Source organism: Homalodisca vitripennis, chromosome 5, assembly GCF_021130785.1.
Source record: "Homalodisca vitripennis isolate AUS2020 chromosome 5, UT_GWSS_2.1, whole genome shotgun sequence".
In the NCBI taxonomy this organism is placed as follows: Eukaryota; Metazoa; Arthropoda; class Insecta; order Hemiptera; family Cicadellidae; genus Homalodisca; species Homalodisca vitripennis.
The window spans coordinates 10,527,577-10,671,755 of record NC_060211.1 but is presented as its reverse complement, the minus strand read 5'-3'; the positions used below and the strand labels follow the sequence as shown (position 1 = coordinate 10,671,755).

Below are 144,179 nucleotides of genomic sequence, written 5' to 3'. Positions count from 1 at the left end.
TGACAGTAACATTATTTAACTTTAACTATTAGATCGCAACAGTCACAAAGTCAAACTATGAAAAATTGTAGCAATAAATATTTACAATAGCTGAAAGAAAAAAAAACAACAATCGGGGCAAGCAATAACATACCTCAATGAGCTATTCCTTCCATGATTATGATGTGAAGAAACAAGCGAGTCTCTAACCATTGCAAATGAAACAAAGTGCAATGTTTTAGGCATGAGAAAGGCTCGAAGAAGCAACGAATTTTTATAAATGAGTCAATAAATGAAAATAATTCCTTATTGAGGCGAAAATTTGTAGCTTATAAGTGGTCCATTCTTAAATTTAACCTTCCAGTTCAAAATAAAACTAAAATTATTTTATAAAATATATTTATATTTAGCCACACTAAAACTTACAAATCCTTATAAAGTAATATTGGCTTCTAAATGTACAACTAAACTTAACTAGACTTACATTATCCAATAATAAAAACGAAACATTTACATGTTTCATAGAAATATATACAAAATAATAACAATGTTACTTATACGTTTCTATACATAAATATGCAAGGAAGCATACACACGCGCGCGCGCGCGCAAGCACACACACATCTCTCCATATCACGATTGCAGCCTCCAGTAAACTCGCCATGTCATCCGTACCATTACATTTTATTTCACTGCCATCTGAAAACCTGAACGGCTGCCTATTGCGCAAATGGAATCAAGAAAGGAATTCGAGGTCGAAGCAGTAACAGGAAAAGAATTGTTCAAAACAGGAAATTATGATGAGAAATTCTTAGAGTAGAAGAGCCAGAGCGAGCATTCCTTGAGCTTCCCACAGTTACATATTCAGTCACGTGCAAGATACGGAGGTAAACCGGTCAACAGTATCGTATGTAACAGTGATGTAATTAGCATCTGTCTTTAGTATGACAGTTTAAGTATATGGTAGTTCTGTATAGTAAGGAAAAACGAGTGTGTCCCACGGTAAATTAAATATGAAACATATTATGCAATAGTTCTGCGTTCGTTGTAGTCTGTCATTAAGTTGTACAGTTATGTCATTGATAACAACGCTACAATAGTTAATACGTTGAAATATTAATGACTTACAGTAGTTCGTAAAAGTTTTATACGAAACTATAATATAAATGCCTGTATTATTTATAATTGATGTATCTCTGCAAATGCCCTGTTACATGTATTAATCACTGTGTCAGTCTTTCCAAGAGTGTTGTTTATAATCAATCCTAAGTTTTCAACTTTGTCAAAGTAAGGTAAAAATATCCCATTAACTTTAATTTGCGGAATTGTTTCATCATTTAAAGAGTTTAGTAAACTTCGGTGTCCAATTAGTACGGGTTCAGTTTTGTCCGAGTTAAGTTTGAAGCCTGATTTATTGTCCACTGTTCAATACGTTCAACGTCTTCATTAATTTTGTTGACAGTCTCCTTAATGTCAGTAACTTTTTAAAGTGAGTATATATAGGTAGGTCACCAGCGTAACAGTGAAAACGAGTATATCGAAGTACTTTACTATTGTCGTTTTTGTAAATAATAAACAGTAATGGGACTAGTATAGTCCCTTGAAGCACCCCTCAAACTACAGTCATCCAGTCATATGCCCTTCGGCTGTAACTCACATACTACTCTGACAACCCAGGTGGAGCGGAACTAAAAAAAACATCTTTTTTAGCTTAAGAGGAAGAAAGTTATGATTGAGCGTGTCAAAGCTTTAGAGAAATCAAAAAATCAAACAGTCAAAATTGTGCACTAGTTGCGGTCCATAGGTAATCGGATATCGGCAGTAATTCTCAAGAAAGCTGTTTCAGTTTCATTGCTGTAATGCTTACGGATTGAAGTATATTGATTATATTGTTAGAAGACAGAATGTCCAAAATGTGAGAGTGTACATTGCGTTATACACCTTTAGCAAGGGCTGGTAAGATACTAATCGGTCTATAATCTTGTGAAAATTTGAGGATGGGATCTTGTTAAGGGGATAAACAAGTGCACTTTTCTATGAATCTAGAAATACACCAATACTCAGAGACACGTTAAAAAAATCATCGTGATAATTTATAGAATATCAAATAGAATTCGTTTTACAACAATAATAAATATGTTATCAGATCCAGTTGCATTGCTTCGGATCCGATGGATTGATAACACCGAGTTGCAAGACAGGATTAAAATGAAACTGAACAGATGAGGTGATCATTGTTATTCGGCTAAGTTGCTGTTTACAGAAGGGTTATATGATGGCGAAAATGAAAGAAAATAATAATTTAAATCATTCAACGGAATCTTAAAGCTGACATGTGATAATGGGTTTCCAAACCCGAGAGTTCTGACACTGCGCCAAAGATCACGTAAAAATTTATTCTTATTAGCAAAGAGTAAATTTATGTACTTTTGTACTAGTTATTGAAATTCTATTTCACGATGTAGGTTAATTTCATCCACATCTCGAGACCTCCTTTGGTACACCGCGTCCCTTCGGGGCATTAAGTCAAGGATGTCTTGTGTTAGCCATGGCACTGGATAGTTTTGCAGACTCGCCTTATGCTCTGATAACGGATACGGCACTGATTAGATTTATGGAAATCGATATTATTCCTGGACTGAGCCAAAGAAATAGGATAATACATAAAATAGAGATAGAGAGCCTAGACACTGCTGTATCAGGTTTATAGATACTTATACTTTCCAAGGAATAATGAAAACTGAGGATACAACCGAGAACAGGAGCGATCCAGGTTGGTGGCCCCCGCTAAAATTGTTGTTTCATTTACGAATTTAAATGATCGTGAATCTTATGCTTGCAAATGTGATTGTTTGGATTTTTGTCCTCCGGTTGTACAAAAGCTAAGTACTATAGTGTTGAAATTTTGCTAAACACTGAAATAATATAGCCTACTTACTTCAGTTACAAAATGATCATAGGACTCCTTCATTATTTCATATACAGGGTGACCATTAAGTCTTAGGACGACTTTATAACTTTTAAACGACAAGAGATATCATAACCAAATTTGGTATACCGTTACTGGAAATTGTAAGCTACTTTTATGTGTACATGGTACAAGGATTTCACCTTTGAGGGACGGCCCGTCGGGGGTTGTAAGAAAATCTTTAATGACAGCCTATGTTGAGTTGTACATCATTTTAAATGTCTACTTGAACTAAAAACAATGCCGCAAACCGGACATCAAAAGGTTGATCCAGTCGGAAGAAATCGCTGTTCAAAGTTTAAAAAATGTTTAATACCATTACTACATAAAAAATAACTAATACTGTAGCTGTTAGAAGTTAAGGGGAATACTTAGTGAAACTCATTTAAAAGTAGATGTTCAAAATGTTTCCTTTCGGCCGTCTGACAATGTGCTACGTGTAATCAGAAAAAACCTGCTGATGTACTTTCATTAAGAAGTACAATGAAAAGTGAAAGCAGTGCCTCTAGGTCAGGGTTTCCCATCCACTGGACTTCCCCATAATGGCTGTTATCTGTCTATCAGTTTACTTATCAGTTCCACTCAAGCTACAATACTTTTGCAGCCATATCCTGTTACTGTAAGTTATAAGTTTTAAGAGATGTCGCTTAGTGAGCATGAAAGAATTATGCTCTTAATGATGTGCGGCTGGGGTGATAATGTAAGACCGTTTGCAGAAGTAACACATTTATTCAATGCTACTTTTTCTGATAGTGCTCCTATTTCTAATTCCACAGCACAGTACACAGTTTCTCGCTTTGTGGACACTGGTAGTGTTAAGGATCGAGCCAGATCTGGACGACCAAGTACTGTGACAGACGAAGACGGCTCATTAAACATTCTTCAGTCTTTCATTGAAAATCCAAACGAATCAGTTAGATCAGCAGCACAATCTCATGGAATAGGTCGTGAATCAGTTCGCAAATTATTAAAGAAGTCTGGTTTCAAAGCATACCGTGTTACCCTGTTGCAGGAACTAAGCGAAGATGATTTTGATCGCCGGATGGAATTCAGTGAAATTATGATGAATAAAAGTGACCAAAACCAAATACTTTTAGACGATATTGTATTCTCAGATGAGTCGACTTTTATGTTGAATGGTCATGTTAACAGGCATAACTGCCGGTATTGGGATAATGTATACCCACATTGGATGAGTGAGTGTCACACACAACATCCCCAAAAATTAAACGTATGGGCAGTTATCTTACATAATTCAATTATAGGACCATTTTTCATATTAGCAGGTTTTTCTGATTACACGTAGCACATTGTCAGACGGCCGAAAGGAAACATTTTGAACATCTACTTTTAAATGAGTTCACTAAGTATTCCTCTTAACTTCTAACAGCTACAGTATTAGTTATTTCTTATGTAGTAGTGGTATTAAACATTTTGTAAACTTTGAACAGTGATTTCTTCCGACTGGATCAACCTTTTGATGTCCGGTTTGCGGCATTGTTTTTAGTTCAAGTAGACATTTAAAATGATGTACAACTCAACATAGGCTGTCATTAAAGATTTTCTTATAACCCCCGACGGGCCGTTCCTCAAAGGTGAAATCCTACCACCATGTACACAGAAAAGTAGCTTACAATTTCCAGTAACGGTATACAAAATTTGGTTGTAATATATATTGTTGTTTAAAAGTTATAAAGTCGTCCTAAGACTTAATGGTCACCATGTATATGCTCTCACTTAAAAACCTAACAGAATTCGGCTTTAAGATCCCCCCCCAGCCAAAGTTAGTTCAAGTGCTACTGAACACTTAATAGCTTTTAACACAAAATCATGGAATGTTGCACGGAAATTCGAATGAGAATATCTTCCAATGCCTATCACTAATCTCATGCATGCTATCTCATTAGGAAAGGATATGTCTATTATGTCCCTGTTATTCAGCAGAAATTACGTGTGTGTGCTGTTAACATCTAAAGAAAATAAATAAATTCTAGCTGTCACAAGTTTATAGTTTAAAACGTAGTTAAACCTTATCACTTTTGCCTTTAATTTTAAAATTTCTTTCCTTACTTTACAAATTAAAATGTGGGAAATTCTTTAATTTCTTTGAAATTTTAAGTGCTTATCTTTAATGAGATATGTGTTTGGATAAAAATTTTGTTCTTGTAGACATTTTATGACCTATCATTTTATTGTAAACATCTATAAATTCCATGTTATTTATGTTTTAAAATGATAAAATATTGAAAATCAATATTAAAAAAAGTATTTACAATATTGACTTCAATATTTCAATACAGTAGTGAAACGTTACATTGAGTATTGAATTTATATTAAAATACAGCAAAAAGTCTTTAAAACAAATTTATTATTGTTTTGTTGATTCGTGTGATTAACGCATTTCAAATAAAGCCGAACAATTATCAAGAAATATTTATTATTATAGAACAAAAGATATCTTGTTAATACTATGCATTTAAACGTTTAATATCTTTGTGCTTTATGTTTTGTGTAGAGAAATTACATTAAAGAATCGTTCTCCTAGGTACTATAAAAAAATTAAACATAAACCTTATAGATCACAGTTATAACCTAAAATATCGATCTTACTGTTTCTATGATTTAAAAACAAATTATACAATTATATACATTTTGTCACATCTCATTAAAAGCTAGGTTACAATATTAGTAAATTTCACTAGCCAATCACTACTTGGGAAGTAAGTATTTAATTTAAACATTGATAAATTATTGTGCTAAACTATTTATTAAAGAATATTAATTAGAAAATATATATGAATTTAAATATATATATATATATATATATATATTTATATTTAATATTTATATTTATATTATATTATATATATATATATATATATATATATTTAAATTCATATATATTTTCTAATTAATATTCTTTAATAAATAGTTAGCATATATTATATATTATATAAATGATTTGAGTTTTGCTGGTAGAATACTTACTTTATGTATAACGAAGGAAATGTGCTAGTGTTAGAACGAAGGTAAAACGGTGAAGAAAATAAAATAAGAATGCTCGTAAGTAGACGTCGAATAGATCTAGGCTAATGAAGTGAAATTATTTATGTTACTACTTATACTAGTATTAGCCATATGATTTCCCTGTAGATAATGTAATAACCTTACACGCAGAGATCAAAGATAAAACACTTTGTGGACTAATTGATGATGGAATTAATTCAGATTGTTTCCTTCTTAAAAAGTTAACTCCTAACCTTGGGGAAATATCCAAGGATTATTTAGCCGTAGTAACGTACTTCATCCGGTGGCCGCTGTCGTGGGGGGGAGGGGGAGGAGGGTATTGTTCATAATATTCACTTACAAATTTTTAAGGTGAGCATTCTATAGAAAAAATTCAGAAATGAAACAAATTCTTCAGGCGAGATTAAAAAGCAAATCTTTCTATAAAAAATACATGTTTAACTCAATCAGCCTCTCACTATATGTAAGTGTTAGAGAGGGCTTCTTAGCCCTAACTTCGCCTGGTAAAATAAGACATTCTTTACTTTTACTTTTTTTTACTATTTTGATTTTCACCAACCGCTAAACGTTCTGGATGTGCTGGTGACTAAGAATAAGAATAATTTATTCTTAGAATACAATAGTTGACAATAGAACTCAAGGTTTTCTGTGCAAGTCAAAACATCAGTATCAAAAGTAATTATAAAAAAGCAACAGAACAGCATACAATTTAAAAGTACCTAAAAAACAATAAATTCTTGTAACATTTTAAATTTATTTCTACTGCAAAAAAATCGGTCTAATGAAGACATGTATATCACGAGAACCTCGTGGAGACTGTAGAAAGCCTTCCCGATCAAGTAAGTTTTTAAAAAATTTTTGAAACGGTTTAAATTTGTTTGAATTTTGATTACATTTGGAAGTAAATTGTACAGTTTAGGACCAAAATAAAAAAATGGGCCTGAAACGGTCTGAAATTGGGTAAATTTCTGTGCCGTGTGTTATGATTATAATTTAAATGTGGAAAAAGATTTTTATTTTGATAAACAAACATCGTCGAATAAAAAATGAGAAGGGAGGCCAAGGTAAGGATCTCTCTAGATCGGAAACGCTCTCTACAGCTGTCATCTGATCTTATTCCCCAGACGACCCTCAACGTTCTCTTTCGAAGAGTGAATACTCTATTAAAGTTGAAGACACTAGAAAATCCCCAAAATATTATTCCGTACTTCAGCTTTGACTCAAATAAGCCTAAGTAACTCTTGTAGAGATTGACTTTTGTGTAGATATTATGCTATCATATCACAACATAAAATTTCAATACAATCGGGCCAATAGTTTTTACGTGATTGAGCAAAAAACACACACACACACACACACACACACACACACACGCACGCACGCACGCACACACGCATTTTAAGTAATTTAAGTTCATCCATTTTTTCTTATGCCAATGACACAGCTTTGGTGTGTTCAGCTTATAACAGACACTCATTAAAATACAAAATTAATAAAGATTTGGTACAAATTTCTACTTGACTAATTTAAAATAAATTACTCATTAACTCATAAAAATTGAAGTGCATAATGTCTTTTGACTGTGATGTTTCTAAGAACAACCTAAAAAATACCTTTGATTTGATTTGCCATAAACACCAATGTTTATATTCCTGTACATGTGAAAGTATTGAAATAGTCGCATCTGTTAAGTATCTAGGGCTTCATGTTGACCAATACCTCAAATATGGGATCAATACGCTAATTACCTGTCGAAAAAACTTAATACAATTAACTATGAAACCATATGGCTGTACCATTTGAAACATTTTATCGGTAGTGACCATTTAAGAACTCTCTACTTGTCATGGTTTGAGAGTATACTGAGGAATGGTTTGACTCATTATGGAGGAACATACCCAACCATAGTCAAGAATATTATAATGTGTCAGAGACATGCACTGCGCACAGTTTATGGGTCAAGGCGGATGGAGAGCATGGGTTATTTGTTTCCTAAACATAATATTTTGAGATTTGAACAGTTACATGTTTATAGTGCTGTAATGCATGTTTATAAATATTTCAAAAGTGCCAGTTTACAGAAATTAATAGAAAATTAACTCGCAGTACACAATACATGTTTCTTATGTACCGATTGTATTAAATAATAATTCTGGGGTAACTGGATTACCGGTGGAAGGAGTAGGCCCAGAAGAATGATAAGGACTGGACTGTACAAAAGAGGCTGCTATCGGCGAGGCGCGAGGGACATAGATTGTTTGACGCAATAGTGCAATATTATGGAAACAACATAATTTTTTAAGCTAAAGTTAAAGTGGAAATGAAGGTAATCTCTTTTGTGGTAAACATAATTGCAATTGCATAATATAAATATAGTTGTTTTAAAACAAACTTGTTTTATTAAATTTTATATTAGTTACCAAATGATTGTTACTTTTTTGCATGTTTGCGGTTCCCGTTGAAGTTGTTACTCTATTTGCGTTGTTCACTTTGGCCTTGTTGTTTAATTTGTTGTGCTGTTATTTATCACTCATATATTTATGGAATATAATATAATATTTATTTTTGTATAGGCTACTTGATGAAGTTTTTTGTTGATGTTGCTATTTGCTGCACTATTAATAAAGATAGTCGATGTTTTATATTTGTTGTTAAACCTTTTACTTTGTTATTTTTTATGAAGTTTATAAATGTTGTGTACCATGTTATATTTTTTATATCATATAATAAGTTTGTGTGTACCATGTTATGATTGTTTTATACCACGTAATTAGTAAGCTGGAGAGACCAGATCTTCCGTACGGCGGACAAGGCTGCTAAGGTGGCCTCTTATCTTAGTAAGCTGATGGCCAATGTCGGGGGTCCTCGGTCCAGCAGAAGACGGTTATTGATGTCCGCAGTCCAGTCCGTGCTCCTTTATGGGACACGGGTGTGGGCAGACGCTCTTACCAAGGACTTCTATAGGTTGCGACTCGCCCGGGTTCAGCGTCAAGCTGCGCTCCGGGTGTGTTCCGCCTATCGGATAGTATCCGAGCCTGCCGTCCTGGTGGTTGCCAGAGTCATCCCTGTCAAGCTCTTGGCAGGGGAGAGGAAGGCGATTTGTCAGAGACAAGGAGAGAACGGCAAGGACGCAGCAAGATCCGAAGAGCGTGCCCGAACCTTTCAGCAGCGGCAACACAGCTGGGAGTACGAAACCCGAGGACGATGAACTGCGCGACTCATCGAGCAGGTTCGACCATGGGTCGAAAGGCGGCATGGTGAGGTGGACTACTACCTCACGCAGTTCCTGACAGGTCACGGCTATTTCAAGTCGTACCTGAACCGGATGGGCAAGACCGGTTCACCGGATTGCATCTACTGCCCGGGTGTTCTCGACGACGCGGAACACACCTTCTTCCGCTGTCTGCGTTGGGAAAGGCTCAGCCTGGAGGCCACAAGAAAACTCAGTGTTTTTTCGGTGGACACGGTCTGCGAAAAGATTACGGAGGATGAGGGGAACTGGGATGGTTTGTCACAGTTCGTCCGGGGCATCCTCCTGGAAAAGAAACCCGATCTGGACCGCGAAGTGGGCCAGATCCCTTGACCGAGCGGCTGGATAAGGAGCGAGCCCCAAGGGCTTAAGCCAAATTTAGGCCTAGCCTGAAGTAATGTGATAAACAATCCCAGGTTAGAATCCTAATGAGTAGAGGAGGTTTTTTAGTGGGTAAATCCGTTTTTAGGGGAGTCCCACACTACAGGCTGGCCACCTGCGTGCGTAATTGCATTTTTCCTGCCTCTCCCTAAAAAAAAAAAACTGTCGTTATTTATATTATAACTGTAGAATAATTACACTACATTAATCCCACGCGCAAACTATGAGTTGCATGTGAATTGTAGACATATGTATTGTGTGTTTTTTCCTGAATAAAGATGATTTGAACTTGAACGCACGCGTACGCACGCACTCATATAATACCGATGTACGCGCGCGCGCGCACTCACTCACACACACACACACACACACACACACACACACACACACACACACACACACACACACACACACACACACACACACACACACACACACACACACACAGGCACCATTATAATTTTATATAATAGTTTAGATATATTATTAATGCATTTTTAAAGTGTACTGTCACGAACTTAGTAGACAGAGTGTACCCTACAGAACAATTTTTTATTTTAAATTAGATTTTTAACATAGATATCATAACAAGTAGAACTAGTCTTCAAAATAAAGTGCGTATGGTTCTGATGATGAGTTGAAGAAGTGGACAGATTCAATAAACTTGCATGAAGTGTGGTTGTATATTAACTGTTGTGGTAGCCTACAAAAGGTGCAAAATGTACAGTGATCAATACATGCACTTGCTGTAAATGCTTGTCTTTCAGATCATTACTGTATAGTAATGATCTGAAAGACAAGCATTTGATTAACACTACTGTCTGTCACAACACGATCTAGAAACACATGTTTAAATACAGCAGGATTTCGCAAATGAGGTCGTTTAAAAATATTAGGATTTAAATTATACAAAACGTAACTCACAGCTAAATGTCCAATATTAGAAGAATGACTGTAGAAGCTAAATTATTTTATATTGCAATTGTCAATCACTATATTTGTTATATGAATGCTTAAAACTTAAATACATTTTTCTTTAAGGCTTCTATCTATTTTCAAAAAAGTGTAAACTATCAAACCACCAATACGAAGCTAGTGAGATACTTGTATATGAACAGTAAAATTTGTTTTGTTTATATGAATACTTGCGCCGACTGTTCTGACCGACATTTTTATTTTAGCACTATAAGAACAATTTCAAACTTCAAATACTTCATTGTTGCAGAATTATAGGAGATGGCTATTTTGAAACAACGTCTATAAACTTGTTGTCGTTTTTCAACGTCGTTATTAGTTATCCAGAAAAATCTATTTTACTTCACTGTTTACGTATTGAAAAAGTATGTCACTTTTTCAACAGCCCCAAAAGCAAAACATTGTTATTAATAATATTGCTATTCCTATAATCTTATTGTTTAACAATATTAGTTCATACTTGTAAAGCCAACTAGACACTTTTGAAGTATAGATAAAACTTTGCCTAAGTTATGGACATATGTATAGACGCTGCCTCAACATTACTGCCCGTGATCTTGACAATGACCTTGAAATTCAGCGGCTTACCTGGACAGATGGAAGCCGTCTACCGTCAGCTAATATAAGTGCAGCCGTTGTGACCACAAACTTGGTACTTCCTTCGACGCGCTGCTTTTCAGAAGTTGCCGTGCCAAACCGGTCTCAGAGCACACTCCACGCCAGGTCCGGTACTAGAGCAATGTTTGCACCGTGCGAAATGCTTTGGCGACCCCCCATATAGTAGCGTACCCAGAAATTTTGTTCGGGGGGAGGGCCGAAACCAGGGGGATCCAGAGGACGTTTTGTGTGTTATTTACCAATGAGTTAACTGGTAAAAGGTAAATACAAAAAATATGGAGCTTTAGTAACTACGCCATATAGAAAGTGGGAAGATGTAATGGGCAAATTCAACTCTGGCAGCACCTCTTGTACCATACATTTTTTTGTATAGCTACAGAAACTTTACGAAGTTTGATTCTAGCCGAGTAGAAGGCATCAATGTGATGCTGGATTCACAGGGGAAGAAAGAAAAAGAACAAAACAGGGCTTCACTCAAGTGTATAATTGACAGAATTACAATCTGTGGAGAAAATGTAATACCCCTTTGGGGACAGGGGGCCACTGACGGCCGAAACCCTTTAGAAAAGGAGAGCAATTTTCGAGCGTAGCTCGGGTACAGATCAGTCACCGATGAAAGTTTAAAAAACCACCTATTTAATAGTGCACGTAATGCAACCTATATTAGTACTGAAGTTCAGAATGAAATTATTGAAATTTCAGGAAAGTTTATACAGAAAAAATTTGCTCAAGCTGTAAACAGTGCGGATTGTTTTTCCATTTTAGGAGATGAAACACTTGTGTCTGGAAAAGAGCAGTTTTCACTTTACATTCGATACATTTCGAATGAAAACTAACCAATCATGGAGACTTATTATATTTACGTGGGTTCTTTATTTTATTTACGTATGTATATGTTGACGAAACAATTTTAACAATTTGTGCAGGTGTAGGTTTCAACATGGATAAAGTCAGGGTACGATGGTTGTTCAACTTCAACGTTCAAGATTTCGGGAATCACACCCCAAAGCTATTAACGTGCGTATTTTTTTAAATACATCTTAATATTTCGGGGGGTCCGGACCCCCCGGATCCCCCCTTTGCTATGCAACTGCCTCCATAATTTGTACAATTGGATAACAATGAAATAGACGCCAAAATTTTAGTTTGTACCACCGAGGCTATAAATTGCACGTAAATTACATTTGTAATACATTGTTTATTGCTTGTGTGACAACTGTTAAGCGAAATGCGTATTTTCCGACTGTACTGAATATATGAACAGAACTAGACCTTTATAATTTATGTTCAGCTCTTCACTTACATCCTATATAAAAAATTTCCGAATACCTTTCATACGGTCAATAAAAAAAAACCCAAAGATTCTTATAAAATCGCACCACTGTTTTTGTACTCTTTTAACAAAATTTGAAATTTTCTAATATTTTAACAAAATTAAATTCAATCTATGATCGGTTTCATATGAATTATTATTATACCTAATACAATTGAGTACATGTTTTTCATAAATCATCTCTTCGACATTCATGGTTTAAATATTTAATATGCACTTAAATCAATACTATTACAAAAATTATAAATAACTTAACATACACAAAAAATGAAGGTTTCTGGCCCTTTGTATGCGAAATCTATTAAAACCACAGACAATGTCCATAGAATTTATAAGTTTCGTTTTCGATTGTTAGTGTTGCCAAATCACTCAGTCGTTCCTGAAAAAACATCTCTCGAGATAGTACCTAAATTTAACCTCAGATCACATGAACACTCATTCATTTTTTTAAATTAATATAAATACTTGTGTGTTTATCTATTTATATGGTTAATAATAAATAGTAGGTAGGTACAGAGTGGCCCCCTCCTCGCCGATATCACCACCTTTTGGGAGACAGAAAACAAGAACCGGTTGTTTAAAAACAACGTGTAATTTTAACTGTAAGCAAAATAAAGAATGTCCTTTTTAATGATGTAGATTTTTTAGGTCCGCGGTGAGAAAAAACTTAAAAAAATAGTGGCTACCGAAGAGTACCTAAAGGCACCAGAACTGTTTCCTTTTCTGTTTTTATTTTTCTCAAACGAGTCTCCATTAGAATAAAACACAAGTTTAACTTTTATAATAGTTTTTTAAAACAGCCTTGGATTTATTTTATTTGTATAGTTATAAACTGTCAGGGAGCCTATCGAGCAACTTATCACCAACTCGAGTCATAGAGTTGAAATTATTAAATCAAACATTATTTCACAGCTGTCTAATCAAAACCCGTTCAGTTGGAACAGTTGAATACTTTTTAGAGGCTATTGAGAATTTATTAAAATGTTAATTCAAGCACAGTAGAGGAAAGGTGTGCCTACATCTTCCGTGTATTTTTGCCGTCTGGTAATACAAAAATTAAAGATACATTAATAATCTTCAAGATTATTTTGTAAAACATACTTGGTTTGGATATTATTAATCGTAGCACATAATATAGAAGAAGAGCTATAATATATTAATTTAAAGTACAGCATTCATTTGGAAATGATGCTGACCACAGACTTGACTCCACATTTCAGGACCTTTCACCTATTGACCCCCCTATTCTGAATCAATAGCATTATTTTTTGGATCAAGGGGAAATCCTTGTACCAGATTTAAAGTCTCTAGAACATTAAGTATTATCGCATTGACGGGCGCACAGAAAAAACGCACAACGACACGATTTCAAAAATGGTCTGTTAGTTTCCTTAATAATGACTACATAAAACCACAGTAACTCATATACATTTTAGATAACATTTTACATTCAGACTACAATCCGCTAGAGATGGCGTACTTAAGTATTTGTATTTAGCGTTGTCTAATATCACTGGTCTGAAAGGTTATACCACTTACCTGATAAGATTATTATTATTAGTGTGCAAGTATTAATCTACTAGAGTCAACATTGATTGTCATGCAAAATTGGTAAGTGTGTTGTGACGTAAAATTAATAATACAAGGTACACTTTTATATCTCTCTGACTAATGATGTAAGATAACGCTATATACTTGAGAACATAGGCTAGACGGATTTGGTTAGAACTACTTTCAAATTTAAATAAAATATTTTTTAAATTAATGTTATTTATTTTTATTTAACTACCATTACTATCGCAGACTTATATTTCTGCTGCATATATGACCGAACAAGGGCCTTATTGAGATCGTGTCAGTTTTTGGCCGTCCGTTGGTACATGGGCTCCTCTTGGTTCACAGAAGAAATTGACTTTGGGTACAAAAATGCCAAAGTGCTGTCTGTGTTTTAGCCGTTGGTCCGAGAAAGAGCTATTGATTTTAGTAATAAAGTCTGTCCAACTGTTCCAGGACACCTAAGTGTACAGTTTTAGATCTAACAAATCAAACAAATTTAATTTAAAATTATTGGCTTTAAAACGAAGTTTTATTATTCCATTGTGAGAATTATCACATAATGTAATTTACAGTTTTGTTCAAAAACATAGCTTTGTAGCAATTTTTTGTGTTAAACTTAACTTGTACTGCAGCTTTGTTGAACTTGCCTTTTTGCTTAGATAGTAAGCACTGTTCAGATGCAGGAAATCTTTTATCTCATACTCTTTTAGTTTGGATGAAAGTATAAATGGACCATATTCTACAATAGAAAGCATTGGACAGGTCAGAATTGCACTGAGCAATCCAGATGTAACCCATGTGTGTTCAGGCTGATTTAATACTATAACCCCTCTAAAGATTAAGAATTAATTAAAAACTAGCTAAATTTTATGTATAATATATTGCCACTACCATTGTTATTCAGATTTAACATTAAATAATTTCTCATTTTACATGCTTTATCGCTTTTTTATTTTTAAACAATATGCCAGCTGTGCTTTGCTAATAAAGTTACACTTCACCAAATACTGGCTCTAGCGTATCTCACTAATTCAATAAGTACTCATCTAATTTTTCATATCTATTAATGTTATTATTTCAGTTATTTTCCCGTTGTTTTGCTTTATTGTGATTTATTATCTAAATTTCAATGGAAATTTTGATTTTTACTATCTTTCGATTAAGATCCATTGGCTTTTTCTATCGGTATGGGTTTTAATATCTCCGTCAATGCCTAAACTGTTTTGGTTTAAAAATCCATAAGTTTTATTAACTCCATTTGAATATTATTGAAACACTATTTTAAAAATCACTTTAACACCTATATAGGGTGTTCACAAAAAGGGTGTCTCAAACTCCTGTGGGTGATAGTATTCATAATTTGAAACAAAAAATGTCATATAAACATATGTCGAGAAATATTTGGTGTAGACGCTAGCCGCTATTTTATATATATATATATATATATATATATATATATACTATATATATTCATTTAAATTTGTATAAATGGCAATAGCCGAATTATAATTTATTTTCAATAAACATTTTGAATCGCAAAAAGTACTTGCTCCGCCGGGATATATATATATATATCTATATAAATATATATATATATATATATATATATATATATATAACAATGGGATATAAGGCGTAACTAATGTTCACTAATGCAAACATGTTATCTTTATTATATAAAATGCTGTTGTTACATTTAAACATCAAACATTTTAATACATGAAAAATAAATAAAGATTTAATAACTTACATAACTTGGTGTGTCAGTTAACATTATGTGTGTGTTGTGCTGCCAGTGGCAGTTTCTCTAATAAGCCTTTAAATTATGGTTCAGTAGTTAGTTATATTTTAACAACTAACCAAATTAAGCTCTTTTTTATGTATATGTTTGGGTGTATGTTGTTCCAACGATGTAATTAAAGACACTTTAGTGTATCTTACTGTAATATCATTATTATAAGCAAAATTACTAAACTGACAAGATATGGTGATCTATTAATTTGTGTAGTTTATTAATCGTTCTTGTATAGCGTCATTGTTTCTTATAATAGTAGATATCAGTAAATCGCCAGGGAAATCGGCAACAATGATTCCGACAGTCCTTCGGCTACCCCTAGGGTATTCGTTATATTCACGGATTTTATCATAAGTCAGTGTATTTGTACCCTCAAATGCAATCGTGCAAATCCCGATAAAACAAGAAACTCTGGGGAAATCCGGGTAGGAGTCGGACCACCCTGGAGTGGTCAAACCTGTGGCCAACCGGGGAGCAGATGTCCCTGGGGAAGAGTGGCCACTGGCTACAAAGTACGGGAAAGAACCCCCAGAGCCTGAGAGATAATTTATGTAAAATGTGTCGGGATCTCCGTTCCTGGCATTTTCCAATTGGTTTTTCACACTCTCCCACTTGTTGTACAAATCCCAGTTAGTACTTAAATGACTATTATCTTGTATGTCACAATCGTCGTATTTTAATCCAAATGAGTCAAATTGGTGAAATCCTGAAAAAATTATAAATTTGCCTCTCGCCCTCTTTAGAGTAATGCCCCTGTGGTTTGTCTCTAGATAAGTGTCGGAGTACCGGTGTAAGATTTCTTCTAAAGTGCCCCTCGTCGTTCTCGCGGGTGAGCTGTCTTCAGAGGGTTCTTCCTTCTTCAGCAGAACCAGAACCGTCTCCGAAGGGTTGCTCTTGAGGAAGAGGTCGACGCTGTTTAAGAAATGCTCACTAAAGTATAAGTTCAGGAATATGTGTCCACTGTGTAACTGAAATGTGTTGTCTTTGTGTTTTACCCTGATGTCGAAAAATCTCACTCCGTAGTTCAGCTGCTGCTTGAAACTCAGCACTTGGGTCATCGTGACGTCAGTGTTCCACGTGTAGGTGGCGCTCAGGTGTGTTCCAGGTATTGCCATTTCACTCAGTTTTACGTCACCAGAAATATGACTCATCCAGTTCGTTCTGCTGCTAAAATCATCGTCTGCGTTTCGCATGTAGGATTCGTGATAGTGAGCGGAGCATGTGGTCCATATCGACACAAGCACAGCAGTGAAACACAGCAGAGTCGGGTGATTCGCAGCCATTATACAAGCAAGCGATCACAACCTGAAACGCAAACAATACCCAATTATATTAAACAATATTTACTTTAATGTTTTTAATTTAAAAATTCCGAGTGTCTTAAAAGTCCCACCTCCCCCTTCTATTAACTTATTTTATGAATAGAGATGAAGTGATGTACTTTAGGGGTTGTTTATATAACCAACTCAGGTGTTTTTTGACGTATGCAAATATTTGACTCCCCCCTTTCCCAAATAGGCTATTTTTAGGGGTAAGTCAAAATTTTTTAATAGGAACCACTAGCAAATGACACCTTATTTTGAAGGTATTATAAATATTAGAATAATAGTGCAAACTTAAGGTCTTTAATGTGTCTCTATCAGGTTTGAATTTTGTATAATACCCTCACAGTTTAAATCACATTTAAAACTATTGTAAGGCAGATAAAACGTTCACTCACTATATATTTTGAGAACTTAGGACACAAAATCATAAAACAAGTTATTGCAAAAAACAAACACCAAAATTAAAGAAGCATTTATTAGGTTCTGTTTTGTCTGACCAAAGCCCTTTTGTAAAGTCCTGGGAATATCATCAGCTGATTTTGCCATGCCATCTCTTATTGTTTACCAGTTAGTATGTGAGACACATTCAGTCCAGTTACTGTATCAAAGTGGCCTTAAAGTCAGTCTTATACTAAATTACTATATATATAAAGTTTAATAGTTTTAGAAACAGGTAGCATCAATTAATTCAAGTGATTAAAAAATAATACTAACAAATATGGTACACAGTAAGGTAATAAACATAAATGTTGCACCATCAATTAAAACGTAATAAGAGTTTAAAACTCAATAATTATGAAGAACTAATAGACCAATAAATTTAAATCGATACGTTACAAGTTTAAAAAATATTAATTTCAGTTAAAACTCCTCTATCGTCTAATGTTCTGATATGTAGAATAAAAGAGAAATTGTAGACTCTTGGAGCAATTGGAAAATTCTTTAAATATTACTAAATGTTAATAAAAACACTACTTTTTCCAAATTGTTTATTTTTTGGACGAGGCCTTTCGAAACCAAAGGTTTCATCTTCAGGCAACTCCACAAATAAATATTTACACATTGTTTGTTATAATTAATATTAAAATAACATATGGTGTAAAAATGTAAATACCAAAATTTTTGTATTTACATTTTTACACCATATGTTATTTTAATATTAATTATAACAAACAATCTATAAATATTTATTTGTGGAGTTGCCTGAAGATGAAACCTTTGGTTTCGAAAGGCCTCGTCCAAAAAATAAACAATTTGGAAAAAGAGAAATGTTTCCCGTATTGTTTTTTGAGCACACTGGAAACTGATTTCGTGTTCTTAACAAATTACTTATATAATTATTAAACGCATCAATAATTTGTAGCGACACAAATCCAACGCATCCTGTTTCTCATTAAAACTAAAACAGATTGGCAGATCTACGTTTTATCAATTTTTTTACATTACAGTGTATCATCTCAAAAAGTCGATATTTATAAGTGAAACATAAAAATATTTTGTGTAAAAGTTATTTCGTTAACGGATAAATTCGGCCAGTCAGACAAACATTTATATACATAATTATACTAGAAAATAAATATAAGTAGGTAGAAAATGGAGCTGAACTCAACATTTGTACTCAGATAATCTTGACAATCTTTTTAACATGTTCTCATATGTTAAAATTGGATTAAAATCGTAAATATGACCAGTATGATCAGGTTTTTCAAATACAATAGATAAAATCATAAGGAAATATTCCTTTACTAGAAAGCATTGCAAATATTTCTCCGTTAACATTTGGTTATCTTTAAAATAATTAGTTTATAATTTGTTTGTGTTTGTGGTGTTAGTTGTGGTGTAGTGTGGTGTTTGTTGTGATGTAGTGTGGTGCTAGTTGTGATGTAGTGTGGTGCTAGTTGTGATATAGTGTGGTGCTAGTTGTGATGTAGTGTGGTGGTAGTTGTGATGTAGTGTGGTGGTAGTTCTGATGTAGTGTGGTGCTAGTTGTGATATAGTGTCGTGCTAGTTGTGATGTAGTGTGGTGCTAGTTGTGATGTAGTGTGGTGCTAGTTGTGTTGTAGTGTGGTGCTAGTTGTGATGTAGTGTGGTGCTAGTTATGATGTAGTGTGCTGCTAGTTGTGATGTGTGTGATGTTGTGATATAGTGTGGTGTTAGTTGTGATGTAGTGTGCTGCTAGTTGTGATGTGTGTGATGTTAGTTGTGATATAGTGTGGTGGTAGTTGTGGTGCTAGTTGTGATGTAGTATGGTGTTAGTTGTGATGTAGTGTGGTGCTAGTTGTGATGTAGTGTGGTGCTAGTTGTGATGTATTGTGGTGCTAGTTGTGATATTGTGTGGTGTTAGTTGCGATGTAGTGTTGAATGTTTAGAAGAATACAATTCAAATGGTGAATTTGGGCACAAGAATGATTATTTGGAATTGATCGTAACTCAATCTAGTCCGCGTTTTTTACAAACAATTTTTTAGGTTTGTCATGATAATTTTCTTGTAAGGTTTCATGTAGGAGATTCTAAACATATGACAGTGACAGCAGTATATTTACAGGCCAACCTTGAGAGGTACTTATCGCCCCATTAATGTTCCGAAACTTAAACGTCTTAGTTAATAATGCATGTTTAGTTTGACAGTCATAGATAACAGCCACATGTGGAGTCTTTCTTTTGAATAAACCGGAAGCAATATATCTCAACTCTTATTGTTAGTTAAATTCAATGTATTTGCATTATCACTACCATTTTCAAAATTCAAGTACGTATTTTGAGACAATAAATGTGGTATAAACTGTTGCAATAATAATTAACCTCCAGTGTCTGTTACTGAAACATCAAGAGTCTATAATTTGTTGTTCTAAAGAAGTTTCCTGTCGGAGCCAGGCCAAGGCGACCTCTCTCACACGGTGGGCACTTTATGGCACAAAGGGCGGGTCTAGAATTCAGTGTTGTGACTGTACCTCGCTTGATGTGCACCCACACTCACAAGTAAAGACAGACAATAATAAATACTTCCTGATTTATAAATAAATACAAGTCTAATGAGTATAAATCCAAATCGGTATTCACATGCAGGACGTATAGTATCATATCTCAAAATCTCAAGATGATAACTAATAACCGATTTCGTAAGGATTTACAAAAAATTAATTACGCCTTTAACAATTAACTCACAACTTTAATTTGTTGTATGTCGTTCTTCAAGAGACATAAAAAATTCTGTATAAAGATTTTGTTGCAATTATTTTTAGAATAATGATGAGTTTAAAGTGGAGAAAGCTATAGTCTTAAACAGAACGTGTTTTTCTCCATATCATAGTCCACAGTAAACACACAAAATATTTATATTTTTCTGTTACTCTGCTGCATAGGTGAATATTAACCAATCGTTAAAAAATTATTTCAGAGATAATACAGTTGCTTAATTTAATGAGGTAGAAGTTCGAAATGAGATGTTTAGAGTATGAGAGAGGTCAACGGGATCCGGCTCCGTCAGTGATCTTGAGAAAAACAATTTTTTGTAGAGTACGAATCAGTGTTTACTGTATGTATTGTACTGGTTGTGGGACCCACACGGTTTACTTTTTATTAATTTTAAAGTTTCTCACTTACCTCAGAAATTCTTCCACTAGACAATCAGCAGAACTGTAAAAATTAAAGCATCCAAAACAGCACTTAAGATAAAAATTAAAAAATGGTTTACTTGAAATAAGCTAAGTATAGAATTACATTCAAATATTCATCAGTTAAACCCCGTCTAAACCTAATGACACAAGTAATAAAGAAAGCATACATTACCGTGTTGTATTCAAATGTGCAGTGATGGAAACAAATACATGTACTTGCAGACTGAAATATATCTGAACGTTCGTAACTGACTAAGACGTAGTATAAGAGCCACTAGGGTCAAAAGGCACCATATGATAAACAGTGAACTTTGCTGTAGTATTTTTCAATTGTAATTTATTTATCATTTTACTAGCTGTGACCTTCTTCTTTGCAAGCAATTTTCAAAATCGAACTCAGTAGCCTATTTAGTAAGAGCACTAGTGTTGTAATTTATTTAAAGTTTGTTATTGACGATGGATAATTAGAAAGGATAACAGGATTTCGGAAATTTGCCATCGTTATAGGTGATAAAATGTATACCACAACGTTTCTAGGATTGGAATCCATCCTCTTCGTCAGGTGGGGAGGTATTAGCCTAATAAATACAAAAACAAAGAACAGAAAGAAATAAAGAAGGGAAAGAAGAGTTAGTGACGTAATCTGATGGAGACATATGATATTTTACAAAAACAAGGAGGCATACATCAGGTACGTATATGGTGTTCATGGTTCAGACGATCAAATTTTAACCTGACTCTTATATCATGTTTCGCACATGTGTGAGCATTTCTGGTTCGCCACTGGTGAATTTGCTTTGTTGCTCCGATCAAGAAAATACAAATACAAAGGTCTCAATTAGGCTATCTATTTAATTAAAAAATAGTTTACTTCTAGTCTTGTCATGTACGGAAGGTCTAAGATATTTCCGGTGTCATAGTTGAGTTTGTTTTGTAGTCCCGATCAAGAAAATGTACATACGTAGGCCTTTTAGTTAGCCTTGAAATTTTAAGTTAGTAAACTTAGTTATTATATTATTTAAATAAGCTTTGTTAAACTACATAAACACATGACATGATGTAGAGAACATGCTGTGAAAAGTTATCGGTTGCAAAACAATCGACTAATATGGTAACCTCTAACCTCATCTATTAATAACCCTTGATAATGGGAATTTATGTTATCGGGTGTTTCCACTTTACAAATTTCTATCCACATAATCACATTATTATTATAGTTCAACAATCGAAATTTGATTACTTGAAAATAGTCTGTTTGACAATCTTCTTCGCGAAATATTCAAGATATACAGGGTATTTCAATTTCACGTTAGCAGTTACTTGCAGAATCATATAAATTTAACCAGCCATTTAAGTTTTATAATATTTACTGAATCTTTATTAAAAACAATTGGATTTCTTTACTTAATCAATCCATATTTACAATATTACCAAAAAACTAATTTTAAACACAAACTACTACTTAAAGTAATCTATTGTAAATATTTAGTGTATTCTGTCACTAGAAAATCACGATTGTTTCTGAAAGCAGTCAGGTCTATCTTACACATAAACCCTTTCTTCATCGATTTAGAGGACCAGAATCGACTGTCCGTACTCCCGCACTATTAGATATTACCATGTCACAGAAATATTTATTCGTGACCCTTAGCAATATTGTTGTTAGTATGCATTGTTATAGATAAACCGCTCGCAATAAAACCTGCGCAGAAGTGGCACATATCTGAGCTGCCACGAGCAGGAGGGGCTCCCTCTCCAGTTGTGGGGAGAGTGACAAAATACAATTTTTTTACATTTTCCTTGTATCTATTCAAACCTATGTACCAAATTTTGTTACTTTAGGTAAAATAGTTTTACAGATAATAATATTTTATAAATAATAAAAAATGGCGGTTAGTGGCTAAACGACACATCTCTCGACATAAATGTATATGACATGTTTTGTTTGAAATAATAAGTACTATGAACGGTGGAAATTTGTGAACACCCTGATTGAGATTATGCTAGACTATAGCATGTTATGTATCCTGTAATGTTTAATTGTACCTTATCCATGTTTGTTTTGCAGCATTCGGTTAAGTACAAGTTGTTTTCTTTAATATAGCACATTTATACTGTACACTACCACCAGGTAACTATTCCTTATTGCTTCTCTAGGTGCTTAGTTGCAAGTGTATTTCTACATTCACTATTTAGTGTATTACTGCTTGAATTTTGAGTGTAGTCCAGTTCACCTTCCTTTTATTGCAGCGTCTAGTATGTGACGCTGTCTCAGACTTGACTCCTGGAATCATGGTCATCTGAAGAGATCCAAAGGAAGTTGAGGACGAAAGAAACTCAAAACGAAAAAGCAATTTACATCGTTTCGACATCAGAGACACCTTTTCGTGCACTCAATTTTGTACCTGATGAGACTACCACTTCACCTATTTATAAGCGTCTGATGCTGAAACTATGTAAATTTCTTTTTCCTTTTTTCTTCGTCCTCAACTTCCTTTGGATCTCTTCAAATGACCATGATTCCAGGATTCAAGTCTGAGACAGCGTCAGATACCAGACGCTGCAATAAAAGGAAGGTGAACTGGAGCTAAATTTAACATTCCATTGAATCAACCCTTTGTACCATAGCTTCGTTACGTTTAGTCAACTGTTATTTACACATTATGCACGACAGATTTGATCAAATGCAGTGGATTATGGCGTTGAAACAATAAACAATAGAAAAAAACTACTCGTGTGTTGCCACTAATACATGTCCACTGTCTATATTTAATATGAAACGGCATTTCCGTATACAGACCCGTACTCAGACTGGGTTTACGGACAATTTTGCTGTAGCCCGAGCCCTTAGAGCTCGATGGATTAGACGGACTATCCATGTTGACGGACGAGATAACTGTGACTTACTATTGAATCTTAATATCATTAACAAAACAATAAGATATGGTCAATAGAATAAGGGGGAGGGGGTGAGGCAGTGTGAGGGGGGCGCTATAGCTGGTCATGATGGGGCCCGGCTGAGTATCTTCTCCAGGGCCCACCAACGCTGAGTACGGCCCTGTCCATATAGAATTGAAGGTTCTTGACAAAATTGAAACTAACTTCATCATACAAAATATAGGAATCACAACATATTCCTTACAGTGTGTTCTTTCTTTAAGATTAATATATTATTTAATTCCTAACATTAATTGGATAGTAATGGTACCGTATGATGATAACTTCCTTCTCAAGTAGCTACTCTGACAGATAAATCAATATGATTAATCATAATATGTCCATAGTTTAGAATTCTTGATGTTAAGGTGTTTCATTCACGATTTTGATCACTTTGTCATTTATTCATAATTTACTAACCGTGTAGAAAAACCACGTTACATGTTTTATGTCTCAAAAACTGATTGCCACATTCCTGTTGCGTAACACACGACGTTATATAACAATGGAATGCATTGTAATCTAAGGAAAGTTACTATGTAGAACGAGATGTCTATAGGAATGAATTGTTAAGCCTTATATAATGATTAGCCTATCTGGTATTGCTCTTACATACAATTTTCATGAAGGCTAAACCTATAAAGATTGTGGTGAACAAAAACAATGTTATTACTCCTCATGAGATATCTAAAGGAGGTGGTCACTATCCCCAAACTTACCCACTCTGAATACCCGACACTCCCTTCAGAAGCAGCTCAAGTCTCATTAGGGCAATAAGGAGTTTTCTCATCTTCTTGAACTATTTGAACAAAACAATATGGCATCAAATTATACTGAGCATTGAATTATATTAGACCTGTTATTAAAATCAAGGACAAGGATAATATTTTTTATTTAAATTTGTAAATTTAAAATTTTTAACCAAAGGGTGAATTAATTTCAACTTTTTAAACATGTATAAATTTAAAAATCCTTAAAATACACTAAAGAGTAAGCAGGTTAAAAGTTACACCATATATTAGAAAATATACATAACTAAAAGAAAATGTATGCGTAAATTCTACAAATGTTTTACAAATGAACCCTATAATAATTAAAATAAGTAATTTACAAAACTATGAAGGAATTGATATTTTATGACATAGTTACTGTTGTTTAAGAATGTTGCTTCATTTTACCCTTTGAAAATATACTATTGTCCTGTCTTTATTTGATTGCTTTGTATACTTGTATTCTATATCTCATATAATTACTTTGTTTATGATGAACTCTATTAATTTTTGTTTTTACGTTTTTAAACCTATCAATGCTGTTGATTATGAACTCAGTCCAGAATCATATCAACGAAAAAGTGAAAATGTTTCAATGGCAATTTGTTTTATTAATCATAATCTTTCAAGTAGATAATTTTGTGCATAATCAAGGAAGTAAACAAAACAAAAACTTTTTCTGTATTTAGTTATGTAAACAGCACAGAATATTTTGTCAGTATGTTCTCAGGATATTGGCATTGATGGCTGATCAGAATATTCAATGCTTGTTCTAGAATATGACAATCTTTATAGACAGAATATACTTACAGTGCACACCTGTTGATCCAGCATATGACAGCCCAGCATTTTCAGTAATCAAGGAATGTTTTGGGACAGTAATAAGAAAATATAGTTCCATGGGTTATTGTTTTGGTCTCCAAAATCAGAGCTCTGTAAGGTTTGGGTCTTATGGCAGCATTGGGACTCGGGAGAGTTAGGGTGCATTCTAAACTGGCGCTGAAGTGGAAAGAAGCTAGCGCCAACCGCCCATCACCAACTCGAAAACTCCCCTCTCTCACACAGAAAAGAACGCTACATCAAAAAGAGATCTTTTTTTCATGGCAAGCAAAATAATTTCATTACAACTTTTTTGCTCAGTAAAAGTACAGTAGTTTACTAAACTTTTTACTCTTTGTGTCGTTAGACCCTCCCTTCCCTGAATTTACCACCCTAGGTGATTGCCTTGTTTGTCTAATGTACACACCACCCCTGAATTTGATTCAAATCTCCTGTTAATGATGTAAAACAATAACTAAAAAAAAATCAGCACTTGAATCTGAGTAGGCGTTTTCTTTACCATTCATAAAGAATAAACATCCAACACTAAAATAACCATAAATTCTTTTATTTATCAACCAATTTGTTTAAAATATACAGTTTGGTTTTTATTTAAATTTACAACAAAATATATTATTCTTAAAAAAATTTTGCAGCCTTTTATCATATTTCGTTTTTGAAAACTTTTAAATGCCACAAATTTTAAAACAGTAAGTGACATTATTTACGTAATTTTTGTTAATGTCTCTTTGATTAGATTTAAAATTTCTATATTTCATGTTCTTTTCTTTAACTATTTAAAAAAAAAGAACATATGAACTGACATGCACTAAATCAACTGTCGTATTAAATACGTTTATATGAATTTTTGCTTACTTCTACTTTTTTACTTTCAACCCTTAGCTTGGTTTTATTATAACGACAATTGTTTTTTTCTGGAACAATAACAAATCTGAAATTATTTTTGAAAGGATTAAATGAATGTTTTGCACTTAACTTTACACAGAAAACATCACATTCCATTTCTTTGATGTGGAGGTTTTAGTAACAATGATTATTTAACTAAAGTTCATGTTAAATATAAAAACAATATGCAATACTTACATTATGACAGCTGCCATCCACAGTACATAAGAAATTTTGCCTACAAGCGTCTTGCTCTAGGAGCTAAAAATCTATGTGCAGATTAACATGAATTTCAAAATATAGAACATTGTTTGTTAAATTAGTTAAGGTATCCAACAAAGTTGATTGAAAGTAAAATGGCTAACCCAAAAACCAAAACTATGTTTTAAATGTCGAAAAAGATCCTATACATTTACAAATAAGTTTCTTCCTGATTTACAAATGGAATTGTAAAAATTGCTCACAAACTTTTAGAATGACTCCAGAAATAAAAGATTTTTTAGTACACATCCTAGATTTTTTTTAAAGACCAACAAATTTTAAAAAATAGTTAATCCAACCAAAGTTTATTAAAATAAAAGTGATAAAAACTTCAAAAGCACAAATGCAATCCAAGTATTAGAGCATACCGTGGAATGTGCAGCATGATGAAATAATCAACTGTTACCATTATGCTGAAGTTCAGCATAACAATTCAATAATCTGAACACCAAACTTTTGAAAATGTCTCTTTCTGATTGGCAACAAGAAATCTCTCAATTTTTAAAATAAAAGTTACACCAAAATGTTGTTAAGAAAATATGAATAAACCAAAATGTTGAGTCTTCAAAGTGGGATTCAGTATAAGACACACAGTACATAGCTAATGATAATTCTTTTCTTTTTTCCTCTATGTTTAGCAAAGTGTACACATTTTATTTACCTGTTGTTTGGATACTATATTTCAGTTATGATTTGGAAAATTTCACTGAAAAGTGACAAAATATCGAGCAATTGAGTTCAAGAAACATGTTTTTTTTTTTTTTTGTTATTATAAACGTACAAAAACATTTAAATGTTAGATTATTACCAATTTTTTTGCTCATTTTACATGCTGAATCGTAAACCATTCTGGATACTTCTTGTAAATAAGAAGTCTGTGAATTAGTGTAACTTTTATTGTCTATGTTTAGGAAAGGTTACACGTTTATTTACTTGTTTGGATACTATATTTCACTTATGATTTGGAAAATGTCACTGAAAAGTGACAAAATGTCAAGCAATAGAGTTCAAGAAACATGTTTTGTTTTTTACCTATACATAATATAAACGTACAAAAAGCATTTAAATGTTTGATTATCGCCAAATCAGTTTACATGCTGAATATTAAACCATTCTGGATACTTCGTGTAAAATAAGTAATCTGTGAAGTAGGCCCTGCTCAGAAGCCGAAACGTGTAAAATGTATCAGCAAGTTAGTGGTTTATATCTCGTAGTTAGTGCTCAACCTGTTCTAGCACAATTAGGAGAAAACATATATTACCTCAGTCCACTACTTCGTTATAATCACGAACATCAAAAATAGTGTCAAAACTCCCATCCTAAATGTTGTGTCCTGGGCAACAATACTTCTGAAAATTAGCCCAAACAATCGTTTCCTCGTGAGCACTAACATTGAAAATGGTGTCAATGGTCAGTGCTTGTTATTGTGTAATACACACAGAGTGTAAAAAAGACTCAAATGAGTCTAAAATTATTTTTTCTAGAGCAGCTTTAGTATTTTCTCCTGTATTAGTTGCTAGTAACAGACCAAAGAAAAGAATAGACTGGGCTTCTTCAGGTAAATAACTAACCTAATACATAATTACAAACTAGGTTAAAATAAACAAATCATACCAAAGCGCTGTGGCACGCCTCACAACCACCATGTTGTTTGTCAACTTCACTAACTCTAAAAAAAGAAGAGATCAGATTGCAGATCTCGAAACATAGTGTTACTTTTTTCTTGTTTCACTGTTTCCTTCACAATCCTTCCATCGTCAAAAATAACCTTTTTTTAGTTAGTTATTAAAAATATTATAATACAATATTTGTTGTATTTTCAACACTTTATGAAAACATTGAGCAGGTTGATACATTGATGTCTTTAATTTGCTCTACGCTCTTTCAAAATTTTAAAACATAGAAATTAGTTTGCCATCATTACTACTACTCATATACACCATATACACACAAATTGACACTTTCATACTATTTCACCTTCAACAGGTTTATTTTATTATAGTACTGGTATATTATTAGAACAATTCCTTAATACAAATTTATCAAATTATAATTTTATAAATTTTAATTTTAATTGACAAAAATTTAAATAAGAAAATAATTGAGTGAAGAACCAGAAGACCAGATAACCTTACAGTACAATATTGGATAGGTTGCTCTGGCCTGGGCGGCCGACTTTTATTTGTCGACGGAACACTTCCAACTTCATTTGTACCAAAACTACGCAGTTTGGAAAATATATAAATAATAGCATATTCCAAACGAATCTCCTACTGACAAAACTCGTCTGACCAATCAAACAAAAACAGAAGGACTTTTTGATGTTTTGTAATTTAGAAAAGTGCTATGGGTGATGTTTATAACTTATTTTAATAAAATCTAAATACAAACTAAACTTTATAAAATACATATCTTCGTGCCAATATACTTCTTTGCAAATTTACAAAATTTCTGAACTGTGAGGTTTAAGGCAGTGTCGATGAAACGCAGTACACTTAAACTGAACGCCAGTTTTGGACATTGATTCAATTGTTTGACCAATAAGGGAGCGTGATTTGTCTATAGCCTATTTCTATCTTTGGTCTGTGATTGCTAGTAAGTAGTTAAATATCATGTCTATTAATGGGCGAAGTAGCAGCTGTGTACAAATCAAGACATTAAATAATTGGAGTTTAGTGAATAAATAATAAAAAATGCATTAATCGGTACAAAAACTTTTAAACATCTGAGATTTTGCTTAAGCTAAATACACTAAAATTAATTTCTTTAAAAATATGTTTTATATGTAGTTCCTTTAAATCTGTGTAAAACTCAAAGAATACATTTTTTATCATTGAGTTTTACGGGAAATATTTTAAAATTAGAAAATACAAGACCTATATAATTGAATTATTTATTCTATTTTTATATTGACCCAGAACCCACTTTTACCATTGCTGCTGTGTACATGAGAAAGCTGCAGTTTTCTCCTTCTAGAGCCACACCGGTTATAACCAGTATTTAAAGTACTGACCTTATACAAATTTGCCAATTTTAGTTGTTTTGGCTTCACAGATCAAAATGTAATTGATTTTTTGTATTTTTTAAAGAGCTGTATTATAGAATAAGACAACGTTATCCTTTTTTATCGACTTAAAACTTATTAGCATTTAAACTTTAACCAATCTGTATAACATTGGAATTAGAACTTTAATGTTCAGCTAACTTTAAATGTATATAAGTAACATGAGCCTAGCTAAAACAGAAGTTGTGTTTTATGTTTTAAGTTACTTGTCACTTATTATAGGTACTTTCTGAGCCAAATCCATATTGAAGCCCAATTATAGAACCCTGTAAACACAGTGCTGCAGCAGTAGTTGATCAACCTTCTGATCGAGGCAGTGTTAAATTATTTTATAAGTTAGTAAGGTTACATTAAAGTATTAAAGTAAAGAAGCGGGCAACAAACATTAAATCAAAGACGTTCTTTAACAAACATTATTTTTATGAGCAATGACAAATTTAATATGATTGATATTGGCGCAATCACGCCGGCCCTCTCGTTTTAATATTAACAATATATAATTATATAAGACAAACACATAATAACACTAAGTAATATAATTATTATGCTTATGAAGTCCCCATCACACAGTTATGTAAAGGTTAGGCGTGCACATTCATTCATTTTACCGTTGTTTGATTTAAGTGCATCTTTATGTCATTATTGGGGATTCATCATGTAGAACAACAACGTAACATACATGTTCCTTACCGTTTACCATTTAGTTGAGGGGGTGATTACAGTAGTACAATATTTACAAAATTGCTTTTTATCCGATCTGTTTCATTTTATAAAACCTGGTGAAATAAAAACATTTCTAAATATCTCGTGTAAAATTAAACTAGCCATTTAGTTCGGGGTGTTATTAAAATACGATGTACAATCATTTGATAAAGTATCCTGCACAGTGAGCATTTCACCGGTACTCCTACACAACTATTGGTTTACACAAGTCTTAATTTATTAGTAACATATTTCGCGTGACAGTAAAACGCAAAAACTTTGACATCCCACCTGTGACTGCTGGGCTACGGTATCACATTATGAAAGTATAAAATTGTAATAGTTTTCATTTTTTCTACACAGTTTAATTGCAGAAAAATTACTCAACATCACATTGGCTCCCAAAACGGTTCATTTTTGGGAATACATACTATTTAAAACTTTGCAAATAATTTTGCAACTACAGTTAGTTTAGGAATGTACGTTTTCTTTTTCAATTTTTTAAATTTACTATGAGTATCACTTTTGGACTTTAATTTACGCTACACTTTAATCTTCCAGTTAAGTTAACCTCTTAAATAAGTTATTTTGGTAACAGATTGGTAATCAATTATCTAATCTATAGCATGAGCACCTTCTTTTTCAATAACGATAAAACTATTGTTTTTTGTTACTATTAAATTTAAGACCAAAGTTAATTATATCTAAATTAAATCAATTATCTTATGTTACAAGCATAATTTTACAATAAAACTAGTTAATACACAATACAATAAGTTAGGAAGTTAATACTTTCATATTTAGTTTTGTTGGGAAATGGAAACAGAGACAGTTTGTAACAGCATTAGAATTGAAATATTAAGTCTTATTGCTAAATATTTAACGTAGTTGTAGGCTGAATGTAAATTTATACGGTAACCAAACATCGAGTCATTATTATTTATAACTTAATACTTATTTAGGTCTCATATTTTCTGTCTATGTTCGAAGAGTTTTCTGTGTGGAATAAATAAAAAAAAAGTCATGCCTAATGATTTAGCGAAGTTTTCAGAACAGCTTTTAACATTCTGCAATGTTGTACAAAATCTCCAAGGAACAACTGATTTCAATAAAATTGAACAATGAAACATGGGTTGGGCACTACGTACAAGACATACACTTAGACAACATTTTGGAAGCGTATGTACCACTAGCTACCTAACATTAAATAAACTTAAAGTAGAAAATTAAAACTTATGATTTACCTATTATTAGTTAAGTATTTATTACTAATGTTTAATATATGAGGCTGACAAATGAAACTAATATTTTAAAAGTAACATAGTTTAATATATTATTTGAAAGGTAATGGTAACGAAGATCCAACAGTCCACACCAAATATTCACAGTCACTTTATTAGTATTTACTGTATCTACAAAATGATTGTATCAGAACTCATATATTATACCCGTATACATCATATATGGTTGGAGTAGGATTTATACAATACATGTCTCATCATATAAGGGTAGCATAAGTGAATAACCGTCATACCGATTTTACCAGCAAAATCTTTAAAACAAACTCCACTTCTTTAAACAACTCCATTAAACACGTTTTAGCATTTCAAAACTGCACTGGTTTTAATCGATAACTGAAAGAATTAATTGTAAAGTCCAAAACTGTAAAACGTATATTGATAAATTAGCAAAACACTTCAACAACATACCAACAATTTAGTTACAAAATGTGATTGGTTTTAATGTAATATATGTATTTATGTATAACTTTAAATAGTTTAGAAGAAGTTTTAGGTTTAATTTTTTATCCAGGCAGAGCTAAATAAATAGAATAAATCATTCTTTATCACTAAACTTGTATTTACTTATTCTTTACATACACTTTTAAAACATTTCATTTTGTGTAAAACACAAATAATTAATTTAGATTGCTTTAAAACCTTTATTATAGATTAAATAAATACCATAATTTTGTTTTAATCAACAATTAGTTTAATTTTTATTGATGGATCACTGAACATCGTTTTAAACATTTAGACAATTTTGTACCTCTGAATTATCTTATAGTTTGTTTTGCAAAAATATGGGGAACAGTTTTATTGATTAGCAAATAGGTTTTATTCCGTGAATTATCATGATAAAATATTAAAAACAAAATAAGGTATTGTTCAAAAGCAACTGTGTTCGTTGTCTGAAAATAGGCTATCCAAGTGCACTATTACGGTTGAAACATACATCGCTTGCAATAGTGTAAAACCCAAATCGTAATATCATAAGTGCCATCATGATCATCTCAGAATGATAGATACAAAATTTTGTAAATAAAATAATGAGACTGGTTCGATAATAAATTTTTTCCTATATATTTGAATATGAGCTCTATATTCTTCGAATTAGTTCCCTTGGGAAACCAATCCTCGTAGCAGTGCTGGAAGCCCGAAACTGGAATGACCTTCAGCTGGTCGGTCACATTTTGTTTTATCTGTACTATTGTTCCAAAATGATGTCCTTTGAGGTGAATTTTTTAGCTTAAGGAACAGGTAACAGCCGAAAGGACTCATGTCAGGAGAATAGGGTGATTAGGGCTGTGCTCAGCTTTGGCAGGTCCCTGGAAAGATATTCATTGTGTAATAGTGTGGCAGAGCTAATCTGGGCTCCCAAGAAGGCCCAGACTCTGGTAAAATTATTTGAAAAAACTGGCCTGACGTTGGTTGAGGAGCGACAGGAATTTTTTGTCTGGTCAAAAACTCAACAATTTAGAGTGCAAACGCAAGAAGTGGGAGCCACAGCATCCAGTTGTCTTTGATGACTTTCTTGCAGCCTTTCAAGGATTTCACAATAAATGTATTGATTTACAGTTTTTCCTGCAGGTAAAAAAGGGTACTTTGGGATTATACCGACCACACCCAGACATGAATCGTTATTTCACATTTCGTTTCTACTGATTACTAGATTAGCGTAGAACAATATTTCGTCAATATAAAACAGGAATTGTCTTATCGCAAACACCTCCCCATCCTCAGACAGAGGTCAAAGTCGAGCGTCTAGTAGATAACGTGATTGCAGAGTCTCGCCGCCCGTTCAGCTGGTGCATCGCTTTGTTGTACTTCCGTGTTTTACCTCTACATTTCTCCAAACACAAAAATTCAACAAAAACAAACATTTACCAAACTAAACTTTTTATTAAAAAAACACTCAAAACTTGTTTTTATTCTTGATCACATTCCGCCACCCAAAATGCGAGTGCCTCCGGCCATCAGCGCGGGCTTCGACAGCACCTTCGGTGCTGCCCCGCGCTGATGTCGACGAAAGAAAAACATCCCTCGAGATAGTACCTATCAGTAAAATATCAAATTCTAGAGGGGCTAATCAGAAATATAAATTGAATTGTAATGGAAAGGCAATGATGTACCGTGCAAATCACGTGATGCCGCGCGGCCTGCCGTAATCAGGATTCTCGAGAAAGATAAGATAACAGCGACAACAATACCGATCACAATACCTGGAAATGCTTGTAAGTTTGTAATTTTGTAATTGAAGAGTTGTTTTTTCGTTCTATCATGTTTGTTTCTATAAATTTCTATTTTTGTGTTCTTCATACTGGTGTGGTCGGTATAATCCCAAAGTACCTAAAAAAGTTTAAGTGCATTGCCATTGGAATCAATGAAAGAAATCAGCATGGTTTTTACTTTAGATTTGCTCATTCATTTGCTTTTTCGGACGAGGTGAATTTGGAAGTGTGCCTTTCATTACTTTGACGTTTTTTATTCTGGGTCATACTAAAAAATCCAAGATTCATTGCAGGTAAAAACTTCTCTTATAAAATCACTGATCATTTCAGACCAAATCTTTTTTTGATGAGAACGATCTTCTAGAGCGATGATCAACCTGAACTTATTCATCTGAAAATGCTTTAGCCTATACCTTTAAAAACTTGAGCGCTTGACAAGTTATGGTATGATTACCATAACCTTTCTTAAGTTTTAAAATGTTACAGTATGTGTTTCACCAAGTTTAACACATATTTGTAGGACAACATCACTCGTAATGGTTCTCATTAATTTTTTGAACCCATCTAAAACTTGTTTCGCTAGAAGTGTGTTTAAAACTCACATGACAATAATAGTCAAATTAAATTACTCAATTTTGATCAGCTGTTTGGCTAAACATATAACTACTTTTCAGAGCTACAGTGTTGCCAGTTTGATAGGAAGAAATCAGTGTCATTACTTTATTTACAGATCCTTCATATACTAAATTTCCAAAGGAATATAAAAAATGATTTGAAGAATGTATTTACTTTCAGTTCTATGCATTTTATAAGTATTTACTTATTGCAACAAATCAATACAGTTTTTATCTCAAGAATAAATATAAACTTCCACCATTATCATCATTACCTTGCCACCAAACATTTTTAGATGAAGTGATTGCTAATTTCGTAAATAGGTGATTAGGTGGATCTATACTTGAAGTTGATTCATAGTTAAATTAGATTTAAAATAAAGCCATTATTGGTTTTTTAATACCAGAGTGTGTTTTTTAATTGTTTTGACACAATTTATAAAGTTTTTAGTCATTACTATCATTGATCTTTCATGGGAATTTTTTTGTCTTGAATTAAGCTTTATAGTTCCTTTATGCCTTTATCAACTTCTCTATACTTCAGAAATAGTTCATTCTAAATAATGAAATACCAAATAATTTTACTTGCAATGTTTTGAGAGCGTGTTTGAAAGCGTAACATAGAACCCCAAATTATACTTCACAATTATAACATGAAATCTCATCAACATTTGTTTTAATAGAATAATTATTATAAAGTTGAAAACTAGATGTTTTTGTGTGCACTAAATTTAGATTGTGGGTATTCAATATTCATGAAAGTTTAATACTCGTAGATAGTCTTGAAGTTTTTGTTAAATATGCTCAACTTAATTTTGTATTTCAGTGTAATATCAAACTTCAAACTCATTGTTGTCATTTTCACATAAGCTGTGAGAACTTTAGTGTTAAAAAAGCAATCCTAAAAATTATATAGGTTATTAGATGATGCTTGTTTTGAATTTTTAAATTGTAGTTTTACACTTAGAATGTTGAAACCTGCCTACCGTATGAAATATTAGTAATTTCCACACCTGTTTTAATCTTGAATTTGTCTGAACTACAATCTTTAAAATCATATTGGCACTCAATGAAAATAATTAAATTTACTTAATTGTTTAATTTACAATGTTTTCGTAAAAACAAATATGAAAACTGTAGGACTATAGTTGATAAGCTACCCATATACATTCCAACCCATATATGAACAGTAGATTAATTAATAATGTTTATAAAATATACCAAATGGCTCACTGTGACAATTTCATAAAAAAGTTTTATATGGTTTATTTTTTACGTAATTTCTAATAGAAGCACAACATACTACAGTGAACAATAACAAAATTATTTATTTCCGAAAATGTAACTTTAGTTAGTTAATTCAATACCTCCACACCTTATAGCCCAGCTCCTTGTACATCTCACTTTAAAATTATTCTACACTAAAACATATAAATCAATTTATAAATATATTTTATTACACAATTAATATCATATATGTGGTAATGGAGTCCGTGTAATAATATATTACAATTATAATCACCTATAATTAATTATAATTTATACCAAATTATCTATCAATAATTTCAACAGTAGCTAATGTTAAACCAACAACAAATGATTGTATTTGTTTGTCGATATTTCCCTCCCACTCGACCGCGAGATTGGAGTCTTTTAACAACACAAGAGTTACCCTCTTCGAGTTAGATATTATAACAAGAAATCCCTGTACTCACTCCTAAGCTTTGATTTCTTACATATTCGTTTAGTTTAAAATTTTATAGTGCACTTAAAGGAAATCATTTTTAGAATAGTGTATTGTAGGTTTGTTAATGCTAAAGTAGTTTACAATATAGAAATTAAATACATATCATACACTAGATCTATATAAAATAAAGTATTTTATTTATATTTCAGAATATTGTATTTATATTATTTGTTCAAAACCTATCTACATTAAGACAGTACGGTATGCAGATTAATCTTGTAATGTCATAAGTAGTAAACAAGGTGAGTCGAGTGTAAACCATCATCGTCAAAGAAACTTCAATAATGTATTATTTGGCTATTGGAAGAGCTTTTTCAAATTTTAAAACAAAACTTCAGAATATATATAAAAAGCGAAGAGCAATCGCACTCAGGCAGATGTAGGAATGTAAACTAAATTAGCGTTTAACAAATCCCTGCTGCTAAAATTAGAACAAACAATAATTTTGTAGATTAATATATGTATTTGGTGTTTTATCAGTAAACAATTTTTGAGTTTTATCAGTAATGAATTATGATAAAATATTGCCAACTAAAATGACATTCGTTTCACATAACATTATTAAAGCACCTATTTTATAATGAGTTCTTATTCAGAATGTACAAAAACACAGTATAAAACAACAAAACACTTCTTAAACACTAATTTTAACATATCAACAACTTACAACTGAAATAAACTAAACACTTTCTGTAAACAACGTAAATAAACTCTTTTTTACAAAAAAGTATTTAAAACTGGTATGGTGCCATTTCACTAATTCGAGCGTGGAGCAAACGTTACGGTCAGACCTTCACTTTCACTATCACTACACGAGTATCAGTTCCCATTTTACACAGAACTCTCAGAATCCACACACGGTTCCATGAAACGGGCGTCCATTTACTAAAATTCGTTGGCTGCACGAAAGAGTACAAAGAGTACAAAGTTCAGGAATTATCTAGGTTCTGTACAAAGTTTGCGAACAACGACAATAAAAAAACGATTGAGGTCATACACGTTTGTTTCAAAGTTAAACTTTCAAAGCACAACAGTGGTATGGTAAGTCAAAACTTCACACCTGCAGTTTTCATTGAATTATTTAATTAAATTAACTGTACACATATATCACTTCTGGGAATGTAGTGTACTGTACACAACTAAAACACAGATACTTAATAGATCACTGACAACAGCTTGGCCTTCACTAGTTAGACTACTTCCTTTTTTGTGGTAATATCCGCTTACCATGTAGAAAGAAGGTCCTTGGATAGAAATATTTTGATTTGGCACACATTTTGAAATAACGGTTCAGAGTTTTAAGAGCTAAATTTTCTACCAAAAAGTTCCCTCGTATCATAAATGTTATAAAATAAATAATTTCTCTTACACATTGGAAGTAAATTATTTTACTTATATTTTTTGCGTCACATAAGTATTGACAAGTAAAACATATACTTCGATTTGGTCTCAAATTTTACCAAATCAATTGGAAAATTTATACTAACATTTAATAAGATGAATAATAAATTGCTTCTAGTGTAATACAAAGGGGGTTTTCACAATCCTATCCAGAGATAGTATTTTTTAGGTTAAAAAGTAATTCTTAAGTAAATTTAATGAAATTGGTTGTATTACATTTACACTTCAAGTATATCTGACGATTTAAGTGAAATTCAACTTTTTAATTCCTTAACCAATACAAGCTGTTATCAGAGTATGTAACAGATCTCGTAGATTGTAGATCTTAACAAATAAACAGCACACGATCGACCCACTAGAACAGCTCAGAGTTGTGTTTATCTGTCAAATATGTCTCGGTGTTTAAAAACTGTCTCTGAATAATGAAAATGCGGGTGTGAAGTTTTGTCTATTTGAGCAGGCATCAGACACTATCGACACTGGCGAACCTCTGGCCCAGTTCGTCGCAGACATGCTGCCGTTGGGTGCCAGGTGAAGTGGGCAGGCGGCGAGGGTGGCTGCGTTGGCGGCACCACAGGCATAACACCAGCAACACGAACACCGAACAGCTGACTCCTCCCAGGACACCGTTCAGCACCCAGTCCATCTGCTCGGCCACCACACCTGGACATATCAAACTTATTTAGTTTTACGATAAAAGTCTGTTCAGCCACTAAAATGGATCGCAACACAAATCCCTATGTAAAATTCATTACTGATGACTGATGATTTGAAAGATTACAGAAAGATACCATTGTTACAAATTACAATAACACATACACAACATTGAGAGTTGATGGTAATGTTTATTTTTTGCTTTTTTTGTTCTCTTGGGACAAGAAACTTATATTGCACTTAATCCTATAAGAACCACTGCTTCCGGAGTGACAGGATATTCAGGATAAGTAAGGTTAGGGGGTAGGAACCACCTCCTATCTAGATCCATGAGGAAGAATTAGGGCACTAATCTCAAAGTCATGTCCCCTCTGGGGAGGCCAGCTCTGAACCAGCCTCTCCAGTCAAAGCAGACAGGGAGTGGCACACCCTTGTTGAGGCTAGCAAGTACCTCTGAGGTTAGGTCATGAATAAAGGCCTTTTTATTTATTTATTTATTTATTTATTTAGGCAACAAACCCCACCAACTCCAACAGTAATCTCTCGCAGTACTAGACCGACCTATCAACCACCCTTGCCGTTGCACCCCAGTAACTCGACATTTGTGGTTAGTGATGTGCCGCTCCTGGACATCCATAAGGCTGCCCAGATTTAAGTGACACATCAGTTTTTGCTCTGCTCTGTGGTAGGCCCAATAGGAAGGTATAAACCAGCCAGAAGTGATCACCATACATGAATTGTTTACTTTCTTGCACGTATAATATTTTTTTCATCTTACACCTGAGAAGAGAGTGTAATCTAAAGATGAGCAGCCTCAGGAAGAAGAGTAACTTTATGCATGAAGCCAGGATAACGCTATTTATACCAAAACTGGTTGTTGTGCCCACTGATATCTTCAATTTGCAGCCTTAAGTACCGGCACAAGAAGAAGAGGAACTTTATACATGGAGCCAGGAAAACCCCATTTATACCAACACTGGTTGTTGTGCCCACTGATATCTTCAGTCTGCAGCCTTAAGTACCGGCACAAGAAGAAGAGGAACTTTATGCATGGAGCCAAGAAAACCCCATTTATACCAACACTGGTTGTTGTGCCCACTGATATCTTCAGTTTGCAGCCTTAAGTACCGGCACAAGAAGAAGAGGAACTTTATACATGGAGCCAGGAAAATCCCATTTATACCACACTGGTTGTTGTGCCCACTGATATCTTCAGTCTGCAGCCTTAAGTACAGGCTCAGGAAGAAGAGGAACTTTATGCATGGAGCCAAGAAAACCCCATTTATACCAACACTGGTTGTTGTGCCCACTGATATCTTCAGTCTGTCGCCTTAAGTACCGACTCAGGAAGAAGAGGAACTTTATGCATGGAGCCAGGAAAACACCATTTATACCAACACTGGTTGTTGTGCCCACTGATATCTTCAGTCTGCAGCCTTAAGTACCGGCTCAAGAAGAAGGGGAATTTTATGCATGAGGAAAACCTCATTTATACCAACAATGGTTATTGTGCAGCAGACTGAGGACATCAGTGAGCACAACAACCAGTGTTGGTATAAATGCGGTTATACTAGCTCCATGCATAATTCAGTACCAGCTCAGGAAGAAGAGGAAGTTTATGCATGGAGCCAGGAAAACCTCATTGAAATATCTACTTGATTTAAATATCTACTTCGATTATCTTAGGATCCCCTTGTAATCACAAATATCTAGTCCTTTTTTCTAATAGGAAAAAAATCTGAGAAATTAAACTTAGTCTAAAAAGACTAGCAGTCCTTTGCACTGCTTCTGGAGTGACCGGATATTCTGGATGGTAAGGTTAGTTAGGGATAGGGGCTGCTTCCTATCAAGATTCATGATGAAGAATTTTGGGCATTAATCTAAGTAGGTAATTTCTCCTTGAAACAAAGAGATGCCAGCTCTTTTCCAGCCTCGTAAATTAAAGCGGGCAGGGGTGATGCGCCCTTATGTCTAAGCTAGGAACTAGGGAGCTCCACCATCTCCAAATGTCACACTCCACAGTAGACTAGACCTATCGATCTACCATTGCACTCTAATATCTTGACAGAGAGGTGCCGCTCCTGAACATCCATACTGTTGCCCAGATTTAAGTGACACATCGGTTTTTTTCTCACACAACTGTCTGTTACTTACAATTCTCCTCGTCAGAATAGTCGTCAGCGCCACAGTTATTCACTTTGTTACAGCGCAGCTTGTCGGCTATACAGAACTGGCTTTTAGTGCAGCGGAACTCATTGCAGGAGCTGCTGGGATCAGCGATTTCTGTCCATACTGCCTTGAAGCCATTGGCCCCGACTGACTTATCTGCCGATATAAAGCTGGAACATAAACGGATTACATTATGAAACACGATCAACACACTCAAATCTGACCTGCTAAAGTGAATTTTAAGTTTTATAAAATAGAGGCCTAGTTTATTTTTAACACTGCATGACACCCGAGGCTGGTATTTTCCGCTTCTAAAGTATTTTTTAATCAGAATACGTTGTTAACGGAGGATAAATCTCTAGGACATCTTCCCTTTACCTCTTCTGTGCTCTACTGTTGCATTTTAAGTTGACCTTGAACACTTGAATAATTCAACATATGGACATTGAAATGTCCTTTAGCAGGGTTTCCCTGTGTTATCATTAGTTATCATAACTGATTAAGTATTTATTTTATTACAAAATTGTATTTGCTTTAATGAATATATTAAATATATTCATGCATAAGCCGTAGTGTAATAGGCCATTATTTTTAACAGCCCTCAAACAAGGATATATGTGTCATGCGTGTCATTAGGGTATGAGATTTTTTTCTTGTGTCACGCAATGGTTAATATGAACTCCAAATTAATAAGGTTATGAAATGAGATATTTCAAAAGCGGACTGTAGCATACCTGAAATATTGCTATGTCACCACTAAAGGGGTAGAGGTGTAAGCAAAGAGTCACAGTATATTACGTGACTTCTAAAGTGTTTATAAACACGACAGTGAGCGCCTTTTGTTCTTCTACAGGTTGAAATTTTTCAGGATCTATGGCCCCCGATGATGTGATGTTGGTTGTCCAAACAAAACCAGTGATAAAAGAGATAGTCAGTGTATTTACCGTACACATTCACATCCCAAAAGAATTCCATAATGAGTTTTAAAGCATAAAACAAACAGCTACAGAGTTTTGGGGACAAAACGTGCAAATTTTAGTTGAGTCTTACAGTTAAACTCAATTTACATGTGAGACCTCAAAAACTAGCACTTAGCCATTCAGAATCACTTGCCGAGAATGCTAAAGAATAAACCTGCAGCATTCTCTGAGACAATGATCATTTTTACTCATACACACTACGCAGCAAATGCACTTTACAAGTAATTTGGATGAGATGTTCCAAACTTCACAGTAATTTTTCACCACACTGAAACAGGATTGAGGTGAAAAGTATTCTGGCAACGGTGAATGAGAATGGATAGTTAAAATTTGAATGCGTGAAGTGGGATGAGATTTTGATGACAGAATTAAAAATTTCAATTCCATGTATAAAAGGAACTACGAACAAAATATATATTCCAAATGTACCGAATACATCATGTACTTCTTTAACAATTCCAAAGATATTTTGCATTACTTAACAGTTTTACACTTCGTTTTCAGTATTACACAAGAGCCTCTACTCAAGGAGTTCACATAAGACCAAAAGTTAGACAAATATTTTCAGAAAATCTTTTTTATTTCAAGGCCCAAACGTAGATTCAGAAAAAGCCAAAATAAGTGGCTTGTTTGAGATTATTGGTTAGTCAGATAGTTCTTTTAATGCACATTGAAGATATACTTTTGATATTGTATGTATATGTAAATATGTACATAATTTATTTTCTTAATTTTATTACATTTAAGTAACTTTATAATTTCTAGTATTTTTACTTTTGTTTGAATTGTTGTGTTAGGTATGTGTTTTTGTCAAGAAAAAAGAAGTTGTAATTTTTCACATTTAATTAAACTAAGAACGCTACTGTGTGAACCGCAAGTTTCCAATTATCGACTGTTAATATATAAATAATTATGTAGTTTGAGTTGTGCTAGCCATAGGTATTTAATATTATGGCTAGTAATTGCAGGCAAATGTCTATATTAGTTTAATTGTAATAGGAATAAATTATTTATTATTCTTATTCGTGTAAGCTAAGACTAATAAGTGGTACCTAATGCGTAGGTGGTTGGAGTCGGACATGTATTGCCACTTGTCTGTAGGAGGTTTCTCCCCACACAGTTCAATAGGCACGGAACTGTCCGGGGCTCCCACAGTGTTCCACAGTCTCACGACGGCTGCCGGACAGCCCCTTGCTGCACAGATCACAGTACAGTTACCATCAACACATTCTAGAGGTTACCACATAATAATAAGACAAGAAACTGTCCGGGGCTCCCACAGTGTTCCACAGTCTCACGACGGCTGCCGGACAGCCCCTTGCTGCACAGATCACAGTACAGTTACCATCAACACATTCTAGAGGTTACCACATAATAATAAGACACGAAACTGTCCGGGGCTCCCACAGTGTTTCACAGTCTCACGACGGCTGCCGGACAGCCCCTTGCTGCACAGATCACAGTACAGTTACCATCAACACATTCTAGAGGTTACCACATAATAATAAGACAAGGAACTGTCCGGGGCTCCCACAGTGTTCCACAGTCTCACGACGGCTGCCGGACAGCCCCTTGCTGCACAGATCACAGTACAGTTACCATCAACACATTCTAGAGGTTACCACATAATAATAAGACATGGAACTGTTCGGGGCTCCCACAGTGTTCCACAGTCTCACGACGGCTGCCGGACAGCCCCTTGCTGCACAGATCACAGTACAGTTACCATCAACACATTCTAGAGGTTACCACATAATAATAAGACAAGGAACTGTCCGGGGCTCCCACAGTGTTCCACAGTCTCACGACGGCTGCCGGACAGCGCCTTGCTGCACAGATCACAGTACAGTTACCATCAACACATTCTAGAGGTTACCACATAATAATAAGACAAGGAACTGTCCGGGGCTCCCACAGTGTTCCACAGTCTCACGACGGCTGCCGGACAGCCCCTTGCTGCACAGATCACAGTACAGTTACCATCAACACATTCTAGAGGTTACCACATAATAATAAGGCAAGGAACTGTTCGGGGCTCCCACAGTGTTCCACAGTCTCGCGACGCGACGGCTGCCGGACAGCTCCTTGCTGCACAGATCACAGTACAGTTACCATCAACACATTCTAGAGGTTACCACATAATAATAAGACAAGGAACTGTCCGGGGCTCCCACAGTGTTCCACAGTCTCGCGACGGCTGCCGGACAGCTCCTTGCTGCACAGATCACAGTACAGTTACCATCAACACATTCTAGAGGTTACCACATAATAATAAGGCATGGAACTGTTCGGGGCTCCCACAGTGTTCCACAGTCTCACGACGGCTGCCGGACAGCTCCTTGCTGCACAGATCACAGTACAGTTACCATCAACACATTCTAGAGGTTACCACATAATAATAAGACAAGGAACTGTCCGGGGCTCCCACAGTGTTCCACAGTCTCACGACGGCTGCCGGACAGCTCCTTGCTGCACAGATCACAGTACTGTTACCATCAACACATTCTAGAGGTTACCACACATTAATAAGGCATGGAACTGTTCGGGGCTCCCACAGTGTTCCACAGTCTTACGACGGCTGCCGGACAGCTCCTTGCTGCACATAATACATAGCTGTATACCATACAACTGTTGTAATGTTGGGAGTAACCCTCTTTACCCAGATTTGAATAATATATGGATATAGTAACAAGAACTGTATATGGCTTCATTATACTTAATATTACACTGACTCCCACTCAGGTTCTAATATTACTTCCTGAGTTTTAATTATTCGCATTCATTGGTGAATCTGGGAATTGTTCAAGGGAAAAGAAAGAGAGGTAGATTGGAGGATTTTAGGTCCTCATCATAAAGGTTTATAAATTTAGCCATTATTAAATTCATATTAAGTTCTGAAATAGTTGTCAAATGAGATATAAAATAATATAATAAAATAAAAACAGTTATTCCTTAGTTAGAACACAATATTTTTAGCTTAGAAATATTATCAATGTTTTATCTTACTATTACTGTGGCATGTTTCAGAATTTTTACACTGACGTAACATGATAGTACAAAAAACAAATAAAGATGTTCAATAGACTGATAACACCACATGTCAGTCTCATATCAGTGTGATTCTCGTTTTCTTGTTTCTTGACAACAAATACATCAAAATTGCAGGTGATTAGTTGAGTCGTACTTATACATATAAACAGTACTTTCATATCACTTAGCATGCCTTTTGAAATTTGATTAACTCGCTGGAGATAACCTGTTGATGTTTACACAGTTTTAAAAAACAAAATCTGTTAGAACTGTTGATTAATATATTAAACGTTGTAGCTTATCAATTTTGAAGCGCAAAATACGATTTTAATGTATCATGTGTTCAGAATATTTTTGTATACATGTATGCAGGGCCGTACTCAGTTTTGGTGTACCCCAGAAAAGATATTTGGGGGGCCCCTTCATGTCCGTCGACATGGTTCCTTCAAAGAGACATGTGATGGGGCCCCCTGAAGACCTGGGCCCCCGCATAATTGTCAGAAAAAAACCTGGTGTGACTACGGGCCTGCATGCATGGAACGTATCAAATAATAAAAATGGTAAAAATGGAATAAATACTACGAAAAAATGTCACAAACGTAAAAAATTTTGTAAATAATAACTTGTGAAATTATTTGACTTCATGAAACATCGAATAAGATAATTTATATTTATTTAATATATTTTTACTATTCACATTTTATTATGTGATTATATTTGACCTTACAAAAAATCTTAAAAATGGTTAAGTACACCATGAATGAAGACAAAATCAAGTTAATTCCTTTCCTAATGTGGCACAGAATTAAAAAAAAAATAGAACCACATGATAATTTACAATTAACTGTTTTCTATTAGAGGAATAAAATGCCCCCTTTTTCTAGTTCAACGCCAATATAAAAAACGGTTAAGCGTAAAGATTTTAACCATGTGATTTGTTCATAGCCTCAGTAAAATGATAAGAAATGAAGTGGATATAAAGGTGTCAATAATCCTATATCTAGATGTTGACAAAAATGTACTCACAAGTCGGGTCTCCTTCTACAGCGAAAAATTCGAAATTGAGCAGAATCTTGTGGTTGGGCCTGACATTGACATACCAGTTACACGTTTTACTCGCCATCCCCCTTGTCGGCCCCTCGTAGTTCAGAGGAAAGTTTGGACTCATTATAATCCCGTAGTCACTGCTGCTGACGTTGCTGCCACAGTCTGGAACAAGCGGGAGGAAATTGTCTATCACTAAAGATAAATTGTACGAAATGGCTCTTGTGCATTTTTTGCAGAACCAAACACAGTAGATTTAAACTATAATGTTTTATATACATGGTGTAAATTAAGTCCTGATACGCATGGACATATTCCAAACTGATTAAGGTATCGATTTACAATCTTCACCATAACTATTAAAAAAATTTTTTGGACTTTTTGAGGGATAAAAATATTTCCTACCCCCTTTTTCAAAGGGGGGAGGTAGAGGGTGGTCACTTTAAATTTTCAAACTGCAACCCCTATCTTGTGACATGTCATTTTAAAGGTCTGTTCAATGTAAATACAATGACATAAACAAAATATTTCTACTATGATCCCAGAAAAAGTAAAAGGAAAATAATCCTTTAAATTGTAATTCCACCTACAAAAAGACACCTCTTACCAAAACTATGCACACCAGAAACATTAAATACTACATACAGGGATAAGCTGGGCCACTCAAAGTCTTACTAAAATATATCACTCATGCATTGTGTTGATATGCGCAAGACATAGACATTGTACCTACAGATTATTATTGTTTTGTGTTATTTGCCCATGACTTTTGCAAGCATCGTCGTAGAGATGTTTAGTTAATGTCATTGTGTTTCTTTGGAATGTACCTTTCAAATGACATGTCACAAGTTAGAAGTTACAATTTGAAAATTTAAAGTGACCCTACCTCTACTTTTAAAAAGGGGGACAAAATATTATTACCCTCCAAAAGTCCAAAAACGTATTTTAATAGGTATGATGAAGATGTTACATCGCTATTTCAATCCGTTTTAAATATATCCGGGCGTATCAGGACTTTATATTTTAAAATATATTCTGAATATATCAAAGCCTTATAAATATATCATTACTAAAACCCATCTTATTCAACTTACAAAACTGACACTTCAATCTTCCACATAATATTTTTTTTTTTTTCCTAGAGTTTCGTAACTTGAAGTAAAATTATAGTGTAAGACAATTCTTAAGTTCTAAGAATAGTAAAATGCAATGTAATTCTGCACTCCTACTTTAAAATGTACATGTTATAATAAAATGCATTTGGATATTTTATTTGTTTATAACACTATTATAAATAGTACCACAGAAGTGAGAAACATCAGATAATAGAAAAAGGTATTGGAAGAGGCTAGGAAAGGATAGGCAAAATGGGATAGTAATGAATGACCCAATATTTTTAATTTATTTGACTCCTACATACAGAATGAAGGGAGTAATTACCTAATGCCAAAAATCATCTGAATTAAAAAAATTGTTTCTTCCTTACTAACATATATTAGTTTTTTAGTAGTAAGTAAAAACTATAACGCGACTTGATTTAATACCAGTAACCTCATTTACTGGTATTGGTCTCTTTTTTTGACCATTTTATTAGGCGTTTTTTTAGGAGCCTTTTAGTCAGATGAATTTGAAATATACAAAAGGCATTTCTAAGAGCTTTCAATTACTACTAAAAACAGTTTATATGTATGTGATGCACGTATGCGTGCGTGCATGTGTGTTTGAGTATATAAGATCATTCTTTTAGATACCTCAAATTGCCATAAAAAATAAAGAAATTGTTTTCATAAATAGACTTTTAACATTATAATTTATTCGTTATTAATTGTCAAAAACAAACTTTTTTATAAATTGGTTAATTCGACAGTATTATATTGCTTAGACACTGTAGTTTTCATAAGTAACTAAGGCATGAAAATCAAAACTTATAAGAAGCACCAGTAGTCTAAATAGAAAGAAAGGGACCAATCCCTCTACAACAAAATTCAATTTGTTCAAACAAAAAGCCTATAATGTTGTTTTATTTACAGTTTATTTCATAGTGATCTGTTATAAGTTTCTAATCGGCTTTTGTTAGGACATAGAATTACCAAAACGTTGGTAAGCAGTCAACCATCCAAGAAAAAGATTATATCACTGGTACTGCATAACAGGCTCTAGAGAGTGGTAGACCGTTATGGAAAAAGATTTGTGGAGTAAAAATATAAGAACCTCGCTTTGAGAAAACAGATTATATTCTAAGGGATCATCACAAGGAAAAGTTAATTATGTTGGTCTCAACAATCTACTTCTGACTCCTCTGAGACAATTTCAATAATTGATTTTCAATTAAAACCCACAAGAAAAACCTGAATAATTACTTGTTAATTGTAAAGGAAAGTGAATAGTTTTCACCTAAGAAAATGATTATTAGGTTGATTATTGATGGGTGTCTGCATTGTTGTATGGTAGCGTGATCTGAGCTTGAATTTAGATACATCTCGAGGGATGTTTTTATCTCTTACCACCAGAAATGCAGGTTGGCACCAAAGGTGCACTTCTGGCCAGGGGCATCTCCGTTCGGTACTCAAATCACGTTAGATGATTTGGTATGGAAAATACCGATATAAATTGCAGCAAGCGATACTATTGCAGCGGAAGTGGTATCGTAACAGGCTACTACTGGCAGCTATGAGTGATATCGCTGTTATCTATATACTGGCGGCGACCTTGACCTTGACTACTGCTACTTGAACTTACAACAATACAGACACCCAACAGTTATCAATAATAGTAATATACCGCCGTTTCCCACATTAAAAAATTGCATATTTATAATTAACAAGTCCAGATATTTTTATAAAACTTGTCAACTCTTGTAAATTAAATTTTAACACAAGAGTTGCCACTTGCTGCCATTCTGATCCGGTGATACTGAGGCCCTAGACTACCTTAACAAACCAATGGCGCTCTTGGTATTCTCATTAGTAACTAAAAATTATTCCCTTGGTCATAGTCCAACAGGTCATTATATTTTATGAATGAATGTGTCTATAACCACAGTCTTATATTTTATCTTACTAACACGTTGCAAAAGCCACAACATTTCAGAAGTTAGACAAATTTTGTTTCTAAAATTGCAAAATACTTATTTCAGAACTATAAAAAAGACACTAATGACCTGAAGTAGTAAAATCTAAATACCATACAGCGAAGCACTGTGTGTAAGCTTATAAAAATGTGGTAACGGTAGTATGTCTCTATAGTAAGATCATTAACATTCTTAATCCTAATGAAATAAACAGTTGGCTGCTAGGCAATATCTGCCATATTTGTCTTATTGACATCAATATACTCTACATGTACTTCTCTCTTCCTCTTTTTTTGTTTATTTGTTCTCTTGGAACAACAAGCTTATAAATTGCACGTAGCCCTGTAAGAACCTTTGCGCTGCTTCCGGAGTGACAGGATATTCTGGATGGTTAATATTAGGGAGTAGGGGCCGCCTCCTATCGAGATCCATAAGGAAGAATTTAGGGCACTAATCTCAAAGTCATTTCTCCCCGGAAGAAGGGGAGGACAGCTCTGAACCAGCCTCTCCAGTCAAAGTAGGCATGGGGTGGCACAACCTTGTTGAGGCTAAAAAGACCCTCTGAGGTTAGGGAACAAACCCCACCAACCCCAACAGTCATCTCCCACAGTAGACTAGACTTATCGAATTGCCCATGATCCTCAGAATCTTAAAATTTGCGGTTAGTGGTGTGCCGCTCCTGGACATCCATAGTATTGCCCATATTTAAGTGTTCTTTCTGTTGCTCTACATGTGATATCGAGTTTTAAGGAGTTTTACATATGGTGATTGACTGTATTGGAATATATCTAGTATGACGAAGTAACAATTTGAATTCCAAATGTGTATTTGATTTTAACTGAGACTCTAGAATCTAAACTTGGTGAGCATAGAATAAGTGTATACATATACAGGGTGTCTATTAAGTCTGGAACCTCTTTTTTAATTTTTGAACCATAATAGAAAGAAATACCAAAGTTCACACGTGATTACTGGTGATAGTAACGCACACATCTGTCCAATTACCGACCGGATAATCCCTTTGGGGGACGGTCCACAAGGAGTCAGACAAAATTCTTAAATAGCAGCATAGGTCAAGTTTGGTAGGGGAACATTTTGAACACTTACTTTGATCACAGGTACTTAAAAATTGGTGTTTACTTGTAATACTTAATAATTTACATTGTTCAATTGTTTTAAAATTCAAATAGCTATAACTACTGAATGAATCCACCTTTTTAAGTCAGGTTTGCGGCATTGTACTCTGCTAAGTAAGACCTTTAATTTAATACCAAACTTGACCTATGCTGCTATTTAAGAATTTTGTCTGGCTCCTTGTGGACCGCCCCCCAAAGGGATTATCTGGTCGGTAATTGGGCAGATATGTGCGTTACTATCACCAGTAAGCACGTGTGAACTTTGGTATTTTTTATATTGTGGTTTAAAAATTAAAAAAGAGGTTCCAGACTTAATTGACACCCTGTATAATGCTCACTGGGTAATAGTGAACTCAGTGAATTAAATTAACAATTGAATACTGATTTGAATATATCTCGAATTATTTAATCTCCCTGCGAATGAAATAAATGAGGTGAAAATCAACTAATTCTTGCAGCAATAAGAAAACACAGGTGAGTCTCATACAATGAACAATGAACATTATATTGTGACAAACATTAACACAGAATCCACACTAACAACAATGAAGGATTATTAACGAGAATCCAAATACAGATTTACTGCATTGTAAATTTGTTTAACTCACCTCCATAAATGGACTTGGCCACCTCAAACGAGTACCGAGCCTTGAACCCACTGAACACACCCTCTTGATCGGAGTGTAGGAGGATCTTGATTCCCACGGCACCCCTCGTAGAGTCCAGGGGTCCAGGAGCCGTCATGCCGCAGTATCTACCGATCAGCTTCTCTGTCCCGTCCCGATACATGTTATACATCTCCAGCCAGTCCTCTTGGCAGACCGTTGTGCTGCAACACCACATAACTTCTTTATATAACGTGTATTAACATGTCGTTACATGCCCTCGCAGTATCTACCGATCAGCTTCTCTGTCCCGTCCCGATACATGTTATACATCTCCAGCCAGTCCTCTTGGCAGACCGTTGTGCTGCAACACCACATAACTTCTTTATATAACGTGTATTAACATGTCGTTACACGCCCTCGCAGCAAGATGCCGCAGTATCTACCGATCAGCTTCTCTGTCCCGTCCCGATACATGTTATACATCTCCAGCCAGTCCTCTTGGCAGACCGTTGTGCTGCAACACCACATAGAACTTCTTTATATAACGTGTATTAACATGTCGTTACATGCCCTCGCAGCAAGATGCCGCAGTATCTACCGATCAGCTTCTCTGTCCCGTCCCGATACATGTTATACATCTCCAGCCAGTCCTCTTGGCAGACCGTTGTGCTGCAACACCACATAACTTCTTTATATAACGTGTATTAACATGTCGTTACATGCCCTCGCAGTATCTACCGATCAGCTTCTCTGTCCCGTCCCGATACATGTTATACATCTCCAGCCAGTCCTCTTGGCAGACCGTTGTGCTGCAACACCACATAACTTCTTTATATAACGTGTATTAACATGTCGTTACATGCCCTCGCAGTATCTACCGATCAGCTTCTCTGTGTCGTCCCGATACATGTTATACATCTCCAGCCAGTCCTCTTGGCAGTCCGTTGTGCTGCAACAACATCGTTATAACGTGTATTAACATGTCGTTACATGCCCTCGCAGTATCTACCGATCAGCTTCTCTGTCCCGTCCCCGATACATGTTATACATCTCCAGCCAGTCCTCTTGGCAGACCGTTGTGCTGCAACACCACATAACTTCTTTATATAACGTGTATTAACATGTCGTTACATGCCCTCGCAGTATCTACCGATCAGCTTCTCTGTCCCGTCCCGATACATGTTATACATCTCCAGCCAGTCCTCTTGGCAGACCGTTGTGCTGCAACACCACATAACTTCTTTATATAACGTGTATTAACATGTCGTTACATGCCCTCGCAGTATCTACCGATCAGCTTCTCTGTCCCGTCCCGATACATGTTATACATCTCCAGCCAGTCCTCTTGGCAGACCGTTGTGCTGCAACACCACATAACTTCTTTATATAACGTGTATTAACATGTCGTTACATGCCCTCGCAGTATCTACCGATCAGCTTCTCTGTCCCGTCCCGATACATGTTATACATCTCCAGCCAGTCCTCTTGGCAGACCGTTGTGCTGCAACACCACATAACTTCTTTATATAACGTGTATTAACATGTCGTTACATGCCCTCGCAGTATCTACCGATCAGCTTCTCTGTCCCGTCCCGATATATGTTAACCATCTCCAGCCAGTCCTCTTGGCAGACCGTTGTGCTGCAACACCACATAGAACTTCTTTATATAACGTGTATTAACATGTCGTTACATGCCCTCGCAGTATCTACCGATCAGCTTCTCTGTCCCGTCCCGATACATGTTATACATCTCCAGCCAGTCCTCTTGGCAGACCGTTGTGCTGCAACACCAGATAGAACTTCTTTATATAACGTGTATTAACATGTCGTTACATGCCCTCGCAGTATCTACCGATCAGCTTCTCTGTCCCGTCCCGATATATGTTAACCATCTCCAGCCAGTCCTCTTGGCAGACCGTTGTGCTGCAACACCACATAACTTCTTTATATAACGTGTATTAACATGTCGTTACATGCCCTCGCAGTATCTACCGATCAGCTTCTCTGTCCCGTCCCAATACATGTTATACATCTCCAGCAGCCAGTCCTCTTGGCAGACCGTTGTGCTGCAACACCACATAACTTCTTTATATAATGTGTATTAACATGTCGTTTACATGCCCTCGCAGTATCTACCGATCAGCTTCTCTGTCCCGTCCCGATACATGTTATACATCTCCAGCCAGTCCTCTTGGCAGACCGTTGTGCTGCAACACCACATAGAACTTATTTGCATATAACGTGTATTAACATGTCGTTACACGCCCTCGCAGCAAAATACCGCAAGGACAGATTTTCATTGACTGGAAGAAATAAGGGTGGAGTATCCGTGTTATTTTCATTGTCTATCTCCACTGGGTACCTGATCCTGGGTAAAACCAGTTTGTGGCGGTCTTCGATCTGGTGCACATCGATGTGACAGTGGACTGTTGTTTTGGACTGAAGCGAGCAATTTGCTAACAACTGTTTATCAAATCGAATTAAAATAATCTTTATTCATTCATTTGCACAGTTTGTACATCAAATAGTGTCAATTTAATGAAAAAAGTAGTCAAAATTACAATATACATAATTGTATAATTGTAATATAAAGTTTATAATTTAATTTTTAACAGATACCTAACAAGTATTAAACAGTATGCTTTTACTAGTACAAAATTTAATATTAAGGTCCTAAGGGAAAGTACTCAAATTCTTCTAAAGAATATAAAGTTAAACCTACTAAAAACTCCTTTAACTTTCTTTTAAAATAAGTAAGTTTACCTGTCCTCCTCCGTACACTAATGGTTATAGTCTTGGCTCTCTAACTAAGAGATCACGGGTTCAAATCCCGGAGAGGGCCAATAATGTATAGACACGAAACAGTGTTTGTACTTTTAAAATAAACCTGTGTACATCAAAGCCTACATAGCTGAAGATGAGGCTTAAAAGAGAAAAAGTAATTTTACCCTCAATTTTTATATAATCAGAAATTGTTCTTAAAAATGAATGTATTTTATTAAAATACATCTTATAAATTATATCTTACATTAAAATATATTTAAACCATTTATCTATTTTATTATGTTGGACTTGTAATTCTGTTTGTACTTAAATATCTCTAATTCATTTCTGCATTATAATGACAGAAAAAAATAAGTCGGTTGCAAATTGCTTACATTGCATGCTGTCACAGTTCAGTGCGAAATTAATTAGGAACATTATCTCCACGTAAAAACCCATATGTGCATAAGGAAATGAACTGACATAGAAACTCGCTCACATTTTGGAACACTTACTAAATTTTTATTATTTACATAGCCGTTTATAAAAGATGTGAGGAAATTGCAGCAGGGCGTGTATTCATGCACAAACAGCAGAGTGTGTAATGATGTGTTAATACTACTAAAAGTATGAAGTTTGGATTTTGCCTGGATACTCATCTAATGTAAACACAATTAAAGAAAACAAATGTATGTACGAGTATATATATATAATATTTGAAGAAAGATTGTAAAGCAAATAATCCTCGCTCTGCCAGGACTCAAATTAATCTCTTGTTGGGTGAAAATGCTGACCATTACACTTCAGATCTGTCACAATTTTGAATCCCACAATCTGTTTAGTAACAGTCAATTCGGCTACCGCACTGGAAGATCAACTGTACAAGCCAGATACTCTTGTGGAACAAATTTCATTGGCTTTAGAAGATTGCAGTTCAGCTCAGGTCACTTTATGTGACCTCAGCAAAGCCTTTGATAATGTGCAGCATGATTGTATTGTTGGCCAAATTGTAATTTTACGGGTTTCAGTGTACCAAAACTAGCTGTCTTGGAATCTTACCTCAAAGGTCGCAAGAAATTTCTGAGACTAATTGTTGAGATAGGAGGAAAGAGATCCAAGATTGTTTAAATAAATATTGGAGTCCCTCAAGGGTCGTTTTTGGAGTCATTATAAAGCTATCAAAGATGTGATATGAAGTTGTAGCCTATGAAGTAGTAAAAAGTTGTACAACATTTAATCTGAATAGTTAGTACTTGTATTACATATACATTATAATACTTGAATATATCTAAGGGTAAACATTTTGAGAGTGACTGTTTAAATAAAATGACAATATCCATTTCAATGTATGTAACACGCTGAAGGATAAATAAAATATCTTATTATTGTTTTATTATACAACAGAACCCTTATTTTTCGCTGTCAACTATTTTTTATTTGGCTCTATTCTGTATGCACACACATGTATAAAATAAAGTTCGGATCATTCCTCCACTAATTTATTACCTAATTTTTGAATATCCCCCCAAAAATGGGTAATTTTAAGGCACATCTCAAAATTTCCAAACATAAATCTCCTTTTAAGTGAACCTTAATTTTAAAGAGCTTCAAAATATTGACATTGTGAAAATCAGAGACGATATCTTTTCTCTAACCAAAATGACAGAAAGTAAAGGTTATATGAAGTCTTATGCTTTACTGTATGGATATACCTGGCTATTACTTTAAATAATAAAAATATATTTGATAATACTAGATTTTTATGTTTTATTACATTTGAAAGAATGAATCGTTATAATAATACTGAAGTAATAAAGTTACTACATCAATGAGACCCTAATGAATACAGGTAAACCCAGCAGTACCCTGGTTACTTACTACAAATGAATACTTTACTAGAGTACTTTGTGAGATACAGTATTTTCAAGTAATCCAACCCTTTCACCTATTCTCTACTTTAAACAAATATAACCTTTAAATTTTTAAGCTTTGTCTACAGAATGGAAAACATTAAGACTATGCTAAGTGTTTTGGAGCCATTTAGGTTAAGGAAGAAGGGCAGTGAGATATAGTTTGCATCATGTGTCTATTAAAAAAATGAAAGTTTTAAGTTTTAATTTTTAATTTTTAATTTTAAATTAATTTTTATAAAAAAAAATTTTATTTAAAATTTTTATTTGAAAAAAAAATTAAATTCATTTAATTTAAATTTTAAATTTTTAAGTCATCAAAGGAAGTTTATAGATTAAATTTTGAGTAACATAGCAGTTGCATAAACAATTTGAAAACAGTCTCGTGTATGCTTGTTGTAGTAAGAAACAATTTGTAGGTTAGAAATATTGTAGTAGTATGAGAAAACTGTAATAGTACTTATAGAAATCTACTTACCCATAAGAGCCAGCAGTGGAGTTGGCTTGATCTGCTCTGACCTTGAAGTGGTCAAAGACCAGAGTAACTTGTTCATTAGGTGTAGCAATGAATATATAGGAACAATTGGTCTGACTGGGGTAGTTAGAGGGGTATCTGGGGGAGTTGAACTCGCCCTTCTTCCGACTTGAGCTGCGGTACGTGAAGCTGCAACTGCCGTCTGGTGCCGCCGTGCCAGGGATCCTGTACTCTGGAGCAGAAAACCCAAATTACTATTCAAGTCTTTGTATTAATACAGGCAGGAAAGCAAGTAAAACTCACAGAGTAACACTCGGTTGGGTGCCGGCTCATGAGGGCATTCATGGTAATGAAAAAGCAGACATCCTCGTCAAAAAGGGAGCGGAGTCTACAATGGTTGGGGCCTGAGCCAGGTTGCGGGATAGCCTTCTCCAACAGCAAAGCTCTGTCAAAGATTGGGAAAAGAGGATAAGAAACATTAATTGGAGTAGAGCCTCAGGATTAAGACTATCCAAAATGTTTATCTCTCCTTACGTTAAAGGGTGGGCAGCTCTCTTGGATCAGAGTAAGCAGGATATAAGATTGACATTAAGGATGTTGACAGGACATGGCCCTTTAAGGAAACATCTTATGAGGGTAGGCCTTAGCCAGACTGACGAATGTAGACTCTGTGGATAAGAGGAGGAATCAGCAAAGCATATTTGGTTAGATTGTCCTGCCATCTTAGAAACTCGGAAAAGATTCCTGGGAGCATATATCCTCAGCCCCAAGGACATCAGAGAACAGGAGCCCTCAAATCTGATCGGCTTCTGCAAAGCTTCGGACTTTGAGGACACAAATTTAAGTAAGGAGGCCCAAAGGTCCTTTTTAGGACTAAGCGCGGGGACAAACCGTCCTTTTCCCGCAGGACAAAAAAAGTAAATCTCACACAGCACAAAAGAGCGTGTCATATGGTGTTAATGTCTCTAATAAAGAAGTTCTGTTAAACCAATAAGATATAAGAGAGATCATAGGTAATACGAATAGGTCTTTCATCATACCAGTTCAGTCGAAAATGACTTAATTTTACTTTACAGAGTCTTGTACGTAAAGTTTAAAGATATATTAATAATTTTTATAACTAGGCAATAGACTGACTTACGTAATGCTTATAATTATATCACAGTATTGTTTGCGATTGACCGTGAAAGTATTTTCAGCGATGTGTTTGATCGTAATATTAGGCCTACGCAATTATCTCCGAGAACATATACACTCCATTTCTGTAGGTTGATAAACAGTATTAAATTAAAATTACAACGTATGACATTGTTGATAAATAAGCTAAAAGTTAACAAAATACTGAGTTTTTCTTATATATAAAACACACACAAAATATTTATTGAAAATAAGTTAAATTGTCATTGACCCTAAAAGTGGTCCAAATATGGAATACCAATTTATTAATTGAATGAGATTCGTCATTCTTAAAAATGTCCAATGCCAATTTGGTCCATCATTAAAAAACATACTTGCAAACTGTATGACAAATCTGCCTATTGTTAAAATAAGTTATAACACAATAATCAAAAAGTAAATTAAATAGGTACAAAATATCCATAGCTCATTTATAAAGGTGACTTTCTAAAATTACTGTAATCTCAAAATATTTCTCTCAACAGCGAGAAAAATGTCTTCCTTCCCAAATTGATCGTTTGTTCTCACCAGTTTCAAAAGTGTATTTGGCCTTGAAGCCGCCACCCTGCAGCTCCCCGCTGCTGAACACCATGACCAGTCTGGGTCCGTCAGAGACCACCTGGTGAGGCTGACTCTCTTCTCCACACAGCTCATGATCGAACTTGTCGTACGAGTCTGTCGCCTCCTGGCCCTTCAGATAGATTTTGAGGTAACCGTCACTGCAGCTGTAACATCACATTCATGTTAGGCTTAGCAAGACACAAAACTCTTATTCTTATGTAGAATTAAGTACGTTCAACAAACTACCTAGAAAACCTTGTGATATTGATTTTAAATGTTTTAATACAAAATACAGTTGTTGGCTACTGAGAAATCCTTTTTACAGTGTAAATGAGTTTTTAGATCTTTGAAACATTGGCATTAGCTTTAATTGATGGCCTTGCTTTATCTGTGATATTAATTTTTTACTTTTTTACATTTTTTGTATGTAATGGATTTTTTTGACTTTTTATCATCATTTTGCATTACCTTAAATGGAACTTTAAGTGGTAATTAGTTTTGTCCTTCAAACATTGACTAACTTAAATTGTTCTACTTCACCTTATCTGTGTTACCATTTTTTAATTGTTATTTTTAATTTTCTGTGAAGAATGGATTTTATTACTTAAACTCTATTTTAACTTTAAGTAAAGATTTACCAGTAAAGACATAACTAGTATTTACTATTATTTGTTTTGTAATGCCTTGTGGCAATTTGGACATTTCAGACAGTACAATGACTGGGAATAGGTATGAACACGTTCTGAATTCCCTCATTTTATGGTTCCAGAAATGGATCAAGCAATCTTCTAACAAGATGGTGCTCCTCCTCATTTCGAAAATCTTATCAAGCGATTACTAAATGACAACCTTCATGGTCGTTGGATTGGTCATGGAAGTGATTTTTTTTATTGGCCACTCCTATCCCCAGATTTAAATTTGTGTGATTTCTTTCTATAGAGTTACTTAAAGGAAGTTTATACTCGTAGCTTCTATAATGATGAGGAATTAAAACATTCAATTAAAGAGGAACTTCTCCGGATACCGCAGAATTTCTTTGTAAGAACTTACGATTCATTTTTTAAGCGCTGCTAACAGTGTGTCGCTGTGGATGAATTAAACTACGATTAATTGTGGACTGTAATTGTAGGTTTTTTAATAGGCTATGTTCAGATTTTCTGATTGAAATGCTTTATTTCTCTATAATATGGCAATAAATAATTTTACAAAACCAAAATTACTGTTTTCAATGTATAGTTTTTCAAAATGCCATCATTTTGTTTCAACATTTGCTAAAGAACTGAAAATTTTTTGAAAGAATATTTTAAAACCCTATTTAATGAATTGTGTAAAGTTTGAAAATGTTTGGTGCATAAATGGACAAGTAATATAAAATAAAACGTTTAAACCTCTTTGTGGGACAAACTGTATATAGGCATTGCCTTTCCACCTGCTGGTATTATTGTGTCTCATAGCCCTCAAAGTATTTAAGCATTGCTTATTTAGTGGTAGTATCTTAACAAATATATATGAAAGATAAGAGCTATACTAGAAGTAATAAAACACAATACTCACTCAGTTTTATCCTTCGGTTTAGGAATATTGAATTTCATGAAATCTAAGCGAACTCTTTCTAAATGTTGCGAATCTTGCATACCATAAACAAAATACCGGCAAACAATTTTTGGCATGTATGGAAAAGGATAGTTTGGACTGAAAACAAAGCCACTTGACTCCTTTTTACTTAAAATCTTCTGGTCACATTCAGAGCCGCGAATGTGTTCACCATCGTTCTTTGCTATAAAATCTGAAACAAAACAGTATTTATTAGCATGGTTTGTCGGAGAAAGTAAAAAATCAATTTGGCACACAAATATTATATGTTTCATGGAACAACATATTCGGTGTGGTTAGGCCACATATAATAGATAAAGGGGTGCTAACGTATCCATACTCTGATAAACCTCAACATCGGAAATAAAAAAAAATTGAATCATATCAGATATTGAGTGAAGTATGGATTTTAAAACTTAAAACACTTCCCAAAGTACTGCTCTTAATAATGCCTGTGTGCTTTATTCTGGCACATTCAAGTATTATTGTATTTATGAGCTCAATATTTTAGTTATATTTCTTGAAAGCAGGAATGATTAAAACTTAAGAAAATTGAACCATTTCTTAGTCTGATTTATTTTCCACTAGGTCCCCACCAGTAGTTTATCTACCCATTTCAACCCTTGACTTCTAAAAATGGGGACTCGCCTTTACAAATAACTGCGATTTTAAAGTTTTAAGTTTCCTCATAGCTACATGGTTTATTATTGCCAGACAGGATTAAACCACGAACTAGAGACCCTGGAAGTGTTTACGTGTACTAAAAGAACTTCATTGCTACTGCACTCTTGTTTAGTGATTACCAAAGCATATGATGTTTATATCGTTCAATCAATACAGAAAATTATTCTGTGTGAGTTTCAATAGTAATGTTTTGTCTTTTTTTTTATTGTTTTGGTTTGGTTACCCAGAGACTGTTTGAAATAATGAATGAAAAGATATTCTTTTAGATTTTTCAAATTTCCTTTGAAAAGTAATGTTAAATTGGCATGTGGATCCATCACATCACTTCAACTATAGTAGTAAAGAGGTAGAAATATCACATATTTCTATTTTTAATTTAATTTTACAAAATTATCATTAATACAGATTCTGGTAATAATTTGTGTATTGTTATAAAAAATAAATCCAGTAGAGGCATTACAACAAGTGAAAACCCGCCACACAAGAGAAATGCTCTGACGCAAGATGTTTTAGGGTGTTAATTGATATATCTCTGAAATGTACCACTAGGATGCATTTTTATTTAAAATTTTCAGGAAGGATCTTGAATTTTTATTCACGAGAGGATATCCATAACCTCTGCTATATCTCCATTTTAGCGTGCACATCCAAAGTTGAGTCCTTAAATTTTCCCATATTCAATCCGTTGGCACATTTTACTAGGGCACATAAAATAATATTTAAAAAATTGAAATTTCCTTAAATAAAACTCAATAAAACCACGGTTCTGTTAAAAAAAAAAGCAAAACTGTGTCATAAAAGGATTAGAACAGCATCTAGCTACCCTGTAGCCTGTTCTATCAAACACCTCACCAAATGTGTCTAATGACAAAATACATGAATCTCAAACATTTTGTTCTTCCTTTTATATCTTTCACAAAAGTGAAGGAACCAGGATTTTTCAGGAAATTTGCCATCGTTCAGTGATACAAAAAACACCTGAAATGTTACTGATTTTTAGTATCACTGAACGATGGAAAATGTCCTGTTTCCTTCACAATCCTTCCATTGTCAAAAACAAACTTCAAACAAAGAATTTTACAAAAGTGCTTTGATGAGAGTCACTAAAAACCTCATCTCTTGTTGACAAGAAAAATTAATGAACACAAATCATAAATAGCTCCCAACAATATTAAAGATAAATTTAAACATTTCTTATTTAAAAATGGATCAAGAAATACTCTTTTTATAGATTCCGAATCAGGTAATTACCTCATGCCTTCATTCACTCAGAAGGTGGTTATACGGTAAATGAAAACTTAAGACACTTATCTGTTAAACACAACAAGGCATTTTAGAAAAGTATACATGCTGAGGATATTATAATTTAAAATTATGCCATGAATGAAATTCATCTATGTCACAAACAATCATTTTTCTCATTCAGTGAAAAGCTGATAAAAATGTCTTACCTAATTTTACAAAACTTTCACTGAATTCAAAAATGCCTTTGAAGCCTCTGTTTTGGGTGTTGGCAGTGCGCTGTAGTGTATCAAAGGTCACGAAGAGTGTCGACTCTGAAGAGTAAAGCACCAAGTTACGTTGTTGACCACAGTAAGTTCCAATCACTGCGGTGTCATTGGTTTGCCCATCAAATACTTTCACTACATCAAATGGACAGCTGAAAAAATGTTCAAATTAGCTAAAATTCTATGGAGCGAAAAATTCTATTAATACAAATTTATGTGATTCAAAAACTTTGCGTGTGGTTTTTTTTCCCGTTCTACATTCATTCACTTATATCTTTCGGCATTGTACGGTTCAACCACACGTGAAAATTTGCAAACTATTTTAAGAGCTCAAAAAAGTGTACCAGAATAATTTTAGGTCTCTACTTGAATTCAGTTCAGACTCACTTTAGTTCTCAGAAAATTTTAACAGTATTAACTACTCGTAATCAATGGGTTCTTTGTTAAATATTCAAAATAATTAACATATTATTTGAGGGACACATGATGAAGTTATGTACAAATCTACACCAATTTTGAACTCTAAATTTTTGTGTCATTGATTGAGGAAAGCAATTTTTTAGAAATCTAAGATGCACAATATTATCTCTTTTGATTCAGATAATCAAGAAGGAAAATGCAGTTACTTCAAGAAAGAGACCAAAAGCTGTTAGTCCATAATAAAGCAGCCATATTGATAATTGATTAGTTATATTCATAACTAATTGGTTATGTTAATATCTACTGTATCTGTTATATTGATAGCTGATTGGTTGTATTGGTAGCTGATTGCTTTTATCGATAGCTGATTGGTTATATTGATAGCTGATTTGTTACATTGATAGCTGATATGTATATTTTTAAAACAATATTATTAATTAAAAAATTATAATTCCATGCAACTAAATGGAAATAATCATAACTATAACACCAGACATCGAAATTATCTTGCAGTAGCTACCCATAACCTCCAGTTCTTTTGCAAAAAAATACCACAAGTATCAGGACCTAAAATGGTTTAATAACCTACCACCAGAAATTAAATATGAAACTCAATTGACACCCCTTAGATCAAATTTAAAGAATTTTAAAATTAAAATGGCTCTATATGATTTTTTAAATATTTCTTTTATTGTCACTAACTATTGTTGGTTTGAATGTGTTACAACCCAAGTAAGCTAAATAAAAAATTCTAATAAAAAATATAAGGAGTAACCACTTGTATAACAATTTTCTCAGGACATCACTTTTGGAACATTTACTATTTATTAATATTTGCTTTGAAATTAAAATTGCTTCTCTAAGTTTAATGCCTTTAACATATTTACTTTGGCTCTGTACTGTGTGAGGCCAACTATACTCAACGTGCTTCTGCTACTTTCTCAGAAAAATTAAGAAAGTTAAAAAGGAATAATTCTGACAATAGTATTAAAGTTTAGAACCTGTTATGGTTAATACAATGAGTAAGGTAAAACATTCAATTGATCTGAATTACATTTTCGAATAAACTTCCACAAACAACGTAATTATTGGATTTTTCAAGCGTATTATAAATGTGAAATTGGACTTGTTTTACGAATTGGGAAATCTTAACCAAGATAGAATAGTGTATCAAATTAATTTGAAATATATGTCTTTTTCCAATGTTACACATAATACCTCTTCCTTTATGTTGTTACTTCTATTTCATATTTCAGATGATAGAGTTATTTATTTCAATTAGGTACCAAAATAAGCCTCATAAATTATGTAATTTTAAAATGTCTTATTACGGTTCTATTAATTACCATCTGTCAGTTAAGTTTTTAATACTTAATATTTTTGTCAGTAAAGTTAAATATGCTATTATTTTAATACAGTGTGATTAAACTTGTTTTCATGCATTTGGAAGAAAAGAAAAGGGGTTTACCTTTCAACATATATGTGATTTTAGAGGGAAAGAAGCGTTGTACAAAGCAAAGATATCAGAGTGTTAAACATTAATTATTGGGGAGAAAGAGAAAATGGTTTACAAAGGTAAAACCTAGTTCCATCCCAAAAGTATCTATAAGATGCAACTCTAAGTGCAACCGACTTTGTATAGTGATGCTAAAATAGTGTTAATATTAATTCTGAAAAAAGAAATTAACATACAAATTTTAGAATATTCTTGAACCTTTATTTTGTTTTTACTATTTATAATATATAATAGAATTGAATAGAATAGAAATATAGATATATATATATATATATATATATATATATATATATATATATATTCTTTTTTGAAAGTATTTGCAATCCATCACAACTAAAATAATCTGATATAAACTTATAAAACACAGATGGTAATAACATTAATTTAGAACTAGTCCTAAACTTAATACTGCAATTGAACTATACAATATCACAAATTATCATAAAAAACCGATATACAAATTTAAATGTAATACACTCCTTTTATTATATATACATATAAGTATATGTATCTAATATATATTTACTTAAAAAAAACTTAGGGCCTCAAGAGCAAAGCCTGTGTAGAGGTTCCTTCTCCAGCATTTTGCACAAGAATGAATTTTTTATCTAGGCACATAAAATCCCACTAATAAGAATGCAATTGTGACAATACCTCTTCAATAAACCTAGCCGCTTAAAATACTGTTGTTTGTTCAAGATATAGATAAAACAATTTTTATTTGTATATTAATAAGGTGATTAATATCATTTCTTTTAAAAGCCAAAATTTCAATTTTTTATTTCCTTACAGCATAAATATGTTTTTTAATTACATAATAAAGTAATCCATGCTAATATTTATAAAGAAATATGATGTTTTTTTAATTATGACCATCTTGTAAAATATTTATTGAATGTAATTCCATCTGAAATTCAAACCTGCTATCAATTTGAAATTGAATTTTATTCCCTTCTAAAAGCCCACATAAAATGTATGGTTTCAGAATAAAAACTGGCTATACTTACTGTGGGCCTCCGAAGAACAAGTCGAAATCCCTAAACTCAAGGCGAACTCTCTGGCCTGGTTCACCAATAAACAAATAACTACAGGAGAGATCTTTAGGATAAGCTCCAGGATATGTGGGAGAGACGATGGTTCCTGTCCGCTTCGTCTTCCCCAAGACTGTGAATGAGCACGGAGTGTTGGGAGCTGGTGTTCCGATCTGATATTCCGCTGAAAACATTTTACAACATTTTAATATCACTTCAGAGATAAAATTAACACAAGCAGAATTAACTACTCGTAATCAATGGGTTCTTTGTTAAAACTACGATAATATTCAACAAAATTAACATATTTTTTGAGGGACACATGCTGTAATGAAGTCATGTACAAATTAACACCAATTTTGAACTCATTAAATTTCATTGATGGAAGGAGACAATTTTTAGGAAACTAAGATGCAAAATATCTCTGATTATTGATGATATGTTTATTATCTGATTTAGATATTAAAGAAGGAAAATACAGTAACTTCAAGAAAGAGACAGTATCAGATTATCCAAAAGCTGTTAGCCCATAATAAAGCAGCCATATTGATAATTGGTTACTTATATTGATAGCTGATAAGTTATATTGATATCGGATTGGTTATATTAATATCTGATTGGTTATGTTGATAGCTGATTAGGTATTAAGGTATAGGAATAAGGATAAGGTATTTGAGCAGTATGCAACCACTTCGTCTACAAAAGTTTGATTTTTCTTTACGCCTTAGTTTGACTTTTCCCAACATGCTAACAGATTGCGACACGAAGTCATAGATACACGAGAAGAATATGTTGGTTGTGTGACTCACAATCGTTGAGGAAGGTGTACCGGCCCGAGAACAGCCCTGGGTGCGTGTAGTTCTTGTCGGTGTAGAAGGCGAGGGTGATGGCGCGGTACAGGGAGATGCGGCGGCGAGGGGGTATGGGCCCACAATAGCGGCCACCGAAGGGTGAGTTGATCAGTTCAGCCGCCTCAGGCTGCTGCACTTCCGAATACACGTCCAAGTATTCGTGGATACACCTGTGCAATACAATCAGATACACGTATACACTAGTTGTTACTGAATACTCCAGTAGAAACACTGAGTATGCTGCTTAAGATTTTATAGACTGTTCTAGGGGGGAGGATCTATTCTATGAAGAGTTTTAACACTCCTTTTTTTTAACAATAATGTGTATTCCTTAGCCAAAGGATTGTCAAAACTATCTTCTCTATCGTCCGTTTTAGTGTACCCTTTTCCTATAGATGACCCGCATTGAAAGCGCCCTGCGCGAAGATTTCTTGCGCATAGTTGGGGGGGGGGGAGCAGGAGCTTGACCACGCCTACCGACACGCCCTCTTTCACTGCATGGTCTATTTCTTGCTGGTGCTTTGCTTCCCCGTGTTTGGGTTTTGGAGCATCACTATGATTTGTTATTCTCGTTGTTACGTGATAACAAACGTTATTATTAAATATTATTATTTATGTTAAGAATAGTGCATTGCATCTATTTAATATGTTAGTATAATTAAGAAGTATTTAGGACCACTATTATGCGTGTGGAAAGGGTTTACTAACTCTTTATTGAGTTTAAGAGTGTATTTTTAGACTTTAGCTATGCATATATTGCTTGCGATACAAGCGGGGAAACGAAGAGGAAAGAATATTTAAATAGGAAAATACTGAAAGTATAATAGGATTTCGGAAATTTGCCATAGTTATACGTTACTAAATATACGAGTACAACACATCCTCTTTGTCAAGTGCAAATATAACTAGTACATGAAAATAGGAAGGAAAGAACGAAAAAATAAGAAAGTAAGAATACCCATTCTCGCCAGAGGTGGTGACGTACGATAATGCTCTTGTCTTCTAGTTCTAATGCGTAGTGATAACGCATGCAAGGACGTAGCCAGCGAGGGGTTCAAGGGGTCCGGACCCCCCCAATTTTAATTTGTTTCTATTATTTTTTTAGTAAACGATTATTATTATTAAAATAATTCTGTATTACTGACGTGCACTGCTGAAAGATCGTTCTCAACAAAGAAACGAGTCAAGAACTTTTTAAATTTTTAAGGAACAAAATGGGTCCTTACTCTCTGATAACTAAGGAAAAATGTCAGTTGTCTGGACCCCCCCTCCAATTTTTTCCTGGCTCGTTCTTGAACGCATGGGTTCATTTTCTCCTGTCTGGACTCCAAACAGTTTTCGGGCATGTTTGATCCCTTCTCCTTTTCTTCCTTTTTGTTTCTGTTTTCATGTAGGCCTACTAATTATATTAACACCTGACTAAGACGATAGACTTCAATCCTTGAAACGTTGCATTATACATTTTGTAACACTAAATGATGGCAAATTTTCGAAATTTTACTATCTTTTCAAACCTTTTATTCGCGTTAACACACATAAACAAAGAAGGAATGGAGAATTAAGATGGGCCCAGTCACTAACAACTTGCTTAACTTATCCAATTTCCACAATTGGGAATTTTACACAAAACATCTAATACTGCCCAGTCCTCTGATCAAAAAATAAAAATGTTGTTTGTCAATAAATCACCAAGATCACCATTGAAAATGGGTCACCAACTGCCAGTTAAATAGAGAAAACACAATAAAATTTCCTACATCATAATTTATGAAGATTATTCAAATATATGTTTTTAAATGTACAGTATTGGACAATATTATGGTATAACTGTCATTACGAAACAAAAACTCTGATACCAGCCAGTTCCCTGAGTAAATATTTTGTGAACCAAACGCTTTCAGTTGTAGACAAAGTTCAATAAAATTATAACAATCATAATTTTCCTGATATATACTTTTAAATCTATAATTTTTGCAATATTGTGAGATAATTATTATTATGAAATACGGAGATTAACAAACCAGAATGAAATGTCTTTCGTCATACTTTTTTTCAATGGAATGTCTCTTTAAAACTACAATATCCCTAAAGCTATCACTAAGTACTTTTAGCATAGTTAAATTGTTTACCTTGCCTACATTTGATAGGTTTCTTATTGTTTCTTTATAAATGTGAAACGTGATATTTCTATCCAGTATTAATTAACCTTAAATTTAATAAAAAACCAAAAATCCATGGCTGTGTTTATCAAGATGCAGGAATATACTGTAAATCTAGTAATGTACCCAGCATACGTTTTTATTTACTGTAGTGGACTCAAAGTACATGTATAGTTTCCTTCCGAAACAAAAAAATAAACTGCACCATGTTGAGTTAAAAAAAAATTCAAAATCGATTGGTATTAAGATTACAACATTAGATTCAGTACTTCTTTAGCTTCGTATAGAATAATCTAAACTGGTCTTCATTAACTTTTAAACGATGATTTGTCTTTTATTTTGGTAACAATAAACCGCAGTTTTCAGTATGCGAATTGTATAAGTGTAAATAGTTATTTGAGCAAAGAGATAAAAGTGCTAATACTACTTCTAGTGCTATTCTACTGCTACATCTACAACTACAAATTTCTTAAAACATAGTTAAATTCTTTTTATACATAATTAAATTTATAAGATCAAAAAGATAATCTATGTAACTAATTTCTTTTGCATAGATAATAGCCTCTATGCAATTAACATTGTTATTTTCATCAGCTTTTACTAGAAACGTTATTCAAAAATTGTACGTTGCTTATTGTAGGTATTTTTCATATTCTTAAGATTACACTAGAATAAAAATAATATCAACCACTAATAAAAAAATTGTCCATCTTTCAATGAATTATTCATAATGCAAGATGTCTTACAAAGAGCGAAAGAATATTCAGAATATTGGTCGCCCTATGATTCTCTACTAAGGTCTGCATGGTCGCAATGAATTGGCAGAAAACAGTCTAAGACTACTGATCAACCTCTTTAGCATAAAACATCCTTTGTTTGATTTGATTAAACCTTTATTTAAAATTCAGAATGTGAAATAGCATTTAAACTATTAATGAATGATTTATGCACTTAGATTCTTTAAAAACTTAATTTTGAAGTGTTCCATGATTGGGCTCAGCATTGATTTGGAAATTCGTCTTTTGGTCATCTCTACTAATTAGTTCTTTTAACAATAGGAAAAGTGGTAATACCACTCAAAAATAAAAACTTACATAGTAATATTTTTCTGGATTCTTTAAACACAAATTAAATTTTAAATGAATCATTAAACGTTTTCAAGTGAAACCAGTCTAAACTTATTTGTAAATTTTTATTGATTTCCTCAAAAATCAAACCTTTTGGTAGGAGAATCACAGCCTTAATACATGAGTGCGGTCCAGATCTAGTTAGTATTTAATTACTGTATAGCATTTTCAATCAGTCACATCAAAGAAACATCTAGGATTGACAAATGAAAAGGCAGGTTTCGGAATACAAGTTATTAAAATCAATTGATTTTCAAAAATAGATTTTTACGTCTAGGGACAGTATCTTGTTGAATTGTAATACAATGTACTAACATTCAGCATCCGCTCAAAATATAATTGAGTTAGAGAAAACTGCCTTACCGATTGTGACATCATTTGTTTCAATCCTTGGCGTGGAACACATCGAACTATCTTGAAATTTCCAATTTAAACAGCGGGAGCACCAATTAGAATAAATAGTCTAATTTAAATAACATGGGATGCTAAGTGGAATCAAATCAGACCGTCCTGCCGGCAAGCTATCGACGCGACGTTTCGAACAAGTTTTAACGTTTTAAACAAAAATTAGAGTTTAAATACATTTTATCATAGAGTGAAGAATAATGTTAAACTTAGTATAAAACAGTTAGTAGTTAGTTACACAGAGTAAAAAATACAACTAATTTGGAATGACGTTTTAATATTTTTAGATTGAAATATGCAAGGTGAGCATTAAAAATCATCGAAACTGAAAAGAAAAACAATCCGAATTTAATTTAGTGTTGATTTTTGAATGGTTAATATTTAAATAATCAGCAAAGCAATATCATATTTTACAAGATAACCGAGTAAGGTTTTGGTGGTAATCACCTTCCATTCACTGACACTATGTGTCTTAAAAGTCTCACTCCCCAACCCTCCTACTCACTTTTTTATGAATAGAGGTGGAGTGATTTACTTTAGGGGTTGTTTTTTATATGATCAACTGAGTAGTGTTTTGATGTATGAAAATGTTTGACTCCCCATCCCAAATGGGGTATTTCACTGAATGTCCAGTTACTGCGCCAAAGTGGTCTTGACATACTAACTGGTAAACAATGAGATGACATGGCAAATGCAGCTATCGGTATTCCCAGGACTTCCTAATGGGCTTCGGCCAGAAGAAGCGAAACCTAATAAATGCTATGTTAATCATAGTTGTTGAATTTTAATAATTCTTGTAATAACTTATTTTATGATTTTGTGCCCTAAGTTCTCAAAATAAATAACCATTGCATGTTTTCTCTAATTTGCAATAACTTTAAATGTATTTTAATCTGTGGGAGATTTATAAAAAATGCAAACTTTAATTAACCACCACATTTGATAGAGTAACATTAGAGACCTCCAGTTTGCACCATTCTTCTTTTTTTTTGTAATACCTTTAAAATAAGTTGCTAGAGGTCCCTATTTAAACATTTTGACTTACCCCCAAAATACCTAATTTTGGGGAGGGATCCAAAAACTGTCATACGTAAAAAACTCTGTTGGTCAAATAAACAACCCCTAATGTAAATCATTCCATCTCAATTCATAAAAAAATTAATAGGGGAAGGGGTGGGAGTTTTAAGACACCCGGTATGTGCAAATGTGTAGAGCTCAAATTGTTATCAATTAACTATTAAAACTCTTTAATGAATCATTAAGATATGAACTCGATTGAATGTTTTTGTTAAGAAACTTACGGCTTCTATTCATTACACACCTATTTCTTCTATTTCATTATACACCAGTGGTATTTTTATAGATCATGCTAAAACAGCTTTTAGGTAAACTGTCCAAACCCAAATGCAAATTGTATTGATCTCACCGGGAATAGAACCCGTGACCTCTCAGTTGGCAAGCCGAAACCTTACCCCTACGCTATTAAAAATTTTTGTTGCGGACAGTATTTTAAGGGTTTCGAGATGTAAATTTTACATCAATGAATTCTTCAATTAGTACTATATGGCATTATTCATCCTGTAATCTTATAATAAAACTTGAAAATAAGTTTGGTCTTTTAAAATCATCTAAAGTTCTAATGATCTAAAGTCATCATTAATAATAGTTCCAGCCAATTAAAAACTGGCAGTTTTGGCACTATGGAGTAACATTTCTTCTAGCATCTTTTAAACAGTTCGGGCTAAAAACCATTTTTATAGCCCCGATTGACTAAATAGAGTGGTCGTTCGTTTATAAAAATCTGCATACGTTTTTAGAGATGAATTTATATAAAACCGTACGACCTATTTTCTACTTGCAGTTGGCCAATACACCTTAAAGTATTGAAAATGGGCTCAGAAACACCTAATGTATACTGTATACTGCCAAATTTTAAATTTTTTATGGTTTACACTATTTTCTTACTTGCTATTACACTGTCTTCAACTATATTGTGCAGTATCCAGGTATTCAAGTTATTCATAAACAGGATTATATAATTTCACTGGATGTATATCAGTACAGTCTTCACACAATTATAACTCATTACATCAATGTCCATAGTGAATAATATGACAAGCAGAAAAACTAAGTATCGAGAAACAATCATTGGAAAGTAAGTGTAGATTTGTTTAAAATTGCAAATTAGTGCATCCAAATTTTCACACTGTGCACAACGTGGTCTAAAAACAAACCCAGTGTTGATTATTTAACACTCTGCAAAGTAAAGTGTAATATATTATCTAATCAAACCCAATACAGTAGTATAAAACTAATTAAATACACTCACCCATCCTATGATAGATTAGGGAATCATGTGAATTATTTCAAATCCTAAGCCACATAAGTGTACCATTACTTTGACTACCAAAAGACACACTTGGTTAGATTAGGTTAGGTTAGGTTAGGTTAGGTTAGGTTAGGCTAGGCTAGGCTAGGTTAGGTTAGGTTAGGCTAGGCCAGGCTAGGTTAGGTTAGGTTAGGCTAGGCTAGGTTATGTTAGGCTTGGTTAGTTTAGGTAAGTATTAAGATGGAATGTACAAGTATCGCTTCTTCATGTATTCATGTATTTCTTTACAAACTTTAGGATCAAACTTTTCTTTAAATATTTATTATAATCATAGAGACAATAAAGTGATCACATTTTTAATTTGAGTTTAAAGTAAAGCATTCGGTTATGGGTTGAAAAATATGTTTCATGTTAAATTAATAGTTATGAATTTTCCTGAATACAGAAAAGGTAGGTAAAAACTTCGAAAATTGGCAAAATGTTGTGTTTGTTCTGTATTCAGGGAAGTTATCTAAAATGGCTATGAGTTTAATATAAAACTATTTTACAAACCCAAAATTGATTGCACCGCCTTAAATAGACTATGTGGCTTAGGATATTGAAGCGAGATATATATATATATATATATATATATATATATATATATATATATATATATATATAACATAGAAACTATTATCGTAAATCAAATTAACCTTAAAAATCCCTCCTGGTGAAAAAACTCCACGTTGAAATGTTTCCCAAACTGCAGCCAGAAATGCTGTTCTGAATAAACCCGTTCTCAGACACGTGGTGATTGTGAGTTATGGGAATATATTTTTATTGGGGGATTTTTAATGTTTCTAAATTTATTTTCGTAGTAGGGTTAACACGAGAAACCGTTTTATGAACGTAAATTTACTAAAATAGGTAATTTAAAAGTACTTATAACAGTAAACAAATACTTATTTTATACCTGTTTGTGCCAAGAGAGTTTAAATGTTGATTTCTACGTTTTTTACAAAAATATTTAAGTGAAAATAACATGTTTAATTTACACAGTAGCCTAATATTTTTAAACCTAAATAGTCATTTTTACCTTTTTCCAGTTTGTTCAGCTAGGAACTTAAAGTATTAGTGTACATTAAAGTAATTATCTTTAGGATAAAAGTGTTAATGTAAATATTAATGAAAAACATATTATTAAACTGTATATCTAATCTAGTTAATAAAAGTGATGCAGATGATGTATGGATGTTAATGTATTGCAAGCCATGCATGGTTCTAGCATATCGTATTCCACTGAATTATTAACAGGCCATTTGGTTAGATTGCGCCAGTCTATATACGACCACAGCTTACTCACTGTAGGCTTCAGCAAGAGTTAGTTATGTTCTTTAATTATTGCCATTTAGTTAACACGGGTGACAGTGGGAATTTCATGTTCAGATTTAAAAACACATTCGGCTTATAGCGGGACAGTGTCTATTTTTATTGCATGCAAGATTCGGGTGTGATTATGAGTTTAGATTCGGGAAGGTGTTTAGGTTTTACACGAGAGCGGAACACATTTATTCACATTGCAATGGATTGTCTGGGAACTCTCCGGTGGATGTATGCAAGCCTGCAATGATATGCAACAAAACAAGAAACCAGTGTCCAGGATGCAACAAGGCGGCCAGGCCACATAATGCGTTACGTTACAAACATATACTCACGCGGGCAAATTCCCGATAGCCCAGCCACTATAGAAATACACAAACCATCAGAGTCAACACACACACACAGCTCATTTATGTATTAGTGCATTATATTAATTTATGTTCCTTTTTTTGGAATTGGAATCATTAATGAAATTAAGAAACATTAATTACAACATTTTTAATGTACTGTATTACCAATTTAAAGTGGTATATATTAGCATGTCATTGTTTTTATAACCTATTATTATTAAAGAAATGTATTTATTTTAATGGATTGTTAGCCATTTAAATTGAGAATAAACATAAAACATTAAATGTAGTTTTTAATATACAAGAATTAAGGCAGTAAAAGATAAATAGAAATTCCTTATATAAATATCCTTTTTTATCATCATAACAATATTTAAATTGCATTACAAATTACGTCAAAATTTTATAATCTGTTATTATAAAATATGTATTGTTTATTTGCGTTTTAAAATACTAAAATTCATCCACATTTTTCAAAAGGTACAACAGTAAGGTACACATACGAGAAAGCAAAAGATTCACAGAGTAACATACAGAGAAGACAAAACACAGACAACAAATATGTAACAGCAATGAAAAAACAGATAAGACATTTAGCTGAACTATGCTTTGTGGTTATTATTTGGGTTTCTACATTATCATAATACAGGTTATTTCGTCACTCTTCTAATTGGTTTTATTTTACAATTATTTTTGTTTTGATGTTGTTAAAATCAATGGTTAAATATTAAAAAGGTTTTCTAATAAAGGAAGTTATAAGCAATTTTGTTATGTGTGTGAATTTCGGTATTGCATCTGTAAAATAGCAAGTTTGTCTTAGAATGAATAACAGACACCTAGAGAACATGTAATGTATTAGTGTGTTTTGTTCTGCTCGGAAGCTAGGACTTACTCAGGTGGTGTGCCCCGCAGGTTGAAGGAGGTGAAGACGATCTCGACACGCTGGTGTGGCCCAGCAAGAAAGGTGTACACACACTGCCGAGAGTGGCCTGACGGGTTGACCAGTGTGGGAGCACTGAATGTGCCGTTCTGGGGTCCTCCTGGACGACTTAGAAACGTACGGTCACACTCTGCAACACAAAATTTATTGTTGAACTATCATGTACACACACTGCCGAGAGTGGCCTGACGGGTTAACCAGTGTGGGAGCACTGAATGTGCCGTTCTGGGGTCCTCCTGGACGACTTAGAAACGTACGGTCACTCTCTGCAACACACAAGTTATTGTTGAACTATCGTGAATACACACTGCCGAGAGTGGCCTGATGCGTTGGCCTCTCAGAAGCTTTGCGTTTGTAACGGTCCTTTGAGGCAAGAACCTTGAGGATGTTGGGGCCTCACTCTCAGTGCACGTAGACTACGGAAAATTCTAGAGGCTGATTTCTTTTTCGGAAGCTTTCAGATTTTAGGAAATAAAAGAGGCCGGGAGAAACTAAAGGTCAAAAAAATGTAGAGGCAAGAAGTTTTTAATAAACAGAACTCTCAAGAGGTCTGGAACTTTTAGAGACTGGAAGCTTCCGAGAATCCGGGAGCTCTTAGTGGATCCGAAGACAGGAGGTCCAAGTGTCTGTAGGGTTGATTCTAAAGACCTAAAACCTACTGAGGCGAGTAACACAAAGAGGCCCCGAGCTAACTCCCAATGCTCAAATTTAATTCTCAAAAACCGAAAATCTCCAGAAGGTGAGTCTTGTTGTATTCCAAGTGCTTCCAGACACTGAAAACTCACAAATATCACTCGTCCAAATGTTTTAGAGACCCAGATTCCGAGATGATCCTATGGTCTAGGAACTTCAAGAGGCAGAACTAAAAGGGATCTTCCAAATGTCTAAAGCTTCCAGAGGTCATTATCTGAAAGCTAAAAGAAAGCTAAAAAATAGATCGGAAGTTTTCATATCTCTATACGTCCAGAGACTGGAAGTTATAATAGCCAACTCTAGAAGCTTCCGTAACCCCGTATAATACCGTAGAGTACATAGGATGAAGGCTCAAGAATGTAATAGAAACAGTGTACGCCACAAATTTTCCGATATAAAGTTGCTCCAGAGACGTGTGCAGTGTACGTTCTGGAGGCTTTCACAAGGCGGTACTTTGATCGAATTTTCAAAATTCCTGTTATCTTAAACTGCGATGGATATATACCTGAATATTTTTGCTAGTGGGCGTACAGATCTTGTTTTCAGTTAATTTTTACTTAGAACTATACTAATTATAAAGATATGACCCAGTAGTCACAATACCTCTTTGTTACTATAGTGTAGTGCACAGCTATTTTAGGAAGGGTTGATTCAATGTGAATGTTGAGTTTAGCTGCATTTCACCTTCCTTTTAGTGCATCGTCTAAAATTTAACAGTTACATACTCGACTCTAGGAATGTGGAGTCCACGTCTGTCCGAAGACATTCAAGATGCGTCTCTGATGTCGAAACGATGCAAAGAGTCTTCGTCGACGAAACTCCTCATTTGGACATGAACTCCAGATTCCTGGAATCAAAGTCTGTGACAGCGTCAGAGCACTAAGCGGAAGGTGAAATGGATCTACCTTATATTAAACATTTACAGTATATGAAAGGGTGTTCAATAAACGTATTCCAATGCTTTGTGATTTTTTCTAGACATAAAAATGAGCAACAAATTCCATATGAAGGTATATCCTAAAAATATCCTAAAAAATTTAGTTTTCCGTCTATCTGTTTATATATTTTATCATTTTATAAAAAAATTATATCTTTTGAACCAGTTAAGATAGAGTTATGAAACTTGAGAATAGTATTAACCTTTGGTAGACTTTTTAGAAAATAAAATATTGACAAAATCCTTTTACTCGTTTCAAAATGGTGTCTGTTTAAAATTTTAAAACAAGCAACTAATACATCTCAACTGGGACACGTTTGGTGCTCCCGGCATGTGCAAGCGTATATTTAAAGTGCCTGCTTATGCGTTGACGGATATCGTTGGAAAGATACCGTTGGAATTTTCATACATATTTCAAAACAGTTGGTATCTTTTAAAATTTGTATAACCTATTTAAAAAAGCTGATGTCTATCAAAAGACAAAATCTTAGTTGCTCCCGGCTTGTGCAAAAGTACCTTTAAAGTGGTCGTGCTCGTCAAAGCATTGACGAAATTCGTTAAAAGAAATACCGTTGGAATTATAATAACATTTTCAAAATAGTTAGTGTCTAGTAAATTGTTGTAACTATAACGGTGTTTTTGTTATTTTAAGTTAAAAGTTTTAAACAGACGCTTGGGACACTTTTACTGAACACCCTGTATGTGTTGTTTTATTACTTATTATTGAAAAGTTACGTTTAAAGAAATATAATACAAATATTTGTGTGATTGTATAACTATTTCGAAATTTTCTTAATTGAATTTGTCATAAAATAATACCCTGTTTGCTATGATGTCAGTGACTAGTTCAACCATTGATCTGATAATTGTTGAATTTAAACTGATCTAAATATATACACATATTTCTGTTTAACCGACAGTTAGTGTTTACTGTTCTACCCGCATGATTCCAAGCGTAACGTTTTATACAATTCTGAATGAAATATAACTGTTCATTATCAGTGGCAAATCGTTTATTTGGAATTAGCTTTTAAAACTTTCATCAGATTTGATGTATTTGGTGGAATTTAAATTAGATAAAATTATAACTTTAATTTTATTTAGTTCCGAAACAAAATTAATGAGAAATGTTTAATAGATTTAAAAGCACCCATAGTTAATATGTTTCAGAAGTCCTTACCAATATTAAAAATTTAAATATTTGTTGTGAGAACCATAAGTGTTGCGATGTAAAACGCATTTTTTAAATTATTAGATCCTTTTTCAGAGGAGAGCATATAGTATTCTTCTTCTTCTTAGGAGTGCCGATGGCCGAGTGGTCTAAGATGTTGGACTTTGAGTCTGAGTTAGAGATAACGCAGGTTCGAATCCTGTCTGTGACCCTTTCACTTTTTATCAGTACCATCGACCTTGTACTGTATCGACTCTCCCCCTTATTCTGTTTGATAAGATCCTCGCACAGGCCAGTGGCCCATGAGGACAGAATAAGGTATAAAAGCGGATCGGCTTCTAATAAAAAAAGCCGTTAATAGTATAAAACGTGAAATTGGAATTACCGCTCAATCAGGAAATTTAATGTAATAAAGAAAATTCCAGATCATACCCTTTCTTAATAATAAATAATTAAGTATTGATAGGAAGAAGAGTAAATAAATCCCTAATTTCAGATAAGTGTGTACATACTGAATTAGAACGCGAAAAACAATTGAAAACTTCAATTTACTTAAATAATTACCAGAGACCTGTTTGACCATAGATCTTTCTTTTGATTAGATTTCATAGATAATGTATCTGTAATCACTCTCATGATAGAATTTCTGATATTTTATATATATATATATATATATATATATATATATATATATATATATATATAATGTTGGTAGCGAGGAATATCGAATATGGCTAGATTATTGAAAACCGATTTTAATTAACACCTTCAAAAAAAATACTGCAACACAAACTGTTACAATACGCTGAGAATCTCACACTATGTGGATATACCTACTGCAATATAAATCAAAGCCTAAAAGTAATTCAAGAAAATTAGTTCAATCTCTAAATTTTAAACCTATATGTACAAAGCAGTAAAAGTAATCCAGAAAACGTACTGAACGATAACTGAGACCAATTCATCTTTTCACGTGGAAAGTCCTTCCCCTGGAAAGTCGTTGAAAACTGTCCGTCCAGCACGCGCGAACATGTGAGCACCGCTTCGTAGAAATCTTTCATATTTTTAATCTGTAATTGTTTTTATTTAATTATTTGTCATTGTATCTTGAACCGTATTGTATGTTTTCAACATATTTTAACCTGCAACGAAACGGCACTTCGTGGATACCTAAAGGTGTCACTGTGTTGTTTTGTTGTTTGTTCCTAGTGTTTTTTATATCTTCAAAGGTTTCAAGATGGCGGCCAAAAATCATTTGATTAGAATATAATAAGAGTAAAGTAATTGTTGAATAAGATAATTGTCATAATTTGAAGTAGATTCGTATAATTCATACAGACAACTTACACATAATTGGAATACTTCGTTAGCTAGCCACAAAAAAACAGGTTCAATTATTGCCGCCAGGGCCATTTTCATATCTGCAAATTATACAGGTTGTCCCGTAACTCTCTGGACAAAGGTATGCCAGGTTATCGCTCAGATAAAGAGGGACATATTTCACCATATGAACATGGGTCTCCGACGCTTTAGTTTCCTATCTGGCTGTCTATATGTGTTTTTTATATTAAAAAAATTAGTATCTTAAAAACTGATTAATAAAAATATACTAAATTTGGCTCAAATGTTTATGACAATAAGGCCAGTTACTAAAAAATATATAATTAAATTATCTCTAGTATTTTCAAAATGACGGCCATTCAAACTTTTAAACTTTGAATATCTTAAGAACCTGTAATTGTTTCAAGAATTGCAAAAAGGCAGTTTTTAGACGATTTAATAAAAAATCTAATGACACCAAAATTATTTAAATCGAATAATAAATAGCTGACATGCCCATATTTGGAGCTGCCGTTTATTCAGTGTTTGTATTGTTGGTAATTCCCTGAGAACCTCTGTGTCAGATAGACGGATGGTAAACTAATCATCAGAGACCTATGTTCACATGGTGTTTGTCTTGACCTGAGCAGGAACGTGATATACCTTTGTCCATAGAGTTACGGGACACCCTGTATGTCTCCAATACTAGTAGAAATAGAAAACAAGATAGATAGCTTGGCAGATAGCTGCAGGAATATTTTAAGAGGGAGAAAGGAATTTCGCAAAGCAATCGCGAAAAAGCAATACCGTTTGAATTTATAAATTAAAACCAATCTTAAATTATTACTGTAATAAAACCTACTAAATTAGGCTTTCGTGTTGTATGTTGTGCTAGTAGTAACCAGCTGTAACTGCTACTCGTTATCAAGCAAGCATCGGCTAATAAAGTAAGTGTGCAATCGTCATAACCGACTGAATTGAATCACGATTAATTTCCAAACGTATGCTTGCAGTATTTAAAATAAAATATAACTCCTTCATAAAAAAATGTAACTACAAATACAACATTATTAAGTATACGATCATTTAATATAAGATGAATGAAATTAAATTATTTAACTAATTGACATTCATTTATGGTCAAGTTTTCATTATCTTTTCCTAGTTTATTTTATGTACTCAAAAACACCATCAACATTAAATCAAAGTGGCCTAGGCAATGAACCTGCATGCGCAGTTGCTTCAAGTTGCTTCCCTGGACATTTTGGACAGATTGTCGCGAGCGCGTGATGAATAAAATCGTGTAAGCATAATGCGGTATTGATACGAGTATTATCTAGCGTACAAATTCTAAAAATACCGAATTGGTATTAAGAGGAGGAATACAGTTTCTTGCATACGACCAGCACAACGCCTAAATAAAATTATTTCTTATTTAAATTATCCCTTCGCCATGTTGAGAATACCAGCACATATGTGATTTTTTTATGTAGTGTGGAACTCTTAAGGTCGACTATGTGCTCATTTTGTAATATATTTTACACCTGATGTTACAGTGGGATAGTAAAAAACGTAAAACAAATTCAAAATCAACTTGTACAATGGTAGTTCACACACTAAATGCTAATAAGGCACGATACAATCTCTACAGTGGTCATAAATAAATCTAACAACTGTAAAGACTCGGTGAACTTGTTAACACTTCAGGACTAACGTGACTTTGGAAAAATTCGCATGAATACAACGATCGAGCGGCACTGGAAGAATGGTTTTACAATGAACAAAAGGACTGCAACTTATGAATGCATGGTTGTCGAGATAACAGAGAGTAACAACTGCTAACAGATCAAACTTACAGCAAACCAATTGTTCTGAACTTCTGCCTCAAACTCACTTCACTGGTGGATTGTTAGGTTTTCTGCAGCTACACTTCCTTTCCTACAATTCAATTTAAGACTAAACATACAGAAACGACTATATTCCATAGACCAGCGTTATAACAGACGAGTTTTTGCCGTTTCTTGTCTCTTATACACCAAAACATGTCCTCTACAGTATTTTTGTTTCAAAAAGTGAGCAAATACAAATCTAAGAGAAATATTGAAACTTTTCCTTCACAAAGAGGTATTGACCTAAAAAAAAAGATTTAAATTATCTCCATGATTACACACGACCCGAGAAGTACGCAATTCGCAGTGAAATTAAAATATTCAATCAGCGTTCCTTATAATCATCAGAGACTTCTAGAAAATCAGGAATAAGAGGTATAACATGACCAGTTGCTCATGTCCAAATTAAACCGCAAGCTTCCACCAATACTGCCTAATGCAGGCGTAATGCTTCGACCAAAGCCACAATCTGGAAATTTAGCAAATCTCGATCTGCAGGATATTGCCGTCATGTTACCGTGGAACCATTGGAAGTTCATTGAGCACACAATTTTATATACATTGACAAAGCTGTGTTTATATAAAGACAGACATTCACGCATACAAAAAGTCTTGAATGCGAACTATATGTTAATATTTACACTCTTTATAAACATAAAAGAGGTAAATAAACTAAAATACATACTTTGATGAAAATTGATCCTATATTACTACTTAAAAGCTTAAGAAGAGTACTCAGTAAATATGTAGTTACATTATTGTTGATTATCAAATTATTAAACTGATAATAATAAATTTTGCTTGAAGATTTTAAAATCTGAAATTGGAATTCAAAACAATGATTGGCAACAAAATGAGTCCAAAACGACAAAGAAATGAGAGTGGCATCGATTTCATCAAACGTTAGACTACAAGAAAACATTGAATTGATTACATTAAATAACTAAATTTTGGTTTTAAAACATGAAAATCGTATCCAAGTATGCTATATAATTAGTAAATTCCACGTACTTGGAAGTTTGGTGGGAGTTGGGGATTCGATAGTGGGGACGAGGGCTCGAGCGCCATCTAGCGTTGGCGGCAACGGCTCAAGGTCACCGGCTTCTCGCGCTGCTGCCCCATAGAGAAAGAAAAGAAAAATCTGGATTAGACTATATAGAATCCAGTGAGTAATATGAGCAAATAGACTGCTACAAGTCAATGGATGTTACTACAACGATGTATTCTTATCTTACATTTCAGACGTTCTTCGATATTATTTTACTGTAATGAAGCTTGAATAGTCTTGATACAACTATAACTATTACTGTAGCAAGACGAAGCATATGTTCGAAGAAAAAAACAGGAAATCTATCGTCACGAAAAAGTTTTTGTCTTTATTAAAACTGATGATAAAATGTGGAGATGGATCAAATAAAGTTAAATGTTTCTATAACTCTGACTAATTATCTCATGATATTGATTTCCTCGATGTGATTACATTTCTAGGTAAAAGGTTTTAGATGTTATTTATTATACATCTCTCACACAATTGCTTATAAATAAACTTTCTTAGATAGTTATTATGGTTTCGTTGTTATTTTTCTACGTAAATCGCGGCTGTGTTCAGCAAACTTCATTAAATTATTTTTGTTTTCTTCTGCTAAAAATATTTATACTTACAGTAAATGTAGTGTACTTAAACTAGTACGTAAAGTATTTGAGAGTCTGCCAAAATACAAAAATCTGTAAATACATATTATTTAATTATTTTTAATCCGTTTTAAGGTTGAATCTAATAAAATTATGCATTCTATATAAAAAATAATGGTATTATTTTTTTAAGTTTCACACCATTTCACACATGGAGACTGTCGAATCTACTCTGATAATTATCATGCCAACTAATGTTAGCAAATCGTACATTATCCTTCATATACTGAAGACTGCAGAATCCGTCATTACAAGTTTAATAGTCAAGATACTTATTTATAATCTTTAAAATACTGGACACTACCAAAACCTTTCCTATAACTTCTAACTTTTACAGTCAATAATATTTCAAAGACTGAAGACTGTCACAGTGTTATAATTATAAGCTAAGTTGCTAAAATCCTTCACACCTGAGTGCTTTCAATAAATGATTTATACACTTACAACTACATTTCCAATAGCCCTTTTATCATTCATAAATGATTCTATGAAAAGGAATTAATTGACTATTAATATAGCTCTAAATGTTATTGTACATTCGATTTCCAATTAAAGATAATGTAGGAAGGTGTAACATTGCACTTATGGTCGGATTATCTGTTGGAAAGGTATACATATATCTGGCTTACCAAACCTAATCCTATAAATAATTCCTGTAGGTACTCAGTTGTAAAGAGAGTAAATCCAGTAATTGAAACACTTCTATATATAATATATATATATATATATATATATATATAGATTTGTTTTTGCGATTTAATGTTTATTGAAATTATATATATATATATATATATATATATATATATATATATATATATATATATATATTATACCCACATTTCTTGTTACATCATGCATGTACATATTTCTAGTGTAAGGTACGTATGGAGGGTGTCCATATATGGCTTTCATTAACATAAAAAAAATTTCAATTACAAAATTTTCTTCGAGAAATTTGCAACAAAAGTTTAACTATCTTATAATTTACTCGTATTTGTCAGTGAAATTGCTCATGCATTATTAAAATCACCAGCAAAACGTCAACGGTTGCTAGAAACAGGTATGAGGTAAAAAAAAACATCATTATTGAAAGTTATTAATGTTACAATTATGTAATGTTACAATGCAATGAAAGTTATACGAGGGTATTAAAAGGTGTATTAATCAAATTATCGTGAACACTTTCATGATTGAATATTGATTCAATATAGTGTCTAAAAGAATCGTTGGAAGCGTAAACGAATTGCCGCGACTGATAAATTCATTAAATTCGCAGTTTCAGACAAAATTGTAATGGGCTGCGGGATAGATCGACCAAATTACTAGAGGAACAGCAGTCGAGGGGGAGATGATTGACACGTAGGGATGACGGCATAGTTGTGCGAGGGGGAGGGGGTTGGGTAATGAGTGAGCTTGCTTAGCTCGTTCAATTACAGGTGAAGGCGAGCTACACTCCGATAGCATCTGCCACGTCGGCCTGATACACAATGGACCCTTCTGTGGAGGACTTACACCTAACCCTGATCAATATCCTCTCTCCCACACCACACTAGAGCCCTTCTTTGGTTTGGAGGATCATGTAGCCACTGCTAACTTCACAGTTACATATGGCAATATCTTGATTTAGATAAGCATCATTCATGAGCTCTCGTTCAGTGACACAAAAAATCAGTAATGCTACGTTTCGAGATCTACAATCTGATCTCTTCTTCAGGTAAATAACTAACCTAACACATAATTACAAACTAGGTTAAAATAAACCAAACATACCAAAGCGTTGTGACACGCTTAAGTAACTAAACACAAAACTAATTATAAAAGCTGAACTACAGAATACAGGTTACAACAGGCCCATTCGTGTTCCCTTCTTTTTTTCCCGCCATCTTATTTCTGCCGAGACGATTGGCCTCTGGTCAGTCGTAGGTGGTTGGTCGACGAATGCACACTCATCTGCATACATATGTATAGGTGAAACTTAGTGCGGTTTGGATAGTCAGATGTCTATAACTTATAGTTGTAAAAACATTGGGTTAAAACAACTACCTTGAGGGACACCGCGCATTTTAGAGAACAGCTAAGCAGTATCGTTCACAATGTTGGAAGTCTGTTTTCCATCGTCTAGATAAAATCTGACCCACATTATTGCCTAGTCACCAAAACGATGATAGTTCATTTTCGCTAGTATAACGATTGGTTGAGTAGAATGCTTGGAAATAATTGAGAATCACCAAAATACTTAATTTTCCAAGGAGGGTTCACTTCTGGCTGGTTTATACCTTCAAGGTGAACTATACTAGTACAGCAAAAACAGACGTTTCACTGGGTAACATTTTAGCTGTCTAGGACCAGCACATCACGAACGGCATATCAAATTATGAAATATATTTCGGAGTGCTCTATATTTATCTGTAAGTTCTCGAGTCTTCAAATACAAGGTTCTATATTTGCTTATTTGTATTGTAAGTCGTGCTATTTCTAGGGTTTTCCTGGGGGACATTTTTCATAGTTATTTTTTAACCAAAACATTGGGGCAAAATCATCATAGACACTTTTTATTTTTTTATATAAAAATGTCTATATCATTCAAATTGTTCAGCTGGTATACTTCATCACATTTTGTCTTTGAACTTATAACATTAAATTTTGAGAAATCTCTGCTTATGAATTTTAGTTGCATCTTAATTTTTCTGTACGAAATATCCCATTAAACAAGCTTGTAGTCAGTCATCTTCACATCTCTGTAAACTACTAATCCATCCTAATTTAATATCAGTTTATTTCTGAACAAAAAGTATTTTTCTCATTTGCTGTGTAATTACAGTAACTAAATTTAATTTTTTCTAACGAATTTTTTTTTCGAGATTAAATTAGGCTGAAAACCACAGTGAGCATAACAAATACGCCACTATACAAACGACTATTCTAGAAGGAAAGCTTATTAAAAATAAAGATTTTCCAAACTGCAAGCAGAAGGACTCGAATTAAAGAGTTTACAGGTGCAATAAATTTAATTACTGGCGGGATGTGGGGTTGTAAAACCACTATAAATCTAGAAATTACCTTTCGATAAAAGATTTTATTTTCCCCTTTCTCGTAAGTCTAGTGTTTAAAGTTCTTGGAGGGACCTGGATACACCGAATTATAAGCACCATTAGGACCCATAGAAAGTATAATAAATATAAAGCACAATGTGAAACTCGTATTGATCGAAGGTTTTACAATCTTGGAAAGGAACTAAACTCGACTTAAAACATACAGATAAACTTAAGTTTGTACAGTTTAAAAACGTTATGAGTACGCTAAGCGAGTGCAGAGGAGGCATAACTAGAAAGAAGAGTATTCAGATAGCACCAAGAGAACTATCAGAAGGCCAAAACGTATTATTCTGCCAAGATATGAAAGAGACTAAAGACAAATTATTATTGGGTAGATTACAACATCAAGCAGTACAAGTACAACAGAATATATGCATGGGAAAAGTCACATGTATCACATTTATATCACTGGATTAAATTCGTAGTGATGCAATGGGCAGAATTGAAACACCCAAGTCATATCTCCGTTGTGGCGTTACATCTGCAGATCCCTCATCACATGTATTCACCACTGGATTAACTGAGCTGAGTTGTAATAGGCAAAGTTGGAACATCTGAGTCGTACATCACCCCTTCACCTGCCACCACCGTCGTGGCGTTACATCTGCAGATCCGTCATAACATGTATTCACCACTGAATTATCTGAGCTGAGTTGTAATAGGCAAAGTTGGAACATCTGAGTCGTACATCACCTCGTCACCTGCCACCACCTTCGTGGCGTTACATCTGCAGATCCCTCATCACAAGGTTTCAACACTGTATTAACTGAATTGAGTTGTCAGGGGCAAAGTTGGAACATCTGAGTCGTACATCACCCCTTCACCTGCCACCACCGTCGTGGCGTTACATCTGCAGATCCGTCATAACATGTATTCACCACTGAATTATCTGAGCTGAGTTGCAATAGGCAAAGTTGGAACATCTGAGTCGTACATCACCTCGTCACCTGCCACCACTGCCGTGGCGTTACATCTGCAGATCCCTCATCACAAGGTTTCACCACTGTATTATCTGAGTTGAGTTGTAATAGGCAAAGTTGGAACATCTGAGTCGTACATCACCTCGTCACCTGCCACCACCGTCGTGGCGTTACATCTGCAGATCCGTCATAACATGTATTCACCACTGGATTATCTGAGCTGAGTTGTAATAGGCAAAGTTGGAACATCTGAGTCGTACATCACCTCGTCACCTGCCACCACCGTCGTGGCGTTACATCTGCAGATCCGTCATAACATGTATTCACCACTGGATTATCTGAGCTGAGTTGTAATAGGCAAAGTTGGAACATCTGAGTCGTACATCACCTCGTCACCTGCCACCACCGTCGTGGCGTTACATCTGCAGATCCGTCATAACATGTATTCACCACTGGATTATCTGAGCTGAGTTGTAATAGGCAAAGTTGGAACATCTGAGTCGTACATCACCCCGTCACCTGCCACCACCGTCGTGGCGTTACATCTGCAGATCCGTCATAACATGTATTCACCACTGGATTATCTGAGCTGAGTTGTAATAGGCAAAGTTGGAACATCTGAGTCGTACATCACCTCGTCACCTGCCACCACTGCCGTGGCGTTACATCTTCAGATCCCTCATCACATGTATTCATCACTGCATTATCTGAGCTGAGTTGTAATAGGCAAAGTTGGAACATCTGAGTCGTACATCATCTCGTCACCGCCACCACTGCCGTGGCGTTACATCTTCAGATCCCTCATCACATGTATTCATCACTGCATTATCTGAGCTGAGTTGTAATAGGAAAATTTGGAACTTCTGAGTCGTACATCACGTCGTCACCTGCCACCACTGCCGTGGCGTTACATCTTAAGATCCCTCATCACATGTATTCATCACTGCATTATCTGAGCTGAGTTGTAATAGGAAAAGTTGGAACATCTGAGTCGTACATCACCTGCCACCACTGCCGTGGCGTTACATCTTCAGATCCCTCATCACATGTATTCATCACTGCATTATCTGAGCTGAGTTGTAATAGGCAAAGTTGGAACATCTGAGTCGTACATCACCTCGTCACCTGCCACCACTGTCGTGGCGTTACATCTGCAGATCCCTCATCACATGTATTCATCACTGCATTATCTGAGCTGAGTTGTAATAGGAAAAGTTGGAACTTCTGAGTCGTACATCACCTCGTCACCTGCCACCACTGTCGTAGCGTTACATCTTCAGATCCCTCATCACATGTATTCATCACTGCATTATCTGAGCTGAGTTGTAATAGGAAAAGTTGGAACTTCTGAGTCGTACATCACCTCGTCATCTGCTACCACTGTCGTGGCGTTACATCTTCAGATCCCTCATCACATGTATTCATCACTGCATTATCTGAGCTGAGTTGTAATAGGAAAAGTTGGAACTTCTGAGTCGTACATCACCTCGTCATCTGCTACCACTGCCGTGGCGTTACATTTGCAGATCCCTCATCACATGTATTCATCACTGCATTATCTGAGCTGAGTTGTAATAGGAAAAGTTGGAACTTCTGAGTCGTACATCACCTCGTCATCTGCTACCACTGTCGTGGCGTTACATCTTCAGATCCCTCATCACATGTATTCATCACTGCATTATCTGAGCTGAGTTGTAATAGGAAAAGTTGGAACTTCTGAGTCGTACATCACCTCGTCATCTGCTACCACTGCCGTGGCGTTACATCTGCAGATCCCTCATCACATGTATTCATCACTGAATTATCTGAGCTGAGTTGTAATAGGAAAAGTTGGAACTTCTGAGTCGTACATCACCTCGTCATCTGCTACCACTGTCGTGGCGTTACATCTTCAGATCCCTCATCACATGTATTCATCACTGCATTATCTGAGCTGAGTTGTATTAGGAAAAGTTGGAACTTCTGAGTCGTACATCACCTCGTCATCTGCTACCACTGCCGTGGCGTTACATCTGCAGATCCCTCATCACATGTATTCATCACTGCATTATCTGAGCTGAGTTGTAATAGGAAAAGTTGGAACTTCTGAGTCGTACATCACCTCGTCATCTGCTACCACTGTCGTAGCGTTACATCTTCAGATCCCTCATCACATGTATTCATCACTGCATTATCTGAGCTGAGTTGTAATAGGAAAAGTTGGAACTTCTGAGTCGTACATCACCTCGTCATCTGCTACCACTGCCGTGGCGTTACATCTTCAGATCCCTCATCACATGTATTCATCACTGCATTATCTGAGCTGAGTTGTAATAGGCAAAGTTGGAACTTCTGAGTCGTACATCACCTCGATACCTGCCACCACTGCCGTGGCGTTACATCTTCAGATCCCTCATCACATGTATTCATCACTGCATTATCTGAGCTGAGTTATAATAGGCAAAGTTGGAACTTCTGAGTCGTACATCACCTCGTCACCTGCCACCACTGCCGTGGCGTTACATCTTCAGATCCTTCATCACATGTATTCATCACTGCATTATCTGAGCTGAGTTGTAATAGGCAAAGTTGGAACTTCTGAGTCGTACATCACCTCGTCACCTGCCACCACTGTCGTAGCGTTACATCTGCAGATCCCTCATCACATGTATTCATCACTGCATTATCTGAGCTGAGTTGTAATAGGCAAAGTTGGAACATCTGAGTCGTACATCACCTCGTCACCTGCCACCACTGCCGTGGCGTTACATCTTCAGATCCCTCATCACATGTATTCATCACTGCATTATCTGAGCTGAGTTATAATAGGCAAAGTTGGAACATCTGAGTCGCACATCACCTCGTCATCTGCTACCACTGTCGTAGCGTTACATCTTCAGATCCCTCATCACATGTATTCATCACTGCATTATCTGAGCTAAGTTGCAATAGGCAAAGTTGGAACTTCTGAGTCGTACATCACCTAGTCACCTGCCACCACTGCCGTGGCGTTACATCTTCAGATCCCTCATCACATGTATTCATCACTGCATTATCTGAGCTAAGTTGCAATAGGCAAAGTTGGAACTTCTGAGTCGTACATCACCTCGTCACCTGCCACCACTGCCGTGGCGTTACATCTTCAGATCCTTCATCACATGTATTCATCACTGCATTATCTGAGCTGAGTTGTAATAGGAAAAGTTGGAACTTCTGAGTCGTACATCACCTAGTCACCTGCCACCACTGCCGTGGCGTTACATCTTCAGATCCCTCATCACATGTATTCATCACTGCATTATCTGAGCTAAGTTGCAATAGGCAAAGTTGGAACTTCTGAGTCGTACATCACCTCGTCACTTGCCTTAATTCAAATCATTGTATGAGTCTTTATGCATTGGTTTGACAGGAACGTTTTCCTTTATATCAGTTATTAACATTATTTAATGTTTTCTTTATTATTTTTATTATAAATAAAGTAGTAGCCTTTAGATATATTAAATACGTGTAGTCGTATTTAAATACTACGCCGCAGGCGAGTATAATTTCTTTCCAAGCGTTTCCATTAAAAGTGCTTGATTGAACAACTTCTACTTTAATCTTTGGACTTAGATAAACTTCAGCATTTTGGTTTTACATTAGTAACTGAAACTTTCTTTGATAAAATTATGCATTAGATAAATAGTGGTAGGAAAGTCAATCAAGACCCGAAGTGGGCGTTTCCCGGATACAGGAAATGGAAATCTGATTGCTTTCATTACAGCCCATCTCTCGTTGGGTATATTTTATCAGGAGTAATTCAGCTCGTTTTAGTAGAGTATGGATTTTGCTTCACAGTTGTGTCATAAAATAAACCACATGAACTCTACCACATAATACAATTTTAAATATGATAATTTTTATTACAATAGTTCCAAGTTTAATTCCATTTAAATATGTTTCAAAATAAAACTTTGATGCCGATTATTATTAATTTTAGTGGCTGTAGTAGTCGTAATAATAAAATATTCCCAGCAACTTATTCAGGTAATTTATCAGTAACTGACAGAATAAACACATTGTCTATCATGGTTTAGGGAACTGGAAATATCTTTTGTAAATGCAAGTTTAACTCGAAAGCGGAATATTTAAAAAGAGCCAAGCAAAATTCTTTCTGGCCAATTTTAGGGTTCAGGTGAACTGTATATCTTTTTGCAAGCATTTTTGATTTCCCGTCTCTCAAGAGGCAAGTACCAAGCCCAAAAAGTCCATGTGGAGTTGTGATTGTCTTTCCTGTGTCTCTCGAACAACTACATAGTTTCGTGACGATAAACAAGCTAATAGACAGTTTATATGGGAAACAATAGATCTGGTCCCTAAACCTGTAACAGCTAACTGCCGAATTATGATCTTAATAATCATAATGAAATAATTTATCATTAAGATTTGTAGGGTGAAAACCCCACCTAAGCACACCAGTGCTGTAGGGTGCAAGTAATAGTAGGGGGCAAAGTTGGATGTTGAAAAATTGAATTCTGCATCACTACATTATGTGGTAGTTTGGATTTCTCAAATTATAACCTTCCGATACGAATGTTCCATAAATAGAGAGAACCGGTAGTACCTAGATCTAAAACGCCAGACCTTCAACTTGAGTTTTTCAAATCCTGTGTGTGACATATTTACTGACTTTGAACTATAACACAAGCTCTTTCTTGTTCTGTTAGTAAGATGTTCGTACATGTCAGTGGCCCATAAGATGAACAAACTTGAATATAAGATAAAAAAGGACGTGGATTTTTCCGTTTGAATATAAAGAAGATCAGGAAGATTAAGGATGATATATGAATGGGAATTTTATACCGCTAGAACAAAAACTGATCTGCAGATATATTTATCATCAAACTTTAAATTAATAAAAACTATCCGCAACAAGGATAAGTGAAAGGTATTTCAATTTTCTCTCCAAAACTGGGACACAAGTAACAGAAAAGGTTTCAGGAATGAGAGTCGGGGAAATCAACTATTATGAGGAGCCCTTCTGACAAGACAGTTACAGTTTATCCAAGCCAAAGCGAACACTCGATGTAATGATAGTTTTTGTATGACAGGTGAGCAAACACTAACACAAGTGTGTGAAGACGCATAGGTGCCATGTCGATAATATGTTTGCCATCAAAGTATGTTTGCGTAGGGAAGTGGCCCTCTTCCATCATTCTTTGCCCAAAGAGGTGCTTAATGGATACAAACAAAACGTTTACTACTGTCACCAAAGTTTATGGCTGATATTGTGGTTATGGGTGAATAAACCTCTTTATTGTTCTTTAAAACGAGTGTTTACGATTTAATTTCACTGATACGTCGTTATTTGGAGTTTACGCTGTTAATTACGGCGATTATTTAAAACAATAAAAGTCTTCTTGATTCTTAGGATTATGCGGTCGATATCATGAATATCGTCTTCGTTTTCAGGTTTATACCGCCTTGAAACATTTTTAACGGAATGAAAACATTGAAACACTTCGGCCTTGCTATAGAGATGCATCTTTGTGTAAACAGATGAAGATAACTAACCACCACTAAGTCTATTTACTGCCAGACGAATATTTCTCAAAATTATAATTCAATATTTTAGTTCTTGTCAAAGTTAAAATTTATCATTCATAATGACTTGGTTTTTTAGAGGCCCAAAAAAAACCAAGTCTGTCTGTATTGGGCCGTCTTGGACCTGGACAGCCCATATTTTGAGAGTCTATGTTGTCATAGATTATAGAAGCCTCCCCAGCTATGTCTTTCTGGAATATCTGAAAGGCTTCTGGCTCTAGAGAACCACAAGATACTCTTGTAAAACGTCGTGTAAAAGAAATAAAACCCCTCTATCTTTAGAGAGTGTTGTCATACCTCACATCACATCACATACGTACTTTTAACCATAGAAAATTATTTTCGTAACACTAAAAACCTGATAAAATCAATTTCTGTTTGAACATGTTTCAGTGGAAGATGATCGTGACACACAATTTCAAACAAGCACTGCTGTTTAACTTTTGGTGTTTTTTTCTTTTAAGAAATAAAAATAAACCCCACTTTAAAATACTACCCGATAGAAAGTATTATTTGGGACCCAAACGTAAACCTTAAACGGAAGCTGCAGTTTAAATAAAATAAATTAAATTTTAAATAATTTTCTGAAGTTAAAAATTATTTGTAGTCTTGCATAATTATGAAACAGAAGACAAAAGTTCCTAGTAAGTCTCTTCATAACTATGCAACACAGTCGCCGAGTGGTCTTGTCTGGATGTCCAGTGTCCAGTAATTTTAAAATATATAGATTAGTCGAAATTGTAGGGTAACCAAATTCACGCAATTATATTTTACACTTCACTTACATTAATATATAACGTCCGCATACGGATATGCAGGTAGTGTATGAGTAATCTAGCGTAGTGTTGCGGATATGCAGGTAGTGTATGGATAATCTAGCGTAGTGTTGCGGATATGCAGGTAGTGTATGAGTAATCTAGCGTAGTGTTGCGGATATGCAGGTAGTGTATGGATAATCTAGCGTAGTGTTGCGGATATGCAGGTAGTGTATGAGTAATCTAGCGTTGTGTTGCGGATATGCAGGTAGTGTATGGATAATCTAGCGTAGTGTTGCGGATATGCAGGTAGTGTATGGATAATCTAGCGTAGTGTTGCGGATATGCAGATAGTGTATGGATAATCTAGCGTAGTGTTGCGGATATGCAGGTAGTGTATGAGTAATCTAGCGTTGTGTTGCGGATATGCAGGTAGTGTATGGATAATCTAGCGTAGTGTTGCGGATATGCAGGTAGTGCATGAGTAATCTAGCGTTGTGTTGCGGATATGCAGGTAGTGTATGGATAATCTAGCGTAGTGTTGCGGATATGCAGGTAGTGTATGAGTAATCTAGCACAGTGTTGCGGATAAACAGGTAGTGTATGAATAATCTAGCATAGTGTTGCGGATAAACAGGTAGTGCATGAATAATCTAACGTAGTGTTGCGGATATGCAGGTAGTGAATGAGTAATCTAGCATAGTGTTGTGGATAAACAGGTAGTGTATGAATAATCTAACGTAGTGTTGCGGATATACAGGTAGTGTATGGATAATCTAACGTAGTGTTGCGGATATACGGGTAGTGTATGGATAATCTAACGTAGTTTTATCGATATGCCAGTACAATTTGTGTTAAACACAATTTTTTTCGCCATTAAAGAAAGACAAATTAACACATTACTCTTTATTAACTAAATTTTCATCTAACAGAATCATTCCATAGAATCGGTTCCATAAAAATCGTTTATATGAGAGTATAATAAATTAATTAGTTATACTAATGAGAGTTCGGTTCCATTCATAGGTTATTCTATTTATCCCCGCAAGCTAAGGGATTGAAGGAGCGCTTTATGTAAATGTGTGTGTGTGGAGAGAGTCGGGACAGTATAGTTTTGACAATACTGGATGAAAATGCTACAAATGCTTTGAACCTGTTTTATCTGTGGCCAAACTCCGATGCTTTAGATCATGCGGCTATACCGAATCTCCCACAAAATTTCATTAATTTTCAGTTACTGATAAAGTATTGCCACATTTAGGATTTTGCACAAATTATTACATTAGATATTTATTTTAACAAAAGCAAAATACAGGAATCGAAAAAACTTCAAAGGACCCCAATGGAAATAGAGAGTGTTGTATGTGAGCATGGAATTTCATTAAGAGAATCGAACACCAAAAGAGTATAAGCAGTAATACAGCCGCGAGCCACATTCCGGTTATGTGTTGAAAGGGGAGGCCACATTCCTGGTGTGTTCGTATATGCGCTATTTGTTGAACGCTTGAAACCTATCGCCTTCCGCAACGTTTGTTTATCAAACACATAAAGTGCTGCATATTCTACTAAATAAGAACAACAGGTAAATTTAGAGGTATTAAGTGCCGGGTGACCCGTCTATAGTCTCAGTATTGAAATTGAGATCGATCCGTGGAATTTTGTAGGTTAATTTTTGGAATTACACAGTTTTAAAATGTATATTCTAGTTAAAGAGGTGTAAATATTCCTCCTAAATTGCCACCAACATTAACTGGATTCAAACGAAAAAATATCGTTCGTCAAGATTTGAGAAAACAGGAAGGAAAATTTACATTTTCACCCCGTTCTGCCCCCCCCTCTTAGTACCCCCCTCTTGGCAGTACACATCCAAACAGAGTGGGAGGGGGAGGATAATAGTACTGTACAAGACCAATATGTTGAGGTTTAAACATTTGACTACGAAGTATCGTAGACCCTCGAATGGTCTTGGGCCAGATGGATCCTCCGGGTCAATGTAGGTCGTTCAGTTTGATAATATCCAGCAGTTTTCTGTTATTTCAACGCCCCTCTTAATAATAACAAGCACATAACGTTGAAAATATAATTTAAATTATTACAACTCCTATATTTTATTCATAGTAAATAGTTTTTTAAACAGAAATGAAATTGCCTTAAATAAAAGCTGAATCAGCACTACATCAATTAACTAATGAGAATTGACTAATGAGAAGGACTAAAATACGGGCCTGCATAATTTACTTTTAACAGTTAAAAGGTTTAACAGTTGCGACATGGTAAGGTCCACTTGTCATTTCCTTTGAATGAAAAACGTCATCACTTGAAATGCTCTTGAAGGCAAAAGCTGCCAATGACATATACTAATCCATTAAATATTTGCATTCGAATATAGGCAAACTATCACATTAACAAACGCATGCCTGACAAAGCAGCTATCTTTCTGGCTTAGTGTTCTCTTGTTTTAGTCAAAACTTGGTACGTTGTGATAAATGGCATTTTCAGTTAAAATCAAAGTTGATGATCCTTTTGAAATAGTAACATAACCGTCTTAAAAATTACGTTCAAGAAATATCACCACAGGTATATGCATGCCTCTTCTTGTAACGCCGGTTGCCGGTTGTTTGAGTTTTTGCTGCAATAAAAATTATATATGAATCCGGTGTTCTGGATTACTTCAATCAATGCGAAGTTACAGAGCAACTAGAGCAGAGTATCTTGCTTATTTGAATGCTGTTCTGAGTATTGGGGAGGGGGGGGTAGGCACATTCGAGAGAGTGGCAAGGCTGATGATCCAGATCCACTAAGTTAAGCATGTTTCATGGAGTGGACATAGGTGGAGTAAGTGTTCGCTGTTGAATCGTACTTTTCAAACGGATGGTCAATCATCGCCATGCAATGCACAGTCCGTATCAGTTGTAATATCACGCTCCGTGGTTGTGTTTCTGGTCTGCAGTTTATTGTTCCTTGGGTAAACAACTTTATTGATGTGAACAAAATTGAATTACTCCATGGTTTTTAAATAAAACGAACAGTTGGTTTAGGAGGATTTTTATCATTACATCCGTATGACTATTGAGTTTTTCTTGCCAACACTGAATGAGATGGATGGGGGAGATGTGATGTGTGGTTCGAGCAGGAAGATGCAACTGCACACGCAGGTGTTTTGCGGCAAAACCTCCAGGGCATCTTATGTCCGTAAGGGTTTTTCTGCATTGGCCAGAACGGTCGCCTGATTCAGCTCCTTTCGAGCGATCATTTTTTTATGGGAACTATCTGAAATCACTGGTTTATGATGATCGTCCCAGGCTCTTAGCTCAACTGAACAGCATTCTTCAATCTATCGCCAACATGCTCGGTCAATATCCAGGAAAAGATGAAAAAAACTTTAAAGCACGATTAACTCAGAGTGTTGACAACAATGCACGCCATTTTCCTGATGTACTATTCAAATTTATGTCAGAATAAAATTGTAATGTTGATTTCATTATATAAAAATAATTAAATGTAAATATTCATAACTTTCTTTCAGTTTAATTTATTAATAAGCAAGTTTCTCTAACTCAAATCCAAAGTCCAACGTCTTAGACCGCTCGGCCATCGGCACTCCCTCTGCTTCTCCTTGTATAATGGGATAACTAGGGACATTCCAAAATTTGACATTTTCCCAGTCACATTTGTTTGTTGTCCTTTCTGAAGAAATAGACAACAATATATGCTAATAAACTCGAGGAAAGTGAAGGCTGTTTTAATACTATCAGCCCCATGTAAATGGTAAGATAAATTCTTGACTCATTTTTGGTACTCATAGATCAGTACGAGCTATTAAAACTTTCTCAGCCTAGGATGGGTGTAACTAATATTCTCTTAAGTGTAGTGATGGCCAAAATGAACAAACACCACTTTAAATCAACTCCTCAGAGTCTACAGTTATGTCACTTGGATTGAAGTGCTAGTACTGCCTGCACTTTAATTTTACACTGCTACGAAGACTTTTGTTTGTTCCTTTTATTTTGTTAACCAATAAAGAAAAACAAGAGGGACATTATTTCATTATTTATACCATAATTGGCAAATTTTGAGTATCGTACTTTGGTCTATAATTAAAAGTCCACCCATAAAATATTATCAATAACTTTGCCCTGGGAACAAGAACTACGGAGTGGTCTTCTCTTCAGTTCAATAATAACGGATCTTCACTTGAGTGTTCTTGATTAGAAAGCTGTCCAAAGCGTCGTAAACGTCACCGGTCCAATTAGGAAGGGTAAGAATTGTTTTTATCCTTTTTCCTGGTTGAGGTTTTTCCACATTCGATTCATCATGTCATAACATACAATTGTGTTGCTCATATATTAGGCACAGATAACGTTCTTTTTTATAACTTTTGTCATTAGTTGGAATAAATTTTAAGCGCTTACGCTCCGCACTTTTGGACCCATGCCGCCTGTGTTTATTTTGGGCACGGTTCATGTTCACGCTGGCCTGACCTATCATCAGTTCAATTCCACCGTTCCTCTGAGTAGACCAAGTGTTTCCAATCCATTCGTTTTTTTTTTTTCATGGTTGAGGTATCCTCACATTCGATTCAATTTATCATGTAGAATTGTGTTGCTCATATATTAGGCACAGATAAATTTATTTTTTTCACTTTTATGGCTATATATTGGGGAGGTGGCTATATATGGGTTTTATTGGGGAGGTGCACTAGGTAACTAATAGGACAGAAATTATTAGCTAATACTATAAAATTCATTCGGTATTCCTTTAAAACTAAGTGTTCTTACTCTGAGACATGACGCACAAATTAACTAAGTATTCTGCGCTCTGAGATCAGATTCCACGCCCATTTATTGTACACGACGAAAACTACGTTATTAGACATCGTTTTTTTCTCCTACAGTGAAGTTTTGTTCAGACCCGTGAAGATTTTTTTACACGTGGGTTACTTCCCGGCGTGCAAATCAAATCAAAAGCAGGAGCTTTGTTCAATAACAAAAACGTTTCCGACTTATCTGGACATATTGGATTCGACGTTCCTCATTAGCATTGAACAACCTATTTTGTGCAAGGTCCAACAGATCATAAAGTCAAAGTCGAAGGCACGCTGAGCAAATTCTGTGGTACGCTTACACTAAATGTGCAGCAGTCACTGATACATGAGATCTAGAGAAATACGTAAAATATATATGTCATATTCCTATTGTATCACGAACTGATACACTTATATAAAAAATATCACTACGTTGATAAACAACCGGTTCAAAACTATAACAATCTGCATCCGATCCCATATAAGTACTCAAGGGAAAATGGAGTTTACCATCGTTATACATAACTCATCTAATGTGGGAAGGGTTGATTCAATTTGATGTTGAGTTAAGTTCCAATTCAACTTCTTAGTAGTGCAGCATCTGGAATATGACGTTGTTACAGAATTGACTCCTGAAATCTGGTCATGTTCGTCTGAAGAGATTCAAAAAGGTCGGCGATGAAGAAGCTTAAAATCAGCTCGTTACATTGCTCCGCCAACAGAGACACCTAGACCACAAAATATAGTCAAACGTTATTATGTTGTAAGATTTTTACTATCATTTTAATACTATGCATTCTTATTATTATAGCTATAAATTATAAGGTATAGTACCATATTGCGTTGCCAGGTAACATTTGTATGTGACTTTTTGTTGTTGCAATTTTGTCAGTTTATCACCGTAATTGATTTTATTGTAAGATTAAATTGTACAGACGATCTATGCCAATTGATATTATATTTTTAGGTTTTTCCTATAATTTTCATACGATTATAACTGTAGCAATTTAAATAACTATTTTTACGATATCACTGAATATCTCAATGTCTTTTTTCTTGTTCAATATTTATTAGTTTATAACTGTTAATACATTTTAATATAGCACGATTAAACACAATATTTACTTTTATTTTATTTATAATCGCTTATATCACATCAAAGAGGCACGTCAAATTATTATTTCTACAATGTATATACGTACTGTTACTGATCTTCTCTGAATACTGAATTTCTCTTCTTACTCTGAAAAGTATTCTGTAAAATGGTAAAAAATCATTGGAATGATAAAAACAGGCAGTTTTGCATCTACCACATTATCACTTAATTTCGAAATGAAGTTTAGTTTACAGCTCATTGTCGGTTATGATACAGTGGATACTACATTATTAATTTATGGAGGATGCAACCACATTCACTCGTCAGACCACATTTACCAAAGCAGCGGACATTCTACCCCACCCCTCACTGCCTGCAGCCACTGAGCTCGCCCGCTGTTGGAGGCTGATACATAAATTCAAAACTTACCTTCGCCTGGACGTTGATATTATACTCGTATATCATCTACAGACGAGGACAGTTTGTTTACAGGCGGGGGGGGGGGGCGCAGCGCTACGCCATTGCCCCCGATGTCGGACACGATACCAATCTGCTGGAATTGCCGTTACCACATCGCCGTACTTTTAGTTCGACGAAACTACCGACTAGACTCTCTGTCTCTCCTGGCTTCCGTACGTGTCTCTAGAGAGTCCCACATATTTGAAATTTGGTATGATCTCGTGAACGAACTGGCCCATACACTTGAAATTTGGTACGATCTCGTGAACGAACTGGACCATACGCTTGAAATTTGGTATGATATCGTGAACAAATTGGCCTATACACTTGAAATTTGGTACGATCTCGTGAACGAACTGGACCATACGCTTGAAATTTGGTATGATATCGTGAACAAACTGGCCCACATAGTTGAAATTTTGTATGACCTAGTGAACGAACTGGACGACATACTTGAAAGCTGGTATGACCTAGTGAACGAACTGGCCCACATATTTTAAATTTGGCAAGAACTTGATTTGTATAATAGAGGCAACACGAAGTTCGATGATGTGCATGTCACTCTACTTGACTGAGTGTTGCGAATATTTTCACATTGGTCTTATTGGTAACCATGATGGCATAGTGAAAATACCAGAATAAATAAATTTGTAAATTGAGTGCTATAAATTATATGGGATTTAACGTGTGACGTACTGAAGCATGTAGCCTGTCTACCGCGACACATTCAACATTAGCCTTTGGTGCCTCGGTGTGTAGAGTTTTATTATTTAACCACTGCTGAGAATATCTACCGTGACACATTCAACATTATCCTTTGGTGCCTCGGTGTGTAGAGTTTTATTATTTATCCACTGCTGTGAATATCTACCGTGACACATTCAACATTATCCTTTGGTGCCTCGGTGTGTAGAGTTTTATTATTTATCCACTGCTGTGAATATCTACCGCGACACATTCAACATTATCCTTTGGTGCCTCGGTGTGTAGAGTTTTATTATTTATCCACTGCTGTGAATATCTACCGCGACACATTCAACATTAGCCTTTGGTGCCTCGGTGTGTAGAGTTTTATTATTTAACCACTGCTGAGAATATCTACCGCGACATATTCAACATTATCCTCTGGTGCCTCGGTGTGTAGAGTTTTATTATTTATCCACTGCTGTGAATATCTACCGCGACACATTCAACATTAGCCTTTGGTGCCTCGGTGTGTAGAGTTTTATTATTTAACCACTGCTGAGAATATCTACCGCGACACATTCAACATTATCCTTTGGTGCCTCGGTGTGTAGAGTTTTATTATTTATCCACTGCTGTGAATATCTACCGCGACACATTCAACATTATCCTTTGGTGCCTCGGTGTGTAGAGTTTTATTATTTATCCACTGCTGTGAATATCTACCGCGACACATTCTACATTATCCTTTGGTGCCTCGGTGTGTAGACTTTTATTATTTATCCACTGCTGTGAATATCTACCGTGACACATTCAACATTATCCTTTGGTGCCTCGGTGTGTAGACTTTTATTATTTATCCACTGCTGTGAATATCTACTGCAACGCATTCGACATTATCCTTTGTTACCTCGGTGTGTAGAGTTTTATTATTTAACCACTGCTGTGAATATCTACTGCAACGCATTCGACATTATCCTTTGTTACCTCGGTGTGTAGACTTTTATTATTTATCCACTGCTGTGAATATCTACCGTGACACATTCAACATTATCCTTTGGTGCCTCGGTGTGTAGAATTTTATTATTTATCCACTGCTGTGAATATCTACCGTGACACATTCAACATTATCCTTTGGTGCCTCGGTGTGTAGACTTTTATTATTTATCCACTGCTGTGAATATCTACCGTGACACATTCAACATTATCCTTTGGTGCCTCGGTGTGTAGACTTTTATTATTTATTCACTGCTGTGAATATCTACTGCAACGCATTCGACATTTTCCTTTGGTGCCTCGGTGTGTTAACTGTCATTATTTATCCACTGCTGTGAATATCTACCGTGACACATTCAACATTATCCTTTGGTGCCTCGGTGTATAGACTTATTATTTATCCACTGCTGTGAAAACCACCATATGAGAAAAAATTTTATTGTATCGAGTGGCAAGATATCTCGTGAAAGTTTAATCTATAGACAAGAATGAGTTTATGATTATGCATGTCCAACCATGATATTTGACTGAACATTATTGATGGCTGGCAACATTTATTTTTCACCTACCAGGGGAATTTAAAATTTCTTTTATGTATGATCTGTCTGCAGAACAATCTCAGAGTTATAGACTTGAAATGTGGCTTGCAACATCAGCTTTAGTGTTTTGTGGCACGTGGTGCTATATACTTCCGCCTTTTATTTAAACTATTGAAATAAAAAAATTAATTAATCTTTTCTGAATATTACAAATTAAACCATTATTATTATTATTCTGGTACATTATGGTAAGGAAAAACTTTATTCGCAGCTGGCGTCTTTAACAATGCATTCAAAGATTTGGGATTCAATTTATGAAAATTTGTTGCTACGATAATTGCCCAATAGCTGGCTTGTTAGTATATTATTTTCAAAAATGTTGATGTCCTGAACTAAATAAACTTTGAACACTTTCATAGGAACACAAGTCGTCTTTAGAAGTCTAGTTTTCAAACACTCTTGCTCATTGACAAGACTCGATAATATAGTTCTTCGAGTGTCTACGATTGTAATTATTTTAACTATAATGGTCAAGAAAATTTTACTAATTAATATAAATAATTGCTATGGAATGGAATACCTGACAAATCTATCATGGTCTATCAAGTACAATGGTGAACGGTCCCAAAGAGTTAGGAGGCATGATTCGCGCGCGCACGCACGCACACATCAACTACCATGGATGGACGAAATATTCAAAACCCACTTTTTACCCAGGATTCCCAAGTTAAACTTCTGCACTTAAAGCAGAAACATATTTTTTTTATTTCTCAATTCAAAGTTTAAATTATTAATTTTCTAAATTATTAATATTTGCCAATATCTGTTCACATGTTTGATGTGTGAAAGCTACGAAGTAGGTTGCTGCCTCATTGGAAGGAATCACTTGCCAATTGTAGAAGCGATTCGGGAACTTGTGCTAAAGTCTAAAAACGAATTATAATACTAATATTACAAGTAAACCGCAGCAAATAGTAATAAAATGGCTGCGCTAATTTGCTGTTACGGAACAATTAAATTTTGTAAGAGTACGAATTTGGAATAAAACGTCGACTTAATCTTCTAGTTTGTTTAAAACTCAATTTTAAATAACGAAATATGCTTCTTTTCGTATCTTTTTTATGATTTAAAACATAAAAATATATGAAATTCCGTGGTGTTTCATGATTTATTATTGATTAGTGTAATTCAATAATTACTTGAGCTGATTGTCTTCAGAAACGTAAAACTATAAACTAAACTAGTCTTATATCAAATTTGTAAAACACTTTCAACTAAAGAATAGCATAAAGATATAAAATATAAGTACATAATTTGACGTTAACATTTTAGTTCGTGGAATAGGGAATTGCAGTTACTATAGCAGCTACTAGTCGTCGTTAATAAATTGGACCTATTATAACAAATGGAAGACATTTCTGATGCACCAGGAACATTGCTGCCAATTTCTTAAATTATCCTTAAGAATTACAATGCTATTTTCGTAATGGCGCACCGTAAACTGGCGAGAAGATGATGTTCAGAGCAGAGGTTGAAAATAATTCATACTAAGACTAAATGCACATGGAGTATTGTTGTAAAAAATAAAATTACATTCGTGTTATTTAATTACTATAGATCAATTAAAATATAAATTAGATTAGATATTATGTCCAAACTTACAGTATATTTTAATCTATATATGTATATAAATGAATGTTCGTGTGTTTGTCCTTTATGGAATTTATTTTATGTGGCCGATCATTATGAAACTATGTGGCCGATCATTATGAAAATTTGTATGTATATGTATTTTTCCGCTGAGAAGGTTTATATGCTACGCCCATTGATGTAACTCGCCACCAGACGGCGCTGCTGCAAGATAAAAGTTTTAAAATCGCCTGCACATTATAAACTGCAATTGCAAGGCAGTTACGTATATTTAACTGCCAAATACTATTTGAAGGCGCTAAGTTATGATGTATATTTGTCTTCAAAATAAGTTTCTGGTTGAACTTAAAGGTTGAGTGTTAGACCACTTTATAATAAAGGACATGTACGTGTACAATACAATTTTGATAGATTTTCATGATTGTGCCATCAAGGCAAACTCTACATTGGCGATGGAAATATAATTTACTTGAACCAGAAATGCTCTTACACGGGCAAAGCTTACGAAAAGCGTGCGAAGCCGCGGGAAACAGCTAGTTTAATATATTTTCTTATTATGTGACTACTTTTTAAGACACTATATTAATATGTTGCCGTATATCAAAAGTAGTCATATGGACACGGTAGTACATTCAGTACGCACATTACGTGTCGCGTATCAGGCTTCGCTGAGGTTGGATGCCAACGTTTTAATTATTTCATTCTCCAGATGTCTTGCAGGGAGGAAGGACAACGGACAATTATAAAGAAATTTGCATATCCTCGTGCAGGCAAAATAGAAATTTTTTCAGCCTACCGTACTGTTATAGCCTTCAAGGACGCTAAACCAAATTCCATGCCTGGACATGCACCATCAAAAAACATATTCTTGTGTATTTAAAATGAAGTTTTATGCAAAATATAAAGTCAACCCAAGAAATCTCTTTCACGAGATATCTTGGCAATTAATGCATTCCAATTCTTTTGCTAATTACATTGGATTTCATAACAGTGCTCAAATATTAAAAATTCCTGTTAGCTAAGGAGAGTTCTACAACCCTAAGTGCGCTGTAATAAAATTTTGTCACCGAGTTTTAACATTGACTTTCTGACTCTTTTTATTTTTTACTCTATAAATAAAAAGACATATTGGAATATCAATTTTTTATATCCAGTTTGTTTTTATTTATTCTGCTAACTCTCATTGCCACCAGTGTTATCCATAAGACCAATGTAGACAAAGTCATAGTCAAGGTCTTTATTGCATAGACATGGGTTACATGTATGGTATGATAAAATACGCGTATATTACATTTTTCCATCCACTCAACATTACAATCAACATGCAAACATACAATATTTCATTAAACGTTTTACCTTTGTTCGCCAATTTTCCCACCGCCAGCGCCGGAGTTATATCCCAATCAGCTGTCTCCCAGTTTTATACCAAATAACTAAATGATACTATGCAATGCCTGTGGTGGTAAAAAGCGTTTAGAGGAGTTTTGAGCGCCTTGGGCGTTGGGGAATTTTTTATCCAGTGTGGCAGCTTATTAATAAAATGAAAACCCACCGTCGCAACGGCTGGCATTCATAGACCACCGTTCTGTGTTGGCCAGTTCGGTAGTTCCTTGTACCTCTGATCTCACACGAATGTATGTCTTGGCGAATGTAAAAATATTCTCTAACCGTCAACCAAATCTCATAGAGTGACATGCACCATCATCAAACTCGATGTCACTAATACATATAAATGAAGCTTCATATAAACTTTCTAGTCTATTTGTCAGTTCGTTATCGAGATATCGTTCGGACAATCAGACAGAAGTTCAATTTATCCAGCCCCAGGCGCGACAGACTTCGCTAAAGCTCGGCCAATCAGCTAATGTATTAATGGTTTAATCCGCAACAGCTTAGTGTAGTATTAGGATCAGTCATCACACATAGTGTTCATTTCTCACTTTACTATCCTTGACTGATACAGAACCATCTGCATACCTTAGTTTTAAGCTTACAAACAGTAAAGCGTACCATAATTAGACTTTTTAGTATGTCGGGGCAAGTATTGAAATAAATTATTAATAGTTCAGAATTTTTCTTATTTTACTAAGAATAAAAAATTATTCTTATTATTCTTGTTTACCCTAATTAGGTCTTAAAACACTGCAATAAGTCTGTTTATTAAAACATTTTCAAAAATAGTTTATCGCAGCGTAACATACACAAAACCAAAATGTAAGCCATTGAAAGTTTGTGAAGAGCAGAAACTTAATCCAGTTTTATTTACATTATTGGGATAAGAATGTTAATTTCAGAGGACATCGATGTTTTGATTGCAGTAATGTTTACGGAAAGTTGGAAATTCTACACTTTCCAGTTTACTTGAGTGTTGGAAATCATACTTGTTGTAAAACGAAGTATGATACAGCCTGCTGAGGTTATTCGTATCAAGAGACTACAGAATTCAGTATGCAAAATATTTACAGAATACAAACTCTTTATTCACAATTTTAATTAAATACTTTTTTCTGAAAGGGTGTGTTCAGCCCTTTTAAGCAAGAATCGTTTTAAGCATTGATGACATTTTTATAAAAAATAAACAAAGCCTAGTGTATATGATGTATTACATGTAAAAAGAATGCAAAGTAAATTTGCAAAAGTATTGAATTTTGAGAACATTGAAAGTACACAAATATTATAAAGCTTTTAATATTGCAAACCATATTCAGATTAACACTTTATTTTCTTAAATGTCATAAAAATTCAACTTATAATATTATTACATTTAAACACAAAAAACCAATATTTAATACTTTTATTTTTGTGAGGCCTTTCGATAGCAAGGCTATCTTCGTCAGACACATAACAAAAGTGATTTTTGTGTGTTTAAATGTAACAAGTTAACTGTAGCCAATATAAAGCTCCATCTGTAATATTATGTTTTATTATATGTTGAATTGCTTATATTTTGACGCAGAAACGAACTTATCCGTTTATAGTTCTTGAATGTCATCTTCATCGTCAAAATGGCCGCTTGGTGGGTCTTCCTACACAGTGTCTGGCTGGCTCTCTATGGTTACTTATGTTTACTTATACTTATGAAGGCGAAAAGATAATAACAAGAAATGTTAAGCATATTTTATGGTTAGTGTGAACTCCTGTTCGGTGAGGTGATTTTATATATCATTACTGCTTCAAAACTGATTTCAAGGATTTCGCTAAGGAATACTATTTAGGGTTGTAATCTTCTTATGATTTTTTTGTGATAATCTGTGGGGAGGGGGAGTTCAATTTCGGATCGTTATGCTTGCTTATGCCCCCGATTTCAACATTACAACTACAAAACTATAATATTTGAGAGATTACAACCTAGACTTTGAACTGAACCCCGAGAATCTTACGTTTATAGCATCATTTGGAAGAAATTACCTAAAATCTCAATGTTTTGTTGCAGTTTATTGTCTAAAGAAGCAAAAATTACAATTAACTGATATTCGGTAGAGGCAGAGATTGCAATGAACGCAAATATGCAAAAGTAAGTTTTAAGTACTATTTTTAAATCGTTCCGTGTTATATGTTAGAAACAGACTGAACAAAAGCAGCCATCTTGATCTTAGGCTCATTAACACAGTGTTAAAACATTATCATCCCTTATTTATTCGTACAATTATATGAGTCCCAATATAATTGTCAACAATATAATGCATCCAAACGCTTTTCAACTTTTTAAGTATTTATATTGTTTCTTCAGTCCAAGCATTTTTTTCCATTTCGTCGTTTCAATGTTCAAAAAGAGTTTGCAAACAAGACCAAAAGCGTTTATATGTGCATTATTTAAACGCCACATTTAACATAATATGTCTAATAAGGGCGTGAAAATGTTTGAAGTTTTACAATGTTCTTAGGAGATAAACGCAAGGTCGTTGCACTACAGAGGACTTAAAGCTCCACGAGCCAATCCTGGAGCGTTCGAGTGAACTCGCCTGGAGCTTATTAAGCCCTTACACGCTCTCAAACTTAAGCTCTAGCATCTAAATGTTACTGTTTTGGTCAAGTAATCTTCATCATATGCATGTCATTCCAGCACGATGTTTATGATTAAATGAAGTCTCAACTTAATAGGATCACTTAAACGTAAACTATCTCTTGCAAACATTATAAATTTATTGATTCATTCTGAACCAATTTTGAAATTTTTGAGTGATTTGCATGTACTCAGACATATATTTTTAGAGTGTAAAAACAGTGAGCCCAGATGTTTAACACTACAAGGTGACTCACTGTATGACTAGCTCCTGAGCGACTACAGTAATAAAATGCGAACGGGTTAAAAACTAGCGTCGTTGGTTTTCCTTTCGTGTAAAACACTCCTGATAGAAAAGTCACATATACTTAAAACATGGGCTCAAAGTCAAAGAATGTCTTATTTTACCAGGCGAAGTTAGGGCTAAGGAGCCTTCTCTAACACAACCTGGGGACCAACGGCTTAAAGGTGACTTCCAGACCACCACCGACGGCCGGGCAGGCGGGCAGCATGCAAGAAAAAGATCTCTCAGCGTTCACCCATCCAAGCGGCAGCCACGCTCGGCGTTGCTTGATTCCGTTATCTTGCGATAATCACCGTACTCGCTAAACTACGCCATTGGTAAGGTTCCTCGTTGTCCAAAGAATAACTTATTGATTTTGGGTACAAAATATCAAAACAAAAACACTGGCCCTTTAGGTACGCACGATCAACGAAAAATATTGCACAATAAACCATTGTGTAAAGAAACTGAATGCAATGCAATGGTGTTTCACTGTGTGACATAGTAACTTAAGTAGTAGTAACATAATACTCTGTTGTACTGATTAGGAGGACTTGAGTTACGTTCTGTCAGTTGCTATTGTTTTATTATTAATGTCATCTTTATTTGATAGCTTAAAGAGACTTTAAATGTAGCAATACTTTATACGGCCAATTCATTTCACGACTTTCTGTACGTACTTAGAGAGCATGCGTTCACATTAACCGAACACTTGAGATATTCCATTAAAGACATTTAGTTAATTTGCTATGGCATCAAGCAATTTTCAACGTCGATGAATGTTGGCTCTAGTTGGACGGACGTTGGACTGTTGCATGTTGGACTGTTGGACGTTGGCAGAAGTCAGGACGTGACTGACGTTTACCTCTTTTATTATTTATGACGCTCTGTCCATCAAACAAAACTGGCCAGATTATATTGTCTCGAGACCGAATTTTTGACTTCCCAGTGTTTTCAGAGCTTTACAACGGTTTCTTAATCATTTTTAAATCCACAAAACGTGTGCGTAACTGTCAAACCAGTTTAGTCGTTGACCCATTAATCCGATCTGTCTGGGCGAAACCTTTTTACCAATTCCATATTTTAAGACAAAGTACTGAGTTTATTTTCTGTCAATACTTTTACAACAATGTTTTGCATATAATTTTATTTAAACTATCCCTGTAAGCATTTCCACACCCAAAATGATAAATGAACAAAAAAAGAGTATAATGTTTGTTACCTTATGTTTTAACATTTGATACCACCTAAAAGATTTAAAAGTTGAAATAGTGGAATATGTTTACTAAAAGACATATTTATTCACTGGTCAAATTTAAAGATTCTTGGAGTAATTGGAGACATCCTTCAACTAGCAGTAAAAATCTACACATTTGTAATATTTTTTTAAATCTAGAATGAGGCCAATTGTAATCAAAAGGTTTCATCAAAATATTTTGTGGAATATCCTGATAATGGATCTTGGATTTTGAAAGTACACGTATTATTTGAAACCGATGAATTCCTAAAGTTAATATTGTTGTTGTTGTGTGTGTTAGGTATTAAAAAGTTGATTATTTCTGACGTAAAAACGTGTTTGTTGTCACAATCACATTAGACGTTTTCGAGTGTTCGGAGACAACAAAACAAGTGTGCGCGTGTGTGCGTGCGTACTACGCGCTGTTTACGCCACGGTGTGTACTCCCGGTCTCTCGCGCGTAGTTAATTACGTTTCGCTACACTCTCGGTAAAAGGGTGCGTAAATGGGTTAAAGACGAGCCTCCGGTTTGGCTTCGCAAAGGGCAAAGATCCACAAAGGCACGTTTGTGGGAAGGAGGATTCTTCAAAGCAAAATTGTAAAACAGCATCTTATTTTATTTTATAAGTTTCACAACACACTTCTGTTGGGCAGTAGTGTTTATTAATGAAGTATTTTCCAATAAACTGATTTTTATCATACTGCACAAATACCAGCTGTTCTTGATGGATAAGTTTGTTCAAGGCATGTTTTTATTATAAAAAAGATCTGAAAAATCAGCTGGCGCACAATTTAAGTTTTTTTTTTTTTTTTTTTTTTTCAAAAGCTTTATTTCTGGTTCAATTACTACAAGTAAATAATTATACACAGAAGTTTGAATCATAGAGAACAGAAGAACATAGAAATATTAACATTAGTGGGTTTGCTCCAATGGAGACACCCTATAACATAATACAGTTAACAGAAAAATAAACAATAAAATTAGTACTTGACAAACAATGTAAGTTTCAAATTATAATAAAATGTCTTGAACAAGACGTGCTTTCAGTCTTCTGTTGACAGTTCTTTGGCCAATGTTAAAATGGACAGCACCTGTTGATTGGTCCAGAGTTTCTAGAAATGTAGCACTTAGTTTTCGGATGTAGTCACAGATGGTCGGAATTTCTAATTCATTATGAATCTGTCTGTCGGTTTCTAACAAACATGGAGAATTTGTTGCTATTTCTCAAAAACTTGTTTTGGAATACTTGAAGTTTGTTTTTTTGATTTATGGAGGCAAGGACCCCAAACTGGACAAGCATAAGTTAAGAGGGGTCTGAATATTCCTTGGTAGATTAAAAGAGCGCATTTAAGTTTAAGAGATGATCTTCTATTGATATGGGTAACATTTGTGCCAATCTTGTGTTTGCTTGATTTAATTTTGAATTTATGTGTGTGTTTATAAGTAAGTTTAGAGTCTAATAAGGACACCCAAATATTTAACAGTTCTTCTGTCATTTTCATTCCATGGTATTGATGTTATCTTGAATTTCTATATTCCTTAAGGGATTGAATTTTCTTAGCGAAATATTATTTCGCTTCACATTTTAGAGGGTTAAGTGCGATTTTCCAATTAAAGACGAACCAATCCAACAGTAGGTCTGTATCAGTCTGAAGCATGTCAACTGCTGTGTCAATGTCTTGATGTTGGGAAATCAAGGCAGTGTCATCAGCCGAAAAGAGCAAGCGTAGAATGAGCTGGAATGGGTAGGTCATGCATGAACATATTAAACAGGATAGGTCCTAAAATTGAGCCTTGTGGCACACCAGCCCGGATCTGTCGAAACAGTGGAATGAGTAGAATTTATTTTTTACTGAAAAAGTCCGGTTTTCTAAAAATGATTCGATGATGTTTTGCAAGTAATTTGGAAGTCCAGTTTGAAATAGCTTATACAGAAGGCCTTTGTGCCATACTTTGTCAAAGGCCTGAGCAACATCCAGAAACAAAGCAGCAGAGTGTCTTTTATTTTCAAACCCTTGCACTATTGTTTGTGTTAACCTCGCAAGTTGCTGCGTATAGTAGAATGTTTTGCTCTAAAACCGAATTGGTGGGGAGGAATACATTGAGCATCTTCAATGAATCTGCATAGTTCTCTTCTGTATTAGCTTTTCAAATACTTTTGCCAGAGTGGGTAGTAGGCTGATGGGTCTGTAACTAGAGGGATTTCTAACAGGCTTACCGGGCTTGTGGATAACAATAAACTTCAGCATGTTTCCAGGATTTAGGAAAGTAACCAACGTGTAGGCATGCATTAATAAAGTTTTTAATAGCTGATGGGCTGTTGGCGGGAGTTCCTTTAATATTAAGTTTGTTATCAAGTCATACCCAGGAGCTTTCCTCAACGGTAGGTATTGGATAACATTTCTAATTTCAGATGTTGAGATATACTGAGTGGGAAGCTCAGCAGATAAGATTGTGCTATTTAAAAACCTGTTGACTTCATCTTCAGTTTGCAAATTTAAACAGTAGGGTTAGGGGAAAAAGCATTTTCAAAATAATTCGCAAAAACCTCACATTTTTCAGAGTCACTCTGGTACGTCTCCTGCCTTGTTGAAGGGGAGGGATCGTAGAAGGCGTTCTGAGAATTCTTTTGGTTGCCAGCCACATTGAACTATCGCCTGGGTTTATTTCACTCAAATATTTCTGATAGTCATTAATTTTGAAAATATCTAATTCTGATTTTATTTTCCTGATGAGCCTGTTAAGCTGCATGCGATCTTCTGGATGCCTGTGTCTCTGCCACCGTCTCCTAAAAACATGTTTTTCTTTAATTAAATTAAGAATTCTTTGCGGAGCGGAGGGCGATTAGGACAAACATGGTTTGTGATTGTTTTGCGGACTGCTTTTTTTAAACCGAATTTTTAATCAGCTCAGTGAATTGTAGTACACAGTTGTCAATATCTTCGAAAGACTGTAAACAATTCGGCAAGATAATATTAGTTTCTAATTCGTTATGAAATACAGCCCAGTCAACTTTACCATTTATTAGTTTCAATGGAGGATTGGTAAAATCGGGTTTAATTGAAAAGTTACAATTACTGGTAAGTGGTCAGACGTTAACTCGCATAAGGTTTGCTGTACTAATTTAAGTTTTCAGTGCGTTAACCTCAAAGTTTGTTATTGTCTCAGTAGAAGTAAGTGCACAAAACAGTGTTGTTTTCGATACGTAAACTTGGCAGCATAACAATGTTGCGTTATTACGCAATAAAATTTAATAAAACCTGTAAATTTTATTTTGTTTCCTGTACGATAAAATCGTTGTTCACCACTCGTAGCAAAAGTGTTTTTAGGTACTTAATCGTATTTTTGACTACAATTTCGCCTCGATCGTAAAATACGATGGCGCAACGAAAACAACAACTTTGGTCCTAGTGACGAAAACTGCTAATAACTTTAAAAAATAACAACTGTTTTGATATACATACAGTATTCGGAAAACATTTCAATATTAGAGTTTACTATGCGATAAATTCCCTTATTTTAATGGCCATAACTTTAGATATTGACATATATGGTTTAAATTTCTTTAAAAATGTGACAGTTAAAATGTGTTAAGTACCTGGAGGCATGCTAGTGGCGAGAGCCGTACCCGAGCAGCACGATCAGCAGGATGAACACCACTAGCAGCACCAGGATGCAGCAGATGGCTACGGCAGCAACCATGGCAGCGGGCGAACTGGCCACCACTCTCCCAGTACATCGATCTGTCTATCGCGCCACCCCCCGCGTCCTCCGCCCTACGTCACGGCTTGTCTGTCTTATTAGAAACCGTTCAAAATTGGATTTCTATTACGACTTCGTAAGTACACTCCGATATAGAATTGCCGCCTTTTAAGTCACGACGAGCTTTAAGTCAGTCCAACAATTCACTTGTGGAAACACAGATACCGACTTTTACAAGTCTAAAAATATAACCTTTCGTCATGGATTGAGTCAAAATACGATACGCCTTTAGTAGGTATAAGACTTGTGATTGTAACACGGCGCTGTTAATTCACAACTTATTTAAGATTTGTTGCAATCTTGTTTATTTACTGCGGGTAAAGAAGACACCACCATATAAAACAATAGTTTTGAGATTTTTTACACTGAGTTGTTTTAAAATCGTTTTACAATCAAAAATAATTGGTTCAATTACCGTTTTAATACATTCTTTCAACGCAAAACACGTCTGTATATCAAAGGAAATCAAGAAAACTTACCAAACGTAAATACAAATATCGCTGAAGTATGTTGACCTGTTTATATGAATGTTATGGTTATTGAAACGATTGCGAGATGCGTTGTAGTAGAAAAGTTGAAAAGTACAGACCCGGGCAGAACGCCACCTGTTGCACCCGCCCCACTCTCGCCCAACCGCCCAACAGTCCCACCCAACACGGGGTGGACGCTCGGTTATCAATTGATTACACTGTATACTACTGTACAGTACCTGTATCCATGGAACTGTACAGTGTTACCATCAAGTGTTATGTTCCCTCTGCAACTACAGTTCTGTTATCTTGACAACTCTCATCGTCCATAGCTCGTATGGTTATTGTTCGGGGAAATGTGGTGCAAGCTCGTACTTAATTCCGAATCCAGGTTGGACACGAGTTTAGGATCTACGCAATGTTTTCAAAATTTCCCTTCCCTAGTTTTTTGTTTTGGAACTGAAGACACACGTAGATTTTGAAAAACACGTTTTACAAGCCCCTTAAAAAAGAAAAGACCATCCATCACCAATCTTATTGAATTAAATTAACTCTTGTATACATTTACGTATATAACTTAAAAATGGCATTTCTCTTGTTTATCTGTAAGGGTTATAAAACCATTGAGATCTTTATAATACTTTATTTATTTATTCATCAAATTAGAAAAAAGCTCGCATATGTTCCAATAGCCATTTTAGGGAAACCCTCCGTGATTGTTCCAGTATTAGTAAAAATAGGAACTACGAATAAATTGAAGGCTTTAAAGAGAAATCCCTCCAAAAACTCTTTATTTTTTGAGAAATGTCTTGAAATTGTATTAAAATTATGTAATTCGTTTACAAAAACTTATTATTCCGTTGGCATAACTACAAATCAAAAGTCATAATCATTTAGACAAAGCTTCTACAGTATGTACATAATATATATATATATATATATATATATATATATATATATATATATATATATACATACATACACACACGCGCGCGCGCGTTTGTGTGTGTGTGTGTGTGTGTGTGTGTGTGTGTGTTCACTCTACTGGTAATAAAACAGCCATTTTGGTTCGATGACAGACATCATTGCTTATCACGGACGTACGTATATAACTATTTCACTAAAGTCAAATTAAGACTGAATCTGTCAGACAATTTAGCTACTATCTTCTAAATCTATAAACAAGATTTGTAGATAATCCGAACACAAATCACTGTTAATGTGGCTAACAGTGGCTTGCTTAAGCATCAAATCATCAGGCTTTTCAAGTGATAAACATGGAATTGGTATTATCTACTTACAAATCAGCTTAAATTTAACTTCAAAAACAATCTTGATTAGCCTCATCAGTAAATCCGAGAAGAGCAAAATTGGCAGTTCTTGTTGTCTATGAACTTGATTTAATCACCGCGTGAGAAAGGTTGAAGAATAGGGGGGTTTTCATAGCTTATCCATAAGTTGTTTTCATGTTTTTATGTTAGTTTTACAGTCAGCATTCCTATATCTGTATTCTTGCTATTGCTTTTGAAAACTACCCGGTGTGGATACTAAGTTTTTGGGAACACAATACATTTTACTCATAGTGAAGACTCTTTCTGTGTTAATAATTATTTGGTCCTCTTTAGTTTTTCTGCAAGTGTAATAACAGTAACATCTGCATACATTACTAATTATTACCTGATAAGTGAGTTGTTAGACTATTAGATGGTAGAAATAATATTACTGATTCCATGAATGAGCTATCCTTGCTGTAACCTTATCAGTCAGAATGTGCTTTTTCTGTTAGGTTTCTAGTAGCATACTTCAATTCAACGACCAGAAGGAAGAATCCAGTTTGTTTATTTCCCTGCTATATCTATTGTTTTAGTTTATGATCTACAAGTAGTATTAGAGTAGTTGGTCTTGAACTGTCTCTCAAGAAACCAGTTTTTTTTTTTTTAATTTGTAAAAAGTTTATTTTGCTCAAGTTATTGAAAGGAACTGTCCTATCTTTTCATTATTTTCGAAGAAGGAGGTAAAGAAATTTGTAACGATTGACTTTTGTAGCAGGTCTTATGTTGCACTTTGGATACATTTTAGCATATTGAGCTAGAAATATTCCTTGCTGCTATGATTGATTTATTATAATTCTTTAAGGAGTAATCAGTTTTTTTTACAAGACTATGTTAGTTTGATAGATGTATCACCTACTTCATTCTACTTCTTTCTCGCTTACAGATTAGAATTGGAATATATTGTTATTAATATTACATATTGGTCGGTGGTACGGGAACAAATTTTGTTTTGAATTGTCTTTTATGTTGGTGAGGAAAAACTTAAGTGATCAGCAATTTCCAGTGAATTTTCTATGATCGTTCCGTTTAATTTAAGTTGAAGTAGATTGTTAAGAGTACCTGAGAATTTCTTTTCCATATTAATCATTTGCCAGAGTGCTTTAGAGGTGTTCTCTGCTTATTGATGAGTTTAGTGTTTTGCTGCTTTCGATATATCTTCAATTTAAGGTCACATTTATTTTTCTTTGCAGCTGTGAAACTTTTCGTGACCTGTTCTAAGCACAAGAGATTTTATCTAAGCAATCTTTACGTTTCTTGTGCGCTCGCTATTCCAGCTATATTGCTTTGGTTCACAATTTCTTGGAATGGGCAGTCAGTATCCATATTTTTTATTCCTTTCATTTTCTTGTCGATGATTCTAGGAAACGTTCAATAGTACTTGTCGGACGGTATAAACTGATAAGCCCGTCAAGGTTACTGTTGTACAGATATTTCCACATTACATATTTGCGTAAATCCAATCTATTAATTGGTGTTGTGGTTAGATGAGTTATCATAGTTGGTGAGCTTTAATCTAATTATCCTGAAGCGTGATAGCAAACCATTTAGTTTGTTGCTGTCACCAATCATTGGCAAATGAACCACTGAATAATGAAATTTATTGACATTTACATCACCCATAATCACAATACTAGTTTGCTTGCTTGCTTGAAGATATTGTCCAGGTTGGTATTTTGAGGTCTGTATACTTCTAGCACTAGGGTAGTTTTGAGTTTTATTTCAGCGACTCTTTCTACACATAGATAAGCTCTTTTTTATCTAATTTCTGGTTAGGACGTCTATATATAATGTTCTAGAGCTAGTTTTCGTTTAGTATCCATTTTTAGCCTAATAAATGAAGATAAAAAACACGGTTTAATGATTTATTGAACACTTACGCATTACAGAACTGACAGACAAATTGAAGATTTAAAATCAATTTAAACTTGTTAAACTGAAATATGAAACACATTGTGCTACAATTTTGGAGGCGCATAGCGTAATTGCAGCATTTACGATTACCAGAATTGAACTTAAGGCGGTCGAAATCCTGTCAACCTCATGTGGAATGCAAACATATTTATCTCATACATGGATATTTCCACCACTTAGTAAACATTGTTGCCACATAGTCTCTAAACAGATTTTGTAAGATTTAAAAATACAGCTTAGATGAACTTGTCTTGGACAGTTCGAGAGCGGGTGGTCGCGTTTAACCGATACGAGTAAGTGACACCTGCTGGAAGCCGATAATTAGTCTAATTGACCTCAACGCGAAATTTCCACACGTTGTCAGTACACTTACATGGAAACATGGAAATGCAGCTAGAATAGCAGTAGCTGGGTGTGGTGTAGAGTGTATCGTCTGAAATTTATATTGGCGAAATGATTGCTTGAAAAAGCTATTGGAATAACCCTAAAAGTAAAATTCAGAGAATCGTGCAGGCAAGCTTTCAATGGATTGCAGTTGTTAACTCTCCCGTGTCAACATTTTGGAAATCACTTTGTTTTGTTTGTAAAAGTGTGCCTTAACCAGAGGCCGTGACATATATGTGCATGAGACACGAGGTAGAGAACTACTACGAACTGCGAGGCACAGAACCGTGGTTTTTCAACACTTGTCCTCGCAGGCAGGTTTAATTTTATTAAGAGACTGCCAAATACAATACGAAAATTCCCAAGCGCCCAAGGCGTTTAATATGCGCCTTAAATGCCTTTTAACGGCGCCGGCGCAAAAATTTTATTATGCAGGGGAGTTTTTGGCATTTAACTGGGAGACCGCCCAATTAGACGACTGATTCTGCTGTTTAAAGTGGGTTACATTGGCGATGAATGTAACCCACTTGTTGGGCGTAATTGTGAAATACAATAGTTGAGGCGTAATTGTAAAATTGTAACTGTGAATGAAAATATTGTTATATGAAAGAAATAATTTTTAGATTAAAATCCATGACTTTTGCTATACAATGATCAGTAAAACTGATTTGATTTGATCTGCTTTTTAAAATCCTTTGTGCTGGAAGTTCTTGTACGACATCATATCTGTGAAAGGCTAAAATTTTGTTATATGAAAGAAAGAAATTTTAGATTAAAATCCATGACTTTTGCTATACAATGTTCAGTAAAACTGATTTGATTTGATCTGCTTTTTAAAATCCTTTGTGCTGGAAGTTCTTGTACGACACATGAGGAGTTCAAGTTAAAGAAGAATTAAATTAAATTTGTGGACGAAATTATAAACACGCCAAGTGTAGTCATACTTTAATTCTTTTAGGTCGACACAATAAACACTTGACAAGCTTAATCGCATATCTCGGAGGAACCAAACTAGCCACAGGCTTGGACCACGCAGAACCAGCTGTCCTGGGCCGTTTTATACTCTACACCGGTGTATTCATGCCACCTTTATCTTCATGATAGCAATGTTAAAGAGTGGTTATGGGGAGATGGGAAAAAGGTTATAGCCAATGACTGAATCGGGACAGTTAATTGCAAAAAGCACTCGTGCTTGGGCTCACCCAACTATGTCTAATGAAATAAGACAAGTTGCATCCACCCCCTCCCCCTACCCAATAACTATCATTTCCTTGCTTACTGGGATACACTTGAAACGTGACTCCAGAATAAGTATTAAAAGAAACAATAAACATAAATAATAAAAATTCCAAACCAGACATATTTGGTTTCTTAGAAATAATTATAATTCAATTTCCACTAATTTATCACAATCGAAACATTCTTAAAATGTTAATATTAAAACAAAGAGAAATGCTTGGATGAGTGATGATGAAAATTTAGTATTAGCAACGATTTTAACAGCAGTTTAATTTGAATATTCAAAGTATCAGTACATTCGTAAATAAAACAATGACAAATCAACATTATTGGATACGAGTGATTGTTAAGTCATCTAATATAGGGCATTTTTGAGATAATATTAATTCAATTCTTTTATTTGTGGTAGAATATTTTTTTTATTTTTAGATTTTTTTTCTCTCTGTGTATATAGAATTTACAATGCATTTATTAACTTAGAAATCAGATTTGTGACATTAACTTAGATCGTTGTAAATCATTACATTTAACATTGATATAATGTTTGTTTTGTGACATAGACCGATTTATATATACAGGGTGTATATTATGTCTGGAAACACCCAAATATATCCTTTAATAATTTAAATATAAATTTGAAACCTCTTACAATCGTGATAGAGATTGGGCATCTACTTTTTGGAACAATGTTTTGTTATGTCACACCAACGGGGGACGTCCTGCCGAGGGTATCGTGAATATTCTTAATGGAAGCCTATACCTTGTGATACATAATTTTAAAGGTAATAGCTTACTGAATTGAATGCCACAAACCGCATCTCAAAGGAATTATTCTATCAGAAAATAGAGCATTTTTAGTATTGAAAATTTACTGATGTTCAACAATGTAATTTTAACATGGTTCTTGCCACAAAATGTGTTACACTAATTTTTTAGCATTTTTTAAATGTTCAATTAAAATAAAATAAACAATTTATTTTTAAGCTGGTTTCATTAGTACAAATTTACCAGTTTTTATTACAATGAATAAAACTTATGAGTCACTTTCTCTGATTACTTATGAATCTGTACTTGGTGTTTTCCAGTCAGCAGGAAGGTTTAAAGAGACAAAGGTCACTAGCCTATGAGAAACATTATTGTGTTATTAATCATCTGGTCTACAGGTTTCAGTTTGTTGAGCATGGAGCTTTCACTAGACAGGTCTAAGCTTGGGAATTACAAATGGACAAAGGTCATATCATTCCTGTCGAGTTAATCAGTGTATCTGAAGCATTGCTGTCAACAAGTTATCTAATTACAGTAGTTCAGTTTTTATTTGGCATTTTAATGGAATTGTCTGAAAGAGAACGAATTACTCTGTTGATGATGCGAGGATATGGCGATCGTCAAAGATCTTATCGGGAAGTTTGTAATTTGTTTAATGACACTTTCCCAGAAAGGAATCCCATAAGTGTTTCAACAATATCAAAAACTATTGAGCGTTTTGAAATGACAGGGAGTGTACGTAATCGGCCAAAGTCGGGTAGGATACAATCTGCAACAGATGAAGAACATGCACTAGATGTTTTGCAAACATTTATTGAAGACCCACATACATCGCTCAGAAAAGCTGCACAGCAACATGATATGCACCCTATGTCTGTGAGTAAGATTTTGAAAATTAATAAATACAAACCATTTAAAGTTCATTTAGTCCAACAGTTAAGTGAGCATGAGTACGACAGAAGAGTTGAGTTTTGTGAACTTGTGATGCGCAAATGTGATGCATACTATTTTCTGATGAGGCAACTGTTTTCCTAAATGGCAATGTTAACAGGCACAATTGCCGTTACTGGGCTAGTGAAAACCCACATTGGATTACTGAGTCCCATTCACAGCAACCACAAAAACTGAACGTATGGTGTGGAATTTTAGGTAACAAAATTGTTGGACCCTTTTTCATCAATGGAAATTTAAATGCCGAACTTTACTACAATATGCTCCAAAATGAAATAATCCCAGCTATTCAAATTGCATCAGGAGAATACTTTGATAATGTATGGTTTCAGCAGGATGGTGCTCCACCCCATTATGGGAGACAGGTAAGAGAGTATTTGGATTTAAGGTTTCCTCATAAATGGATTGGCCGAAGAGGAGAAATCGAATGGCCTCCAAGATCTCCGGATTTGTCACCAATCGATTATTTCCTATGGGGTCATTTAAAATCCAATGTTTATAGAAGAAAGCCTCATAATTTGGAAGACCTAAGAAACAGGATTATAGAGGAGATTGCTTTGATAACTGAAGAAATGTTAGGGAACTCTGTCGAATCATTTTACACAAGATTGGCTCATTGTCAAACCGTAGAAGGAACACAGTTCGAACAATTGCTTTGACACAAAATGCAGGTAAAACGTTTGTTGTAAGACTTTTCTAACAGCATACACTATTTTTTATTTGTAATAAGAAATCAATAACATAAGTATTTCCATAATTGTACTGTAATAAAAACTGGCAAATTTGTGCTAATAGAACCAGCTTAAAATGAAATTTTTGTTTTATTTAATTGAACATTAAAAAAAATGCTAAAAAATTAGTGTAACACATTTTGTGGCAAGAACCATGTTAAAATTACATTGTTGAACATCAGTAAATTTTCAATACTAAAAATGCTCTATTTTCTGATAGAATAATTCCCTTGAGATGCGGTTTGTGGCATTCAATTCAGTAAGCTATTACCTTTAAAATTATGTATCACAAGGTATAGGCCTCCATTAAGAATATTCACGATACCCTCGGCAGGACGTCCCCCGTTGGTGTGACATAACAAAACATTGTTCCAAAAAGTAGATGCCCAATCTCTATCACGATTGTAAGAGGTTTCAAATTTATATTTAAATTATTAAAGGATATATTTGGGTGTTTCCAGACGTATATACATCATAGTGGACGAGGGTTTAATGTCAGGCCACGGAGGTGACATAAAAACTATGTCCAAACCTACAAAAATTAACAAAACAATCGTGATTTAATAAAAACATTGTTTTCTCACAGACTGTTAAAACATGGTTTTTAAGTTTAATTACGGTAACAATAAACTAGATGTAAAAATTGTTATTCACTTAAAAAACAAATATTTAAATTAAGATTATAAAGTATTAAAATGTTTCTGTGTAGATATTATACTTTGTTTACGTTTAGTACATACTCCCCAGTACATACTCACCTTCTATACCTCTGCCCCCCTAACCCAATATCTTCCAGTCATATGAAAGTCCTGTACATAGTGACAGTAATAGTATGTATATTTCAATATAAAAAATGTTGTATGGTGAAATAATGGTTCTTTCAAAAAAAAAGATCGACGAAAAGATCTTGAAACCGGCAATCATAAAGTAAAGGCAAAACTTAGTTTGTTATTAATAACCTGAAAACTCCAAGAAGTCAGTCTAGTCCTCCACCGTTGACTAACGGTTATAGTCTCGGCTCTCTAACTGAGAGATCACGGGTTCAAATCCCGGGGAGGTCCCATCATGTACTTTGACAATAAAAACCAGTGCACATCGAAGCCTATATAGCTGAAGCTGAGGCTTAAAAGAGAAAAAAAATCAGCCTAGCTAAAGAAGTAAACCTTTGACTGCTAATACATTACATCTTGCCCAATGAGAGTCAGCTGCCTCAATTTCTTGAGTCAACTGGGTTCCGCAATGTAATTGATGTTATAATAGAACAATTAAATTAGGAATACAAATTCCTCACCACGTCTAATATCGTTCATATTTTGTACATCCTGATTATTCCTGCAATAACCGTGTATCCTGACAACCTGCATGATTTTAAGCATAAAACCTAATACTACTTACTCATGTAACGCATCCTAACATTTATTATTCCCTTATAATTTGGGCTAACGAACAATTTGACATTTTTATCTAATTTTCAGTCAAGGGAGAGAAGGAAGGAAGCCTATTGGACGTTACTTAATAATTTCAGCCTCTTTGTCATAAGAATATACGAGTTCTGCCGAGTTTCATGCTTTATGAATCTAAAAACTGATTTTGGCACTGTTTCCTATGGTTTATTTTACTCCACTCGGTATCTTGCGTGGTTTTATGTCACCCCTCTTCCATAAAAGAGAAAAAGGAGACAAATATTACTAAATATACTCCACCACACAACTTTATTCATGTAGGAAGAGTATTCAATATTTTAAAGGAGAATATTTCATGCACATTCTTCCATCCTCTTCTAATAGTATAGACCAACAAATCTTCGTGGGGGTTGTCCCACTTTTAGATAAGTATAGATTTAAATCATTAAAAAGGTATTTTTGTTTTTTTTGCGATGAATATTTGATCTCCATAATATCTGTGTTGTATAATATACCGTGCCTTAGTAAGTCAACATCATTTATAACGTTTGTAGACGACAATATTTTTGAAGAGGAATAACTTGTTACCGAGGGATGACTACAAGAGTCGGCAGTGCTAGAGGTGGAGGGGGTGAGAGAGGGGGGAGCTCGATAACAATGAATAAAATACAAGTCTTGGAACCTACCTTTCACAGCATTAACGGAAAACTAGAGAGAGGAAGCGTTTACCTCTAAACTAACATTTACAATGCATCCAGTTGTTATTCAGGTGACGTAGACGAGTTGAAAATCATTACAGGTTTTCGTTCATAGATTTTCGCAATGACACGAGTTTAAATAACGATATTGCGCACAAATCATTAATACTTCGTTTAATGCATGTGGCCGGAGGATTTGTTATGTTATTGACCTAAATAATAATCCACGTTATAATTAATTACTGAGTCGACAGCTCTGTTTCATAGCATCACTTGATTCGGTTGCACTCGCCGAATACTGGTTTAGACGGATTATCGGATAATGGATTATAGGTTTTGTCATTTTTATTAGTTGATTTAATCATCAAATAAATGAAATCGTTTCGTCCTTAACAATAATAGCAGTACCATTGGTTCATTTGCTATGAAAGTCAAATTGATAGGGCATATAGATTTTAAGAGCTAAAATTTCATTCGTTAATTGTTTTTTGCTGTTTTGTGATGTTCTACTTTAGTTTACAGAAGTCATATTTTTATACAGGTAAATGTTCTTTGCCAAAATTATTTGCTCTAAAGGATTGGTCCCAAAATCTAGCAATCAAATTAGAAGTTTTGCAGAATGTTTTTGGTCGGTGGTCTGTGTTGAAGCAACCACGTTTCCTCCACCATCCTGGCCTGGAGACCGATTTCCAAAGAATTTTAATACCTTTTAATTTCTATATAGAGTTAGAATATATGGGGATATAAACCTAATTTTTCAAGGGAAAGTTCTCACTAGGATATTACTTTAGTTCCCACAGACTTACAGTGGGCTATGTAATTCCAGGGTACAAAAGATTACAAGTAACAAAAACTGGATATAGAACATGAACAATAGGCCGGTATGTGATTTCCGTTATGCTTTTAGGCTGTGGCTCATACAAAAGCAACACGAACCCAGTTCCCAGTTCACCACCGCATCACCAATCACGGCCACAAGCTAAATAGGAGTTTGACTGGTAAAGAATTGCACTAACCGCCTTGACGCCGCATCTGTCCGATGAGTCCTTGGCGATCCTCCTTGCGCTTGACGGTCTCCTCAGGTTCTCAGTGATCAGTGTGCTGGACTTAAGGTCAATCTCCTGCAACCGTAGTCCGAACCACACTACCGGTACCACGTGTGTTCCGCAGCAAGAAGGTTCACAGTACCAACTGCTTCTTCGCAACTCCCTAGCTTACTATATTCCTACATACCTACCAAGAGACTGGGGGAATATAGTACATGTACTTTACGATCCGGAACCAGCATGAATATGTAACCTTATACGTGGCGGTATGTCAAGTCTAGACGAACAGTAAACATGCAATATGACACAATAATATACAGGCCTGCTGTACCGCGTCTCTTAAAAGTCCCTTCCCCCCTTTCACTTTTTCATGAATAGAGACGTAGTGATTTACTTTAGGGTTTGTTTTATATGACCAACTATGGAATTGTTTTACGTGTGAAAATGTTTAACTACCTTCTCTCCCTTTTTTACTAACCTCCAATCGGGTATTTTGGAGGTTAGTAAAAATGTTCGAATAGGAACCAAAGCAAGGGGCATCTTATTTTAAAGGTATTACAAAAAGAAGAATAATGGTGCAAACTAGAGGTCCCTAATGTCAATCCTTCAAATGTGATGGCCAATTAAAGATGGAATTTTTTATAAAACTCCCTCAGTTTGAATTACATTTAAAGTCATTGTAAAGTACATAACACATTCACTGGCTAGTTATTTTGAGAGCTTAGGACACAAACTCATAAGACAAGTTATTATGAGAATCAAGACACTTCAATAACCATGATTAACATTGCATTTATTAGGTTAGGTTTTGTCTGACCGAAGCCCATTAGGAAGTCCTGGAAATACCGATAGCTGGGTTTTCCATGTCCTCTCTTATTGTTTGCCAATTAGTATGTGAAACACATTAGGACCACTTTGACACAGTAACTGGACTGAATGTGTCTCACAATGTACTCGTAATAGAGGAGTGGCAAACAATTCCTTACGATCGATATCACCTCAACTTACGTCACTTGCCAGAATATGGGTGATGAACTATTACTGGGTATAATAATCCTTCACGTAGTGGCCCATATCCTAACCTCAAAATTTATTCTAACTTATAGCTCCTGCAATTTCACAACAAATGGTACACGACGCTACAGATAAATTGTTTTAATGTCAGGAAGCAGTAAATAATAAATTGACCAATCAAAAGGCCTAATATGACTCTTATGGCTTGCAAGGTATATAAATTGCACAAGGCTATGATTGCAATATGCAATAACTACTTAATTGTAGTGCACTGTCATTACTTAGCTAGCACAAATAAATGTAGTTCACTTTCCACCAGACGACTCTGAAGAATAGTTTCCTTCAATCAATGATTTATTTAGAAAACCTAACCTTCAAAATCTGTATATTCCAGACTTTTAATTTTAACTCCAATCGATAATTTTTCTTTCGCTCCACTTGACTTTTTACATCTTTGCCGGTTTCTTGATAACACTACTAAACGACAAAGTACTATCTCTATTTCACAAAATTTCAATACTTAACTCGACTTCAAAATCTTAACGTCTACCACGACCGTTCCCTCGTTTCGTCTCTGACGGTCCAGTTTCACCGTTTCCTGTAAAAACAGCTGGGTTCTCTATCAGCTGGTCAAGTCCAGCCACTGACCGCAGCTTACAGGCACAGCTGCTTGAACTACCACTGCCACGCTCGCTTCGCTCTTGCCATTTGACTATTATATACAGCTTTACCTCGGCAAAATTTATCTCCGCACACATTTATTTTTAATCTTTTCACAATATTGATCAATTTTCTATCGTAATAATTGCTTTATTGGTTGCTAATGGTCGAGGAGCGCCACATTGATACTAATTTATGTTGCACTCTGGTGGTCTATTTTAGTTTATAGAAGTCAGATTTTTATACAGGTTCTTTGTCAAAATGAAATTCTCTAAAGGCTTTATTTCAAAATTCAGCAACCAAAATTACATGTTTTTACCGCATTTTTATGGTTGGTAGTCTGTGTTGAAGTAACCACGTTTCCCCAAGAGCGGTCACCATACTGGTCTGAATAACGATTTCCAGAGGATATTTTAATAACTTTTAATTTAGATATTGAGTTAGAATAGATGAGGATATTAATCTAATTACAACCCTTTAAGGTCAGTCATTTAAAGGTTATCGTGCATACAGATGGACGCACTCAAAAACTTATGTCGTCAACTGTTGAGAGATTACTCTCCGCTGTGGCAATGGAACTCCTTAGTTGATAAATTAAAATACAAAAATACGTTTTAAGGCCACAGACATAGATTTTACAATCAATAAATTTATTGCAACATTCCCTTGTACATCCTCTGTACACACAAGTAAACGCAAACCAAGTTCATTTGCGTTTTATAAATCATGGAAATAAATAAAACTGCATTATTCAGTTACTATCATATATTCATTTTCAAGTCACTAAAGATAGTGCTATTTGATGAGCACTCTTCCAAGTATGTGTATGTATATAATCATGCTGAGTGATATAATTAAATTTTATACTATAATGATTATATAAATTATTCCATATGATTATATAAAAAATACAATTTCCCATTAAAGCACTACTATCCAGTTTTTTAATATATTGCAAATTTAGAGAAACTATAGATCTTCGCAAAGTTAGTTTAAAATCGATAAAATATTGCCGATTACGCTTTTAAGAAACACACATGTCAGTAACAGATACTTTTGAACACAAAAGTGAGACTAATATATAGTGAGTGGAATATACAGTATAGTTAACTTGGGTTTGATTTGATGACACCAATATAGAGAGATATATGTATTGCTTCAATTGCTGTTTATACATTGATAGTTGATAGTGGATATAATGCATATTTGTTAATACTTATTTATTGGATTTTTGGATTTTGTTGGTATGTATTGTTGTTGGATATGTATTGGTCATTATATATTTATGTTTGTTGGATAGTTATTTAATTAATTTTATTTATTGACTCCTACTAAATTTATATCATAAATGTATTTATTTATTGTCTCGTTAATGTCTTTATAGTTATTACTTTCATGGTGGATTATATACATCACATAGGTACTTATTTATTGTTAGTAATTTCTTTATATGTTATTCTGTGTGTTACTATACTTTACTGTATAGATGTATGGATATATTACTGGTCTGTAATTCCCATGAATGTATAGGTGAAAGTGTATGTTTGTCTTGTACAAAAGCCATATATTAAAGACGGAAAGTAAAACCGCAGCCAGCTTAAGGACACTGATATAAATATAAGTGTGTATAAAATTGTTTTTTTTTTTTTCATTACGCACGTGCCATCTTAGTATATGAAATGTTATAATATATGTAAATTCTTAAATAAATAAAGATTTTTCGAACTTGAACTTGAGACTCCCTTTTTTACCTGTATAAAAATTACTCATCCTTCTCCACACTAGAATAACCAACCACCATTAGGTGTTACTATATACAAATATACGTATATTAAATTTCATTTATGTTTTGCAGACAAAATGTACACAGAACAGAAAGTGTTATCATAGACAAGTCATATCGGAAACAGCGATATGGCAACATCACTTAAAATGTTATCGGATTACTTTAGTCAAGGCTACTGTAGTAGATTTTGCATGTATTACGCATGTTCAATTGTTTTGTCATGAAAATCATATTTTGTTGCATATTTCTAAGTTGGTAAGATGTACTATCGTATGTCAATAAAACACTGTTTTAATTTATAGGTACATTTTATCATACAAAATCGTTGTATTTCGAGTTGCTTATCTTTTTTATAGTAGCGTGGGAATAAACATTTTTATCGTTGGAGGAAATTGAAAACGAGAAGTTCGATAAAGGCCAAGGTGTGGGACACAGTCTGGTGTCGGATGTAACAGTTATTAATGGTGTTGTGGGACGAACAAGCGGGTGCAGGGCGGCGTGAGGGTGTAGAGGGTGCAATAGTACAACCAGCCCTTCTGTGCCTCGAGGGCCACTTGAATTAGCCGCCAAGTAAACTGCGCTAAACCTCGCCTTCAGAAGCGTAATTATGCAGGGCTGAACACAAATAAACCTTTACACCGCCATTATTACACCGCTCGGTCAAGTGGATGGTGTATTCATCTCGTCCGACCTCCAATCGTTTTACACGTCTCTAATAAGAATACACAACACTCTCGAAAACAATGGGACTTATGTAGATACTGACGGATCGGAACTAAAACTAGAGATTGTGAGGGTATATAATAAAAAGAACAATACACAATACAAGGTATACCATCGTTATAAAGATAATGGTCTGATCCACCATCTTTACTTACACCAAGATACGTATTCAATGAAATGAATTTCCTGATGTGTTAAAAATGTTCTAACTTCTGAAAGGATTTTTTTTCATTTTAGTTAGTTTCTACAGTGGATGGGGCCTGTTCGATTGGAATTCTGGGTTGAAATTGTGCTCAGATCATTCATGTTCTAACCAAACTCGGCGGAAGAAAGCGGAATGTTGATTTCTATTGTTGCAGAGGTTGCAGTGTGCTGTAAGTTGCTGTTCCGGGATACAGTATTGCCGAAAACAGCATAAAATCTACGATTAATATGGTTTGGTTATCCGATATGCATATAGCCAAAGGCTAATAATTTAACAAACCACCCATTGTTTAAACATGATATAAAAACAACTCAAACTATAAAATCGCATGTGTTTTAAACCAATAGGATTTCTACATAAAAGTTTTATCACCTTTAGAGTAAACTATTACGTTAAATTAGTAAAAAAAAATCTAAAAAGAGTTTGACCTTAACAGTTTTAACTGTTTTTGGGTTTATTCTTTCACTGACCCCAACACAGTAGAATACCTGTGTCGCGGTTTCGATTCGTTCTTACGAGATACTCTCTACAGAAAATAGTTCTTTTATTGTTTTAAGATGCTCTCACTACCCACAATTCCGTTCATGTTGAAGGCGCTATAAACAATGTATTAAGTAATGTAAAAGACGACAATATGGAAACCACGTTAAATCGGTCTAAAACTCCACCCACATTTGTAAAGATTGGAGCAATGAATAGTTTTAAGATTCGAACCTGTGGTATCTCACAATCAACCACTGACAATTGTCTTATATTCTGTAAATAAGTATGTACGAAAACGCACACGCACACACACATACTATACATGTACCTGTATGGTACATAAAATTTATACGAACATCAGCATCCATACTTATCAACTGAAACTAAGGATCTAATTTAAATAGCTGAGAACGTGAGTGACCAAAAAACATTTAGCCAGTTGGTTTATACCATAGGGATTATTGCAAATATACTTCGTTATTTAGTTAATAAAAGCTAATGTTTAGTATTTTCTCTGTAAGTTCTAAAAATACGGGCATTACTCTTTTTGAGTCCGAGCAGTACGAACAGAGTGTAGGCAAAGACATTGTAAACATCTTTTCAGATATGACAGAAGCGGAAAAGAGCAAGACATTGACAAATGTCCCAAAGGCAACATTTTATTCCTGTCTACCACTTTGTGCATGAGAGATAACACAACCAATCACTATGGTCCCGATGTTCGGTAAATATTAGAGAAATAAGCATACCCTCTCTGTGTGCTATATGCTAACAAAAACAAATATTGAAAAATAAGTTAATAAAAAAATGCTACATTTTCCGCCCTTTTTTTCACTTCAATGTATACAGATTAATTTGAAAATTTAATGTAAAAGAAGAGAATGGTATGTATGCAGTTTTTGCTACAAATTATATTTAAAAAAAAAAGAACATTTTACCACATTTTGAAGGTATTTAACCCATACGTCTTAACAAATACCTTACTACAACCATGTATCCTTTTTCTTAGAAAACATTTAATCAGATCCTACAAAAGCTTAGGAAATGCGTATTTAAACGCAAAACATTATTTTTTGCAAATATTTTAATTCGAACCAGTTATGTTAAACTTAATTTGTTAGTTATTAAACCGGATTTTTATATTTGTAACTCAACTTACTGATTCAAACTTTAATAGAGTCTTAGTGTTAACTTTTAAATTTGTAATCATTTGTAAATGCTGAGGTAGCCTCGAGTTTACATTCCTCTTACGTGCAGCATCTGAAATCTGATGCTGTCGCAGACTTGAAATCTGAAATCTGGAGTCATGTTTGTCTGAAGGGTTCCAAAAATATTCGAAGAACGAAGAAGCTGAATACGAACTCTTTGCACCGTTTCGACGTCAGACACACCTAGACTACAACATATAGTGTAATCTAGTGAACAATTGGGTCCACTGCGATGTTAACAGACACGATTCCAAAGCACGGTGGAGCAACGGAGTCTCTACACATAACGCAACTATAATGCTTATACAATTTACATGCATATCTCATACTTGTAATGCAGTTATAATAAAAAAATGTAATAATACTAGACATTATCAAATGTCTAAATAATCAATATCACTTAATCAACGAATCACGTATAGATGTGATGATTCTCTATCACTTTAGGTTTAAATGTCAGTCTTTACATGCCTACAACGCTAAACGTCTACGATGTCCATCTAGCTAATTAGTAATTAGTTCAATCAGTCTAATTGTATGCGGCCCTAACAGACAGTAACCTACTAGTGAACTCTAAATACCAGTCATATTCTAAATGGTCAAATATCCTGCTAATTATGTATGGTTTTTTAAATATTTTCAACTAAATTATTTAACGTAACTATGTTAGGAAGGGTTGATTCAATTGAATTTCGATTGTAGCTCCAATTCACCTTCTTTTTATTGCAGCGTCCGGTACTTGACGCTGTCTCAGACCAGTCTCCTCAATCTGGAGTCATGTTCTTCTGAAGAAATCCAAAGAAAGTCGACGACGAAAAATCTCAAAACGTAACATTTACATCGTTTCGACATCAGAGACACCTATAAATAGGTGAAATGGTAGTCTCATTGTCTCGTCAATTGAAACATCGCCTCGGTCTGAGACAGCGTCAGATACCAGACGCTGCAATATAAAAAGCTAACCTCGAAAGCCAGTTCAGTTATTTAAATATTGAACCGTAGCTTTAATCAGAACACCTGCTTATAATTTTAACAGTTCCCTCCGTCTCCCAAACTTTTTATCTCGTTTGATATAATTAATTGTATAATGACATTGTACGTTAAGTAAATAACTTGAAAATATCATTATATTTCCTAGTACTCCTCGAATTTCAATGCAATTAACTATAACGTATATAATGATTGATTTTAAGTGTTTCATATAAAAACTGTATTATCTGTGGAGAAATGTATCATTTAGTACTTGTAACCACTTAATTACTCTTCATTTAAGTTAACTCCACAAAAACTAACATTGCTGAAGATTCTTACCTTTATTAGCGTAAATTCTTCTATGTGCTGTATGTCTTTACAAACTAGGTCGTGTGCTAATTGCCTCTCGTCTCCAAGACTACACAGTTAGAGGAGCTTGCGGACTACACTATGGTTACCATTAATTATTATGATAATATTACCGTAGACATTGTGTAGTCAGAATAAAGATTGTTTTAAGAAATACCCGTGACTATATCTCATTCTATCAATATTTACAAGGTCTTGAAGTCCTGAGTATTAATGTATAACCCCGGCAACACAAAATGTTCTTTAAATTGTTGTATTGCTTTGGTGCCAGGTTACTTTGCAAATACATGTAAACATTTGGATTTCCTTAATATAGTGTTGGACTTCTACAAATTCATGTCACGCTTTTAATTGGTTATACCTACTCTATTATTGATCGCAAATCTATGAAATAGGTAACATTTTGTTAGCCACTGTTCTCATCTGTGGCTAACGTTTTTTTTCCGAAAATAGCCATCATGGCGACTTTTTAAAGAAAAGTTCAGTATGTTTTGTGGCTATCAAAGTTTCATACTGTGATTTCAGTACAGCGTGAGTATCATCCAGTGTTTCATGAAAATCCTTCAGACAGCCGCAGCATTTATTGATGGGTTAAGACGTTTAAGGAAACAGACAGGTTATTGGACACAAAAAGACAGGTAAACTTTAAACCGTAAAAAGCATTCAAAACCGTTTCATAAGAAACGTTCTAAAAGTGTGCGAACTTTTCAAATTCACATAGTTTTGAAGAAAAGATTTAAATTTAATGGTTAAAATTCTCGAACATTACAGGCTTTGTAGCCATATGACAAATTAAAGCGTTATGATTTTGCTGTTGTTATTCTGAATAAAAATGAACTGGATCAACATTTTCTAAACCGAATTGGTTTTAGTGATAAAGTACATTTCAATAAAATTGTCTGTAAATTTTCTTCTTCATAACGTTTGGATACTGAACATTTAACGCAACTAATCAGAGCTGCAATTAAACCAGTTAACCCAGAAGTCCTGATCAAAATATGGGACGAGATCAAAGTTCGATTTGGCGTCCTTTTGACGACTCATGATTCTCATGTTGTCCTCAGATAAACTGACTAAAACTGTTTAAAGTACTCTTTAATCCTATATTAATCTCATTATTGTGCTGTATATACTTTTGTAAATTAAATTATTAAGAAGTGTCTCCTGACTTCGTGGACACACTGTATTATATGGTATACACCAACCGTTTCATTAGCCATAAACCGCATGTTTGGAAAGGTGAACTAAGAACATAATTTTAATTATATTAACATGCATGTTTTGGAATCATAGATCTAAATAGTATTTTGATGAATAAATAATTTACTATATTTAAGTTTGTATCAGACTTCGAGACTATCAACAGAAGCTAGTTATGTTGTTGAATGGAGTCAGTTGCCCCTGGTCCCTGTTGGCTAATCACGGCATACCACAAGGATTGCTGGTTGCTCCGGAACTTTTCTTTACGTGGGGTTTCTAGTGACACAAAGCTGTTTGCGGATGATAATACAGTTTTCCCAAAAGGAGCATCTCCTGAGGAAGCAACGTCTGCTGCTGAAGGAGGCTAAGGAATGATTTGCTACCAACATCATTAGCACCCATGGCAATTAAACGTAAGTTGGAAAGCACCAGCTCCTGCTTATGATATGTTCCTATGTTTTACTGTGGAATAACTGACCTGCAACACATATACCAGCCAGATCTGTACTAAACTTATCCGAATCAAGTGATTATTCAGTACACGTAAACCTATACTTACCACACAGTATATCATTGAAGTCACACATGGTCTCTTTCACATCAATCAGGCCATGAGCTACTCGTGAAGTAGATGTGCACCTACTTCAAAAGAACGCTATGCGATATCTTGTCAGCAGAACGTCCGAATCAATGCAATCTCTTCAAATGTGTAAAATAGAAGTTTCGAGCAGTATTTGCATCTCATCCTGATCCTTGTGAATGTGAACCTTTCATCCTAAACTTTGAAGGGAGGTAACAACTACTGTCTGTGTAGACACATTCTAACTATCGTTGTGTAAACTGAGTAAAATTAAGAATAATTTTTTCTAGCCTAGTTTTGAGGCTATTTGCAACTTCGAAACAGGCTTAGCCTTGGAGGCCCTATTATTTCCTCAAACATATCAATACCATATTTTTATTTTGTTTTAAAACTATTAAATTAAACTCGCATTTAATCTAATTCAAGTTTATTTTTAAGTAGGGCTTATGTAGCGTAAAATACCTGGCAACAAGACATTTGAGTATTAGTTTTTGTTTTTGTTCTATGTAAAAATGAATCACTTGTAAATATTTATTGTATTTCGAGGAAATAAATATATTCTACTACTACTTCTATTCAATATCTTGTTTGAGTGATTTATGTGACTTTAATAAGAGTATGTTACGAGAAGACTTAAAATAATTAAACAGGCTTTCGACTTCGTTGCTGAGTGACCAATTTTTAAGTTCCCTTTCGTGTGTAATGTGATGAATATTGGTCATATGACCCACGCCAGTTAATGTTCTCATCTGTACTGTTAAATAATAAGTGAGGGTTTGGGCAAATGTTTAAATCGATTAACATGAAATCTAAAATTTTAATTGGCGTAAACACAGTTTCAAATTTTCTCATTAGGTTAGAAACAGTTTTTCTTTTATCCAACTCACGACTGAGAAGCGTGATATTAGCATCAATGTTGTACGATTTTAGGCCCTCCTTAAATTTTTATATTAATGTTTTTAAACTATCAAGGCCTTTGTTCTGAACATTACATTTTAATATCAAGAATTCCACACAAAACTGTACCAATGATATAATAATTAAGATACATTAGGGGACAATAAGGGGTGCAAACAAATATGACTAATTTTTACGATCTTATTCCTACATAAGAATAAAGCAGATAGGGACAAAATATTTTCTAGTAACTTCTTACGGTCACAGCGACACTATAAAAAGTTGTAAGGCGCAAGGTAGGCAATACAGATACACATTGCGATTGCATCATGCGCCTGCCGAGTTTCGCCACAGTTCCGATTGGTGTACCTGAAAATCCAGATGAAAGAAATTGAATAACAGATAATATTTATGTTTAACATAACTGAGTTGAACTCTTCTTGCGAAATTGCGGGTTGCGGATTGAATGAATGTCTCAATATTAGGTTTTCGAATTACAGCTCCTAGTTCAATATATAATATGTTAATGAATCAGATCTTGCCTATTTGCATTGTAACCCATTACAGGCAGCCGTACAAATGTTAGTCCTCCACTTTAATATAATTTCTGTATAAGAACTTGTACAACTTTTCCATTGACAAAGGAAATTCATTATTTCCGTACTAGAAAAACAAGAATCTCTGATTTGCAGCTGCAAAATTTTAAAACTGTTTAAGAATAAAAATAATATATTTTATCGCAAAGTTTAAATGTTTTATTGTTGAGATTTCTTTTTCTAAATAAGAATTAGAATTAATTAATTTTCTCATACAATTTTTACTAGAACACGAGAGAAAATATAATTCTTTAAATGCCTACTAGTAGAACAATAAACCTAATTATTGAAAATAGTTTATTGTACTATCACTAGTATAAACGAACACAATATTTTCTAATATAATTTTTATAGCACAAAATAAAAATTATATTGGAAAATGTTGTATTCGTTTATACTAGTGATAGTAAAATAAACCTTTTTTTCCAGTGCTCCGAGATTCTACATTGAAAATAGTGTGTATTAAAATGAATAAGTCTTATAAATGAATAACACTTTGTGGAATACGTCCGAAATGGTATATCAATCACAATGTACATAACTATTTAATGATTATTATTTTTTAAATATACGGATATTCGTATAATACACATACGTGTATTCTATAAAACCCGAAGGAAGACGTAACAATTTTACATAATAACAAAATTCGCGACATTCCGTCAAAACAAGATGTCTATCAGAAAATAAGTCGAATATACTTATTAAAAGCGTTATTCACTTTTCCAGTGAGAACTCACTAAGGAATTGATAGTTTATCCCAACCGAGTTTGTTGGTTGATGAACATATGGATTTTCAAAAAATTTATCACAAATTAATTGGGTTTTAAGTTAGGTTAAAGTTCAGGATAAGTGTCTAGATCGAACACGGGAATGGACTCTGGAATAAAGAGACCTTATTGATTAATTAGGAGATTTTTCCACGCAGAAATCAGCCAGTGTTTGAAGGTGTCGCACGCTGTGTGTACGAGTATACTCGTATATAACAACACAGCTGCGAGATCTAGCCGCTCGGTAACTGTAACCTGAACCTCTCGCCCTTGCCAGTTATCTTATAACTCGATCGCCACCGTAACGAACCCTGACTTCGATAATAATTTATCGTCTACCCCCTCCCCCCCCCCCAACTCATATGCCACTACACTTCTCTCCCCTACTTTTCCTTCTTCAGACGTCAAGAAAACTGACGTTTCATGGCGTCACAGGCAATGACGCTCCCCCAGAAAGCAGTTACAAAAGATTGTCAAATCTATTTAAATCGGTTGATTGCAGTTAACAATTATACATTGCACAGCAAACGTCAGTTTTCATACCTAATTTGTTTTATTCATCCCACATCAAGGCCACATTCAAACTTACAACATTCAAACATTCACACCCCATTCATACCATGCCAATTACGCCCACTGTCGGCGTTGGAGTCAGTTTTCTCATCGCGTGGTCTCCCAGTTGAATGCCAGAAACTCGTCAACACTGTAGAAAGCGTTTGACACCAGGCAGAGTTTGATACGAGTTTTTAACACCTTGGGCGTTGAGGCATTTTTAATTTCGTTTGGCAATTTATTTATAAAATGAACACCTGTCTGCGAAGGTAAATGTTCATAAACCATCGTTATGTGCATTCCCGAACAGTAGTTATCTCTGCCTCTTGCCTCATATTCATGTATGTCTCGTCCTCTGGTTAAGGCACATTTAGAAAAACAATATAAGGTTGTTTCTAGGATTTAGGACATGGCAAAGTCAACAGTTGCAAATTTTTAAACGCTGTCCTGCAGGACTCTCTGAAGTTACACATTGCATTTTAATATAAACATAATCTGTATTGTAAGATAAACATGATCTGCATTGTAAGATAAACATGATCTGCATTGTAAGATAAACATGATCTGCATTGTAAGATAAACGTAATCTGTATTGTAAGATAAACATAATCTGCATTGTAAGATAAACATAGCCTGCATTGTAAGATAAACATGATCTGCATTGTAAGATAAACATAATCTGCATTGTAAGATAAACATAATCGGCATTGTAAGATAAACGTAATCTGCATTGTAAGATAAACATAATCTGCATTGTAAGATAAACGTAATCTGTATTGTAAGATAAACATAATCTGCATTGTAAGATAAACATAGCCTGCATTGTAAGATAAACATAATCTGCATTGTAAGATAAGCATAATCTGCATTGTAAGATAAACATAATCTGCATTGTAAGATAAACGTAATCTGTTTTGTAAGATAAACATAATCTGCATTGTAAGATAAAAATGATCTGCATTGTAAGATAAACATAATCTGCATTGTAAGATAAACATAATCTGCATTGTAAGATAAACATAATCTGCATTGTAAGATAAACATAATCTGTATTGTAAGATAAACATAATCTGCATTGTAAGATAAACATAATCTGCATTGTAAGATAATCGTAATCTGTATTGTAAGATAAACATAATCTGCATTGTAAGATAAACATAATCTGCATTGTAAGATAAACATGATCTGCATTGTAATATAAACGTAATCATTTTGAGATTTTAATACGCCTAAGAATGTCGTTAACGATTGTGTCGCATCAGGAAATATATCACAATGGTTTCTGTGCGTTCATCCCCATATCGGTAACATTAAAAAGTTTGCTAGAAAGAGACATTTTTATTTTTATTTCATGGTAAAGAATAAAATACTAAAGAAAGAAATTCAATACTATTTAGTATTTTGTTTCCCTCTGGAAAAGTAGAAGGAAGTATTATTTTCCACCTGAACAGGAAATATTTGATACCTCTGATGCATTATAAATTCAAATAAAAAACACAAAATGTGATATTCTTCTGAAAGTCTGCAATTCCTTATACTTCAAATGGCTAAGAGAATCCATGGCGTCACTAAATACCGACTTGTGGTATTATTAACCTAATCTTACTACTTTCAAATGTACATAACGTAGCTATGGTGAGAAGAGTTGATTAAATGTAAATGTTGAGTTTAGCTCCAGTTCACCTTCCTCATAGTGCAGCGGCTGGAATCTAACGCTGTCACAGATTTGACTCCTGGAATCTGGAGTCATGTTTGTCTGAAGATATCCAGAAAACGTCGGCGACGAAGAAGCTCAAATTGAACTCTTCACATAGTTTCGATGTGAGAGACACACATATTATAGACATAAAGTAATCATAGTAGAGAGGATCTTCAATTATTTTTAAAAAATAAAATATTCATTTTTTAACTTTAAATAAAAAATCACGATTTTTTTATTTTACAAAAACATTATTAGTAAGAAAGTTTTTTAACCTAATTATTTGGTTTTAGATTAAAATAATGTTTAATCTGCAATGCACTCAACATTTGCTAATTCAGTTAAATCTATCTAGAAGATGTTATATGTAAATAATTCTTACCAAGATTTTTTTAACTTGGATTGACAAAACATTTTAACGATGGAAAATGATTATAAATAGGTATTAAATAGGTAGGTGGTTCTTTGAGGTATTAATGGATACTGGGCCTACGAGAGAAACGTCGTTTAAGACAAACTTTTAGAAATATTAACCCGTCTTTTCATCCAAAATTTAAATATTAAGAAACACAAAATTCAATTGTAAAAATAACATTTATTCATTTTTATATAATTTGTTGCTTTTCTTAAACACACAATGCGCTAAAAATAAAAAGGGTTATGAAATCTGTAAGTTGTTTTGGAAAAACATTTTATTTTAACCAAACACGTTATGGTTTAGTTAGAACTTATATAATATAACTAATTGTGCAACAATTAAAAAATAAATAGCAAACTTCTCTAAATATATTTTTCAATTAGACTACCATGCCAAGTTTCCCCAAAATCAAAAGATTATTATTCTTTGCTATGGTACTATTTAACGTCACCCAAAAGAATTTACCCCTTTACATTTGTTAACAATATTGCTTGGAGATATTTGGTTTCTATAATTTTCTGGAATTTCTGACAATGAAAAATGTGTTCTTACTTTTAAAGTTTTACTTGTTCTTATTTTATAAAAAGGCAATGTACTAATAATAATGAGTTTATATAAATGTGTTAATTTGAAAAAGAAAAGTTATCAAACTTATTAAACACACATTACATAACAACAATCAAAAACTTAGGAGTGGCAATTGCTGATTGGTCTTAGAGAAGATGAAGGTTCAAATCCTGTCTGTGACCGTTGTACTTTTTATCAGTACCAATGACCTTGTACTGAAGAAGCTTTACCCCTTATTCTGTTTGATAAGTTTCTCGCACAGTTTATATATATATTATATATATATATTATATATATATATATATATATATATATATATATATATATATATAATTTGAATATGTCAAAAAGTGTTAATTTATGCATATTGCAATTTACTCCTGTCAGTATTTTTTCATAGTTTATTTTGCCTTCTTTCACGATCATGAAAATGTATGTACATAATACATAGATGAGAAGTCTACTACTCGCGAATGAGAACTATTATGGGTTCTATAACAGTATTTAAATTTAAATTAAAATTTAAATAGTAACTTTTCATTTTATATCTAATACTTAGTATTAGCCAAAATGTTCAGTTAAAACTATATTATTGCTCAAACTTTTAATTTTTGTATATATTTTATTACTCAGAAGCAGTTGCACAAAAGGTTGAAATATTAAGTGTTGTTTCTATCAACACTATAAATTTATAAAAATTTCGAAATAAATTAAACATATGGATGTGCTGTCATAAAGCAATGTTTACTCTGAGGACTCAATTACATTTGACAGGCTTTTTCAATTAATATTTCACAACTTTAGAGACCAAGATGGGGGTTTTCGATACTTTAAAGACCAGTGGGACATAGCCCGGAAGGATTTTCGAAATAAGAATTCATCCCAGGCACTGTAAGAACGTCAATGTAAAATTTCAGTACTATCGGTTGAATAGTTTACGCGTGAAAAAATAAAACAAAAAACGGCGCTTTTCCATTTATAATATTATTAAAGTTTGGATAGTTCCACACAATATGAGGTATGAGAATTTCAAAATTTTAAATATGATGAATAAACTATATTTTCTCTCCCCCTTGAGTTTTAAAACTAATTAACTATAGGAATACTTTTTATTAACTGTTACCTCTCTTAACGTACCACAATGATTATAATCTATGTTTGAATATGAGAACATTTATTTTAATCATTAAAGATGGTGTATTTTTAATTTGAAACAGTGCATGAACTCTACTCAAGTTTTTATGCTTTAAGAAATTGATAAGGGATATTAGAAGAATCCACATTTTCATGACGTAGTATTTGATCCTAAAACTTTCTAGGGCCGTTGCTCTTTACTAATTTCCGGTAATTAACCTCCTTTGTACTTTCAAATTTAATAAAACTCTGTGTCGCAGAAATTAGAGTGACGAATAAATAAGTAAGCAGTCCTCCTGCCAGTTTTATATTGATCAGAACAAAAGTGTAAGTTTATAAAAGAATGAGAATAAATTGACAGTATAATGGATTTTCAATCTCAAATGACTTAACAAGTATGGATAGAGTTAGAACGTTGCCTTACAACTAACATTGCCTACGACAATATATCGTCGCTACAGTGCCAAGAAGTCATTAGCCGTATTGTTGCCCCAAGACAATGTAACAATCAACCACCAAGCCTTCTGTGGTAATCAACCAGGCATTGAGATATCTTGTTGTGTCATTTGTCTCCGCGGATGAAAAGCCAACATTATTTTTGACCGTCCATAGCTCATGTTTACCTAGCTACAGCAAACGAAATTTCCAAAATGTAACAATTTGTTATGAAATTATATGTGGGTTGGTCACAACATGTTACGGACCTTGAGTGAAAGGTGACAATTTAATGCGTAATCATTAGACAATATCTTTGTTACATTTTAATTAGGCTTAGAAGAAAAGCAACTTATCATACAATTCCAGCTACGTCTGAATTTGTTTCATGGGCTTATTTATCTTCATATGTCAACACGGGAGGGGTGGAAGAATCTGTGAAAGACATGATGCTTTGACAAATTTGGGCGCAGTGTCAAAAAATGTTGGATTTCCCAGGTGCGTAACCATATGCGCACTGATTATTTAAGATAATGGAGCGAACTGGCGTTCTTTTAGATGAGTAACTTTGACCACATTCTCATAGAGTGGCAACGTCTTCATTGCTCGAACTAAAATTTATCTATCATTAATAAATAAATGAATATATAATCGTATTGAATGATCACAGAAAATATCTTTACAAATTAGATGTTTTTAGGTACTCTATGAGGGTTATCCAATAAGTAAAGAGGAACTGCAGAATGTTTGATATTTGCCTTTGTAAAAGAATGATGACTTCCCTCCAAAAGATCTGATTGGTTGTTTTCAGGTTGTTTTATAACCACTGAGGATGTACACCGTCAAAGATTTTATATATTTAAGAATACATTTTTTAAAGAGGGTTGTTTGTATTCGGTTGTGGAGTTTCTACCCTAAACTCTATCGTATTAATAATTTGTATTGCTGTACTATATAATGTTAGTTTAATTTCTTATTCTTCTTGACTTTCATACAAATATTGTTTTTTTATATTTTAAGTAACAATAATGTGCCAATGACGTTTGTCATACATGTAATAAATGTCTACGACAGTAAAAATATTTAAATTTAAATTTAATTTTATAAAAATATAGTGATTTTAAATGTATTTTATGCATGACATCATTTGAAATACAAAAGAATTATGTTATGATACTAACAACGTCCTCTTGAAGAATGGAAGATGGTGGGAGGGGGACTATTTAAATTTATATATGGTAGTCACTACTAGTAACCTATGGTAGTAGATAATGGAAGTAGGTCGCAGAAGTGGTAAGAGATTACGGCTTACGTCACAACGCCGGGGCCTGTGACAAGATCTGAGGTGAGCTTGTGACAAGTCTCCCACTAGAGGGAAGTCAGCTTCTAACACTTCTAACCTTGTCTACAAACCCAGGGAGTAAAAATAGAGTAGCTCCCGATTCGTCTTAATTAGTCAAAGAACTCTAAGTAGTTTGAATAGTTTTCAACATTTCCATCGTCTTTAAATCGTAGAAAGGACTCTAAAAACCTGGGTGATTGAAGAGCAAAAATAATTTTAATAATTATAATACTTTGTATTTTAACTAAAAATACGCTTTGCAATATTTTTCTTGTTGGTTGTAAACATTAAAAACAACAGCATTGTAAAATGTTTTTCAACTTATTCAAAGTACTTTGTCAAAACATCGAATAATGTAAGGTGTCTGAATTTATATCTTAAATAAAACCCGAGTTGAAATACTTTCTGTTCCCTAGAACTTTCTTACAATTGTAATACACCCCCTATCCGTCTTAAAACTTGGTTCTAAGTCCCTTTTGGTGTACAAGAAAAAACTCTATTGGTTTTGTGATTCAAAGGTCAAAGAGCAGCAAAGTTACATGGGCTGGTGCTTAGTCCCTTTTGGTGTAAAGCAAGAACTCAATTTGGTTATGTGATTCAAAGGTCAAAGACTTTTTGTGTAAGGCAAGAACTCTATTGGTTTTGTGATTCAAAGGTCAAAGAGCAGCAAAGTTACATGGGCTGGTGCTTAGTCCCTTTTGGTGTAAAGCAAGAACTCAATTTGGTTATGTGATTCAAAGGTCAAAGACTTTTTGTGTAAGGCAAGAACTCTATTTGGTTTTGGGATTCAAAGGTCAAAGAGCAGCAAAGTTACATGGGCTGGTGCTCAGTCCCTTTTGGTGTAAAGCAAGAACTCAATTTGGTTATGTGATTCAAAGGTCAAAGACCTTTTTGTGTAAAGCAAGAACTCAATTTGGTTATGTGATTCAAAGGTCAAAGACTTTTTGTGTAAGGCAAGAACTCTATTTGGTTTTGGGATTCAAAGGTCAAAGAGCAGCAAAGTTACATGGGCTGGTGCTTAGTCCCTTTTGGTGTAAAGCAAGAACTCAATTTGGTTATGTGATTCAAAGGTCAAAGACCTTTTTGTGTAAAGCAAGAACTCTATTTGGTTTTGGGATTCAAAGGTCAAAGAGCAGCAAAGTTACATGGGCTGGTGCTCAGTCCCTTTTGGTGTAAAGCAAGAACTCTATTTGGTTTTTGTATTCAAAGGTCAAAGAGCAGCAAAGTTACATGGACTGGTGCTTAGTCCATTTTGGCGTAAAGTAAGAAATTTATTGATTTTGGGATTCAAAGGTCAAAGAGCATCAAAGTTACATGTCCAAATTATGAATCCTGGAAAAATCAGAGTAGTTAGATAAAGACTTTCGACTCTGTATACGATACACTATTGAATCGGTTATCTGTTTTTTAAAAACCCTCGACTAAACTAGTGTTGCGCAATGACGGGTAGATTAAGGCAAACATTATAAAGGCATCTCTTTTTTTTAGACGTAAACAGGATTTAATGTTGGTATTTCCTGAGGAAACTTGATTTTTTCCGGACATTTGCCATTGTTCAGTAATAAAAAAAGTCATTACCACTACGTTTCGAGATCTGCAATCTGATCTCTTCTTCAGGAGATAAAATAATTAGTGTTTAGTTTTTTAATAAGTTCATGTTTAAGTGAAGTGGACACACAACATGGTGGTTGTGATTCCTGACTTACGCGTGTCACAACGCTTTGGTACGATTTGTTTATTTTAAACTAGTTTGTAATTATGTATTAGGTTAGTTATTCACCTGAAGAAGAGAGATGCAGATTTTGAAACGCAGTGTTACTGATGTTTTGTATCACTGAATGATGGCAAATGTCCGGGAAAAGTCCTATTTCCTTCACAAGCCTTCCATCGACAAAAACAAAAGTCAAACAAAGAATTCGTATTTCTTGTTGTAACTACTACTAGGCTACTACACTTGTATCATGTTTAGAATGTGAGTGAATACGGGGTTGAATGGTTAAAACAATGACTCACCTGAGGTAACTCGAAGTGTGATAGAGAGGAAACAGAACAAAAGCGACAGAGCCACACCTCTTGTCGGGGAGTGTCGAAGTGCAGGGGCCATACTGTGTCCTGCAACACGTCAGGGCAACTTACACTTTGTACTCATAACTATGTCATAACTACTCAACTTAGATTAGTTTTCATATTGTTATTAGTTTTTTAAGAATGTTATTTATGGTTTCTGTTTCTCTCTCCGTTGTTAGTGGCGATGAATGGCTATAAACCTCATAGGGAGCACCACAGCACGGTGTTGCGCACACACATATTTAACCTAATTGGATAATTTAAACACACTAGCATTGACACACACTATAACTAACGCACACAAACACCGACACTGTGAACACTGCAAGGGGAGCACACACACAGTACCGCGCACCGGAGTTCCCGTACCTCCTCAGTCATGTTAAAGCGAGTAGCGGATTGAGTACCGCACTGTCCACTCTAGAAACATATTGGAATTTGACTGAGGGCAGGTTTTATTTGCTTATTTGTTTAGAGATAAGGAGATTTGGGAATTCCGGTAGCCGGCGTTGTCAGATTTCCTGATGACAGGGTTGACATTCGTCGTTGCTGAGGGAAGAATTAATTAGGATTTTTAGGGACTCAAATATGCGTTTGATTTTAACTATTACTATTAAGTTTTATTTTTTTTAATGTACTGTTTTGATCAATCAATTTACCACACATACCAAGACATCTAAGCTAGTGCCTGCCCTAAACCGCCGAATTTGAGTTTATAGTTTAGTAAATTAAAAGAAAGTTAAAAGTTGAATATTTGTATCAATGTATTCTATATACCTGTACTTTTTCAAGTGGTCCTCACCGACAAGTTTTGTTGAACTTGGTTAGGCCAAGACTATGTACAACAACTGTTTATAAATAAAATTTAAAAAAAAATAAAAAAATACTCATTGATGCCTACCTTCATAAACTCTAAACATTAAATATTTAACTGCCACAGAAAATTCAATTTGACGATTGAAGTTAGATTATTAAGAAAAGTATACCCCCAAAAGATATGTTATAAATTGATTCTCTATCAAACAGAAATAATATTTGGTTACTTAGTTTTAGTTCTTGGAATGTTATTTAAACTTCATCCATTATTGAGTCGTTACAGTACGTTTTCACTGATACCGATCTGAAAAATCTGCCATATAAGAGCCAGAATTCATGCTCAATGACCTACTCAGACATAGAAACACTTAAAGACATTAGCTCGGGGTATCTAAAATATATATTTAGCTAGTTCAAATGTATTATTATACTATCAAAAACAGACGGGGGAATAGAAAATCACTAATATCCAAAATATACCAAATCTTTATCTCCCAATTCACTCGAGATATTTCTAATCCTGTATAGCTTTCGCAACTTTGGGGATTATCAACGCCCAAAGGACGTCGTACTACCCAACGCAGGAATTCACCTTACAACTTGCGCATCAATAACACGCAAGTTGCCGTCTCTGCGGCGAGTACCACCTAACGCAGGAATCCACCTTACTATTTGCGTATCAATAACACGCAAGTTGCCGTCTCTGCGGCGAGTACCATCTAACGCAGGAATCCACCTTACTATTTGCGTATCAATAACACGCAAGTGCCGTCTCTGCGGCGAGTACCACCTAACGCAGGAATCCACCTTACTATTTGCGTATCAATAACACGCAAGTCGCCGTCTCTGCGGCGTGTGTCACCTAACGCAGGAATCCACCCTACTATTCGCTTATCAATAACACGCAAGTTGCCGTCTCTGCGGCGAGTACCACCTAACGCAGGAATCCACCTTACTATTTGCGTATCAATAACACGCAAGTCGCCGTCTCTGCGGCGTGTGTCACCTAACGCAGGAATCCACCCTACTATTCGCTTATCAATAACACGCAAGTCGCCGTCTCTGCGGCGAGTACCACCTAACGCAGGAATCCACCTTACTATTTGCGTATCAATAACACGCAAGTTGCCGTCTCTGCGGCGAGTACCATCTAACGCAGGAATCCACCTTACTATTTGCGTATCAATAACACGCAAGTGCCGTCTCTGCGGCGAGTACCACCTAACGCAGGAATCCACCTTACTATTTGCGTATCAATAACACGCAAGTCGCCGTCTCTGCGGCGTGTGTCACCTAACGCAGGAATCCACCCTACTATTCGCTTATCAATAACACGCAAGTCGCCGTCTCTGCGGCGTGTGTCACCTAACGCAGGAATCCACCCTACTATTCGCTTATCAATAACACGCAAGTTGCCGTCTCTGCGGCGAGTACCACCTAACGCAGGAATCCACCTTACTATTTGCGTATCAATAACACGCAAGTCGCCGTCTCTGCGGCGTGTGTCACCTAACGCAGGAATCCACCCTACTATTCGCTTATCAATAACACGCAAGTCGCCGTCTCTGCGGCGTGTACCGCCTAACGCAGGAATCCACCCTACTATTCGCTTATCAATAACACGCGTCGCCGTCTCTGCGGCGTGTACCACCTAACGCAGGAATCCACCCTACTATTCGCTTATCAATAACACGCAAGTCGCCGTCTCTGCGGCGTGTACCACCTAACGCAGGAATCCACCCTACTATTCGCTTATCAATAACACGCAAGTTGCCGTCTCTGCGGCGCACCCAACG

The 144,179-nt window shown here is 34.6% G+C and overlaps 3 protein-coding genes across 6 annotated transcripts in view; all 3 read right to left on the bottom strand.

Moving 5' to 3' along the window:
- Nucleotides 1-21,090, bottom strand: part of LOC124361799 (1-phosphatidylinositol phosphodiesterase-like) — a 22,746-nt gene extending 1,656 nt beyond the window's left edge. The window contains exon 1 of one of the 3 annotated variants that reach the window (XM_046815780.1): nucleotides 20,998-21,090. The gene's annotated coding sequence lies outside the window, so the exon portion shown is untranslated. Of the gene's footprint in view, nucleotides 1-5,935; nucleotides 6,055-11,168; nucleotides 11,276-20,997 lie in introns of those variants that run through there. The other 2 variants (XM_046815779.1, XM_046815778.1) reach the window with 2 other exon arrangements.
- LOC124361798 (1-phosphatidylinositol phosphodiesterase-like) lies at nucleotides 15,742-21,013 on the bottom strand. Of its 2 annotated transcripts, none has more exons than XM_046815776.1 (2): nucleotides 20,993-21,013; nucleotides 15,742-17,188 (listed from the first exon to the last, which is right to left on the bottom strand). In XM_046815776.1, exon 2 carries the CDS (start codon nucleotides 17,164-17,166, stop codon nucleotides 16,084-16,086), a length of 1,083 nt encoding a protein of 360 aa, XP_046671732.1. In that variant the 5' UTR covers nucleotides 17,167-17,188; nucleotides 20,993-21,013; the 3' UTR covers nucleotides 15,742-16,083. The 2 variants fall into 2 exon arrangements, with proteins under 2 accessions (XP_046671732.1, XP_046671733.1); XM_046815777.1 differs by lacking the exon at nucleotides 20,993-21,013 and adding an exon at nucleotides 20,812-20,832.
- A 12,832-nt stretch (nucleotides 21,091-33,922) lies between the features above and the next one.
- On the bottom strand, nucleotides 33,923-141,607 carry LOC124361797 (dorsal-ventral patterning tolloid-like protein 1). Its single transcript, XM_046815775.1, has 14 exons — nucleotides 141,514-141,607; nucleotides 73,363-73,540; nucleotides 72,456-72,482; nucleotides 64,697-64,908; nucleotides 63,864-64,071; nucleotides 60,864-61,072; nucleotides 58,690-58,921; nucleotides 57,103-57,299; nucleotides 55,402-55,630; nucleotides 50,249-50,469; nucleotides 45,417-45,599; nucleotides 42,413-42,554; nucleotides 40,366-40,550; nucleotides 33,923-38,220 (listed from the first exon to the last, which is right to left on the bottom strand). Exons 1-14 carry the CDS (start codon nucleotides 141,602-141,604, stop codon nucleotides 38,021-38,023), a joined length of 2,514 nt encoding a protein of 837 aa, XP_046671731.1. The 5' UTR covers nucleotides 141,605-141,607; the 3' UTR covers nucleotides 33,923-38,020.
- Between the last annotated feature and the right edge of the window lie 2,572 nt (nucleotides 141,608-144,179).

Coding starts and splice junctions, on each gene's coding strand:
- LOC124361798 (XM_046815776.1), bottom strand. CDS start 17,166: ATGGCTGCGAATCACCCGACTCTGCTGTGTTTCACTGCTGTGCTTGTG.
- LOC124361797 (XM_046815775.1), bottom strand. CDS start 141,604: ATGGCCCCTGCACTTCGACACTCCCCGACAAGAGGTGTGGCTCTGTCG. Junction 57,300..58,689: donor AAACCGAAGGATAAAACTGA/GTGAGTATTGTG, acceptor GTGATGTTACAG/CTGCAGTGACGGTTACCTCA. Junction 42,555..45,416: donor TGTAGAAGGAGACCCGACTT/GTGAGTACATTT, acceptor TGATCTGTGCAG/CAAGGGGCTGTCCGGCAGCC.